General features: G+C 44.3%; 7 protein-coding genes and 1 long non-coding RNA gene across 12 annotated transcripts in view; 1 reads left to right on the plus strand and 7 right to left on the minus strand.

The window, feature by feature from the left end:
* Positions 1-790: 790 nt before the first annotated feature.
* igsf11 (immunoglobulin superfamily member 11) lies at positions 791-95,630 on the minus strand. The gene is made up of 8 exons (XM_068585757.1): positions 95,003-95,630; positions 69,261-69,290; positions 14,702-14,862; positions 8,436-8,640; positions 7,888-8,043; positions 6,164-6,286; positions 5,189-5,336; positions 791-4,374 (listed from the first exon to the last, which is right to left on the minus strand). The coding sequence occupies exons 1-8, from the start codon at positions 95,061-95,063 to the stop codon at positions 3,765-3,767; spliced, it is 1,494 nt and encodes a 497-aa protein (XP_068441858.1). The 5' UTR covers positions 95,064-95,630; the 3' UTR covers positions 791-3,764.
* A 3,449-nt stretch (positions 95,631-99,079) lies between these two features.
* LOC137791131 (uncharacterized G-patch domain protein DDB_G0278987-like) lies at positions 99,080-100,746 on the minus strand. Its single transcript, XM_068585847.1, has 4 exons — positions 100,702-100,746; positions 100,404-100,516; positions 100,096-100,245; positions 99,080-99,411 (listed from the first exon to the last, which is right to left on the minus strand). Exons 1-4 carry the CDS (start codon positions 100,721-100,723, stop codon positions 99,406-99,408), a joined length of 291 nt encoding a protein of 96 aa, XP_068441948.1. The 5' UTR covers positions 100,724-100,746; the 3' UTR covers positions 99,080-99,405.
* Positions 100,747-102,689: 1,943 nt separating this feature from the next.
* LOC137790953 (uncharacterized) lies at positions 102,690-105,194 on the minus strand. The gene is made up of 5 exons (XR_011077970.1): positions 105,137-105,194; positions 104,818-104,846; positions 104,543-104,611; positions 103,587-103,682; positions 102,690-102,839 (listed from the first exon to the last, which is right to left on the minus strand). It is a non-coding gene; the product is annotated as an uncharacterized lncRNA (long non-coding RNA).
* A 1,479-nt stretch (positions 105,195-106,673) lies between these two features.
* On the minus strand, positions 106,674-109,088 carry LOC137790906 (uncharacterized). Its single transcript, XM_068585491.1, has 4 exons — positions 109,007-109,088; positions 108,721-108,812; positions 108,150-108,455; positions 106,674-106,832 (listed from the first exon to the last, which is right to left on the minus strand). The coding sequence occupies exons 1-4, from the start codon at positions 109,026-109,028 to the stop codon at positions 106,827-106,829; spliced, it is 426 nt and encodes a 141-aa protein (XP_068441592.1). The 5' UTR covers positions 109,029-109,088; the 3' UTR covers positions 106,674-106,826.
* Positions 109,089-110,821: 1,733 nt separating this feature from the next.
* Positions 110,822-117,971, minus strand: LOC137791142 (cylicin-2-like). The gene is made up of 24 exons (XM_068585865.1): positions 117,954-117,971; positions 117,664-117,753; positions 116,282-116,372; positions 116,112-116,164; positions 115,924-116,028; positions 115,547-115,633; positions 115,328-115,453; positions 115,011-115,091; positions 114,663-114,711; positions 114,577-114,579; positions 114,177-114,304; positions 113,809-113,886; positions 113,610-113,711; positions 113,422-113,523; positions 113,247-113,336; positions 113,078-113,161; positions 112,929-112,994; positions 112,740-112,805; positions 112,564-112,617; positions 112,239-112,343; positions 112,021-112,113; positions 111,838-111,924; positions 111,712-111,756; positions 110,822-111,583 (listed from the first exon to the last, which is right to left on the minus strand). Exons 1-24 carry the CDS (start codon positions 117,969-117,971, stop codon positions 110,822-110,824), a joined length of 2,565 nt encoding a protein of 854 aa, XP_068441966.1.
* Positions 117,972-118,268: 297 nt separating this feature from the next.
* LOC137791104 (NKAP-like protein) lies at positions 118,269-119,497 on the minus strand. 2 transcript variants are annotated; one of them, XM_068585818.1, is made up of 3 exons: positions 119,409-119,497; positions 118,696-118,859; positions 118,269-118,454 (listed from the first exon to the last, which is right to left on the minus strand). In XM_068585818.1, the coding sequence occupies exons 1-3, from the start codon at positions 119,428-119,430 to the stop codon at positions 118,308-118,310; spliced, it is 333 nt and encodes a 110-aa protein (XP_068441919.1). In that variant the 5' UTR covers positions 119,431-119,497; the 3' UTR covers positions 118,269-118,307. The 2 variants fall into 2 exon arrangements, with proteins under 2 accessions (XP_068441919.1, XP_068441918.1); XM_068585817.1 differs by having other exon boundaries at positions 118,269-118,457.
* Positions 119,498-122,499: 3,002 nt separating this feature from the next.
* Positions 122,500-127,815, plus strand: tp53i13 (tumor protein p53 inducible protein 13). Of its 2 annotated transcripts, XM_068585647.1 has the most exons (10): positions 122,500-122,952; positions 123,061-123,141; positions 123,734-123,769; positions 124,031-124,089; positions 124,318-124,396; positions 125,171-125,299; positions 125,513-125,725; positions 125,843-126,884; positions 127,007-127,139; positions 127,218-127,815. In XM_068585647.1, exons 1-9 carry the CDS (start codon positions 122,860-122,862, stop codon positions 127,111-127,113), a joined length of 1,839 nt encoding a protein of 612 aa, XP_068441748.1. In that variant the 5' UTR covers positions 122,500-122,859; the 3' UTR covers positions 127,114-127,139; positions 127,218-127,815. The 2 variants fall into 2 exon arrangements, with proteins under 2 accessions (XP_068441748.1, XP_068441747.1); XM_068585646.1 differs by having other exon boundaries at positions 127,007-127,814.
* Positions 127,816-129,483: 1,668 nt separating this feature from the next.
* git1 (G protein-coupled receptor kinase interacting ArfGAP 1) overlaps positions 129,484-142,911 on the minus strand; it is a 19,423-nt gene continuing 5,995 nt past the window's right edge. The window contains exons 6-21 of one of the 3 annotated variants that reach the window (XM_068585640.1): positions 142,679-142,809; positions 142,488-142,582; positions 142,319-142,361; positions 141,562-141,588; positions 140,707-140,755; positions 139,983-140,055; positions 139,251-139,348; positions 138,186-138,297; positions 137,678-137,802; positions 136,337-136,489; positions 134,853-135,227; positions 133,480-133,560; positions 132,966-133,042; positions 132,388-132,573; positions 132,004-132,067; positions 129,484-131,891 (exon numbers count right to left, since the gene is read on the minus strand). In XM_068585640.1, the coding sequence (XP_068441741.1) occupies positions 131,676-131,891; positions 132,004-132,067; positions 132,388-132,573; positions 132,966-133,042; positions 133,480-133,560; positions 134,853-135,227; positions 136,337-136,489; positions 137,678-137,802; positions 138,186-138,297; positions 139,251-139,348; positions 139,983-140,055; positions 140,707-140,755; positions 141,562-141,588; positions 142,319-142,361; positions 142,488-142,582; positions 142,679-142,809 (1,905 nt within the window). In that variant the 3' untranslated portion in view covers positions 129,484-131,675. The remainder of the gene's footprint in view (positions 131,892-132,003; positions 132,068-132,387; positions 132,574-132,965; positions 133,043-133,479; positions 133,561-134,852; positions 135,228-136,336; positions 136,490-137,677; positions 137,803-138,185; positions 138,298-139,250; positions 139,349-139,982; positions 140,056-140,706; positions 140,756-141,561; positions 141,589-142,318; positions 142,362-142,487; positions 142,583-142,678; positions 142,810-142,911) is intronic. The other 2 variants (XM_068585641.1, XM_068585642.1) reach the window with 2 other exon arrangements.

Consider the following 142,911-nt stretch of genomic DNA (forward strand, 5'->3'; position numbering starts at 1 on the left):
TCGCTCTGAAAATGAACCGTCTTGAACTCCTGTGATGAGATTTATTGATGAGCACAGTGTTCAGTTCTGCATGCAGTGAGTGCATGAACACTGCCCTCCAGTGGTTAGAAGAAGAACAGCAGTTTCCAAGAAATGTCAGATTACTTATCCAGTCCGAGAAGGTAAAAATGATCATAGCCATGAATGTATTCGACAAATGCACCATGCATGCACTGATAAAGCAACACTAGTATTGTGATAGAAGTGTGCATTCACAGATATAATCTGAAGTTAGATATTTTGCAGCATTTATGCAGCGTCGCACGATTTGTCGTGGGAATAGAAACCACGAGAGCGTGAAGAAACTAGCTCTTTTGCATATTCTACGTTTTATTATTCTGTGCGGCTTCCGTCTTTATGATTGTCTTAACGGCCTGCAGGAACACCAGAGGCCGGATGAATACGTTTCATTGAAAGCTTGCTGAGCAAAGCGTGAAATATGAAAGTTGCTTATATCACACCGGCGGCTTCTCCTCAAGACAATATCTCCAGTTTTATGCAAAACACGTTCACATTATAGATGCACGGAGCGAGAACACGGACATTGTTTCTGTTTCTTAATAATGATCCACTTGAAGATTTATGAAGCAAACGTTCCTTAAAGGTCATTTATAATTATATTATTAATAATTGAGCGATGTAATGTTTCATCTGATAATCACGAAGCAGGCTGGGAAATCATAAAACAACACAAACAAACAAATGAGTGGGAAGCAGATTAGAATGTATTAACAATATTTATTCACTACAAGTTCCAGTGTTATTTTTTTCCTATTTCATTTCAACCCAACAATAAGAACAAAATGTATTTTTATACATATTTACAAGATTGGCTTAACTATTGGCAATATATCACAAGTCATTATTTATCTATGTACACAACCCATACACCACCAAGTGTAAGATGAGAGATTGATATTCAATCTGGGTTAAAGCCTCAGTAGTTTTCTACTGATCGTGCTCTCTGTCCTCCATTGTTCCTGCAAACAGAGGGCGGAGTTATTCAAAATAATCTCAGTTTAGCTTTTCCAGCCGGGATTTGTTTCTATTCTCTGGGAAGAACGGGAGCCAGAGATGTTAGGAGACAAATTCTCCTTTTAATGTTAGTTGGCCAGCGCTGAAGGGACGGAGAGATGCTGAGTGAAATCCAATTTATTATTTAAACCAACACGGTGAGACAAAAAGGCAGGGAGGTATTAATGGACCTTAGATCATATGAACTCTGTGTTTATGAATCGACGTGTGTGTGCGTGTGTGTGTGTGTGTGTGTGTGTGTGTGTGTGAGAGAGAGAGTTGCAGGTGGGATTCACCAAAGTACTGAAGCTCTGCCACACGGTAGACCAAAAAATTAAAAAAAACAATGAAAAAACACGGCGGATAAATGTGTAATAATACTGAGCAGACCGGGGTCAAATGTACACGGATGAAGAAACATCATTTGTGATTGAACTGGACTGATATATGTTGTAACTGATAGTGAATAAATAAAAAAAAATGCAGATAACAAACTACAAGCCATCTATATTTTGACTTCCAGGCGGAAAAAAAAGGAGAATATGAGGATTAGCATTCAGGCGACGTCACCGACGACAAACTGTGATGTAAAGTCAGTGTTGACTGCACGCAGCGGCTCTTTTGTGTGACTCCACAAACGTGTGAATTACAGCAACAACACAAAAGTACCTCAGCTTGTCGAGTGTGCGTCGCTCGCTGTAGCCAAATACGTGTGGGAGTATAAGTATTAAAGAGTGTTTGTTCATTTATGATTCCAGTCTGAAATAATGCGCTAATACCACTTCAAAGTAGCTGCCAAACAAATTAATTAATTAAGAATTTGAGTGTAATATAACACCAACTAAAAACTTAAATAAATGTAATACTGTTTTCTAAAGTCAGTGAAGTAAACTGGACTAAATAATATCAATTAAAAAAATAATGTTTCCACCTTAAATCAAGAGATTATACGTGTTAAAAGCGTGTTTTGTAACGTTAGCACATTAATTTGTCTCGGTATATATTTAAATGCCAAAGCAAAAAAAAAAAGAAGCACATTCAATTAAATGTCATATGTCAAAAGCAAAGAGGGATTGCTTCGAAGAATAAAACACACTCTCCAATATTGCATGTCAAACAGAAGAAGAAACAAATGTGCGGCGTTACATATTGCATCATAGCTACAACAAATCATCAGTGGAGGGCGTTGAAGAAAAGCACAACGAGGGATGAGGAGCTGGGATCACTAACAGTTCTTCAACGGGCCGGTGAGATATTTGGTTAAAGTAGAAATACAGAAACACAGTGAAACGTTCTACCTTAGCACAGCAGAGGTGTCTATTATTATTAATACTCACACATATGGCCGTTCATGTTTAACCATGTTCACCTCAGACCTTGTAATGAAATGGCAGGACTCATTGGAAAATGGAAAAAAAAAGAAAGAAAAACATCCCTTCATTGAAACCAATAACACTGACGAATAAAACAGCTTGTTTTTTTTTTAAATTAAGACACATGAGTTGTAGAATATGTATCAGTCGGACATGTCATGTATTTTCTTTGATTCACAATCTAGCCTACTTTTGTAGTTAAAATATGTACAGTAGAAACCAACAGGTGTAAGCATTTGTCAAGGGGAAGAAAATCACCTTTAAATATATATATATAATATATGTCTATATATATATTTATATATATATTTTTCCCATTATAAAGCATTTATGAAATAAGACATCCTCTCATCCTTCTGAAAGCAGCACTGATGTGACATGAACCAACTTAGGACGACGACAAAGGATGAGCACGGCAAATATTACGACAATATCCATCTGCGGGTTCAGTTGTGGACAAGAGGGGGGGGGGGGCAGTATAGCTTTCTGTTTATGCTATATTTTGTGAGTGCAGAAAGAGATGTGATATATGAAGTATGCGTAAAACAAGTCATTGTGAAGTTATTGTTCATAAGACAGCAGTTTTGATATAAAAATTGCTCTGAAAAGTGCGAAAAAAGTTATTCAAATGTTGGCTTTCAGTCATGTAAGTTGTATTATTGCACCCAATAAAACCCCTCGCCCCAAGCTTGTAAGGCCATTTCACCCGACGTCGTGTCATTTTAACACTTTCATCCCTCAGCTTACTCCCAACAGACGTTTGAACATTCACTATTTCAATGCCTAATCCCTCATCGTCTCTGAAAAAGAAATTAGTAGAAATAATACGGATGTAATTTGTTAATCCTAAAAACAAGAGACACATGCATGTGTGCGGGAATCGCAGCCCGCTCCCTCTCTCCGAGATGATGACCATGGCTTTGTGTTGCTTTGAGTCCAAAGAAAGAAAGAAAGAAAGAAAGAAAAGTCCACAATCATCCCAATAATCCCGCCTGGAAAACACATCTGGGGATCCAAAAAGCCGTGCTGGAGAAACTTCACAACAGCTTTTTTTGCAAATTCATCCGAGTGACTGAAAAAAATAGTTCCCGCCACATCCGCCAGGGAAACGCCCATCCAATGAGCGGATGGGCGTATCCCACGCAGTGCTCGTCTACTCGGAGAAGGAATTGGCATTACGTGAACTCTGCGCGCTTAAATCCCAGTTTGCTTTTCAGATAAAAGAGCTGGAGACAAGACACAGTTGTAAAGGGCGGCGCGGCTGCTTCGGCCCGTGTCCGGTCAGTGTTCGCGTACTCGGCGGGGCTTATTTTAGTCCCGTGTTTCAAAAGAGGCTCCTCACACCAGCGAGCCCGCCCTGCTCTGGGCGGGCACCATCACGGGCACCGCCCCCATGCGCTCCAGCGTGGCCTGGCTCACGGCGTAGGAGTGCGTGTGCGCCGACGTCACCGCCGGCTTGAGGCTCACGGAGCCGTTGCTGCGCACCATGGCGGGAGGGGACGGTGCGGAGTTCGTGGTGACCACCAGAGTCTTGGGCGGCGGCAGCGTGTGGCTGCCGTTGGCGAACGCCGTCGTCATCGGCGGCGGCGCCGTAGTCGGCGCCGTCGCCGTCTGCGACGGCGGCTGCGCGTGACGGGACAGCGGGGCCGAGCCCGGCGCCGTGGGCGCCGCGTGGCCGTGGCCGTGTCCGTGGCCGTGGCCCGCGCTCTGGGCCGCCTGTCCGTGACCGCCGTGACCGGCGTGGGCGGCGTGGGCGGCGGCGGAGAAGGTCTGGCGAGTGTCTCCGTTGTAGCGCGTGTAGGAGTTGGTGTCGTAGTTGGGTTTGGGGTTGTGCCAGTAGCGGCTGTTGTACGTGTTGGTGGACGTCAGCGTGTCGTTCTCGGAGGACGAGGCGTCCGCGTGGAAGGCCTTCGCCGAGGATGACCTCTTGGGAGGAAGGTCGTCTTCTCTGTCGGGAGAGATAGAAGTGTGAAGTTGTGAGGAAAACTTTGAAAACAGTTAAAAGAAGCTCTTCTATGCAGCCAACAGTGAGAAACTTAGTGCTACATCGATGCTCTTGACCCTGTTAGATATGGAGTCCATCACAATAATACAATAGCAAGAAAAATACCATAAAAACAAAACAAGAATGGGCTATTATATGTATTTTTTTTGTAATATATATATATATATATATATATATATATATATATATATATATATATATATATATATATATATTCGTGGGGGTAAAGCAGAGCCGTCAGGGTTGAAATTGAATATGGGATTAAGCCCAAAATCAGGCATATGTTATCAGTTATGAATCAGCCGAAGCCTTAATATATCTGAACTATGATTTATCTTCCAAATGATTCATGGAGATGATTGAGGGGAGAAATCGCGGCCCATTTAATTAACTGACAGAGGTTCACAGCCCGGTTTGAACGGGCGCATTAGCCTGTGATGAGGGAAACATTTGCGATTAAAAAAAATATATTAAGCTGAATTCTCCAAACTTAAAATCCAATTAACTTCTTTTTTTTTCTTCTTTAAACTGATTCTTTGTGATTGGCGTGCTGACACACTAATCTTCAGTTTAGGAAACACAAAGCTGCCGCTGCCTTTTTGAACTCGAGCAGAGACGCCAAACGGTGTCGTCTCCTTCCACACTCTGGGAAACGTGTGCGAGGAAACGATCGCTGTTTGAGACGTCCAGTCACAGAAAGTTGTCTGTTGTCTTTCTGGAGACGAACAGCGTTTTGGTTGCGAATGTAAAGCCCAACCTGATCTCGTTGGGGATCTCCTCCTCGTCGTATTTGTTCTTGTTCTTCCAGTAGAAGAGCGTGACCACCACTAACAGGGAGCAGATGATGACGGCGAGGATTCCCGTAGCGATGGTGCCCGCTATCAGCCCCACGCTCTGAGGCTGGGCTGCAGGACGCAGAGACGGGAGGAGAGAAGGTTAACATGAACGCAGTCAGAAGTCATCCAGCATCTCAAATGAAGAGACGGCTGGATGGACTCCACAAAACGAAACAGAAAACAGGATTTTGGGAGACGAATGAGTGGCAACGAAATCTGTTTTAGTCATTTACTCTCAAAGGAGCAAGATACAACATTCAGAGCATTAATATATAAGCAAACAACAACACTGCAATCTATGTACTCAATACTCAAGTCAAATAGGAAACATGGAAGGAAGAGAATAGTTTTGAGTCACCAAATTCTTTTCCGAGCGTTTACGTCTGCAGCACGTTGGCAGGGACTGAACTGTTGTCTCTGACAGACACACTCAGCACTCTGCTGTCTGTCTGCTTGTATTCCTGACACCGAGCATCAACCTGTCACACGCTGTCAGACGCACAATGAAACACTCTGTAACCATCTTACAGTCCTTCCTGTCAAGCTATCAAAACCGTCTGACCCCGCCTGACCCCAAAAAACTAAAAAACCTCTTCTTTTTGTTGTTCTGATTGGAGCAGGCCGGCTGCTATCTGCAGGATGTTCTGCTCTTGGTCTTGCTGGTTGCTTGTGTCTCTGTGTATCTGTCTGGCAGGAGTCACTCAAGGGGAAGACTTTTAACTTCCCTGTATGTCAGAGTTTGAGTGAGACGAGGCTTTTCTTCCTCACGAGCACAGCCACGTCTCAGCTGGTCTCTCTCTCTCTCTCTCTCTCTCTATATATATATATATATTTACGACAACAGCAGTGTCACATGGGTCCAGCGGAAAAGGAGCGGGGTTCTTGAGGGTACTCACGCGCTACGACCTGCAGGTTGAGCAGACAGGTGCTCTTGCCGATGTCGTTGCTGGAGGTACACTGGTAGAGTCCTGAGGTGCTGGTGCTGATGTTTCTCATTGTTACAGTGCCCTGCTTCTGGTCTGATGGACACACACACACACAGCCACATCAGGGGTTAGTAAAGGGACGGAAATACAAAAAAACATGCCGAGGCACACAAACAAATGACCCTAAAAAAGGTTAAAAAAAAAATAATTGCATTTTGAGTGCAACATATAAGACATATGGAAGCCCATTTCCGTCAGTAAAATAGTGGAAATATGGTAATTTTAAGTTAAAGTCAAAGTTATTAGATAAAATGTTATAATAATGAGATAGAAAGTCTAAATTATGAGATGAAGTCCTGTAAAAAAATATATTTGCATTTTGAGTGCAACATATAACACATATGGAAGCCCATTACCGTCAGTAAAATACAAATTAAAATGGAAATATGGTATTTTTGAGTTAAGAAAGTCAACGTCATGACATAAAATGTCATAATGATGAGACAGAAAGTCGAAATTATGAAATAAAGTCCTACTTATGGGACAGAAAGTGGAAATTATCAGATAAGTCAGTCGAAATTATCGGATAGGAAAGTCAAAATGTATGAGATTTTCTTCCCACCAGATAACAGGAAGGAAATGGGCTTCCATAAATCAATGAACAATTGGAAATTTTGCTTGTTTATAAAGTATGAAAATACTTCCAGCTGAACTACCTATGTCTACCAGCAGAGGGGGCTACACAGTCTAATACCAGGTATGTGCTTGTACACTGTACAGTAAACACATAAAGCTGAGGATTTCTTTCTTTCACAAGTGATGAATGGGTTGAGTCGTGAGTTCATAATCGTATCTGTACGCTACTGGATCCATTCAAAAGGCCTCGGCAGTCGTACTGAGAGCACTGAGAGCATTTATTCCACCAATGTGAAGGTCAAACGTGTTAAATCAAATCAGCTTTCAGACGAATATCAAGAGGAGACGCATCCTGAATGAAGAATAGACAGATTTTAATGTCTGTTTGAAGTCATACTACACTATATTATATAATAAACATCATGCAATAAGTGAGAAACGTATCTATTGGTTAGTTTAAAGTAGGTTTTACCAACATAGCTGCATGTTTGGTGTGATACAGCGAAGCCTCGAAGACAGACATCCCCATTATCATCTCACAAAAGCTGATGATTGACATGTTTCATATATTTCCCAGTGTCTCCATCATCTGTCTATCCTGTGTATGAGCAGTTAGTGTTACATCCTGTATATTAATAAGCCTTTTATTGACCAGTAGTGTACAGACAAAGCAAGTGATTGGATTAGATGACAGCCGGAAAAAGGTGAGTCCACGACACCATGGCTCTCTGATGCTGAAAACCAAACACAACTCAGATAAACACACACACACACACTCCTGGTATTCGCTCAATGTGAAGCAACATGGCAATAGAGATCATCCAATCGTGTCAGAGACTGAATTCAGCATGAGAGAGTGGGCGCAAAAAAAATAGAAACACATTCACAACTGCACAGGGTTTGGAAGACTCCATCCATCATCAGGATCAGTGGAGGGGCAGTAGTGTGGGATTGTCGCTGAGGCTGAGCCAAGCTGTGTTGTTGTTGTTGTTGTTTTTTGGATTTACCAGCAAAGGTGGGGCAAAAGGGAACCCCGATGGCCAGCCTGTTTGTAATACCTTGCATGGCGTTGTGCGGCAGCTTGGGCAGCGCGTCCAGCTTCTCCCAGGAGTAGGACGGCGTGGGGATGCCTTCCTCCGAGCTGCAGAGCAGCATGATGTCACTGCCGACGTCCAGCGTGCCCTGGATGCGACACGCCGGCACCGAGGGGGGCACTGGCAGACGGAGAGAGCGGGCGGCGGCGGCTCGTTAACCACTTTACAATGCACATGTTTTTTTCCTAATTGCAGAGGGAACTTCATATTTTATTCATTAAGCCAACAGGGCTCGCTTCACTGCAGATTTTCTCAATAGGGTTTCAACCTTCTGTAATTTGTCATAATGACTGTTTTGCTGTTGTTTACACATGTTTATAGCTATAAAACACTGGAATCCTGAATATCAGAAGATGGCAGGTTCTTGAAAACTCAACATGAGATTATCTTCTCTACGTTGTCTCAGCGAATGAAGTGAAGCAATCGTATGTACAGCTCTCGTCTTTGCAAATACATATTCTGCGGCGCGTGTGTGTGTGTGTGTGTGTGTGTGTGTGTGTGTGTGTGGTTACCCCAGACGGTGAGCCCAATGACCCCGATGTTGCCCCCTCTGTCTGGGAGGTTGTTGACCAGGCACTGGTAGGTCCCAGTGTCAGACAGCTGGGTGTTGTTGATGAAGATGGAGGCACTTGTACTTGGCATGGGGGCCACGAAGCCCACGCGGCCATCCAGGTGTTTGGCGAGGCTGAACACCTGGCCGCCCTGGTAAATGATCACCTGGATTGGGGATGCCATGCAAGGGGAGGGGGGAGGATCGAAAAGAGAGACACACAGAGAGAGAGAGAGAGAGAGAGAGAGAGAGAGAGAGAGAGAGAGAGAGAGAGAGAGAGAGAGAGAGAGAGAGAGAAAGGTTATGCACGTCGGGTGAGGTTGGTAAATAGAGAAGTAAACGGTAAAGGGTGGAAGGTTGGAAGGGAAATAGGTGGAAAAGAGGCCAGAGAAAAAGAATGTGGGAGAATAACAAGTAAGTTTATAAGTGTAAATGTTTTTTTTTTTAATCGTGGTCATTTAACTCAATGTCTTCCTTCAGTCTGAGGCGATGGATCCTGTGATTCCTGGACATGTTCCCTAGTCGTGACAGAGGTCTCTCACTAGAGGGAGACCTTGTTCCACCAAGAGGCTGAACGACAGCTGGACGCCGAGCAGCCAAAGTTGAGGAGTGAGCAGACTTTCATGTCCCGGGGAACAAACAAACAGAGAGAGAAAAATATATTTTATTTGTGAGTGGTTGTTTCTAGCTCACTGCGTTAAGATTCCAGGGTTTTTCGTTCTAAAAGTGTGCTTTCACGGTACTGCGAGGCTCTTCGGATAAAAGCGTCCCACTAAATGGATATGCATAATTGAGAGCGTTTTAACTTGGAAACATATAAACTGCAATCTGATGAATCAAAACAGGAGCACGGCGGGACAATTTTCTGCACAAGGAATCCCAAATCCGGCAAGAAATGAAAACCGACTTCTTGAGAATAATCACGACGAGAACATGTTTGTAAGAATGAGCCTTTGGATTCAGGTAAACTCGTCTTGTGCGTCCAAATTTAAAGAGCAGCGGACGGATCAATGAGTTTGAAAAGCTTCCCGTCGGCCTCCGAGCTCTCTGGCTGAGGAGCTCGCTTGTGAGGCCGAGCCAGATGCAAAACAGCTCTCGACCCCTCAGCTGGGCTCGCACAAAAGATGAAGAGGACGCACGCAAACGCATGGCATGTGCACGCACGTCGGACATTCACACACACACACACACACACACACACGCACAAGTACGCACAAAAGCATGGTGGCGAATCAGAGGGGCTATTCAGTTTGGTGAAAAGAACCCTCATTGAACTGTTCAAAGACCCAGTCAGGGAAACAACTGGCACCAGTGTGTGTATGTGCACGTGTGTGTGTGTGTGTGTGTGTGCATATGTATGTATGTGTGTGTGAGAGTGATAGTTCTGATGAAAGTGCAGCGGTGTGTATGTGACTGTGTCCTCCATCGCTGCTTAACGGTTGTAAATTGCGCGGCTGCAATTTCCTGAGTGCAGTACGCTCGCTTTGTCCTCTTATGTGCAGATGAATAGGCAGCTCCTCAGCTGTGATGAGAGCCTGCAACTGCATCTTGTGTGTGTGTGTGTGTGTGTGTGTGTGTGTGTGTTTCAGTGTATGGGGGAGTGTGTTGAGTTTTTGTGCAAGTGTGTGTGATGATTATTCTGCCTCAGACTTTTTTTCAGTGTAATAAACGTGTGGTTTTACTTATATTTGGACTGTTAACTTTTTTTTACAGTCAAACGTTCTGTCTGTCTGTCTGTCTGTCTGTCTGTCTGTCTGTCTGTCTGTCTGTCTGTCTGTCTGTCTGTCTCTGCCTGCATCTCCGTTTCCATCTCTGACAGACGGCACCGGTATGACGTGGCTCTACACTCCTGGTGACCCAACAATATAATCTGCATGCTCAGTGAAAGTGATCCAATCTATCGGCCTCACACACACACACACTGAGCGTGTGTGTGTGTGTGTGTTTGTGTGAGTGAGCAGAGGATTAAAGCAGACCGTGTTCAACTGTGTCGTATCTTACACCTGTCCCTGCTTTTTGGTTCAAAGAGTTCCCGTTGGTGTTTTTTACCCCCCAAAAAAGAAAAAAAGAAACAAAAAGGAATCACTCAAGTTAGCAATACTGTCGGTCAAAAAGTGATTTATTCGATAAAAAAAAGGTGTGCTGTGTCCTCTCGCATGGCCTGGTTGGCTTTGTGGCTGTGCGCGAGGAGAAAGGAGGTCATGGCTGCCACTCAGATGGCGGGCGGCCCTAAGAGCTCTTGCTGGACGAGCTGGACGTCCAGCGGAAAAACAAAAAAAAAACTCTTCTCCATCCTTTCCCTCCTAAAAACCCAACACACAAACACACACACGCACTGCAAGCGCTGACTCACATTGTGTGACGGCGCGTCTCTTTATCTGGCTCTGCGATCCACAGGTGGATGCACACAGGGGGCATTATCTGGCAACCATAGCCTGTACATCTGACTGACCCTGAATAACCTACTGAGCCCAGAGAGTAGAGAAATAAAGAGAAAATATGGATGACAATTGGATTTCTAAACATCTCAGGTTCTGACATTATGAAACTGCCAAGCTCACCACAATGAAGAAAATGTCTCCTGAGTGATATTGATTTGTTGTAATGATTTCAAAATCAGTTTTAAGCGTTAGTCTCACAGGTGGTGTGACGGGAGAGTGAACCTGGAGCCTGTATTCGAGAATAAATAACCCAAACAGTTTAGAGAGGATAAACAACAGATCAGGAACATGAAGCCATTGTCTAGTGTGTGTGTTTGCTTGTGTGTGTGTGTGTGTGTGTGTGTGTGTGTGTGTGTGCGTTTATTTGGATTATCTCACACCTTGCAGTCCGGAGAATACAAGGTCAGGACATTTGATCACAAAAACGGCATGATAGACAGATTACGGGACAGGAGACCACGCATGAACACTACGCACCCAAATACACACACACACACACACACACACACACACACACACACTCCTCTGAGCTAGTACATGCCTACATGTTGTAATCCGGAGCTCAGTTTGTCAGATGCTCAGAGTAAACAAACAGGACTGCGACCTCAACAAGGCCGAAGTTTAGACACAGACTCCACACACACACACACACACACACACACACACACACACACACACACACACACACACACACACACACACACACACACACACACACACACACACACACACACACACACACAGATCCCTGATAAGCCACAGAAATACACTCAAAACATGTATCTAGTATCTCTCTCCCCTTCTTTCTCTCTCTCTCTCTCTCACTGATTTCTCTCTCTCGTTGAGCTGGTTATATTACATTTTAATGGAATAAATAATCATTTCTGTCCCTGGGCCACCTGCGTCCATCCCTGGCTGTGATGAGGCCCGTGAAGGTGGGTTGGCCGATGTTCAGACCCCCACAACCCGGTTTGTGGACAGACGTGAAAACACAGAAATACTTAAATGGACCAAAACATTTTAACACGGCGCATTAGCATGTTATCATATAATGTGTAGGTTCAAGTTCAGGCAACGAAATCATGAAACATCTTTATGGAAACTAAGTAAGAGTGTTAACATGTCACCAGCATAACTTTACCTCTTGAACAACGTGTTTCTGTGAGATCAGGCTGATGCCTCTCCTCTCTCCCTCTTCCACTGACCTGGACTGTGGCTACTAGGATGGTGTACCACGCGTATACTACTCATCATATGAACAGCTTCGGTCACATTCATGTAATGTGCTGTAACTCTGTTACGTTGCTCATCCTGGTCACATGACATCTATTGCTTCCGTCCTCCTCTGTTGCTCTCCTGAAGGTTTCTTCCACTTTTTTCCCTGTGAAAGGGTTTTCTCTCTCTTTATTTGGGGAGTTTTTCCTGATCCGATGTGAGGTCCTGGGACGGGGACGTCATGGGTACAGATTGTAAAAGCCCTCCGAGGCAAATCTTGTGTTGGTGATTTCGGGCTGTACAAAATAGACTGAATTGAATTGAAAAAACGTTTTGACCCATGACACTGTGTCAGCTTGGATGGGGTATTATTGCAGGGTTTCTCCTAAAACAGCTAAGCTGAAAAACCACTTACAGGAACGGTACAAATATTTAAAAAAAAAATACAAGCTAAAGCTTGCTATTCTTAGTCTTCAGACTTCCCATGCCGCACACTTTCTCCCGTGTCCTACGCATGATCTAAAGCTCACCCCTGACTCATGAAGTTGTATACAGAAGCCTATAAGGTGGAATCAGCCACGTAATCAATTACGAATGCTGTAAACCACAGAGTGAAGTGTTTAAAAACACGGCCGGGGGAAAGCGTGGAGCAAATATATACGACCCGATTAAACCGAGCTGCAGCAACGTCAAAAAAAAACAAACAGCGCATCTCGCGCCGTTGCCCTCAACCGGCGCTAAAGAAGTCGCGTGTCTGATCGCGGCGCTCAGATCGAAAAGATCCGAGCGGTCCGAGGGCGCTCGCTAAAGTGCTCGCGCGGGTTTGCGAGGGTGTGCAAGTGTACGGACCTCTGTTCAGTAATTCTTAATGCCTTTCAGCATCAACCGTAATCACTTATGACATTCCCTTCCTCTAAAATGACCTTGCACTGTGCCTGTCGCCCCGACGCGGCACTTTAGTCCATCACTCACCTGTGAGGCCGCGTTCCCAAAATTTCACATGCACAACCCGCGCGAAGAACTCCGCAAAGTATCTGTTTGTTCTTGTGTGTGCGTGTTTGTCGCTGTATGCATACATGCATGAAAAACACAACAGTGTTGGTCATGTCCCCGTCATCGACATGCACGGTGTCGCGTGTCGCAATGCAGCGTGAAGGTGCAGCGCGAGAACGCGGCGAATGTTACGCAACCTTCCATGAGGCTCCGCGCCCGCCATCGCTCCCCCGGCGTGTGAAAAGTCGCATGCGTTCATCCACGAGCGAGCGAGCGCCTGTACGTGTTTATGTCACTGCTGTTTTGAGCTACCATGAACCCTTCTCCACAGGTGTGCACATGGGAGCATTGCTCTTGGACGTGGGCGTTCATGGATGTATGGACACATGCGCGGGCCGTTTTCACACTTCTTTTGCGCAGTCGACGCGCATATTATGTACTGCATGTGCGAAGGCAGTAAATATATATAAGCCCTTGCATGCATTTGTACCAGCAGTCTGTCTGCCAGTTTGTGTGCGTGTGTGTGTGTGTGTGTGTGTGTGTGTGTGTGGTGAGAACAGCTGCGATATAGAGCCTGTCGTGGGTGTGAGGTAATTAGTGCAGAAGATGATTGTATTATTTGGACGGCCGACCAGCGCCCGGGTTCAAAGTGAAGGGAGGCAGGTGAGCTTGTACGGCCTGCAGCTGCATGTTAACCGACTCAAATGAAATCATGGAAGTCCAGCAAGGGGAGGGAGGGAAGGAAGAGTGAAAGAGCGAAAGAGCGAGAGAGCGGAGGCAGGAAGGGAAGGTGAGAAATAAAAGAAGTAAAAAAAAAAGAAAGAAAGAAAGCAGCAAGCCAGGAAGCAACAATGGCCAGAAGCCAGTGGGACAAAATACACAACAATACATCAACAAAATCTGGAAATTAGCTTCAGGATGCTCTTTGCCGCACAATTGATGCATTGTTTATAAGGTGGAGACAAAATGCTACGTGACATTGCTGTCCTGCAGGCTACGCTTCTAGGAAGTCACAGTCGTCTAATCTATGGACACACCTACGTCTATACCACTAATGAAGTCATCTGGCGTAACTAATATCCTCCTAAAGGTGTGTTCAGATGCACCGGGAAGAGGAGATTTGTGTCTATTTGTGTGGTATAGCACAAAAGGCCTGTGCACATTTTGCATACACGTGCAAATGCACGATGCACAGAGCATATTGCTGGATGTCCCGCAAGCGCCAGACATTCTCTCTCTATGTGCATCGTGCACAAATGTCTCAGTTCTGTAGTTGTTCCTGGTACTCTTCACGCTGTATCTGAGCACACCTTCGTACAGATCAAGTCGTTGTGTACCTGCTTGGACTGTAAGGTCGACGTTGGGGAGCAGCACGGACATCCACGTGACGCAAACGCAGGGGGAAATAAGTTACATGCATCTCAGTGGTACAGTGTACATCTCAGTGAACCGTCAATCCTTTCCCGTCCCTTTGCCGTCTACAACATATGTTTGCAACAGCACTTCTTCTCTGCTGGGGATTCTCACGAGGAACGCGCTCCGTTCACTTAGTGATTTGCAGCGTTGTGCGCCTGCCTACCTGCTCTGGCTGGTTGGCGTTGGAGCGCGGCGTCACCATCCAGATGATGTTGAGGTTGTTGAGGGCAGCGCTGGTGGTGAAGGAGCAGTGCAGGACGGCCGCTTGGCCGCGGGCCACCAGGATGTCTTTGGATACCGTCACGTCCAGCGCCCGCACACACACTGCAGGGAGGGGAAGAGGCAGGGATCAGCGCTTTGGCACACGATGGATGAGCACTCACAGTACCGAGGGGTACAGGTGAAACAGGCGGAGGCAAGCAGATATCTAAATATAGCCGTTACAATTTAAAACAGATGCAAATTGGACGATTTTCCTGAAAATATATGTGCAATTTTGTCTTGGGAAAGACCGACGCATGAAGGAGGAGACCTCGATAAGTAATAATAAGCAACCCCCTCTGCCATGTACAAAAGAAAGGGATGCTTCGCTTCTGTGCGCGTCCCTTTCTCCGCAGTCGTTTTTGATCTTAACAGCAAAACAAACATGATTTCTGAACCCGGCTCCTCTTTTTGAAACGCTCTCAGCAGCTAAACAAACATCTAAAACCACGCTGTGAAGGATCACATGAAATATGCAATAGTGTAATGGGGGAACACGATAGGCTGTCTCTTGAGTTATTCACCCTTAAAAAAACGTCGTACTTCTCGCCGCCTTCCTGGGAACACGACCTGTATCAATACATCCTAAATGAACACGACAAGCGGGGATGCTGACGGTCCAATCGGATGCTGTGTGCTGCGTCTCGCGGCGCATACAAACAACTATGATAGATTGTTGTCAAGTGCAACAAAACTCCAAACCCGAGGTACCGAGAAGTGGCTTTCCTCGACGGGATTCAGCTGTCGGCCAGAACAGACCCACAGAGACAGATGTGTACATGCGGCGTCCTATTTCTAGACCAGCTAAAGACGTTACAGCCTGAAATTAAGTTAGATCTCCCTCGCAAGCATGTATCCATGTCCAAAAAGCCCGATGGGAAGTACTCTTATCTAAACGTGGTGGGGAGGATGATGGCACTGATGTGATTACGGATAATTGATCATGTCCTGTGAATCATCCTTGTTAGTGAAAATGTGAGATGACGATCTCGCCATAAGCCAATAGCAGAAACTAGCAGCACGTCATGTGTGCGGTCCGTAGGAGTCGAGCCAGATGTCAAGTGGAAGCAATGAACAGAATAGAAATCTCACGACCAACCATGCATCCAGTATTATTTCCAATTCACAAAGTGGATGGCATGTCCACGTGGGGCCCATAAGGTTTAAATGTGGGCTGCAGATAAGGTCCCGAGTGGGTTTGTCCACAGTTTCCACGGTGGCCATAAAATAAATAGTAGGGTGATGGGGTTTTGGTGGCGATTAGAGTCTTGGAAACGTCAAAGATTAGCAACAAAATTGATTTGATCTCATTAGTGCCGTCCCAGAATGCATGGTTTTATACTGCAATGACAGTGAGATAATAAAAAAAAAGTGGTTTTCATGGACATCAACGAGGCATTTTTGGCCCTGAAGGTGTCCAGAGGGAGGATTTGACGCTACATAAAAAATACTAACGCAATCAAATCAATTGAGTTGCTAATCTTTAACTTTTCCAAGATTCTAATCACCACCAAAACCCCATCACCCTACTATCTATTATATGGAGAATAATCCAACTTGAAACCCATATGGTTAAACACAGGTGAGGCCACTGTGGCAACTGTGGACAAACCCACTTGGGACCCTCATCTGCAGCCCAAATGTAAACCTCCTGGACCCCACATGGACACGCTTAAGTGTCATTTCTGCTTGAACTCGGTGGGTTTTGAATACCACATACAGACCGCCTGTTGCTCCCTCTCGCTGTGTCCGAAAAACCTGCAGACTTCCTACGCGTTTCCTTCTGCTGGCGGTCACGACGCGCCCCCGCAGGCTCACTGCTGGCATGGCGGAGATACGCGCCGTGAAGAGACTCGCCATACATTATGCAAGCAATTCCACTTGGGACGTCCATATGTATCATTTACAGCAGTACGACTCCTCACTGTAACTCAGCAGCTGGAATTAGAAGACTGTGAGATGAGCAGCACGACACTGTCCCGCGGTCCGGACTACACAATGCAGCTAACGGCCTCCATTTAGTCCATAACGCATCCACAATCTCAGGCCGCAGTGTGAATATGATGAAGATCGGCCTCGGCCCACCCGCTCTAATCTGATCTCCTTTCATCCTCTGTGTACACAATGTTCACTTCATGCTTCGCAGTCAAACCTATGGTCTTACTGGAGTCTTAGCGGCAAAGAAGGGGACGCTCACGCCAAAGGTTACGACCCCGACGCAAGACGAGATTGCGTAGCGGCAGCACGGGATCAGTGTAAGTGTTTATTCTCTCGGCCACAGAGATATTAAGTGTGCTGGATTTAGGTTGGGGGAGAAAGACAGAGGGAGATTGGAGAAAAGAAAGACAGAAAGAAAGAAAGAAAGAAAGAAAGAAAGAGGAGGTCCTAGAGGAATGAAGATAGAAAGAGCTTCTTATCGTCCCTAAGCCTCCTCCAAGGCAGCGGTCTCTCAAGCCCACAACAGCTGGAGGGCTCATTTCAAAACACTGGATTAGGGAACCTCTGCGCACAGAGCCTGTAAGCCTCCCACGACCAAAGAAGACAGACACACACTCGAAATCCCAAACAAGCCCGCGAACATACTGTACACACAGCGCGCACATATGTGCACACGTGCCCTCCAACACACACACACACACACACACACATACACGCAGAAGGGACATCCCACCCACTGCCATCGCATTCAAACTCATCAGCGGATGCCATCGGTGACATGTACGTACGGCTGACCTTCGGGGACGCGTCAGAGAGACAGAGTTGCTCGGCGTTGCCTCATTATTGCACAAACCTCTAACGCCAAAGCGTTTTCGCGCCAGCTCTCCGGCGCCGCTCCTGGAGCATGTCCGGGTAGACGACACGCTCTCCCAGAACGAACACTTTGAAGGGTTTGATATGGGAGGGATGAATGGTGAGCAGCTTATTGTGGAATATGGCCACCCAGATACAAAAAAAAAGAACAAATGGATTCACTACAGTATGATGTGCTCTGTGCTGTTGTGGGACTGAAGAGGAAATGACTGCGCTGTCGACATTTCTACCCAAGTCAGATGCAAAGTCTACGCATTTTAGGAAACTCTTGCAAAGACTAGTTCTAGTTGCTTTTTCCCCTTATTTCACACTTCTTTGCCACGGGCTGAGTGCAGCGCAGCGTTCCTCAGTCATCTTCGTGTCTCCAGGCCGAGCTCTGGGATGTGAACAAGCTGTCCATCCGAGACATGTTTCTGTCGACGCACATATTGATCCCTATATGCTGCTCTTTTTCCCCTCGGTGCTCAGCAGGATCAGAGCAGCCTGACTGACAGGAGGAACTCCCCAATGCCGACCATGCAGCGCTCACAGGGATGCACACCTGTATGAGACAAGTGCAGCCTTCTCACCTTTACTAGGGACCTAAAGACCGACGGATATCTCCATAACAATAAAACCCTTGCGTGACAAAAACCTTGATATTATCTGATTTAGTCATCTCGACTCAATTTAGTCAACTGACGAGAACGAGATGATTTAAATGTACAAATATATGTCGAGTACAGCAACTTTTTTTTAAAAATAGCTTTTTAAAAGTCACCGCTTCACTGTTGTTTGCAAAGATATTGACGAACATATAAAGAACAGCTTGAATTTCATGATAAGACGAACAAAGTATCTACACCTGAAGTAAAAGGACCATGTCAATCATTATAAAATCCATTATTTTATGAGGGTTTGGATTATAGTTTCTTCTCATCATTATGTTCATCTTTAAAATGTTGGATCCCAAAGTCGTTTCGAGTAAAACGGAGAAACTACTGGAAAGCGAGCGAGGGAGGAGCTACGAAGGACACGCTCGTGACGGGTAGGAGACAAGTGAGGAACAAAGTGGTGAGGAGGAGGCGTGAGAGGTAGAGGACGAGGGAGGAAGAGAAGAGCTCATGGGAAAGATGCAATACGGGCAGGGAGGGAGGGAGGTACAGAGAGGAGGAATATACAAAAAGAGAAAAGAGGACGAGTGAGCTACAGGAGGACACACAAGGAAGGAGGAAGGAGGGAGCATGCTGCTGCTTCCAGAGAGGCCTAATTGATAAAGTCGCCCCAGGCAGCGCTAAAGCAGAGTGAACCAACAGTACCTCTCTCTCTCTCTCTCTCTCTCTCTCTCTCTCTCTCTCTCTCTCTCTCTCCCCTCATTCAGGAGCCAAGTGTCAAAACTGCTGTTGATTAATGCATGAGAAAACAACACACCTTAGAGAGCATGGAAATATGTACGTGTGTGTGTGTGTGTGTGTGTGTGTGTGTGTGTTTGTGTGTTTGTGTGCTCTAAGTCAATCAAGCTAAGGTGCAGTTGTGATGAGATGGAGGACAAATGCAGGGTGAATACAACACTTCCACTCTCTCACTCACTAAGACACCTACTATATCTCTCCCTCACACACACACACACACACACACACACACACACACACACACACACACACACACACACACACACTCACACATAGACAACCTCTGCTTGGAAAGTCATTTGCATACTGTGTTTTTTATTCATGTGGCTCTTTTATTCATAGCCTTTACTTTTATTTCAGTTTCAAACAGATGCCCCCGAAGCTGTGATGTGCTGAGCCGCTGGCAAGGCTTCAGTGTTCACACACACACACACACACACACACACGCACACACACTTGTTTAAGTGAGCTGAGTGATGATGCTGCTAAAAGTTAGTCTAATGAAAAGCCAACCCAACACACATCAGTGTACACGTGTAAAAGTGACATAAAGGCAACAGTGAATGAATAATTCTCCCTGTTTCTATGTGTAAACCTCTTTTTTTGTAACACACCAATAGTGTTCACATTTTGAGCCCAGACAGCAACGTGCACGGTCGCAGTTGGCCGTCTTCCTGCTTGATAGCGACCTCTTGTCGGCTGCCTCTCCTCCGAGCGCCAGAGCTCTTAAGAAGTGAGCGGAGGAATGAAAGCGTGATGAAAAGTAATGAAAGCGTGCGTCTCGTGCTTCCGGCGTGACAGTTGGCCGCTCCGATCACGTTTCCCGTTTAATCTGCATCCTCTTGCCATTTCTCTTCGAGCTCAAAGCGCCATTCGCGACTGCCTTCGTGCTTTAACCTCCACAGTACGAGGGGAAAACAACAACATGAAATTAAACACAAGCATGACCACATCCACACGCGGATTCATGTGCAGCGACACCTGCGGCCCCCCAAACACAGGCTCCGGCGGTGTGGACCCCAGGAGCTTCCTGTTCATGTATGGCCGACCCTGTGATGTCGCCGCCGCCGCCGCCCGCGAGGCACCAGGGCGAAACCGACGAGCGAGCGAACACATACGCCTGAAACTCAGGTGGTGCGTTTCCGTACCCAGCTGCTCTGTGGCAACTCATCAAGCACCACAAAGCACCGCGGAGGTGAAGAAAGACAAATGAATAAAGTCCCAAACTCAACTTGACCCCATTCAATGTTTAACGTGTCTAAATTAATAATTGACAGCATTGTTTTTTTGCTTCATATTTTGTGTCTTTTCCTAATTTAATGGGGACAACTGGGTGAATCAACATGATGATATGTTTTTAATGTCCTGTGCATAATCTTGTACGCATCGGTGTCCTTTGGGGTCAATTTGACCCCAGACTTTTTTTTGTAAAACATAATAAATAAAGAAAGAAATGTAACGAAGAAATATCAACATTTTACACACATTGGTTTTGGTTGTTTTGGATTACATTAAGGTCACTATAACATACACATGTATAACCTTCAGATAGTTTTAAGGCCTTGACATAACTTACTTAATAAAATGCAATGTAAAAAAAAAGACAATTTTACATTTCAGTTGTTGAGTAAATTAAATAAACAAGTCTTTATTTGTGAGTTTCACATGTCTTGGTGTGTTCCCCCCTGTTTCTACGCTTTGTGCTAAGCTAGGCTAACAGGCGGCTAGCTTTGGCTGCAGACGTGTGAGTGGTATCGATCTTCACAGCTAATTCTCGACAAGAAGGAGAGAAAGCGTATTTTTCCAGAATGTCAATCGATTCCTCTGCGCTTGTGACGCGGCCGTCTCCCGGCCGCGTTCTGGATCCTATAATCTCTTGAATAACCACTCAAACTACATTTGATAGTCGTAAATCTATTACCGACATTGGCTTTAGATAAGACTTTAAAAGGATGTTACACGTCAGTAAACAATGTAAGCCTGTAGGACAGGCCTGCTTTCAAACCCTCGTCCACAGGGAGAGCACATTAGAAAAGGTCCTCATTCATATTTCAGAAAAAAAAAACTGTGCGTGCAACAAAACTGCACGTCAGTTCAAAGTTTGCGCGTGTTTTATTCAAACCGCACGGTCATATCTATGAGAAAACGATGGTGTGCATTCGCCGGGCGAGGGATTTCGGTGGGTCACGGGGAACTCAGATGATGTCAGCTTAACGTCTGTCCGAGGTTTTGTTCACACAGACTTTGCCCGTTTTAATCCGTCCTTTCCTTCAATTCCTTTCCTCTCCTCTCCATTCCTCACCTCCATTTTTGTTCCCCCCGCCCCTCCCCTCCTCCGTGCGTCAGGCAAACCCTCGCCCAATGAAAGAGCCTTAAAAACCTCTTGCTCATCCTCTTGCTCATCCCCCGCCCCGCCCCTCCGAGGTGACCTATTAGCCACAACTGCCAACTCCCTAACAGGGCCCACTGACTAGCCTCTGTAGCTTAATGCTCTGCTCTAAACTGCACCGAGTCTCACTAGCCCGGCTTACCGCGCTCCTGAAGCATTACTACTACAAACACGAGGCCGCGTAGCCCGCGCACAAACAACAGCGCGTAGCACTGGGCTCGCAGCGAAAGAGACGTTTTCCAAGGAAACTGCGAGTCAAAGAACATTCGTGGCGTTTGGAGTTGTGACGACAACTCACCAGACGCTTGTGAAAAAAAAAAAATAATAATCCACGTGACGGGCGCGTCTTAGTCTGGCCCCGTGTTGGTCCCAGACAAGCGGACATCACATGAGGAGCAGAACATCCCCGCTCGCCCCCTCGTGAGTCGGGCTTTCAGACGCCGCAGCTGACGACTGTACGTCTGTGTGTGTTTCTCTGGTGTCAGCCGACATGATCTGACTCCGATTTTCAAAAAAAGAAAGAAGAATCTATAGGAAATAATCTGTTTAATGCAGGCAAAAACAGACGCAGACGAAACAATTAAGCCACTGGCATTTAGGAGTGTGACATTCTGTCAACTTAATATATATTTCGATGGAATTTTGTGCACAATCTCAAGGCGAATGCAAATGAAATATGTCAGAGAGTCACTGTGAGCGAGCTAGCGGGTGCTCAACCAAACTAGTGCGCTCGGCTGTGTGCGCCGAGCGAGCAGAAGGTTAAAGTAGGCCACTGCCCTCGTGCGCAGATAAGCCCGGGCATTGGAAGACTACTGCTAAAGCAGCAAGCAGATGGCTCTGCACATGCAGCCCTGGACACAGCCTCGACACACACAGACGCACACACACACACACACATGCACGCACGCACGCACACACACACTGTCCAAAAAACATCAAGTACCAACTTCAGTGGAGTACACTAATCGCAAATATACAGCTCTAATCAAAAACATCGCTCCCGTGCTTTACTCAGACAGCAAAAAGAAAGAAAAAAAAAACATTTTGCAAAGTGCGAGCACGTGTTGCTCAGCATGTTGTGTGTGTGAACAAGACCTGGATCCCCCCCCCCCCCGCCGTCATCCACCAGCCACCTCGCAAGCCTTCGCGCCTTTCTCTCGTTTCCTCTCTCCTCGCGTGGTTTTCCTCGGTGGGAGGGACTCAGACGCCGAGTGAGGGAAACGCGGACGCCAACTAAGAGACTCGGGATGCGACCGCGTCGTGACTCCCTCCCCTGTCAGACTCGCATGTTTCGGCAAACCTGTCACGGTGTCTGCACGTGAATCTAACATCCTGGCACGCACGCTGATCTGAAGGTGACATGATTGGTAAAGGGGTTCCTGTTTTGGCTTTTCTGGCGGCGGCCATCTTTAACGGCCAACATGTCCGAAACGGAGCAGCGACGCGCGTCTCCTGTCTGGTGTGTGGATACAGGCACAGTTTGAAACAATCTTTGTACAATCCGGTGAAAAGAAACCACCACATAGACTGGTTTGGACACTGAAATGACTCGTATGACTTTAACAAAACCTTTTCTTCAGCAGATGTCTCAGTGAAACCACTGGACTCGTCTCCATCTCTGTGCTGCACGTCAGCAGGTGAGGCCGGTCTGCTGGCGCTCTCTCCACGCTGTCTGCACGACACAAGTTAACGCAAATACGGCCTAAGCTTCTCAGCCAGCCAGCCGGAGCCTCAGCAGATAATACTCGAGTACTATTCCTGGAACCAGCGTTTAGCCTGAGGTAACCTTGTCTGCTGGTCCTTAGTTAGTAATTGGCCTGCAGGCAGAGATTGCTCTCTTACTTAATCGTCTTTTCTTTGTTATTTTCTTTCTTCTCCTCTCCTGCTCTCGTCCCTTCGCTGGAGTAGCTTTCTAAAAATGAAGACAGTGATTGTAGGCCCGCCCGGGCGCCGGCCGGGGCCTCTTGGGAACGGCAGCGCAGGTGATTCGGTCAGCGCGGTTCTCCAGCAATAAGGGCCCTTGATGATTTATCGCCCGCTGGAGTCCCCGTGTGGCTCACCTTCAGGGTGAACTCCCGCTCAACTCAGTGCCAACTGTGTGTTTTATCAGAGGAAGGAGAGAGAGAAAGAGAGAGAGAGAGAGAGTGTGTGTGGCTTAAAGGTGCAGCTCAGGCCGTGAAGGTGAAGTTCCCGAGATTTCAGATTCTCTTTTTTTCAGATTTGTTTTACTGCTCAAGATATGATGTATCTTCAATTAATAATACATGTTATGTAAAAAAAAAAAAATGAAGAAAAACCTGATTATTTTGTTTTGATTTGTTGTGTTTGTACCCTTCTGGAGCCTGATGAGTGATTCTCTCTGTTCTCAACACTCTGCTTCACATCACATGGTGCTGTTGTCAGCCTGCACACTGAGACTGAGTGAACAGTACCTGCATTTATATACAATGTACTGTACATTGTGTAGTGTGGGGCAACCAAATAACAAATACAGGTAGAGAGATGAATGAATAAATAAAGATAATAAGGTGATGGGAGCCGGTTTAACCCAAGAGCAGGACGAAGGGGAAGAGAGGAAATACATACAAAGACAAACAAAATGAAGAAAAGATTGGAAAAATGACAGGTAGGGTGCTCCAATATATATATATATATGTTGCCTGAGCCATTGCTAACAAACCCGTTTAGCTGCTTTAAACTATTCATCCTCCTCTATGAGGTGTTTGTAGTCGTTTTTTAAATCATCTTTTCCTCGACAAAGGTTCACTTTTGTTGTTTTTGTGTGTGTCTGACAGCTCCTGAGTCCGTTTGTTTTCTGAGGCCGGGCCGTCAGTCAGGCAGACAGGAACAGAGGACTGCAGGGAGCCGATCGGACCGGACCAACTTCCCCTCAGGAGTTACAGATCCTTCTGGCTTCCACATCTCTCACAGCGATGCGCTTTTTCATTTGTTGTCAAGACGGTGTCCTCCGTGACCTGACTTCTCTCTTCTCTCTTCACGTGGTTCCTCCATTACTCATCGTACGAGAAAAACAAACCAAGATATAAAATATGTTCGACACACACACACACTTTTTGTCAAAATTGAGCTATATTTAAAAGGACTGACAACTCATTGACTGCACTTCACCAGCTGTCTCGCTCCCACACACACACACACACACACACACACACATGCGCACACACACACACGCACACACACACACACGCACTGAACTTTTCCGCCCCAGTGTCTGAAAGGTTAGCGATCTCCTCGCTCTCAGCTGCTCTCAGCTGACTCCGCCATGACATACGACCAGCAAGTGATGCATGTTGTTATTTAGAAAATAAACAACACTTATTGATTCCCAGAAGAAACCCATTTTGGTCTAATTTAAAAAAAAATCGTTCCATTCAGTGACAACATTTACAGATGTTCACGCTCATCTGTCCTCTCTCTCCGTTGACCAGAGGAGGGAGGCGGGGCGTCAATGATGTCTTCCAGTTTTGTGTAAATGAGCGCCTTTGAGTAGTGTGTACAAATACAAATACAGGTATGTCATATGAAAACATCATATCATACCAATATAGACGCATTTGCAACAATAGCAGCCCTCAGACTCCTCCGCCGAGTCAAGTTACTGCATCAGCAAATGAGTTTACTACAGCGGGGAATAAACATCAACTGAGGATACGATGTTATGTCCAGTCATTAATTTAATGATATTACACTTTTCTTTTGATTTATGTCTCAACCTGCTCTGAAGAATCAGATGTAAAAACAAAAGCAGGCTACATTTCAACAGTCATTTGGGGAAAACTCCCCCCAAAAAAAAAAGTGCTTCTGGAGTAAGAAGTTTTGCCCTTTTTCTTCTTTTTTTTAAAATACATATCACAAACCCTTTGATGTGTGCGTGTGCCTGCAGAAGGTGTTGACCAGCACGGTTGATGCTTTCTAACTAACTCTGCTTTTGAATGTTTGATGTAGGTCAAACGCTGACTCAGCAAACACTGGGAACCAGCCCGTATTCTCATTCTGCACGCTGGTCGAATTTACATCCCATTTCATTCAACTTTACTTTACTGTAGCACACACACACGCACACACACAGACACACACACAGACACACACGCACACACCTCCATGGTTCTTCTACTATTCAGCAAAAAAAATCAAAAAAATCAACACAAACACGCTGAGTCGGCGCTCTGTAGGCGACGACTGCAAAGGAAGCAGGAAGTCAAGAGCTCCAAACTCTGATCACTGAGGAGAAGTTTCCTTCCACTCTGATCCGTCAAAAGGCAAGTCGTTGAGGCGCTGACCAGCTGCCGGTACGCTCACACGTTAAAAAAGGACGTTCAGTAATCATTCTACTTCACTTTTGATGCCCGCAGGTATCACAAAAGTCAAGTTTTTTGCCGCACTGAGCTTCGATTATGCAAATATTGTAAATGTTCTGCCATTGGAGTTTACTTCTTTACATGCATGGTTCAATATTATGATATACACATTGTATATGTAGTATTAAAGGCATTTAGCCGGAAATAAAGTACATATAAATTGCTGTATAACATTGAGAAGTCGTTTTTTGTTGTTCCGACAGGCAGCGTGGCTCCACTTTGGGAGTTAGATAATGCTGTTGTCAGTTAGTGACCTCTTCCTTGGTAACAGGCGATGCTTAAGCATCTGTGTGTGTATGTGTGTGTGTGAGTGTGTGTGTGTGTGTGTGTGTGTGTGTGTGTGTGTGTGTGTGTGTGTGTGTGTGTGTCTATGCATGTGCTTGACGGAGCAGAGCGCCAATGCCGAGCACATCTGCTCCGGACGCCCCTGGCGCCGCCATATGGCTGGCAAACACGCCTCCTATTCCTCCTCCACAAAGAGAAAGAGAGAGAAAGAGAGAGAGAGAGAGAGAGAAAGAGTTTGCAAAATGGGTGGAAATTAGGAGCGCTCGCATGACGCAGAAGAAGGCGTGTGAGAGACGGCGCGAGGGGAAGGAAGCCAGAAGAGAGTAACAGCTGATGAGTGAGGAGCCGCACGTGCCGCCCATTAGGCTCGGCAGACAGATCCACTCTGAAACGCCCCGACGTGCCTCCATCTACACCCGGCCCAGGTGAAATATTTATCACAAAGCTGCGTCTCAGACACGCTCAGGCAAAGTCTTCGTCCGACCAGTACATAGGAAGGGGATGTGTCATCGATTGAGATGGTGGTACGTCACCTTTGAACCCTCAACCAACTAAAACAAACGCGTTACGGAATTACATCGTAGACCTGAAGGAGAAGAGACACATTGTGGATCTATTTGTCTCTTCGTAGTGACGCGGTTTAATCGTAAAGCACCTGTGAGAAGTGAGAAGTGTGCACTTAACCTCCTTATAGCCAACAGGGCCTTTCATTATCGGGTTTCATCGCATCAACATGCACGTTCCACGTCCGGGCGTGAACGCATCCACGGACTGTAGGATACATCGAATGTGTACGTCCGTTTATTACACGTCCTGTACACGTTGCGGTCTCGGTTGTTTGTGAGCAGGATGTGTGTGAGTGTGTGTGTGTGTGTGTGTTAGAGCGGAGGCTGTACGTCCTTCTATCTCGCTTCTTGCTGACGCGCTAAAGAGAAGCAGCTTGTGACTCCATGTGGATCCTAAAGAGACACTTGGCTACACTCGCCGTGTCCCAAGGGACCGAGCGTCCTCGGTCAGCAGAGATATAAGTGGATAAAATGGTTGGAAAAAATAAAAATCCATATCTGTCTGTGCTAAATATTCATCTTTAAGGTCCATACTGTAAGCTTAACGGCTGGAAACCGCCATCCCCCCATCTCCTCTGAAGAGCACGTGAATCAAGCATATTACACCATGTTACCTACAACAATTCATATTTAACATTTCAAAGGGGGGGGACACCTTGAAGTTTGTGAAGCCTCACTTCTACCAGACGTGAATCTTTCTGAGCATGTTTACGGGATCAGAGGCACCAGGCGTTGCTTTCAGATGCCTCCGTGCCCTCCTCCTCCTCCTCCTCCTCCTCCTCCTCCCCATCGTCTCTTCATCTCCTGCGGCTCCCTCCTTTCCCTCCGTGCCCTCCTCTTCTCTCGTCTCCTCTGCTGCCCGGGGCTTTTCATGAAGGCTGAGTTAATATGAGGAAATCAATACCTTCAGTGCATCTGCTGTCGAGGGGCAGGTCGGAGACTTTGTGGTGGGCATACGGGGGGTGATAGTGAGCTGGAGGAGGAGAGGGAGGAGGAGGGGAGGGGGGGGGGAGATGTTGCTCGATAAACGCAAGCCAATTGATCTTTTCTGCACGTCTTTGTGTGTGCGAGCGTCCACCGAGACTCCTCGGGGCCTGACTGACAGGCAGCGAGCTGGTTGTAGGGCCTCGGAGGCGGACTCTGTGAGCGTGTGTGTGTGTGTGTGTGTGTGTGTGTGTGTGTGTGCGTGTGTGTATCCACGTTCGTATGCAGCTGTGGTTGTGCGGGTCTTGTATACAAACAATATGAGAGCCTGTATATTACCACTGGTGGGGAAAAGAAACAGAAAGAGTGTAAAATACTCTCATTACAAACACAAGTCCTATCGACGTGTCACATGGGAAGTATTTCAGCAAAATGCACTTTACATTTTTTAAATTTAAAGGAGTAATGTTGCAAGCAGGTTGTGTTTATTGCAACGTTTATTGAAAAAGACCCAAGGTCAACTGTGGGGCAATTACTCATGATGGCCACCAGGGGCAGGCTCCATTCCCCATAGACCCCCATGTTGTAATGCCCAAACTTACAGAAGAAATAAACATGTTTGCTTGTTCACATGTTTACGACAACTCGATGAGGGAGGTGGGGGTAATTCACATGATTTACTTTTATGAGTGAATCTTATGTTTGTGTCATTTGAATCCTAGAATAATAATCACAATCGTTCATTTGCCAAATTCGTTGCACATACAAGTCATTTGACGAGGTGAAAGGTGCATAACGATGAACATAGACATAGAATAAAACAATGATCAATAAGTAACTCCAGCTGTTCAACACAGTACGTGTAGAGGCCTGAAAGCAGTAGAATTGGATCATTGGTATTAAAGTAATAAAGTTAAGTACAGAGTCTGAAATGAACTTACTTGCATACCATGACGGTTTATAAATGCTGCACGATCAAAAAGACTCTGGATAACGGATCCGAGACTGAAACCCCACTACCCAGCATTCTTTGTGCTTTCCAGCTGTCAGGTCGTCCAAATAAAACACAGATATGTTTAACCTCTTTGACACTGACAATACTGTTGATCTATTCAGGGGCAATAGGGAGCCATACATGATCTTTCTCGGCTCCGTCTTGCCTTCCTGACTCCATGCTATACCCCGTCTATGAAGTAAAATCCATACGAGCTGGACGGCAAGACCGCGGTATTATTAATGGAGCGTAACATCCTATCGAAGGGGGTTTGAAATGTCGAAGGCTTCACGCGTCGGCCTTCGTGTTTTACTCAAAGCCGAGAGCATCGGTCAGCTGTCTCGACATCCAGCGCGCGCGTGTGTGTGTGTGTGGTTTGAAATGAAAACAGACGGCAAGGTGAGCCACTCGACGGCCCGCCTTTCGGGCCGACGCCCGCGTCCGTTCGGAGGTTATTTTCAATTTGAATATGCGGGAACTCGCGATGACTCATTCATTGATAAATCAGATTTAGTTACAAGTTCAGCAGAAGGCGGAAAGTTAATAACACGCACGCTGTCCTCTTTCTTAGAGACTCTTTGTTGGAGCCTATCTATTCTCATGCACACACACACACACACACACAAAGAACACACCCCTCAATAATCAGTTGAGCTATTCACTGCTCGGGGTTACACACAGAATGAACGCATTCATCACGTAATTACTGTGGAGGCAGTCACACACTTCATCAGTCTATTCCTGTCTCAAAGAGCCCCGGAGAGAACAGGGAGCGCGTATGATTTTCCAAAAGATATTATGAGATTCTTCTACCTCCATAAGGGGAGTCAAAAGAAGGGGAGCGGGATTTACAAAGCATCAAAGTGACATCTTGACGGATTCACACAGCCTGTATAGTTGAAAGAGGAGGATTCAAGGAAGGCGGATGCTCGCATCATTGAAAAGGCTGATAAATCTTTTAAAAACCCTCCTCTCCCGTGCTCAGAAGTATCTTCAAAAATATATATATATATATAACTGTCTTCCCTCACAAGGGGAAGATATGTGGCAATTCAGAGCGGCTGAGGTCTCTGTAAGGGATGCGGAGATATAAAAAGGGAGAGAGGTATAAAAAGGCCTTCACGGCGGGTGATGTATGAGGCTCGGGGTGAGCGGGTTGATACTGGGAATCAATGCCGGAGTGGAAAGACGTGGAAGGGTGGATGCGGCCGCGTCAGACCTTTCCAACATGAAGGAGGCCGGAGCCGCCAGTGAAACACAGTGATTAGTGGGCGAGGGGTCGGGTGTCCATGTCGGAAAATATAAGTTCTTGAGCTATGCGACATTAATGGGTCTAGCATGGACTGAAACGTTCATGTGGTATTAGTGGCGTGCAATTTATTTATTTTTTTCCCCCTTCAACCTTTCTTTAAAGACACTTCCAGTTTGACATAGTATGTTCAACTAGAAAATTTCGCAAGAAATTTTGAAAGTGTGGCTACTACTGCCGTAAGACCTCGCAATATATAGCTTTTGTTTCTGACGCCCGTCTCTCCTCCAAAGCACTTGAGTTGGTTTGTGTGTTAAACTGATTGGCTGATATGAAGCACCTGTGTGCTGCCGTCGTCATGGTGACCAAGTGAGCGCCAGCAGACTGATTAGAGGCAGACTGGACTGTGGACTTAAGGAAATAAACTACTGAACGTCCTGAACACACACAAACGTATGTGAAATATCATATGACCTTATTAATGATCACAGTGTTGACAACTACACAATATAAAACACATGTAAACGTCTTTGTGTGTGTATGTATGTGTGTCTGTGTATGTGTGTCTGTGTGTGTGAGACAAACAGACAGAGAGACAGAAGTCATCTGTGTTGTGTGTGTGTGTGTATGTGTTTGTTTGTTTGTGTGTGTGTATGTGTTTGTTTGTTTGTGTATGTGTGTATGTGTGTCTGTGTGTCTGTGTGTGTGAGACAAACAGACAGAGAGACAGAAGTCATCTGTGTTGTGTGTGCGTGTGTAAGTGTCTGCGTGTCTGTTAAACTGCCCTAACGAGAACACCTGTGGGTCGCTAGAGCAAAGGTTGCCATGGTGATGACTTCAAAGGGACTTCCTTACGCTGAGCTTAATAGACCTAAATACTGTGGAACTCCTTTCAAACTATTTAAAAAAAATGGTACTTTAAAAGCTCCTATTGTTTCGATATCGCATATTGAGCGTTAGGAAGACCTGATGAACAGATACTGTGACTGGCGAGTCTGTACGATAAAACATGTGTCTGTACGGGCGATTTACAAATCAGGTACGAGCTTCAGGGGAGACGTGGCTTTGGAGGGAGATTTAACATGGCGGCGGATGGCAGAGCGAGGTGGACTTGCTCTCACATTCAGTCCGATTTCAAGACGTCTGAGTCTGTTGGATTCCTATCGACCGCAGTTTATGACAGAAGACAATATTTCCAACGTTTCTATCCAACAATGGTGTATGAAGAGTGAACATTGTGCGAGTAAGGACAAAATACGTTTTATTTTTTTAGCAGTTTCTGTCGCTTCTTCTCACTCTGTTAATTGGTGCGCCACCCTCTACGAACATTTCGTGAAATTTTTTTGACAGTTTTTGACGTTTTTTGCATTTTTCGGGAAAACGGCCGGGCGAATCTCTTAGAAAAGTCATACCTCACGATTCCCGCGCAAACCGCACGTTTCGATGTATTTTTTACGCATGTGCTGGCAACGCTCTGGGAGGAGTAGTGGTTTGACTATAAGAAGAATAATAATAACTAGAAAATTTCGCAAGAAATTTTGAAAGTGTGGCTACTACTGCCGTAAGACGTCGCAATATATAGCTTTTGTTTCTGACGCCCGTCTCTCCTCCAAAGCACTTGAGTTGGTTTGTGTGTTAAACTGATTGGCTGATATGAAGCACCTGTGTGCTGCCGTCGTCATGGTGACCAAGTGAGCGCCAGCAGACTGATTAGAGGCAGACTGGACTGTGGACTTAAGGAAATAAACTACTGAACGTCCTGAACACACACAAACGTATATGAAATATCATATGACCTTATTAATGATCACACTGTTGACAACTACACAATATAAAACACACGTAAACGTCTTTGTGTGTGTGTGTTTGTGTGTGTGTGTTTGTGTGTCTGTTTTGTGTGTGTTTGTGTATGTGTTTGTTTGTTTGTGTGTGTGTGTGTTTGTGTATGTGTGTGTGAGACAAACAGACAGAGAGACAGAAGTCATCTGTGTTGTGTGTGCGTGTGTAAGTGTCTGCGTGTCTGTTAAACTGCCCTAACGAGAACACCTGTGGGTCGTTAGATCAAAGGTTGCCATGGTGATGACAACAAAGGGACTTCCTTACGCTGAGCTTAATAGACCTAAATACTGTGGAACTCCTTTCAAACTATTAAAAAAAAAAGGTACTTTAAAAGCCACTATTGCTTCGATATCGCATATTGAGCGTTAGGAAGACCTGATGAACAGATACTGTGACTGGCGAGTCTGTACGATAAAACATGTGTCTGTACGGGCGATTTACAAATCAGGTACGAGCTTCAGGGGAGACGTGGTTTTGGAGGGAGATTTAACATGGTGGCGGATGGCAGAGCGAGGTGGACTTTCTCTCACATTCAGTCTGATTTCAAGACGTCTGAGTCTGTTGGATTCCTATCGACCGCAGTTTATGACAGAAGACAAGATTTCCAACGTTTCTATCCAACAATGGTGTATGAAGAGTGAACATTGTGGGAGTAAAGACAAAATACGTTTTATTTTTTTAACAGTTTCTGTCGCTTCTTCTCACTCTGTTAATTGGCGCGCCACCCTCTACGAACGTTTCGTGAAATTTTTTTTATGTTTTTTGCATTTTTCGGGAAAACGTACGGGCGAATCTCTTAGAAAAGTCATAGCTCACGATTCCCGCGCAAACCGCACGTTTCGATGTAATTTTTGCGCATGTGCTGGCAACGCTCTGGGAGGAGTAGTGGTTTGACTATAAGAAGAATAATAATAATAACTAGAAATTGCATTTCCTGTGGAAAATGCGTTGGAATGCAAAAAGCTGAAGCATAAAGCTGAAATATTTGAAAGAAATTGCTGAATGTAGCTGAAAATAGTGAAATAAAGTTGAATAAAGCTTAAAAAAAGCTTAAAGCTGAATATATATGAAAACAGCTGAATGTATATGAAAATACTGGAATATTTATCAAAACAGGTGAATATATATGAAAATAGTGGAATATATATGAACATGTAAAGAAAACTACCTGATGAAAAGTGTTGAAGCCCAAAAGCATTAAACTGAACTGTTGAAAATCCTTGTTGTTTAAATGTATAATTGGAAAAGGTGAAAGGAAAACTGCATCATCTAAACACTGAACATAGTGAAATATTGTTGAATAAAGCTTAAAAAAGCTTTAAAAAAGCTGAATATATTTGAAAATAACAAAACAACTGAATAAAACACCTGAATATGTATGAAAATAGTGGAATATATATGAACATGTAAAGAAAACTACCTGATGAAAAGTGTTGAAGCCCAAAAGCATTAAACTGAACTGTTGAAAATCCTTCTTGTTTAAATGTATAATTGGAAAAGTTGAAAGGAAAAGTGCATCATCTAAATACTGAACATAGTGAAATATTGTTGAATAAAGCTGAAAAAAGCTGAATATATTTGAAAATAACAAAACAACTGAATATATATAAAAATAGTGGAATATAAATGAACATGGAAAGAAAACTAACTGATGAAAAGTGTTGAAGCCCAAAAGCATTAAACTGAACTGTTGAAAATCCTTCTTGTTTAAATGTATAATTGGAAAAGTTGAAAGGAAAACTGCATCGTCTAATTACTGAACATAGTGAAATTTTGTTGAATAAAGCTTAAAAAAGCTTTAAAAAAGCTGAATATATTTGAAAATAACAAAACAACTGAATATATATGAAAATAGTGGAATATATATGAACATGTAAAGAAAACTACCTGATGAAAAGTGTTGAAGCCCAAAAGCATTAAACTGAACTGTTGAAAATCCTTGTTGTTTAAATGTATAATTGGAAAAGTTGAAAGGAAAACTGCATCATCTAAATACTGAACATAGTGAAATATTGTTGAATAAAGCTTAAAAAAGCTGAATATACTTGAAAATAACAAAACAGCTGAATAGATATGAAAATAGTGGAATATATATATGAACAGATAGAGAAAGGGAGGGAGGGAGACAGAGAGAGAAGTCCTGTGTGTGTGTGCGTGTGTAAGTGTCTGTGTGTCTGTTGAACTGCCCTCATGTCAGAGGTTGCCATGGTGATGAATTCAAATATCGGCAGTTACAATTACTAACTGCCGATGATTATATGGAGTCAATGCTGGGAAACACCTATCCAAAAATCACCCAAAAAACATACTTAAAAAGCCCCAATTGCTTAGATATCGCATATGAAGCGTTAGGAAGACCTGATGAACAGATACTGTGACTGGCGAGTCTGTACGATAAAACATGTGTCTGTACGGGCGATTTACAAATCAGGTACGAGCTTCAGGGGAGACGTGGCTTTGGAGGGAGATTTAACATTGAAGTGGATGGCAGAGCGAGGTGGACTTGCTCTCACATTCAGTCCGATTACGAGACGTCTGAATGTGTTGGATTCCTATCGACCGCAGTTTATGACAGAAGACAAGATTTCCAACGTTTTGAGCTATAAATTATGCCCAAAGAGTACACGGTACGGAGTTTACGGCAAATTTAAAAAAAAAAAATCTTCAAGATCTGACGTGGGTCTGCCCTCTAACATGACATCACGTGCTCTGAGCTCCGCAACACACACTCATGCAAAAGAGAGAAAAGGCGGCAAAAAAACATAAAACTAAAACGCTGACAATTATGACAGTCTAAAATATATCAATAAGTGGAGATATTCGGTAATAGCTGAAAGTTTTGGCAACATTTTAAACTTGGAATGGTGTCTCTAGCTGAAAGCATGGCAGAGCCTTAGGCTTTTGGAGTTGAAGAAGTTTAAGCGGATTTTAAAACGTTTTTCCATTGGAAACCATTCATTGTTATTTTCATAAAAAGTTTAATAATTTAAATATTTGAAAAAATATGAAAAATGTAAAAGCGTAGAATAATAGCTGAACGTTTTGTCAACATTTGAAATTTGAAATTGTGTCTCTAGCTGAACGTATGAAGAACCTGTAAACGTTTGAAGTTGAAGATGATTTGAAGATTTCCCCATTGGGTCCCATTTTAAAAAAAATCATAAAAAGTTTAATAATTTAAAAATTTGAAAAGTCTGAAATTTGAAAAGGAAGTTGCACACGTGTGCTTAAGAAGCTGAATATTTGAATAATTGAACTTTTTTCTGTAGCTGAAAATATGAAGGAGTTGAAGAAGTCCAAAATACGTACGGAAGAAATAGAAGAATAATAATAATAAGTTTTTTAAAGATTCGAAGAACAATAGTTGGAATGCTCGAAGCATTCCAACTAATAAGCCCGCAGGAGAACATGAAGTGTGCTTCCAGCATGGGGTCTATGACCCCATGCGGCTGAAGCCACACTTAATAAGCCCGCAGGAGAACATGAAGTGTGCTTCCAGCATGGGGTCTATGACCCCATGCGGCTGAAGCCACACTTAATTATTTTTAACCTCCTTATTGCAACTGTTTCTTGTCCTTTGAAACCTGTGCATCTCCATAACTTTAGTCTTTTTTTTTCTTGTTCCCATGAGCTGATTTCATGGCAGAGGCAATGCATTTTATTTCCTATGTTTTTATGAGTTCTATATCACAAGAAATGAGCTAAATTCATCATCAAAATCAGAACCATTTATTGCCATGTATGTTTTCACATACAAGGATTTTGCATAACATTTAACATTTAACAATAAAAAAAAATGAATTGGAGCATAAATATTTACAATTAAATCTACAGTAGAATATAACATTAAAGTTAAAACAAGGTGCACATGCAACAGACAACTGTACTTTAAGGTGGAAAGTAAGTGTAATTATGAAGGTGATGACATGTTTAATTTGTATTTGTAGCGGATGGATATGGGTGCGAGGATACACGGTGACATGACATGAAGACGAGGAACAGGAGAGGAAGAGTCGTAGGAGACAGACGGTGTTGTGTGGTCACCTTTAGACCGACACGGTTCCCCACTTACGCCACATTAATAAAAACAGAGGAACTCCATAATGCAAGGGCCGAAAATGAAGGGGTCTCTTGTGAAAGTTCACCTCGGTGAGGTGCACGCCATGAAAGATGTACGCAGACTTTGACCTGCGCTTACACCCACCTGGAGGCAGTTTCACATGCAACGTTTGACATTTCTTTTGAACCGTTGAAACAATACAAAACGCATTAAAAGTGATTTTTTTGTTGTGCACGCAGACAGGTGCTTCTGCCTTTTGGAATTGGGAACACACTTGTGGGCAAGTATCTCCATCTGCACCATCATTTATTCAGGCACCTGTCCTGTATTAAGCATCCCCGCAGTTCTTCTTTGAATTCTTCTTTCTGTATCCAGACAAGAAGGAATTCCTTTAGTAATAAGTCATTATTTCATAATTACTGCAGTCTTGTTATTCCCTTTTCGCCTTTGTCTTCCTCATCTCATTCCTCATCTCGTTACTCTCTGGTTTTAATTGTACAATGTGTGTTGAATCGTACATTCCCCTGTGGAGTCATTTTAAACTGACACGTTAGCATCACGAGACGCGCGGCGTTGCTTTATCCCCGCCCGCTCCCGAAAGAGCCATAACGACACAAATAGCGCACGTCGGAGTGGAGTAAAAACTGGAAATTAAAAATAAAGACATGTATTGATCAAGTCATCGACTAAATCCACTGACAACGTAATTTCATTATGTCGCGCATGCTGTTAACGGCTCCAGAGAAAGTAATAGCTCCATATTGTGGTCGTGCGTTACTGTTTTTCCTCTCCCTCTCTGCGGACCACTCAGACATCAAGGGGGTAGTGCGGGTGGTATTTTTATTTATTTATTGTTGCGCTGGGTCCAATGGAAGCTTTCCCCTCACAGCATCATTTACATTCAAATTAATTCCATCAAAAGCTAAGCTGAATGCTCAATGAGCGGAGAGCGAGGCTCGCTGTCGTCTCCCTCTGCTCTTGAGAGAGGGGCGAGAGCCAAGAGGAGGAGGAGGGGGATGCGGTGAACACAAAAAAGTAAGGTGATGAAGAGTTGGAGAGCGAGCGCCGCATCTGATATGTGCATCTGAATGAGATCATTGGGAACAAAGAAGCTCACAAATGAACTACGACTGATTTCTTTAGAGAGGTTTGATGCAACAACAAAAAAACAACAATGAGTCATTTCCAACAGCACATCATTTATCCATCATTCATTGAATGCCATTATTAGACCTGCACTAGAACAATCATCAGTATTGATCCTTCTAAATCAATAGTAGACCTAACCAGTACCACCAAACACACACACACACACACACAGACAAACAGCTTTGGGCAGGGAGCAGCCCAACAGCCGGCCTGCAGAAGCATAATTGCATAGCATGTCAAAAACACTAATAAATAAATCAGTGATTACTTCCCTTTGTGAAGTGCTGCAGCCTCGCACTTGAATATTCATGCAGGTAAATACATTCATGCCAGCGTCTCTCGTAGGTTGTTTTTTTTTTTTTTTTAACAGTTTGCTTGTTTCGTAGTTTAAAGCCATCTCCTCTCTCGCTGTGCGTGAAGCAACACAACAGAAACACAACACGCGTATCACACACATGCATATTTCAAAGCCTCTTTGCTGCATTAGCACGTTTGCTTCTGCGCTGTGGTGGATATTTCATTTGCTTTCGCGACCCCCGCTAGCCCCCTCCTCACAAAGTGATCCTTTTTTTTTGTTGCAGAAATTCAAAGCTGATTGCTATTGACGGAAGGTTATCGATTCCTGACCCCCTCCTCCCCCCCCCTCCTCCCCCACGAGGCCGATATCCATGTCGCGTGACCCGCGCAATGTAACTCCTCACTCGCATCTGTAATATCTCATTGGCGCGATGACGAGGTGGTGCCACCTCTTTGACCTGCTCGTCTCCATTATCTCTTCCTACACACACACCCACACACCCACACACACACACACACACACATCTCCCCTTGCAGCTTTGCTCTCGCACTCTCTCGCTGTCTCCTCTAATATCTTGATTGCATGGGAATGTTTGCTCCGTCTCTCACTCGCTCTCTTTCCTCACGTTCTCTGATGTCAGCGTTTGTGCACGAGCAGGCGCAGCCCGAGTCTAATGCATGCATGGGACGCACGCTGGGAATGCACAGGTCTACATGCATGCAACATACACACACACACACACACTGATGTGCACACACACACACACCACTGATGGCAACTTAGCCTGCGTGATTACTGTGAATCTAAGCTGCTTAGGGGTTCTGTCCCATCTGGCTCTGGTGTTTGCGGCATCATTCAACGCCCCCCCCCCCCCCCCTTCCCCCCGGCCCACACACATTGCCCCCCCCCCCCCTCCTTCTCCTCCTGTTTCATCCCTCGTCATCCACTCTCTTCCCGTACAGCGACACACACATACAAGCACAAAACAGTCATACACACAGGGGGTTGGAGGGGGTAGAGAGGGAGGGGGGCGGGGGGGGGGAACCGAGGCGGAGCAAAAGGGATGATAATCCTGCGTAATCTGGGTTTACCAACTATTAGGGCTCTGCAGTGTTTTCTTACGTAATCTAATCATCCATAGAAACGTGCAGTCATCCACCAGAGTGAGAGAGTGTGTGTGTGTGTGTGTGTGTCTCATTGTGTGTATGTGTGTGTTCAAAAGTAGGAGCCGGAAGGGATGCCTCCTTGTGCCACCTGGACCATGTGGGAGGAAGAACACACACACACACACACACACACACAAGCCAGTGTTTCAGAAACACAGATATAGATTACAGTGGCATGACGCACACATGAGTGCGTTACGATGTGCGGAGCTCTCACCAAAACACACACAGAGACACAGAGAGAAAACATTTAGCCAGGAAAGTCAGTAATTTAAAGTTTAGTGCCACATCAGAGGGCGTTCAGACTCCAGCTGCTCGAATGAACCTCCTGCCTTCTGGTGATGGAGGCACACACACACACACACACACACACACACACACACACACACACACACATACACAAACTGAACTTGGTAGCATCATTTGACTTTGTTGAGTTAAAGTAAAGTACGGATGGAAAAGATGTGATTTATGGATCCCGTGATCGCTGAATATTTGTGACATTCTTACATCTTACGTCGATCACATTAAGAGATGAAAGCTGGTCGATGTGTCTGTGTTTGATTATTTACTGAGCCATGGACGGATATGTTCAACACATACGTGTTGCAACCTCAACCTAAATACCTTAACCTTATCCCCCACTGATTCGCCACAATAACACGGAGGGATTCAGTGAACAGTGGACGCGTAATCTCATCTATATGAAGCGACGCTGTGTCGCACTGTCCTCCGCTGTTGACACAGAAGAGCCGGGCTGAAACAGATTCAAATGACGACGTATAAGTTCAGGCCGCAGCTTTATAACATATGGATGAAAGGGATTAAGTTTGTGATGCAACGCCGATTTGGCGCAGTGCACTGTTCTCTGAGAAGATCTGATGCAGAGAGCGAGGGACAAATCCTCGGGATGCTTCTGGTACGTACTTGAACGTCTCATTGCACTTCATACACATGATCCCCAGAGGATTTCTTTTTTTTCCTCCCTCTCCCTACTCACGACTAGAGAATAAAAAAACAAACTACATGGGTCACCATTAGTTGCTCTCAGAGGGAAAGGAAGAGCAATGCTATCAGTCAAATTCAAATATTTACGTGCATTTGCAGCAATAGCTCTCCTCAGTCCGTCACGTAGAAGTCCATCTCCAGCTTTCTGCACTTTTACTCCAAAAACCTCCAGAGGATTTCCCCCCACATGACTATTACAGATTCTATTTCAGTGAGAGATGTCATTTTCGCGCTTTCTGTCTGCCTCACTGGCTTGTCTTCTCCACCAATCTCTCCTCACCACATCTCTCTCACATACACATACACACACACACACACACACACACACAGTACATGCAATTTAACAAGCAAACAAGAATCACTTTACAAACCCTATAGAACAACTTATAGTCTCCCTTTTGAAAAGACCAGCTCGCCTGAAAGAGGTGTTAATGGCTCAGCTGGGGGTCCAATCAGTCCTACTTTTGTTCACACGTGACCTTAAAGGTTTCACAGTCGAGGGTCAAATCATGCTTTTTACCGGCAGATGGAAATTCCAGTCAACCGCGTCAGAAATCTACATTTGTAAACTAAAATAAAACGTAAAAAGTGGAGGAGGAATAAGATTGCGCGAGAGAGAGATGAAGTGAAATAGGGGGTTAAAGGGAGAGGCACCCATCATGCTCACGAAAGGCTCAAATTATGAACGATTCAACGTATTTATCTTTAATGATATTTGAAGAACCGTCCATTCCTCAAATGGATCACTTCACATCCCCCTCCCCACTTCCAGAGAAATGTAAATTTCTTGGGGTTGATTTTTCTGAAGGATAAAAGCAATGTGTATCCGTCTTGTCACCTCCATATTTTAATACATATTTAATTTCAAACTCCATTTCTCTGAAACATATTGCAACAGGGCATTGGCAGCGCTTTAAGCTAATTTGAGCGCTAACCTCGGAATGAATAATGAAGAAAATGTCACATGGGGGCCCTCCATGGAATTATTTGCATATTCAGCTGGATATGATCATATTGGATTATTAGCCCTTGAAAAAGAATCATAGCGAGAGTAGGACTATTAATAGAAGTGATGATACGCTGGAATAAAACAAAGAACAGGATTCATTATTGAAAAAGGCGCTGTTTTTTTTTTTCTGGCTATTTTACGGTACTATGATACATTAAAGTGAGACAGTGGGAATGAAACCAGGCCAGTGTGTGTGTGTTTTAGGGCCGACACTATTACCACTCTCCACTGAAAGACACCTTGGCTGAGAGGCTCACGCTTTGCATGAGTGTGCAACGGGAACATTCAGGACAATATGAAGATAGTTGAAGTGTATACGGTGTTTTCTGCCCGATACAGCAACTTTAAAAGATACTTAAAGAGTATCTCCGCCTCGCCGTTTACTCATTTCTGTTCACATTGGTCTTGTAGCGTTGCCGCCTCATACAAGGGCCAGAGCACTCAAACTCTTGAAAGAAGGACGTTGAAGATTCAGGTCGGCGCGCTGGAGTGTAGTGAAACAAAGAAAAAGTGGCTTTTATACGCAAAAAGTTTATTCAAACGAGAAAATGTAAAAAAAGAAAATCCCCTTTAAGCCCAGTGAATGTCCCCTCCCCACTTGCCCTGGCAGGTAAACGATGAGTTAAAGCGAGCAGGCGTCCAAATTCACGCAGAATAATGAACACACCATTAATACTAGATTTCTAAGTCACTGCTGACGTCTCCATCCATCTATGGGCGTCCATAGTAATGAGCTCAGGACTAGAACTATCTCACCAATCTTCCTCCATCTTCATAGTGCCAGCCGCTCCCTGTGAAGAGGACATAATGAGGCCCGACATCCCAACCAGAACAACCCGTAAAACTAAGACCAAAAACACACGCCTGTGTCATTAATACAGCGTAACAGATAATACAAAAAACAAACTAAAACCTTAGACTGAAAGTTTTGATTTAGAGGACACCAAAGCCAACTTTTTTACAGGACCCAGGAATAGTATGACTTTATAATAACTACACACTATTTAGCATTAGGAAAGCATGAGTAAACACTTAATGCTGGCCTTTCAATGTCATTCATAAATGCGCTGTAAAGCAGATAGTCCTCACTTTAGCTGGGGTCACACAAAATACTTAACTTATACTTAACTAACAACTAGTAACTACCTGAATTAATCATGAATTGCAGTATTAACATGTGCTTAATAAACATGTTTTAACCATTAATACATCATATATAAGTCCTTATTAATTGATTCGCAATATATATATATATATATATATATATATATATATATATATATATATATATATATTACTTAATTGGTTTGCAATATATAAGTATAAATCATGAAACGCATAATAGTCAAGCTTATTAATCAAGAATAAAACATTTCTAACTGTTTACGAATTTCATACTGAGTGTTCCTGTTGGATCAATGTTCTATAAATGATGAATTAAGTGTTTACTCATGCTTTCCTAACGCTAAACAGTGCGTATAAAGTGCTACCAAACCAGTAAAGAAAGCCACCAGTATGGGTACCATGTGTCTGCCTCCACCTGTAAAATACAGACCTGTGACCGGTGACAGTGACGAGTTGCATCAACCAGCTTGGAGCGTGCTGTTGCTCCCGTTGCTGCCACCACGATCAATTTAATGGGCCTCCGCGGCGCTGCCGACTCAATGAAAGATCATTGTGGATTCCTCCCAGCACTTAATGTTGGTGGGGAACCAGGGAGTCTAATAGCATACTAGTATTCCACTGGGACGTCTGAGGAAGAAATGGTGACTATATGCTGTACGTACACTAACTCTAAAGCCCCCCTCCTGCATCTTTCCTGCCCTTTTCAGGGAGGGTCAGGGAGAAAAAAGGGGGAGTGCGCCTACTCTGAGGGGTTTTGACCCATATCTCTACCACAGAACTGTCACAGGCTGGAAAATGAATGGGTGACCTTGGATGAAGCTCGTACCCACATTGTGTCTTGGGAATAGGCCTAGAAAGACTGTGTTAGCTTTGGGCCGGGCCAAAGAGATGGAGGGAGGTATGGGAGTACTGAGGAGGAGGAGGAAGAAGAAGAAGATAAAGAAGAAGAAGAAGAAGAAGAAGAAGAAGAAGAAGAAGAAGAAGAAGAAGAAGAAGAAGAAGAAGAAGAAGGAGAATGCCAAGACACAATGCAATGTTATCCCCTCCCGTCACAGTGTGTTGTGTTTTTATTCGACGGCCATGAGAGCTCCTATGGCTGGCAAGGCGCAATGCCGGTTATTCATGCATGCGCTCAGGTAATCAGCATAGAGGAAGCACCGGTAGCCATTTTAGTGCAAGTGTCAAGCAAGAAAAGTGGCTCAGAGAGACGACCACACCAAACAGATGTGTCTGCTGCTGGATCACCAGTGTTGTTGGCAAAACCTTAATGTATTCCAAATATCATAGGTCATGCACTGTAAAAAAAACACAAAAAAAAAACACGTGAAATCCACAGTAATTTACTGTGTTTGTGAGCAGTAACCTCCTGTAAAAGTCCCAGTAAAATACTGTGTACTCATTCAAGTATTACAGTAGTCAAAGCTTTACTGTAATAATCACAGTAATACTTATTGTACTCTAAAAAAAACAGTGACATAAAAAGTGCTGTGGGAAATCACAGTAACCAAGAATATACTGTAAAAAATAATTGTACCCAAAAAATACTGTAGAAAATGACAGTAACTAATAATCTACTGCAGTTATGCAATTATATACTGTGTGTGTGTTTTTACAGTAAGTTACTTATGTCAAATGTTGCCAGTAAATAACTGTGAGTTTTACAGTGCAGAAAAACAACAGTCACAACAGCCATTGCCCTTTTTCTAATATGTATAAGCTATTTAATGTGGACGGAGGTATAATACAGTTAAACAGCAGTTGTGAATATCATCCCTTAATAACCTGCCTCTGAGAGAATAAAAGAGAGAGAAAAATCTTCTCTCATCTGGAGCTCGTCCTCCAGGAACTCCTCACTCTTCATGGGGCTGCACTCAAATTTTTGCTTGGATCGGCAAGAAAAGACTTTTTGGGGGAGCGGGGGGGGGTTGTCCTGTATCGTTTAATAAAGACGGGATTGCCTCAAGGGGGGACAGGCCAGTTTAGAATATCAATTAGTATCTAACAATTCTCTGAAATTTGCTCGCGGTGATGCTGACTTTTTTTTTTCTTCATACAAGGAAGAAGCTAAAGATAAAAGGCAACAATGGGTGTGTGTGTGTGTGTGTGTGTGTGTGTGTGTGTGTGTGTGTGTGTGTGTGTGTGTGTAGTGGTACATGGAGATACAGCATCTCAAGTGTCTTTCAAACCGCCGCAAACAAGATCCGCTGTTACACAATGAACCAAACCACAGCGGCATCGTGCTGCTCAGATACTGAACACATTGATTTAAACAGTTTAAATTACGTAGCCAGCATAACTATGTTAGTACGAAACAACCTCACGTTAGCACTTAGTTTAAAACTGAATCATAACCAAATATGTTCAAAACTAAGGCCATTTGAAAATGTTAAATTCTTTATATACGTTGTTTCCGGGATTTATCGGCAAATAACTTTTTTCCTGTCATTTTGGTATGAGGATGTGTTGTAGAAAAGGTCCCTGTCCCTTTTGTCAACCTGTGGGACCGGGCAAGCAGTTGACTGTGGAAAACAAAAACAGTAATATGCAGAAGTGCCTTAACGTTACTCGAGGCCCCGGGTTGCCTGCCTACGCAACACCCGTGATTTCCAAATATCAGTCGGCATTAGGCCGATCAAAACCACATTCTCGATCCAGAAACTCCTGCTTTTCCACACACAAAAGAAGGCACACAACTGTGTAGAGGGCGCTCATGCCCCGGCAGCATTGTGTGTCTCGGGGCCGCACACTAAGTCCCTGCTTGTGCTCACCTGGATGAGCCGGCTCAACGTTATGGATTGTGTCATGTTCTGTTGTGGTACGGATCACAGCGTCCGTGGTGCGAACATAATATGATAATAGTCTCGAGACCCCTAAATATGTCAGGCGACATTGGAAATGTGCACGGGAAGCAGCGACTATTGAAGCCTATTTTAAGACTATGGAAGCTTATTGAAGCCTATTAAATATAACTCGCCCATTACAGTACGCCAGAGTGTAAACAACGCTACACAAAGTGATTGATGTCCTCCTTACGATCTGCTCGTCACAGCAAATCACCTGTCAGCGAGCTAGCATCTGTGGAGACTGATTTCAAACTGCGGCCGTCACAAAAAGACTCTCGGAAAGCCGGGAGGAACCGAAAGGCCGCTCCCCCGAACTCAATTAAATAGTGAAGACAGAGAGGCCTTACAAAGTGCCGGAGAGAGTCCTGGGGACAGATGGGGAGATGATCAGCACATGATGCAGCCCCATTTGACAAGGTTCCGCCTTGTAAACTCAGAGACACACACACACACACACACACTCACACACACATTGCTGGGACTCACAGATGGAGAAGCTCGCACGAAAATATAAAGACGAAAACACACGTCTGGGTTTCTTAGACACAGCTGGGTGATAGTTCATGTCTTAGGCAACAACTCACAGCTTCCAGAGGGGAGGGGCGGGTATTTAAATGTTCCAAAAAACACTGTTTTCTGCCCAATATGCCGCAATTTAAAAGATTTGTCTCGGCCTTTGCTTTGAATTAGTTTAACAAATAGCTGTTCTTAAGAAGTCATACCATTTGGGACAAAAAACACAAAAGCTGTTAATACAAACAGTGTCAAGCCCATTCATCTATTTGTCATCGAATGTCTCTGGTGGGACATTACGACTCCAAAACGGCGTAACCAAGTAGGGGAGAGTGAGAGACACTGAGAGATCGTTACCCAACTTGCCATCTAAATATAAAAAACCTGACAGTCAGCTCCACTTTGCAGTTATCTCTTCCCATCACACTCTCGCTTTCACACGTGAATCCCGGAGAGAGGCTGCGATTCAGCCATAAGCTTGTCCAAGGATGGCTTTCGACACAGTGCAGGTTTAATCATACACGGGCTTCAAACACATCCCACGATGGCTCCCAGGGAGAACCACAAACACCTCGCTATCATAGCACAGGGTCAGACTCAAGGCCAAGTATGGAGACATGATGGAGGTCTGCCCAGAGACAAGTGCTTACTGCGTACTGTAAGAGGGAGCGCTTGAGCTATTATACGCTAACGATTGGAGCACGTGGGTGGAGAAAACAGACCGTCGGTTCCTTGTAATTCTCTCAGTATAGTCGAGGGAAGATGGTGGCTGCCCTTGTTCAAAATGTGCTGCAAGACTGCGGCCCTTGAACTTCAATTAATTAACTTCCAATTTCTCAACATTTGATCAGAAAGCAGACCAAAAAAAAGGCTGTTTTTCTTTTTCCTTTCACCTTAATGTAACCACTAAAACACACAAATTGCAAGAAAGACAGCAACGTCCGGATGAAAACATGTTAAGCGCGTAACCCGGAGTGGTTTAGATGAGGAGTCAGGAGCCCGGTTCAGCCTCTGAATATAGAGTCGGTGTAATTTCCCTCCAATCCTTGAGATTTCACACTCGCTCCTGTGAAAAATCACACTTAAAGGGGCTCCAGTAAGCAGGAGGCTTAATTGGTTGTGACGTGACATGCATAATATCGGCTAAATCTTTATTTAAAACACACACACACTATATACACACACACACATGTGGGAAGTTCACATCTGATCTACGCACATTTATATATATGCAGCGAGAACAGCAGTTAAGAGGGGAAAATCATGCAAATACGTTAACTCACACCTATCAGCCTGGAAACATGAGAGAAAAGAGAGCGAGGGAGGGGAGGATGGAGGGATGGAGGGATCTCTCAGGAAAGAGCAGCTCAACTTCTGTCATGAATCGCGTTGAATATGTAAAAACAAAGACAACCTGCTTGGCCCCCACAACAAGGAATAAATTATAGCGGCCATTATGCTCCCCCAGTTGCGTTGGGGGCCTCTGGACGGTTGCGGGCGCGTGGAGCTGTTTACATATTTGCGCGGACGCTTAACCCGCGAGACATTGGCGCGGTGACGCCCTCATCCATCGTCAGTAACCCTGACTGCTCGTTAAACCGTCTGAAGCTTGAATACGGCTGATTTATTGCCGTCCCCCTTTGCTTGATTGCGTTCAAGTGCGCCCCCGTGCCTCTGAACGGGCTTCCCGAATGATTGCAATGGAAATAGAATTCCTGAATTACAGTCTGGTTATACGGACGACGCGTATATTCTGTGTAATCCGGCTGGTAATTACATACTTGTAATGTTCTGTGGATTTAGGACTAGTAGGGGAAAAGCTATTTATGTATTCACGGTTCACTCTAAGCTGATTAACGAGCGTGGTGATCGCTGGTGAAGACTAATTATTTTGGCCCGTTAGCTCCTTCAGCTCGTTAGGCATGCTCACGAGGAACGTGTCCTCCGGTGTTTGGTGTTTTTTTTTGTTTTTTTTTTACATATTATAGGACATTTAATATTATGTTTATTTATGTTTATGTCCATCACTGGAAAGAAACGGGACGGATCTGCGTTGTATTTGATTGTATTTGATCATCTGCAGTTGGCGATAGCTTCTGAATATTGCGTTTCGCTAAAACTGTGCCTTGTGGAATGAGCTTTAAAGATGCAATTAGTAATTCATGCAGACGCACCGGTATGCCAGGGGAGATGCCATTAAAGGGAGGGATGAGATGAGAATGATAAAAGACACGTGGCCCTGTGGCGCGGTACATCTTTACAGATATCAGGTAACGGACGTGACTTATAATATTTGGGGCTAATTACAGTCGGACCCCCCCGGAGCAGCTAGACGTAGCATATATAGCTGCGGTGATCATAACGCAACCCAAAAATGAAATAGAGAGCTCACCTTGACACATAATGGCCGACACAAGTGCAATTTCCTGGTAGGGGATGTGTGTGTGTGTGTGTGTGTGTGTGTGTGTGTGTGTATCACTCAATCTCACACATACACACACACACACTTGCTGTCCGTCCACACCTCAGCTGAGGCTCAGAATGAGACTTCTTGGCACACGAATTTAGCGCTATGCGCTATCCGAATTAGCACACCGTCTCCGAAAGACAGACAGACAGACAGACAGACAGACAGACAGACAGACAGACAGACGGTCGGGCCGGGCCCCGGCTCGGTATTTCAACATGACAAAGATGAAACTGTACACCGCGTCTTGGAATAGCCGCCTCACTTAACGGCACCGGCAACTTGATCCCCTCCTCACTTTCCCTGGGTTCAAAGAAACCTCTTACACCTCTTTTCCTCTCCCTCTCTCTCTCTCTCACACACACACACGCACACACACACACATAGATACGTTGGTTTATACGGCCTGGCCTGGTGCGTAAAACTCTCGAAATAACCGTTGACGGAACTTTTCACCGCCATGCAAATGCCTCAGCTGCTGCTGCAGTGTAAAAATAGCGCGGCCGTCTTGAGGTGTCTCAGAAGAAATCATTAAGTCAGACGTGAGCTGCTGACAGGTGATGAGTCTCAGTGCCACTGGGAAATTGTTACGAGGAATCACATCCAGCTTACATGCAAAGCTGGGACGAAGCTGGTGCGATGTGGAACAAATAAACCTTATTATTTCATTTTGAATAAATGAATCCATGAGACATGATGAACACTTGAGTGTAAGCGGTGCCGTAGCAGTGTGAGTAAAGCAGTTTAATCCAACAAAAGATGAATGTATGAAGTCGAAATCAAAGCTTAATCCTGTTTTTTGTTTCTTGTTTTTTGTGTTAGTGAGTGAAATGTGGCCGTAAAAGCACAGGAAATTAAAAAAACAAACTGTCAAATATCAAAGCTTGGTTTCAATATCTGATCAGAATCAACATCCTGTTTACTTACACTGATTTAAACCAACATATTGTTATTTTATTCTCGCGTGTTTTTCTAAATTCTTGTGTTTTGATAACAATTAAGGACTTTGACTTGTTTCCAATGATTTTCTAATGCATTTGCATAAAGTCATAAATCTCCCAACAGAGCCACAGCGTGCATTACACTGTCCATGTTTCACAGGATGAATAGTACTGTTCATCTACTTTTAATGCAGTAAAATGTAATTCATTTGCAGAGCTTTCTTTTTGAGTTTGAATAGCGTTGAGTGTAGATCCATCAGACCAAATCCTGGTTTTATTTCACACACTCTACAGCCACTAGTGGATGTATATAAAGGGGAATGGGAGCGGCGGGAGGAAGAGAAGATGCTCGACTGTGAAGATGAAGACTCAGCAGGCGAACCAGGAGATGGTCTGCGGGCGAGATGTGGCCGTGCAGGTGTGATGTGAACAGGTCGATTGGTCGGATGACCCACCGCATGGCCCCACATCACGCTGCGAAAGGCAGAAGGCGGAGCAGGAGGCTGCTCAGCCAGGTCTGCACACACACACACACACACACACACACACACACACACACACACACACACACACACACACACACACACGGAGCATCACAGAGCCGGTGAACAGCTGGGTGAGGTCACAACCTGTAAAGTCACACCGTCAGAACATGCAACCGGACAGGACACAACACTGGAGAGTTCAACCGGCCGGGAGGAGGACACGCCTCTTTTCAGATGGACGGACACGGGGATTCATCTGGACTTCTCTTCATAATCTGGCCATAATATTATATAATGTAGGGACGAATCAAAATGTGGGTAAACCCTCACTTTCTCTTGACCAGCCATGAGGAAAACAGACACCAAAATAAAGACAAATATGTGACATTTGCATGCACTTTTATGGACATAATAACACTTTGAAACACATATATTATATTATATTATGAATTTGCATCATACTTCAGTTTACGATGAATGGTGAAGGATTTCAACAGTGTGACATCTAAGTAATTGACATAAAATGTATCGGTTATAAGATGATAAAATACAGCCAGACAGCCCAAAATTTAAATGCATGAAGGTAAAAAAAAAGACAAAATTATTTTTTTTGCAAAGCATTTAGTTCAAACGTTGCATTCAACAGGCAGACGTCAACATCCAGCAACGCGCTGCAGCCTCTTCCTGCTGCCGCTTTTATTGTCAAAGTATAATTAGAAAGAACAACAAAAAAAAAGATCAAATTATTTTTGAAAACAACCTTTTTTCCACATTCAACTTTCTATTACAGACGCGCGTGATTAGTCAACCAGCTACTTAAAACGAGCAGTTCAGAACAACATGAAATGGTGCCGTTAGTTTGAACCTCCTGCTTCTTCCTCCAGGCATCGCTTTAAAAAAAAAAAAGAAAGAAAGAAAACACAGAGCATCCGTAAAAAAGAGGAATAATTCTCTCAACCTATTTTGCTCCATTGTTTATCTAAACTCACCTTTGAAGTTGGCGCTTCATAATAATGTAAACCACACCTCGGCTTTTCTATTCCTGCAATGCGTCGTGTGAACATGCTTTACGCTAAAGTTGAAGGCATGATTCGCACGTTCATATCTCGGTTGTGTAAGAGGAGGGGGGGGGCTTCAAATAGACTCCAGCAATCTGCGAGCTGTGGGACTAAAACTAAACGCACACAAAGTGATGACAAGTGGCGGTTTAAAGTGCACAGTTCTGATTTTACCTCTAGTTATTACAGAGCCTGCAAACTGGGTTCAGGATGTATGGATCCAATATGCACCCAAGAATATTCAATATCACCCCAAGATGCAGACGCTGCAGTTGAGGAAATTATTAAGCTTTATCATCAGGACTCTTATTATGGTCAGGAGGGGAAAAAAACAAAACAAACAGTGTATCCTGGATGCACTGAAACTGCAGTACAGTTGGTGTGGTCAAGAGAGGGATCAGTGTCTTTTCGGGATATTTATCAAACTCAAAAACAATACACACGGATGCACACGGGATGTGGGCACCCTTGTGTGTCCGTGGGTGTGTAGGTGCCACACTTCTGCATCTGAATGACTCAAAAAGAATGTATAAGTGGCCTCGCATCTGAACAATAGACCGATGGCCCCGTCTCACTGGAGGGAGAGCTGAGCGTTGCTATCATAGTGTGAGCCGGAGAGGCTACCCAGAGCCATTTAGCCAACGAGAGGACAAGCAGTGCAAGCCAAGCAGAAGAACCGCCTGCAGCGAGAGAGACGACTGCGTGTGTGTGTGCGTGTGTGTGTGTTTCTGTGTGTGTGTGTGTGTGTGTCCCCGACTAGATCTGTGAGTGAGCCAACGTGCTATGAAAGGCCTGCGATGTGACAGACATTAAACCCAGACAGCACTGTAATGTTATTTATTCACACAAGTGATCCAGTTTATAGTGGGAGGGGCAACGGAGGGACTTGCTCTTAATTTCAACCCCCCCGCCGCCTGTCAAGTGATGTGTGAGAAGAGACTGCTGCATGAGCCGAGGCTGAGCTGGAAGCGACTAAACTCATCCACCGCTCCATCCAGCAATCAATCCACCCGTCCACTTATTTCTCCGTCGTGCCAGTTGTCAGATATTTTCTTCAGACGCTTGCGTCGCAACCTGGACAGCTGTAACGAAAACATTTCCTGACAGACGTGACTGAACCTGAAGGAGAACTTCACACACTGTCTTGCAGCGGTGGCAGCAGGCGGCAGGTTTTCATTGCTTTCAGTGGAAACTTTTGCTTGTCTTTGTCTTCCCAAACAGTGCCTATTAATCTGGCGGGGGCGCAGGCCATCTGTAGCTGACATCAGGAAGTCGCTGCTCGCACGGCGTCTGCGTGTGTGTGTGTGTGTGTCTCTGCATTAGTCTGTGTCGCAGAAATGCTGCAGGGGTGAAGGAAGGAATTAGCAGGAGGCTCTCTTCCTTTGATGAAAATGAAGAAGAAAAAAAACAATCAACGCGGTCTTTTGCGTTCAAACCGGAGAAGCACGAGGCCGGGCTCTCTCTCAGAGGAGGTGGTTTAATTCCCTCCTAGGGGAGACGATCATCCCCCCCCCGAGTTCGTCCATCAAATCCAAGCTTTTAGGAGATCCAAAAAAAAAGAACTATTTTCCCGAATCATCAACAATGCAATGAGATCAATACAAAGTAGCGGTGGGACATGGTGTTTGGTTGTTTTGTGTTTGCCCAAATGAAACTGCCGCGGTGAACGATACTCATCTCGTGGCCTCTTTCTAACATCTAATCGATCCCTGTGACGACCTCCAACCACACATGCCGTCCCCGCTGCGTGTGAGTGAAAGCGGTGGCTGGTGGAGAAACAGCCTGAATCGGCTCTTTTCCCTCCCTCCCGCCGCGCTCCTCTCACAACACCGCACAAGGGCAGCCTCGTTACCATCGAGGGCGGATAAATGGCCGACTTCGCCCTCCTCTGCTTCCCCCCCTTTTATATGAACTAGTAAATACATGCGGTCCATCCTGCTTTATTTTAGTTGCGAGGCGACGAATGCGCTGTTGTAACGCCGGCGTTTCTGCTCTCGGGGTCGGTGAACTCCAACTGGTGATTCATTAAATGAAATAGATTTTCTTGCCTGGATATATGTTTCGGTGCAGCTCAGGTTAAGTGAGCCAACTCCCCTTTAAGCTGCGATCATAACCTCCCGCTCTCCACTTTGACGAGCGCGTTACATTCAAGAGCGGCGCCGCGTTGAGCATCGGCGGGGCCGTTACAGGCCGATAAAGAGCGACTCCTCAGGAGAGAAAACGCTGCTGATGGACATGAGATATCCCTCGAGATGCTAAATGAATTAAAAACCAACAAGTTGTATCCGTCTAGTAGAAACTTAGTATAGCGTGTACAGGCACAAATACACACAAACAGTCCACTCGAGTGAAGACTGCCGACGTCGGTCCTTTTCTCTCTCTGCCAGCCTGCTTTCTGCTCTCCACTGCATTTGAAAGATTAAATACAAATTTAATATAAAGTTGATTTTTTTTTTTGCCAACTCAAAATAAAAAAATCATTGTGAGCTAATATAGTTCATCATGTTCCGTATCTCACAGAAATATGTGTATTCAGTATCTTGCAGATGATTAGATTGTCTGACATTTTATTTATGTTTATTGAGATTTTCGTTCATGTGAGCTAAGACAGACTCACTTTTTAACATGACGTCAGACTGCATACAGATGAAAAAAATACCGAAAAACCTCATTTCGGATTTATTTCTTCCAGGACAGGGACACACGGCGTACAAGCAATACCTCCAGCGGGTGAAGGAAACATTATTTCACATTGTTACACCAGTAACATCTCATCCGTCGCACATTTCTGGGCTGTATGGTTTCTATGTGTTTGAATTTCCAGACTATTTCCGAGGTGTCGTGAACCACCCTGGGTTTCACTCAAGTCTGAGCTGTGTCTCTACACGCCAACCACTAATAGAGTTTACATCAAAGATTTCCCTCCCACTGCGACAGCCGAGTAGATAGATACACTCACACTCTCTCTCTCCTTCTTGCCTTCCCCGTTCTCAACCTATTGCCCTCTCCTACCTCTCTCTCCCTCTCTCTTTACTTCCCACCTCCAGCGGTGTTGGTAGCAGTGTGGAGTGTCACCTTGCTCGGCGCCCAGCGGCCTGTGGCTAGATGATGATTTATAGCTGAGGAAAGCAGGGGTTTGGGAGATGAGGTTGGTGGATGGCTGGGTTTAAAATCACTTGTGGCGGTGTGTGAAAGCCATGATGAATGAACGTAGCCTCTGCACGCCAATCAAAGTTATCTTCTATACGCCCGGCGTACAGTAGCTTTTAGCTCTGGGCCACTTTGTCTTCTTCTAATGATTTTTTTTTGTCTCTCTCTTCAACACTCATGTGTATTACAATGAAGATGCATGGACGAAGGTAAAGCAGATCACTCGCCCTAAGCCTAAAGACAGGAAAAAGCCTTAAAAACTGCACAAAACCAGACAGTGGTAGTGCATATATATATATATATATATATATATATATATATATATATATATATATATATATATATATATATATATATATGGGTTGAAGCCTATTGTGCTGAAATCATTAAAGAAGGACCATCTGTGATAATAAAAAGGAAGTCTGGCGGATGTTGATGGTGAAAGATGGGTTGGTCTGAACAAAATAAAAGGCCCATTCTTTATTGTTCTGCTTAATGCATTTGACAGTAAGGATCGCTGCACAAAGAAACAAGTGTGCATGTTACGTTGAAATTGTCGTGAGTAATGGTGAAGCGGGACTGTAAGGCCTTATTTATTTATTTTTTTTTACCTGAAATGGATTACCTGCAAATAATAATTGCTCATTTAAATTCATGTTGGGTTTTTTGTTCTCCTCTCCCCTCTTTCCTGATATATCAAGAAGAGCCCCCGGAGCATGTATTTGTATCGAATGCTAATATACATTTATTCATTATGAATACAAATCAAACACATCAGCGGCATCGGGGACCCCTGTGATGTGTGGCTCTCGGTGAGGAGCCGCTACCCAGCGGCTCACTGAATAACCAGCATGTAATACAGCATGTGTGTTCTGGACCTTTTTTTTTCTCCAGTAATGACAGTGAAGGGGATCCATCACTCTGAACACACCATATAGTCTCGTATTTAATATACAGATGGGACCACAGATGGAAATTTGCGAGAAGCTAAATCCGGCACAAAGCCTCTTTTCTCTTTTTTTTTAGATCAATGCATTTTTGTACACGTTCCCGAATATAGTGTTTCTTTTGTCATTTTTGATGGAATCTGAATTGGTAATATGAGTTTAAATTGCCTCAGATGGTATATTGTTTGGTTTAGTACGAGCGCAGCATAGCGCCCCGTGTATTTAGGCCACAACAGCCAGCATGCTCGAGCAACTTGTAGTGGCCAAAACCGCCCAGTGACCAGTTGTCCGTACTGTACGCATACTGTATGAGTCACGCAACAGCAAGTCACACAGACAGATTGTGCTTTGCTCTCCATCTGAGTCTCTTCGTATGTCAGCGGAGTAGAAACTGTTGCTCTGCTATCTCTGTCAGTGAGCATATGGTTTGTGGTGATAAAGCTGGAAATCTGTTGATCAAGGATCCAAAAGGACATTCATTTATGTATAGATCCCCAGTCATTGCCAAACATTCAAGCAGTTTCCAATATGGAAGCGGTCGGCTATTGTCCTTAAAGGATTTGTCTTGTGATATTCTACATATTTGTACACTAGACTAATGAAAAAATTTGAAGCATTGCCGGTGTAGCCAAACACTGATGTATTAAATTCCACAGCGGAGCGCTGGGTGACATCTTCCCTCATTACCATGAACTCACATGCAGTTTAATTTGAATAAGTCTCACATACACCAACCTGCTGCCGAGAACACTCCCGAGAGCATTAGGATCTGAACGTGTAACAGTTTGCTGATTATAATCTGAATGTGTATTAATCCGCTGGTGGAAATAGACCCCAACAAAAGCATCTTTAACTCAATAACGTTTGCTAAATAACGACAGTGCCCGGCTGTTTTAAGAAATGATTTCGCTCTTCATAAGAAACATCTAACTTATATATTTGAGAGCCTTTTTTTTCAGGATAAGTGCAAAAACAGACGACAAAATTGATGTTTTTTGAAGGGATGTATTGAAAATAAGATGTAGAATAAAATGTAAAAGACAAAAAACAGCCTTATCGTTTGAAGATAGTTATGTAAAAAGATGCTTCTGCATACAACCCATGCTGTTTTATAGAGGCACAATGTACAGTTTGACAGTAGAGCCCGTATTTGTTTCTCTGTAGGACTCCACTAACCCATAATATGCTGCACAGCATCCAAGAGTCCAACTCCCATGAACCCCATGGGCTTGGTTCTGGTTTGGACTGAACCTCTTCTCGCAATTTGTTGTGACAATTTGCTCCGACAATCGGTTCGCAAATACGGTGAGAAATTGTGGCGAAGGCAATTTGGAGTTAAGGTCGGGCTCCGGGAAAAAAAAATAATAATAATAACCGCACCAGTTTATATCTTTTTTTTTGTTTTTTTTCACACCGTGTTGGCTGTCCTGTCCTCCATCAGGATATTCCAAAGCTCTACAACTGGCCCAGTTGCCTGCATGGGGCGACAATAGCGTCACCACGCTAGTAATGAATCAAATTAAGTGGAATGTCAGCTAGGCTAACAGAGCTCTCCTTCTCCTCGCAGCATGAAAAGGAATAGTTTCATGGCTTCAATTTGTCTCTCCTTGCCCTCACTGGCACATATTTTCGCATTTCATCTAAAAAAAAAATGTACAAAAAAAATAAAAAATGATGCTTCTAGCAACGACATGATGAGTAGAAGTTGAGAGAAACCAATTGAAAATGTTGAATCGTATTCATGTCAGCCATCAGAGGTAGATAGTAGACCGGTGTAGAGGGAGCTTTACCTTTGGGTTTGATGTAAATATATGCGGGAACATAAATTATATCCTGAGGGAGGGCCTCCTTCTCTACCTCTCTCTTTCTTCCCCTCCCTCTCGCTCCCCTGTGAAGATTAAAGTACGTAAAGGTGATATGAAGGGAGAGTGATGCTCTAAAGTGAGAGAAGAAAGAGAACGACGCGCGGCGATATGCCGACGATATGGTGATGAGCAAGACGGCGGATGAAAGTGTGCGAGGAGAAGACGGGAGGGAAAGAAAGAGGGACCAATGTTTTTGAATGAATAAGCATGCAGTGAGGCTTGTGTACATGAGTGCAAGTGGCAGCTGTTATTTGCCTTTGGTATCCGGGGGGTTGGGGGGGAGAAAAAAGTTTGTACGTGTAAAGTCGTCTCCCAAGGCATCTGGGTGCAGGAAGTCAAGAAATCAATGCGTTAGTTTGTCTGTGATTAACCTTTAGACGACTCCTTCATGCAGTTTTAACAAGTTGTGACGCATTGGGATGATCACTACGGACGCAATGGCTTGGCAGTTTCTCACAATGTTGTAATGATGGACAAAAAGTAAACCAAACGATGGAAAAATACATAAAGTTCTCCTTTGTTTGCAAAGTATTTATTGTACTCTGCCACAAGACTGATGTGATGAGCCATATAAAGGTTGTAGAGCTCTTGTTGGAGGAAAAGGCAACAACATTCAGTGTGATATTGTGTTTTCTATATGAAGCATATTGTGGCTCGAGTTGTTTGTAAGGTTTTAACGGAGAAGTCTAAACGACCTCCAACATGTGCTGCACTCAATACACTGAAACAACAGTTTTAGAAGAACACGGTCAAAGGATCGCATTTGTAAAAACACACACTCGTCTTCTGTCCGCTCATAGCTCATGCGAGGTTGTTTGGTACGAGCACTTAGATTACTTATGCTTCTGCGTAGTTTGGCTTTCTTGAAGAATTTGTACCTTCTTGATTCTTGTTGTTCTGGGTCTGTACTCGTGGTTGAATGCATTTATTGGAAGTCGCTTTGGATAAAAGCGTCAGCTAAATGAAATGTAATGCCAAGAAAGTGCCACCTGCACATTAGGATCCAATTTCACACACACACACACACACACACACACACACACACACACACACACACACACACACACACACACACACACCTGTGGCACTGCAGTGGGGAGCAATTTGCGTATCTTGCCCACAACGCATGTCGCCATGCGGACGGGAAGAGCAGGGGAGCAACTCGCAGATCTTCCAAAATAGCGGGGGTCAATCCGCTGAGCCGCAGAAGAGCCTTAAGTCCGAAAATGCTGTGAAATAATATATTTTTTGGTGTCAATCATGATGATGAATTGTTAAAAAACAAACGTATTAAACGTCTCTCCGTCACAGTTGTCGAGGGTTTACTCGACAACTGTTGCGTTAATGCAGTTTTCCTGTCAAGTCTGTTGCGTGTGCATCGCTGGCAAACTGCCAAAATATGTGCAAAGGGAGAAGTGTGCAGAAGTATCACAGGTACAGGAGCCCCACGCCATTACAAACCGCCATGATGCGGTTTACACCACAAACACTTTGTTGTTAAAGCAACACCTCGGATTTTCACAGAATTGGTAAGTACTGCGGGTCAATTTTGTTATGAGGTGTTTTTTGTCCTTTTGGTGCATTTACTTGTAGCTTGTTTTGAGGAAATCTTTTTAAAGTCAGAAATAAATGAAGATGTAAGACATATAAATATCTACTCTGCTTACCATGTTCACAACCTGTATTTGTCTTTTCCAAAACGTATACTGCTTAGGTGTTTTGTCCACTGGAGGTTTCACGTTTCCGCAACACACTTTTGGAAGATGCACAACGGACCACGACTGGCTTCCCACTTGTGATGTCACAAAAATGATGATGGATTATACATTATTCTGCACAGTATTCATGGGAGGTATAAGCAAAATGTGTTTTTGAGTGGAGGAGACTAAAGAAAACACAATTAATGCAGTTTTTGAAATTAGGAAACCTAAAACACTTCATTAAAAATATATAAATTGGTTATAAAATAGCCAAATAGTCGAGCTTCCCCATGATACTTCAATACAAGTGAGTATGATGATACAAGAGCGGTTAAGAAAAAAGAGGTCATCTGCTTTTGGTTTTGTACAAATGATCAAGCTTCTAAGCGGCGGGTAAATCCTGGACAGAAAAATCATATGATTTACAGAGAGAGGGGGGGGGGGGGGGGAGGAAACGGTGAGGTGGTAAAGAGAGAGAGAAAAACAGAGTGAGAATGACAGGAATAAAAAAAAAAAGCAAAACAGTGAGATTATCCGTGGCCTTTCCCTGTGGTTCTAATCCATACTTTACAATATTCTCGCCCAGAGCGAGGAGAGCATAAATCTGCCGCATGACACAGTCTATAGGAACACTTAGCAGACAAATGGACAGGAGGGAGTAGAGGATATTACACTGTGGACCACAGTAATCCATCTCTCTCTGGATAGATAAGTATGTTACTGTGCCTCCATATGGGTGCCAAAGTGTAAAAAAAACATGTCAGAGCAGACGTCCCGCTGATCTTTAAGAGGAGAACTCTGACTTTTCGTCAATTGTGTGTGAAGATGGGACACCCTCCGAGCTAAAATAACGCTAATTCAGGATTATTATGATGTTTTTTAACCCAGCTGAGCTGACAAGATGATGGCATTCTTCTAAACTAAAGAGAAATAACAGGGTTTTTTTTAAACTGGGAAGATCCCGTCCCATTGAAAGACCATCTGCAAATCAAACCTCACTGTGTTTTTTTTTTTTTTTTGTGCTGCTATGATAGAGACAGAGGAGGAGGGGGTCTATATGCATCGCCAGTCGCGAACCAAAAGGTGTATCCAATGTCTCGGAGGGCTGCGGGGGGGAGAAGATGAATAAGAGTGGCGGCGTGAGACGTGGCTCTATATATAGCGGGTAATCTGTCATCGGATTTTTTTTGTCATCCCCCTTCCCCTCGTTTGTGCTTTGAGGAACGAGGGATTGGTGTTGAAGATCAGAGCGAGTAAAGAGGGGATCTTGGAGAGCGTAGAATAAAGGAAGTGCGTGTTAGTGTGTGTGTGTGTGTGTGTGTGTGTGTGTGTGTGTGTGTGGAGGGATCCTGCGCTGAGTGACTGATGACTACTGTTTTCTGGAGTCCCAGTTGCAGCTGGCCGGAGTCCAAGCTGAATACTTCACAATACAACAACAACAAAAAAAGTAAAACTGTACATCTAACACTTTAGTTTCAAAAGATTTCCGCTGATTCCCAACCGGCGCTGCAAAAAAAAAAAAAAAAAATGAAGTAATTTCCTGTCGACCCACAACACCGCTGCTGGCCCCGGGGTCAGATATTTCTAAAGTGGATATTGTTTGAATGTGCTGTCAGATCTGACAGGTTGGATTCTCTGGCAGAAAAGATCAGTTAGAGACACAAGCTGGCTTATACACACACACACACACACACACACACACACACACACACACACCCACGCAAACACTCTGAGAGGGGAAAATGCTGAGGGGGTCTTATGAAGCTCCGTCTGATGAGGTTCGCCCGGTGGTCACTTCAAAGCAGAGATGAAGGAGTGGATAAAGAAGGAGCGAAAGAGACGGAGAGGAGGAAAAAAAAAAAAGGAAGAAAGAAAGCGGAGGATGGAGTGAGGAGCGAGACATGAGGCAGGATGAAAAGATGGGAGCGAATAAGGAAGGAGGGGGAGGCCAGATGAAAGAAACACAGAGAGGGATTACTCTGCAGAAAGAAAATACAAAAGAGGGAAATGCGTGGGAAAAGTAGCAGGACACTTGAGGAAAGAAAGGGAACAAAAACAAGTCGTTCACATCAAGAAGTTCACACACACACACACACATCCCAAACACTCACACCTGGGGAGACGAATCAGGTTTTTTTTCCTGAATTCAAAGTCTTAATCCAGCCATCGGTGCGAGGTCGGGGAGGTCGGATCTCGCCCGCTCTGCGCATGTCCCGAGGAAAGTGGAAACTTTTTTTTGTGGAGAGAGAATTCCCCAAAGCTCTCTAATCCAGAAACTCTCCGATGAGTTGGCGACGGCGAAGCCTGCAGGCACGCACCGTTACAAATGTCAAACCGTTCGTCGACAGTGTAGCTATACATGTAGCTAGCTCCATCTAGAAAACCCTTCCCCTCGTGAATAATTCAGCGGCGTAAATAAAATATATCCAGTGGCCTTCACCTCGAGAAAAAAAAAAAAAAAAAAAATGTGAAAGAAGATCGCTGCCACGCTGAGTAATGAGTTCTGCTCTCGCAAATGAGTTCAGAAATGACATGCAAGTGGATGAGTACTGTAATATGGAGGAGGAGAAGAAGGGCCTTACCTCAAAATTCAGTTATTCACATTGATATTCAAGGAGGGGGAGGACAGAGGGAGGGGGGGCTGTGTCGCTCGATTTAAAACAGAATATTCCATTTATATGGCGCGCCTTTGATATGACAGTAAAACATGCCATCTCTCAAAAACTGCAAGACAATCACAACAGCAGTGATGTCCAAAAGAGTTATTATCGGAAAAAAAACAATAACTGGGAAACATTGTTATCCAGCTGTGGGGTGCTCGGCAGACGCATTACCGTCCTTTGATTGCTCCGGAATAACCGATGATAGCGGCGCGTTTATTGCTTTTCCCCTACACTGAAGAGTGCAATATTTTCTGCATAATGCATGAGCGGCAGGACACGACGGCCCAAATCATCCCCAAAACAAATAGCCTCGTAATGAATGAATGGAGGGGAGGGTGGCGGCGGCGAGCTGAGGAGATATCAGTCCTCCTCAAATACGCGACCGACTGCCACACTGGCAGATGGAAAAGGCTGCGAGGAGAGGAAATCAAAGCGGCACCGAGTCATTTGAAGATGAATTCCTTGAAGTCCCACTGGTGTGGACGGTGCAGCGTGGCGTGCTCCAGGACTACGACCCAGAATGAGTCCAAATAGGCCTCCTCCTCGTCATTGATCCTACGATTATGACAATAACTTCGGGTCATTCAAAAAATAAAAAATGGAGGCGGCTGCGTCCCGTGGTTGGAGTAGCCTTGCGACCTTAAGGTTCACAATCCCTGACTGAGCGCTTCTCAGCTCCTACGGGTGGTTTAAATGCAGAGACCTATATACGTATGGTAAAATATGTAATATGACGAATGTAATAAAGTTCAAGGTGGTTGGAGCACGCGAGTGTTGCCGTGCTGGCTCAAAGGACGCATGCTTCATGGCACACACAAAAAACCTTCTTTTTTCCATTTCCAAAAAGGTCAATCAATAAGAAAACTGGCTCATTTCCCTCTGGCCGCCCTCGTCTTTCTGAAATTATACAATAATCGCTCCTAACTGGGTCTAATGGGATGATGAAATTCCCTCACTGTACAGTCGCGGCCCGTGTAAATCTGCATTTCAGATTTAAAAAGCAAGGAGATAAAAAAGGTTACGGCAAAAGCCAGTTGTTTTGAATTCGGCAAGAACCAAATTGCGTATGAAATCTCTGATGCAAAAGCAATTCTTTCTTCCCCTTGATGTGAAATAAAGCTGCTATTCAAAGACATCAAGTCATCTTTAGTCGGAACGACACAGATGGTCACACAATGGGCCTCATGCAGCCGTTCGCACAAAGAGAATCGTTGTAAAGTGGCTTGTTTGAGGGATTTAGGAGAACATTCAACAATTGTTTTATATTTTGTATTTTCAAACCAGACGCGCCTTAGGACCCATGGGCAATTAATCTGCTGCTATTTAAGCGTTTCATACAATTTCTTTGAAACAATTTGAAGTTTTTAAAACCCCTTTATGAATCACATTTCATAACTATGTTGATATTATAATCCTGTTTGGCGGTGCAAATGCACCCATACAGCCCAACGATGTCACTACTCATCTAAATTGGCTACCGTACAACACTACAGCATCAACATGAACATCTCAACCTGCAAAGTGAAAGTATATTTACCACCTCTGTTTGCAGTCATGCTTCTCCTCGCTGTGGCAAGACGTGTTTCATGTTCGCGATGTTCTTCACCGCAGTGACTGACAGTTGGACCCTCAGGTGACACGACATTAACATAACTCGTTCTTGTTTTTTCTCCTTGACTTGGCGAGTCTGTTAATTCTGCTGCTGACGCTGTTTCACAACGACACTTTACTTCACGGATCTCTGAAAGCACGACTTCACCGCAGGACACGAGGGACGCGTCGCCTCATATGGTTTTATCGCGACGGTAACTGAAGCCAATGTGCCACGCGCTCATTTTACACATTCATCATGTTTACGCTGGCAGCTAAGGTTAGTATCTGATGGAGGAAAAAGTAAGAAATAGTCAAAATAAGAAGATGAGAATACGGACATGTTCACGCATGAGGTCCAACGTGCTCCATCCTGTCCGTACAATTTTATTCCAGGACCCTCTTTTCCTATCTTTGCACTTGTCTTGGTGCCCAAATGCCAAGGTTGAGAAACTTAAAAGATGTTTCCTGGCTGAGCCCTAAGAGACAGACATCTGAGGACAGCTGCTCCTCTCTCTCTCTCTCTCTCGCCTTCCTCCTCCCCTCTTTCCCCCATCTCCTTCACTTCTTGCCTTTCTCTCTCCGTCAATCACAGACAAACTTTTAACTCTCCTCTTCCAGCCCCACCTCTTTGAACTCACCATATTTCCTCCCCATCTGTTGTCTGTCCTTACAGAGAGCCCTCTCACTCCTTCCACACGCTTTTCTTTCATTTACTTACAGTGAATAACTGTTCCATTCAAGCACACGGGTCAAGAGTGTAATGTCGGAAGTTAGTCAGGCAGATAGGGAGACAGCCTTTGTGTGTCTGTGTGTGCGTGCGCGTGCGTGTGTGTGTCTCTTAGCTCCTATTACTCCGACACAACACTTTCTAAATTAGCCACTAACCACACTGCCTGAGCCTCTGGGCCTGACCTCGCCCCGTACCCGCAACGTCTCCCCTCACGCCACACACACACCTTATGTCGGAGCTCAAAAGATCTCTCAATCTGAAAATGGAGCACCCTAAAAACACATCCTCATCACACCAAAGGATGCAAACATCACTGTGACATTGTTTTTTTGGTTTGAAAAATCTGTCGCCGATTTCTTTTTAATACTGCGGAGACAAACTATTAAACATGACCTGATACAAAAATATAGACATATACAGTTTATTATGTATTAGGTAAGTCATGTTTTCAGTTCAGTTCCAATCTGTCTGCCAGTATTGCTCTAATATACATATATAAACCTGTACATATAGATATCTAGATATATTGGAACAATATGGGCGAACATATTGTTCACAGCCACTGACCTTGTTAAAGGCAAACACATGGACGTGGTCACTTTGTCATGGCCTACATAACGGTAAGTCCATTCCAGATCGCCGCTCCCCTTTGAACCCAAATGTGTATCCTGCAGGTCTCCCATACATGGAGGTGCGATGATTAATGTTTGCGTTGTCGACCGTAATGAGCGATGGGATGTTAGCTGTGCCCCCCTTTTCTTTTTTTTCTTCTTCTTCTTCTTCTGTTCCTCTGGCTGGCATCTGCCCACCTTACACATGTAGAGAGAAAGTAGTCCTATCCCTGGCTGGAGGGCAGAGCGGAGAGAGCTAACACAATTTATAGTATTGGCACATCACGAGGGGAAGGAATAAAAGAGAAGAGAAGAGAAAGAAAGAGAACATATTTAGAACGCAGTGTTAGGTCCACACTTCTTGATACCTGTCGCTCGCACGTGTCCGAATTCACGCTTTGCGTCACAGGGAGTCTCGTACGTGGTTTTTTTTTTTTTTTACACCTCAAGTCTATTTTGGTCACATTCAGTGAATCGTAGTCTGCAAAGACAGCTAGCTGTTTGAATCGCGAATATCAATCTGTATACGTTTGAACACGTCAACCGTATCGATTGTGATCTGTGAGCTTGTTTGTGTCACTGCAGGCAGACGGATAAAAACCAATATGTCCACTCATGCGCCTTCAAACTGGCGAGAAAAGTATTTGGATTCACCACATTTCTGCCATCTGTCGAGAGTAAAAAAATGCAAAGTCTTACAGGTGTTACAGTGTTAACCAGCTAAGCTCACAGGACGTCACAGCTCCTGGCTAAGAGTATAGCACATATCTGTGTAAAACCACAACTTGTTTTTGCTCAAACGCTATACAACATGTTAATTAGTGAGCTTCAGAAGTGTTAATTAGTGTTTAGAAGTGCTGATAGAGCCAAGCTCGCCGTTTCCCCTCCCCCCAAGTTCCAGTTTCTGTGCTACGGAAACGAGTTAAATCAATATTGTGATCCAATTCTCGACAAGAAAAACAAACAAGCGTACATAAAGTCTTCCTTTAAGTTCAGCGCCTGTGGTTACATATTCAGATTTCGACATAGATTCATTTTTCCCCTTGCATTTCAGAACACACACCACAGAGAAGATATCTAGTATAGCGGTAAATAATGACATAAATAGCTCTTGTGAAAGTACTACGAGGATGGTGAGTGCAAGGACAGGTTCATTTAAATTGGACATCCGATCACGCGTTCAATAACTGTGGCATGCGGCGTTAATTCCAAAGGGTGTTTGTTTCCACTTTAATGGGATTAAGATATTATGAAATGCATTCTACAGAACGGCCGGATTAACTTCACAGCGAGGTAAGAAGAGCGAGGGTTACTTTTGTACTTTAAGGTATGATTTCATGCCCACTCTCAGCAGAGCAGCGAAAGGTTGCTAGTGTGTGTCCCACTCGTACGTCACAGCCCTGACCTCTGGCTGGCTCATGAGCAGAGGCCTTGGAAACTTTGTGTGTGTGTGTGCGTGCGTGTGTGTGTGTGTGCAAAGGCGAGGTCGGTGGGTCAGAAAGAGTCCGAGAGGGAGCGAAAGTGAGAGAGCGGCAGAGAGATGAGTGACGTCCGGTCGGCAGCGATCAGCGCACGATGACGCACCCCGATGTTTACGGAGTTCTACTGCTTTTTCCCAGGATGCATCACGGCAGAGACGAGGAGCAATTTCACGAAGCAGCCGCTCCGATGTGCTTTACTGCAGGACACTAAGTAGTCAGCATTCAGAAACTGTTCCAAAAATATGGGTCATAACTCAAATAAAGCCTTCATCCAATACCAGTGCACAGTACACAGTACACACGAACTAAATTGCAAAAAAATGATCTTTTGGTGACTCCTCCATCCGTGATTTTTTTAAATAATACAATAAAAAAATGGAAATCTCTTTCAAGTAAACCATATCGCTCCATTAGATAAAAACTAATAACATGTGCAATCAATTTGTTAGAACAATGCAAATAAACTTGTATTTGCAAAAAAAAAAAAAAAATATTGTGGCTGCAAATAACCTGTTTTGAAGTGTCCTTGAGCAAGACACTGATGCCCCGGTGCTTCACAGCAGCCCACTGCTCCTTAATTACTAAGGATGATGAAATGCACAGAATATAATATATAATTTCCCCTGCTGTGGGATTAATACAGGATTTGAGAACCACCGCTCTGGCAGCATCATTTAAATCTTTAAATATTGTATTTCTGCAGCCGGCGTTCAGCGCCTTTGCTTGGATGTTCCTCTTCTTTTCACCCCTGCGTTTAAACAATGGGAGCCGTCTCCGCGGCCGTTTAGTCCTCCATCCCCGCCGCCACCGTCGTCCCCATCCCTCCATTGTGCCCGGATCACATTGTGTGAACTCTCATTACAGGGGTGGTAATAGACTCTTCAGCACTAAGATCCTCTTTAATATCCGCCGACTGTGGACTACATCTCTAAGCTGATTAGCCCGAGCTGTCTTTTCAGCGTTTCAATTAGGAGCGTTTTCAATAGTCAAGCAGATTGCATGCCTCATATGAGCGCGACTCAACGTTAGAATGCAAGTAATCCAAGAAATGCATCGCAGCAGTGAGGATAAAGAGCTCCAGAAGAACAGCGACATGGAGGAATGGCTATCAACAGAAATCCAAGGCTTTTACAGCAGCGGGGAGGCGTGTAGTTTTAGCAAGCTGGCAATCATACTGTCATACACACATTGAGACACGACAAGACAAAGTATTCAAGGAGCATCATCGTTACCATTTATAACACAAGATGATGTCTGTATTAGCTTTCTCTGCTTTTAGAAAGCCTTTCAAATGGGAACAACTGATTGGAAATTGACATTCGGGGTGACGTAAAGAGAGGCTGGCTCTTTAGCAGCCACTTCAACAACAACAACAAAACACTGCAACGTACAAGTGCTCAAAGGCTGTGAACACCTAATCTCACCGTTCAACCGTCTGTGTTTCAGATGACGCTTGTGGAGGAAATGTCCCTCGCAGGGGCCCTTATGTCTGGAAAAGCATGAGGGAAGAGGAAGCGGAAGTGGAGGAAATTGAGGGAGGAGAGCGGGTTGGATGAGGTTGTGACTCCCAGTGCTAATGGATTTGGGTCAGATGACAAGGATATGATCTGCTCAGTGCCGTGTGTGTGTGTGTGTGTGTGTGTGCGCGCTCACATGTACACGTGGGGTCCATGGTTTTGTGACGTCATTAGAAGTCCAGCCAAAATATGATGATCTCGGGGTATTATCGGTATCTGTTTAAGGTATCCGGCTTTATCAAATACCCACTTGACACAGGAGTCACCACTGTGTTTTATCATTCTGTCTCTGTCTGGTTCCCGCGCTTTAGCGCACACGCACACACACACACACACACACACACTCACTCACTCACTCACTCACTAATCCATTCAGTCATTGTTAATCCAGCTGTGCGCCGGTACAGAGATGTGCCGTACACGGCTGACAACCATGTCACTGAGGTGCGGCTGTCATACCTGTCTGTACTTCGGTTGCATATGTTGTCCTTGTTGTCGCTGCGCCCCTTCTCTCTCTCTCTCTCTCTCTGGGGCGCACACATCTGAATCCATCGCAACATTTGCACTCTACCCCTTCCCATTATAGCACAATGCCTCTCCGCGGATGTCATCGACGTCGTAGACGCGTGTGCCTCTTGCTCCGAGTGTCGTCGTCAGTGTCCTCAGTTGTACTAATTTGACAAAGAGCTCAGCCTCACTTAGAGCATCAGTCTGAGAGAGAGGAGGGCAGAGGAACATGAAGTGATACAGTGGCACACACTTTTCTGCAGCAGTCATGTACCATTTGCCAGAGAACGACTCCAGCGGAGCAGCGAAGAGTCGAGTTTCTTTTCCCACGGCACCTCAGTGGTGCTTGTACAGGAAGATGAGAGGATTTTCCAAGCAAGCAGATATATCTCTTTTTTTTTTTTTTTTTGCAGTTGTGATTCCAGTCCCAAGTCCCGTTGCGTAACATCTAAACTACACTGTTGTACTGTCAAGCGCTTGTATTTTCACGGAAGATCACAAAACAACTGTGTAATGCTTGGATAGAGAAGCGTACGACGGAATAAAAAAGACGTGTTAAACGTTTCATCTTTGCGAAATTGTCTGTTAGTCGCCAGGGTCTCTGAACAACAAGTCTCTGTTTAATTGTCTTCCTCACTTACAAACTGCTTATTCTTTTTCAAAAGGTATTGTGAAGCATTATGAATGAGCTGGCAGCCCGTAGCAGCACGGCCAGCAAAAAAAATGTGTTGGTTGTTGTTCTCGGGCTCTGCTAAAGCCGGTCGCACCAGCTGCTGGTTCAGAATGATTCAAGTTACAACATAAGAGTTTAATCAGTGTAGATTTACACATCAATTAGTCAGCGTATCCTGAAACAACCGTTCATATGTTATGTCAGGATAAGTTTGGTTTTTTTTCATTTTGGAGCACATTGAAGCTCGTCTTTTTTAAAATAAACTTCCATCCTCGCAGGAAACGACGGTGGTTGGGCTTAAAGCAACAAGGGAAGAAGCGTCTGTTGAGTGTGGGCGTCACATGGTTAATTAAATCAACGCTGTGGCTTTACACAGGACACGAACACTGGTCTCCTTGATGGTGGTCTTGACGATAGGATTGTTTCATGCGCTATAAACATATCATTTGGCTTCCTAAAACTGGTATTCCAAGACGTTATTCTACAGCTCTGACTTCCTGTTCACATAGCTGATTGCTTTTGATTGGACAGTGCTGCAGATGTTTCTTCGCAACAGATTTACACTTTACTCGCCAAGACATTCCTTAAGTTTGAATGGGGCGACCCAATTTAGTTAATCACCGGTTTGAAACTAGCTAGCGGTTACTAAGAACTTAGGAGGGACTTAACGCAGAAACTTAGTGATGGATTTACGAACAGCTGGTGCAAACCAATCCTGAGGAGCACTTATGCTTCAAAAAGTACACGTATAAAATATTGCTCCATGCAGCCCTAATGGAGTTGACCTAAAGGACTTTCAAATTGGAATAGTCTGGTATAGTCTGCACTCATGGAGCCCAGATTAGGATTTGACAGCCTGTGGAAAGTGGTCAGCGTGGGCGTGTGTGACGGACGGAGAGAAACAGCGTGTAAAGACATCTGGAGATTTAAAAGAAGGAAAGACCAAAAAGCAAATATTAAGAGGATGTAGAGGAAGACGTCACGTAAAAGCGGAAAGGAGGAAGAAAGGAGGAAGAAAATGGACACCCGTGAGAAAGAAGGGGCAGTGAAATTGGGATTGAGTGGAGGAGTAAGAAGAAGGATGGAGAGTCAGAGCCTGAATATGGGAGGAAGAGTGGCATCACGATAAAAAAAGAAGAAAAAATGCAGCTGCGAGGGATCATAAAATATAGAGAAAAACAAGAAGAGGACATGCAATAGAAAAAATAAACTACAGTCACAGATAGAGGGGAGATACTGAGCACTAAAACGTAGTAGAGGAGACAGCAGATGGTGGGGATTATTCTGGACTAAAATACTCTGGGATCTACACAGGGAGGGCCGCAGACATAAACCGTTGCAGACTCCATCTGCCAGAAATAGACCAAAAAAAAAAAAAAAGCTGTAGGCCCACCATCGGCATAATGATCAAATGCTGCCTCGATGGCAAAACCCAAAAGAAACACCCCGAGTGTCATCCTAGACGACACCCTAAATACGTCTTTTTTCAAATCTCAGGATGGAAAGATTGCTGATGTTCTATTTAGTCAAATCAGTTGGGAGAGACGTCCTGTCGAGTCATTAGACAAGACACAGTACATGCAAAAAAAAAAGGAAATCTGCACAGCACGGGACCTTTTAAGACGTTTGCATCAACTAAAAAACTCTGCAAATCCAGCAGTACCATCTCCCAGAAGGCCGTTTGTGTCGAGGCGTCACATAAAACCTGAACTAGTTGCATTCTTTTGTTTTTTTTTTGCAGCAGGTGCATGTGTGCTGGAGTATTTCAGTATGTGTTTGTGTGTGATTATGACACCATAAGACACCCCTAATCCACATTTTATGTTCACCGTGATTAGGATAACTGTTCGTGCGTGTGTGAATGTGCAGCGAAAAACGGCAAACTGGCCCACAAATCCCCCCAGTAATGCCTCTCCAATCCATCCGCACACAACCTGAACACACATAATTGCTGATACGAATGCCTGCCAATCAAATCCTCCTGTCTCCCTCCGCATGCAGAGAGAGAAAGAAAAAGAAGAAGAACAAAAAACAGCAAAATGAACTAGATGTAAATCGAAGACTTTTGTTTTTACCTTTCCCCGTGTGTAGATCAAACCTTGAACCTGCAAAAGAAAAAAAAGAAGATGATTATCTGTGTGTTTTGGGAGCATGTACGCAGGGGCTGAGCAGATCATACAGTGCGCTGCCGTACCGGTGAAGCAATTTAATCAACAACATTAGCTTCTTTCTCTGTGTGCAGACGGAAAACAAACACACGCTTCTTTCTCGGGTTTCTGTCGGCGGCTTCTCTCAATGCTCCTCTGTAATTGCCTATTGAGCCGTGTCACTCAAGACTTGTACTTTACGTTCCTGCGACGGCAAGTAATTGTTAGTACAGTCCAGTCTCGGCATTAGCGTTAGCTTAGCAAACATATTGACTTATTCGATGCATGTTTGAAGGCGGGAGACGCGTGGGCATGTGTGTTTTATTGACTATCTACCCTGAAAAGGGACAGTTAATTAAATCCTTCCCTGGCACTGAGCATGAAGTAATTAAGGTGCAGGGGTGCATATCCACCAAGAGAAGTCAACATCCACATGTGCTAATCGTACATCTCGTGTGCACACACGTACTGAATGCACTTCTCTAACGGGGGCCGACACACAACTAGCATTTCTCTAACACACTTGCACACGCGGATACGCCCGTACCGCGGATTGCAAACGGACACCAAATCGTTGCATCATCACCTTGACTTGTGAGCATTTTTCGCACCAAAGCACTGGATGTCTTTCCGTCACCATCAGCAGCTAGACAATAGCATCATGTGCGCCAAAACCAAACGTCTCTCTCAATAAAATCAGATGTGCCTCCATGGACTTGCATCCGACCAGCCGCCATCATCATCTCACTGCCATCATCAGTACAACAGGCAACAGTCGACCTTTTTGACTTCTGCTACCAGCAAAGCTGCATAGATGCTTCTTACATGTCACTGGTTTTAATGAACAAAAGGTGATGATTGCTGCGAGTGCATATTTGGTACATTGTCACAGTGCAAAAGATGAATAATGATTCCAGCTCCGTGCGAAGAGGTTTGGTAATGCACATTGGCCACAGAGGACATAACAGAAAATACTTTGTAGATATGTTTTCATCTTCATTTTGATACATAATGAATAATGGATTCACTGGGAATTTGAATGAATGTTTTATACGCCTCCCACTGCCAAACTATGCCCACCAACACCGCCAGTCGTGAAATCCCCAAAAAGAAAAAAAATCTCTTCCCAATTTCCTGAAGTACTCCATCCCTCTAATACTGGTTTCTTCTGCAGGGTCTGGACCTGTTGTTGCTGATGGATACTCACTACATCTGCTGCCTGATAATGGTCAAGCACTAGCTGCTGGTTGGTCAGAAAACATGTATGTGAGTCGCGAGTGTTTAAGATGTTTCACCTTCACTTAAACGGCTTTGAGGGCTATCAGCGAAGAAGCTGGGAAAGACGTACATCTACAAGTCTTTGCCTTTCCAAATGACAGTGCTTTTTCAAGACCAGACTTCATTAGCTGTAACTACTGATTTTGTAAAAATCTAGTTCTCAAAGTCAAACAATTTATTATACTTATTCTCTGGAGACATGCAAAACCTCATTGTCGTGCACGGTTGTTACATTTACAGACCTGTGCAAAGAGAAAAAAACTCTAAAATGAATGATATGTCCGGTGCCAAAAAACCCTTTGGCTCTCTCAGGCTGAACAGAGACTGACCACCCGAGCGACAGGAAGCCTGGAAACAACGGGAGCTGCTGCAGCATACCAATAAGCTTTACACCCATGTGCAAGTTCATGTCTGAGGCGCTCATCCGAAATACTAGGGCGCAAAAAGATATTGAATCTCCTTTTACCATAAAACACCCCTGTGTGTATCCACTCATGGTATTTGACATGAGTAATGCTGTTTTGTGTAACCAATGCGAATAACATTTCATAGAGAGACGATATAATAATCTTGAAATATATGCACTTACTCGACGGAGAATGCTATTACACCCCCTTCACGTGTGACGAGATCAAATCCAATAGGAGCAGGCCAGACTCGCCAGAAGAAGAAAAAAAAAACACTTTGTGTTTGTTTCGGTTGAAACCTACATTTACAAATGTCATTCCAAGTCAACTTAAAAGGTTCTCAACGGTGTATTCAGTGGTAAAAAAAAAAAGAAAAAGAAGAAAAAAAGCACGCGGAAATAATTGCCCATATTTTCAGCATGAGCTGGCTGTGAAAGGTTGGAAGTGTGAGGCCGACGCTGCGCCTGGCTGATCCTTTTTCAGTGGCAGATGTTCACCGGCCCATCGGCAGCAGGCGCTAACGCTACATGCGGCTAAAGAGTCGGACACGCGGCGTGGAGCGGCGATCGTTTCATCTTGTTGTTGGGCACCGGCGCCTGACCGCTCGCATTCAGGTAGCTCTTTCAGCTGGAGCGAAGGCTCAAGGGAAACACGGAGGGGGTGTGTGTGTGTGTGTGTGTGTGTCGAAATACCAGCAAAGAAACAAGCGTGTGCACATGCTGTCATGCTAACAATTGAGACATTGGACATAAAGACAATGGCCCTGCCTCAAATAACCTGGTCGGCCTCCGGGAATGTGAGACAATCAGTGACTTTCGAAACAAGAAACGATTCTCAAACAATGACGCCAGTATTATCCGTGTAACTGACTGGCGGCCAAGAACAAAAGAGCTCAAATAAACACGTGAGTAACAGACTATATATTCCCCCTCGCCTGAATGCCATCGCACGTCGTTCCTTCCCCCGCTGAAACGCTGCGATTAGTCACTGTCTCAGTCTACCCCCGAGCAGGTTGAATTTAATCTCAACCTCTGAGGCACTTTTACGGGGAATTTCAAACCATTACCCAAGCTCAACAATTGGCGGTGGGTGCCAAGCACCTTCAAGGGAATGTCAGTTTCCATGGAGACCAAGCCACCCCAGCTGTAGCATCACCCCCACGCCCCCACCCACCACCCGCCACCCACCCCGCCTCACACCACAAGCAAAAGTCGGTAAAAGCCCATTGACGAGCGCATACATCGCAAACCTCTGCGATTGTCTCTTGTGTACCGTCTCGCCCTTTCTTTCCCTTCCCTGACATCAATGTTTGTGTTAATCTTTGCGTTCTTTGTTCTCGGTGTCAAACCTCCGCCTCGGTTGTTTGCGCCGGTCTCAGTAATTGCTCGTTTGGCAGTTTTTCCTCGGACTCTGGAGGCGTCCGTGGGAATAAACAGAAAAGAGGCATTACATTTGAAGAAAGTTAAGGAACGATGAACTGATTCAGGAGGATTAACGGTGAGAGTTGAGAGCAGGTGGAACCTCGTGGATATGAGAAGAAGTCTTTTTGACACTGGTTGGCCATTTAAAGCTGCTTTAATCAATATTTAACCATTCAGAATGACCGTGGGAGACACATATGTGGTTGTCAGAGGTTGATGGAGACCAAGACAGAGCTAAACAAGACTCAATGGTCTTCCATTTTCCAGTTAACCAACTCCAGATGAATGACAATGTTGCTCTATGTCTGCTGCTGGTTGTGAAAACAAGCAACTTACATGGCGGCATATGTGAAACAGCGAATGCAGTATGTCCGCGTCCACAGCTGGAGTCTGTTGTCTGGAGGATGATCCAGCCTGATGGAGCTCAACTGCATCTTCTTCAGTATGACAGCGTTGCCAACGCGTTTCAGACACTGACCAGATAGATGTGGAAGGAAGGCTCCTCGTCTTTGGCTTTATTTAATAGCTGAGGCCGTCGACGGGTACTTATGTCTTCAACTTGAGAGGCTGTGCGATTGTTGTCACTCGCAGTGTGCTGGGGAATAGGTCTTTATATTTAGTGTTTTATTATTGTCTTCGAGGGGAATTTGTGTCACGGTATCATCAAAAGAAATAATTATAACATAAAAATGATTTTTTTCTTGCTGGCCATTTAGAAGTTCATTCAGAAGTTTGAGATTTGAATCAAATCAAATGTAGTGTACACAAAAAATAAATACAATTTAGAAAATGTGCTTATCAAAAACAAATCAAAAAACAAACCTTTAATTCAATACAGTTTATTTTGCATAGCCCAAAATCACAAATTACGAATTTGCCTCGCCAAATTTCCCGGGATCTCACATCGAATCAGGAAAAACTCCCCCCCCAAAAAATGCAGAAAAAACCCTTTCACAGGGGAAAAAAGAAAGATTGTTACCTGTTGTAACAATGCTAAATAATATAGAATAAATGTCCACATGGATGACACGTATGCAGATGGTGGAGAAACTGCAGATCAGTGGCAGCAGCCAGAGAGATAATTAGATAGTCGGGTGAGAGGATTCCTTACATTGATGTTTACAACAATCTGCCATGTTCATAAATCACATAATCATCCTCTAAACATTCTATTTCAAACGTTCCTGCTTATTTGTTTTACCTCCTATTGCTTCACCCCCTCTGTAACATAATTATATGCATTTACCTTTATTCTAAGAGCGCTGGTCGAGGCGAGTACAGGCCACCGGGGAACGACCCAAACGCAGTACTGAGAGGCAGGCGAGGGTCAAAAGCAAGAACGTGGTCCAAACACATGTACAGAAAGCAGGTCTGGACCAGTCCGGACAGTGACAGTAGTGCTTGCTGGGGTAACGAGATGCAGGTGAGCGTGTAGGGGGCGGAGACTGAAAGAACTAATGAGGGACGTGGGAACAGGTGTGTTGATGTGAGGGGCAGTCCGGTGGTGGGGAAAGTCCGAGGGACCGTGGATGGATGGGAGAGGGCGATGAAAGGGGCCTGGGGAATAGGGAATGTGGCGAGAGAGAGAGAGAGAGAGAGAGAAAGAGAGAGAGAGAGCGAGAGAGAGAGAGAGAGAGAGAGAGAGAGAGAGAGAGGGGTTTGCAAAGACATCGCTCTTTAGCTGTGCCTGCGTTCCTGAGGTCACTGTTTGAAGTGAAATACCTTGAAATAGCCACGGTGAATCAACGTGTATGACCTGTGACCAGGGAAAAGATTCACTGCTGGTAATCTGAAGGGATTAAATCAGAACCTTTTAAGTAGAGTAAGAAATGTGCCTTTTGTTGGGTCTGCCTCGAAAGGAACGAGTTAAAAAGCAGAGCAGTGCTGCTCAATGAACGCAGCTTCAAGGAAGAAAAAAAAACAACACAATGTTGCTCTCCCGGAGGCGAAGCCTACGCTCGGCTCTCCTGCGAGTGCGTTCAGCCAGAAGATGCTCACCAGGTAGCGAGCGGCGGCGGATGGAGATAACATGCCCAAAACAAACTCCCTCAGGAGGGCGCCGCGTTTCTTAAAACCCACACACAAGCCGCGTCTTTTAAAAACAACGTCCTTGGCATGCATTCACGCATGATTTCATGACCCACGGTGTTCGCACCTGATTCTCTTCCCCCTCCTGAGTCTTAATCAAGTTTGTTTGCTTTCAGAAAGGCGTTATTAGTTTTTTTTTGCTTTGATTGTGCGGAGCTGCGAATGCCTCTGAGTGAGCGTGTGTGCTCACTCATGTGTGTGCACACTGTTCCTGAGAGTATTGTGATAAATATATATATATATAAATATCATCACATTGATAATTTTTCACCATCAGTTGTCTTTGGGAATACAGGTCATTTCAATGCAACAGAGAGGCTGTTAAAATATGTTTCCTCTGATGGAGAATGATTTGTTTGTTTTGCGTTCCAGCTAGCTAGCCTCCTGGGAGCTAACCTACATTACGGCACAAAGACGATTAATCATTGATGATCAGACCTTTTAATATTGCTCATATAAAATGTATCTGCTCGTGATAAAAATAAAAAAATCACACACACGAGGAGCTCCGTTCCAAAAGCGCCGCAACGCAACTTTGTTGTTCAAAATGATCACCTGGCGAGAATGTGCCCCGTATGTGTCTGCCGTTGTTCAAATTGCGGTCAGATTATCTGGCAGCAAACTAATTATTTAAATACCCAACATCTTGAAATGGAAATACATCAAAAAGAAACGTTCACAATCCAAGAAACGGTGCGTTCAAATGGCTCGTTTTAAAAAGTAATGAGCCACCTCAGAACTCGACAGCCTTTACAGATCTCATATCTACGGCAAATGCAGAGTAATCGTATAGCATCCAGACCTTCTTCGTCACGTCTCCGGAGGTCAATTAGCCCCGTATGTGAACTGAGAACTCTTGGCGCCGATTTAATGAAGACACACTCGCAGAGGCACACGTGCCCGTATGCAAATGCGTGGCGTTTAATCTCACACGGGCCAAGCTATTATAGACAATGTCACGAGAGACACTCGCCAGCGTGGCCTCGCTCGCACAAAAAGGCCTATTTACATCTCTGTTAAACTCACATGCACTCACACGTACAGTGTATATATATATATATATATAATATATACACACCGAGCAGACTGCCGGCCTTTAATCACAAGACTTGTTTTAATTGGCAAAAGTGTGAAGGAAATAAGAACAGTTATGGCTCAGTCTGGCACTGGTACGTTAGAGCGTGAGACTGCTGGAGCCAATTTAGTGGATCCACGTATGCTTTTATCAAAAGGCCATTTTACAGTCAATTTGTCAGCAGAGGTAGCCAGATTATTTTTACATTCTCTCTCAATCAAAGCCTCCATCACTTGTCACAAACCAAAATGACATGGGAAGCTTTTTTTTTTTTTCCCCCCGCAAAAGCATTTTCTTTAGGCTGGTGGACTGAAATGAATTAGGCCCAAACAGTAGACGGTAAACTGCGTAATTTCCCTTCTTTCGTCCCCAAATCAGTCCGGAAATGTTTTTTGATGGCATGTAATCAATGGAGGACGGGGATTAAACCGCCAACAACCTGGTGGTTCGAGTACAACCCGCTCTGTCCACGGAGCCACAGCCGCCCGCGGCGATCCTAATGAACATGTTGTATGTGAAAAAAAAAAAGAAAAGCGTAACCACTTAGGGTTGTGGTTTTACAGGCAGTTACAGTACGTACCTGACTATTGCATGGCCTGTCACAGCCACTGTCAGGAGTCCTGTCATCACCGTGAGGTTGCCAGACAATCGCCAGTATGTGCTAAACTAAGTCCTGTTTGGTCAGATTTACATTATGCTTATCAGAAGTGTTTTTCAGCTTTACAAAAGAAAAGTCTTGAAGGATGAGGACTCAGCGGTTGGTTTGGCAAATGCATATCTGATTATGTTCCCAACCTCTAATAAAGAGTAGCGGACAACCGCTTCTCTGAGCTTTCTGTATGAGGACCATAGAGAAAGGCAATGAGTGTATTTCTAACATCATCAAACAATTTAAATAAAAAATACATGATTTGGAAGCGGTTTGATTATCCGTTGTTCATTTTTTAAATGTGTTGTCTGTTGGTCTTTATTGGCCAGGTCTCTTGCCGGGATTCTGGTTCTTGATTTACTTTCAGATAAGTTAAATAACTTTCGAGAAAATTCATAAAAAGATCCGACTCCCAACTAATTCCGTGTTTTGTTCCCTCATTGTTTTTGCACTGGCGATTCCTAGAGGGCTTTGTCCTTTAAAAGCCCACCACAGACACTCGCTTCACCCCTACCTGAGTCCAGACCACAGACAGTGACAGCTCGTCTTCATAATACATGAGGCTTTAGCCCACAGTGGAGCCATTTTATGCGTAACTGCAACTCTCTTGGATCTGCTCATTCACACAGGCTTCATGGGTGTTTTCCATTCACCCATTTATACAGAATAAGTGCGTGTGAGCTGCATGCAATCTCTCAAGCATGCAAGTCAAAGCAGCTCAATGTTGCTTGCACAAGCAGTTTAAAGCAGAGTACACACACATGCATGAGCATGTCCATATAAGACCTCCTCCCACACACACACACACACACACACACATATATATATATATACCTGGCCTAACACACACGGAAACCTTGCAAATATAGCTTAACAACACCTCAGGTTTGCATTAGCAGACGGAGTCATGCTGTTCGGCCCCCTCGGCTATTTAGGTCTTTAAATTGGTCCCAGTGAGATATGAGAGCTCAAACCACAGAGCTGACCTCGAGCTTTACGCCTACATCTCAAAGAACTAGTCTCTGTCAGCTGGATCAATATCCCCAACTAACTGCAGCTAGAGACACAGCGTCCATGTAGGGAGACTGTATTACTGGGCCGATTATGATGATGGCAAAGGCCATCTGCTCGGCGGTTCTCCTCCGAGCTCCCGCAGGTTTGATTTGCGGGAAACTGCTCTGCCTGTTATTAAAATTGTCTTCGGATTTGATTAAAGAAAGCCAAATCAGGTCATCTGTTATTTTTAATTAGTGGCATGGTCAACAGTTGATACAAGATGGATTTTTTGTGGACAATTAAGTAAAAAATATCAGTCAAATACAGCTTCATTGAAAATTAATTAGGCCGTAAATAGTCAATCAACTGCCGAGGTGCTGGAAAGGAGCCTCCAACGAGTCTGTTGAACCTGTGATCCAGGAGCAGCAATGCAGGGTTACTATAGGGGTCACTAGAGCGGGCTCATCCAGTCTACACACACATGGGTTAGGTGTAAATGTTGGTTACTGGAGTCCAGAGTGTATGTAGACGACATGAGAGTCAGCACCTCCAAGTATGAGCCAATGGTTCTTTGCTGAAAAACACCAAGTATGGCTCCCCACTGGGTAAGTAGTGAGGTGCTTCAAGTATCTCCGGGTTGTTGAGGGTGAAATAGAGCTGACAGTATTTTATTGTACTTGTTTTAAGCTCAACCATGATGTTCTGTTTTAACGCAACATGTCGTTTTGTTGCCTAAACCAAAGCAAGTGTTTTTTATTTGAATTCACAATATTACCGTCATTAATAACGCGACCAAAGTGGAGCATCATAGTTTGACAAGTGTGTTAGAAAAGGCTTTTGAGCCAGCGTCAGTATGTGAGTCTGGCTTCACGTTGGGAAAAATTGATGAAAAAACTGTGAAGGAATGTTGTGCTTTTGACCCTCCTACTGTAAGCCACTTCTGTCATGTTTCACACAATTGAAATGACTTCAAATTAGATTGCCATTTGTGCACAATAATCTTCTTGCTGGTAAAACTCTCGATGATCTCATAAGCATTTAAAATCCAATCAAGCCCAATCATTCAACGTTTCTGAATGGCGTCTTCCCATCTCACTCACTCGAGGTGCCAGTACAGATGGAGTGAATCGGGCAGCGGCGGCGGCGGCAGCAGCAGTGTCTGCGGAGCTAAACTCCTGGTAAATTGTGCCAGCGCGAGAACCCGCGCCACGGTTGGGGCCCGGCCGCTGCGTCGCTTGAGTCCTGGCGGGGAGAACAGGGCCCCTCTTGTTTGGCAGAGGCATGTTGACAGGAAACATAATGCATTCACATGATAATGAGCCAGTGAATACATGTCCCTTCGCACTGCCCTGCTTTTCTCCGCCTCACAGACAGGACGCTTCTTTTCAAACAGATAGGAAGCAAAACACACACACATATATATATATAAATATATATACTGTACGCTGACACACACACACACACACACACACACACGAACATGCGCGCTCAATCACAAACCCCTCAGTGTCTGCTGCAGAGCGGCCTGATCGCCCGGTCTCATCACCAAGGAGACCGGCACTAAGCGGGCGCCTGGCAGAGACAGACTGGCATTTAGCATTTAGGACCCCACAAAGCTTTCAGACGGAGTATACAGGCCTTTTTTTTTTGTAATAAAGAGAGCGAGGCAAAGAGGGAGATTAGTCACGTGGGCATGCAGAGGAATAGAGAGAAGAGGGGGAATGAAATACTGCTTGACAGTCACATTAGAGAGCAGAATGATGAAGAGAAAGATTGGGGAGAAGAGACCGCGATAGAAGAGGCCTGGAAATGAATGCTGCGACGAAGAGGCAGGCAGGTGGAGAGAAATAGAAAATGTATTTTCTGTTTCATACTGACAAGCGCTTTCCAGCGCTGACTAAATAACTGCTGAGAGTGATGTTTGTAATTAACATAAAACACCTCTGAGCGTTAAGAGGCGCATGTGTGATTTGGGCTGACGTCACGAACGAAGGAGGCTATTAATACTCGTTCCCACCTGAGTCTCCACCAGGCTAGGCGAGAGAAAATGCAGTGCAAATGAGCGGTAAAAATAAAAGTTTTTTTTTTTTCCCCTCGCATTCATTCACGAGTCCCCAACGCTGGGAATAAGGAAAGGAAACGGAAAGAGAGGGGAAATCGAGCTTTTGGGTTGTCGAGAGCCTCCTGCCCTTTGGACTAAAAGTGGAAGATCAAGGGACGGCGAGAAAAAGTGTGAAATGAAGAGGAGAGGAGGAGAGGGGAGATGACTTAATACTTCACAACTGGATCCAAGCTGCCACATTAAAACAGTGGCAGAGAGCAAATTCATTTAGCGGCAGATAACTGAAGGTGTGTGACGGTGTCAAAACCTTTCTGCTGAACGCCAGGAGTATTTCACATTCTTTGCAAAATGTTCACTGACAAGATATCTAATTTGTTTTCTTACAGTCTGCTCTTGCAATACAAGCACTTAGGTTTTGGAGTGGAGAGGGCGGGGGGGTCAAAAGTGTCCTGAAGCACAAGACACAACGTGTTTATTGTAGTAATATTTAACCCAAACCACAATCTTTCCCTAAGCTTTGAGCGTAAACGCTTCATTCCTTTCATTCCTCTTTAAAATACCACATTTCTAGAACCGGTCCGCTTAGGGGTGGGAATCACCAGAGGTGCCACGATACAATATTATCACGATACTTAAGTCCCGATACGATATTATCGCGATACATTGAGTATTGCGATATTATGCGATTTACAAAGGAAAACTTTGTCAACAAAAAATTAATTGATTTCATTAACCTAGGACCAAAATGTTTAGAATTTATGACATAAAAGATCGATACTCGGCTTCCGTGTATCGATACAATATCGCCACGCAAAATATCGCGATACTATGCTGTATCGATTTTTTTCCCCCACCCCTAGGTCCACTCACCCTGAGTCCTGCATCTTCTCACCCACTATCAGGTTCTCGGGTCTCCCATCCGCAGCCCAATTGTTAAACCAGGTGTGAAATTTGCCTGTGTGTCTAAATTGTTCTCTCAGCTTCACACGCTCACCTCTCCACCAGTCCACTGGTCTCCAGTTATTCTCCCACTCACGTTCCTTCAAGAGTTTAGCTCTCATTCTCAGTGTCTCTGATGCTTTGATAAACAGCTTTGGAACACTGTATCATCTCTGCCTCATCTAATCTTCAGGCAATATTCATTTTTCATTGTAATTCAAACGAAGGATTAATTAAAATTGGTGGTATATAATCCATTACGGAGTGGCTGCTTCAGCTCCTGCAGTTCAACCTGTATTCATGATCTTTTATCTCAGCATGTGTCATTATAACAATGGTGAGTGAGTCTCGTATAAGGGGAGGGGGAAAAAAATCAATACAGTATAATATCGTGATATTTTACATGGTGATATTGTTTCGATACACGGAAGCCAAGTATCGATCTTTTATTTAATCAATTCTAAACGTTTTGGTCCTAGAATAATGAAATCAATTTATTTTTTGTTGACAAAGTTGTCCTTTGGGGACAATTTGCGGTTGAACAAAATATTATAAATGGCATTATATCGCAATACTCAATATATCGTGAAAACATTGTATCGGGACTTAAGTATCATGACGATATTGTATTGAGGCACCTCTGCTGATTTCCACCCCTATCTCGCATGGCATCCGATGGCAGGCTCTACCAGCACTCCTATTCCTCATTTTAACAATGAGTATTTTGCTCCATTGTGCTCTAATAAACACCACATCTCTGCGTCTCTCTCGTCGCCCAGTGGTACAGTAATAAAGACAAGCGCTCTCTTAAAGCATTACACTGCCCTATTCTGCTTAATGACAATGCACAATAGAGGAAGAGCCACACATTTAAATCTGTCCATTGATGACCCATATTCCGATGGAGAAATCATCCCCGACATTGTCCAATGTTGATAAAGCACCCTCGAGCCGGGTACAATAGAGTCACTGATCATCTCACGTCGTCGTTAAAACCCATGCGTTTCATCTCACGGCTTTCATTACGGGAAAATGTCAACCGTTTACAGACCAGAGAAGATGGATCACTTGATATTCTGCCACTGATTATGAGGAATGTTTATGAATCCTGGGAATGCGACTCCCCGTGAGGAGGCTCTGTCCTGCTCTCTCCGACTGAGCTCACCCTGCGATTTTCTCTGTCTATCAATATTGCAAAGCGCAGTTCTATCATCGCAGCGCCCCTTCTGCCATCTTTACTGACATCACATCACTTTGGAGCAATTACGGTGAACTGTAATTGCGCATCATTGTTGCTTTGCCATAATTACAGTTGGGATAGTGCACAGGGAGAAAGAGACTTAATAGTCTCTGGCTAATTACCCCAATTGACTCGATGGTAGCAAATTGGATTGTTTGACATTGTGTAGATGTGTACATCTCGCATGGGTGCTTGTGTGTACGCGTGTGCATGTGCGTGCGTATATGTTTGTATATGGGAGCCGAGGACAATAAACAAATAACCACAGGAGAGTGTATTTGTAGGAGCAGTAGGACAAAAGCACACTATCACCGCTTTCAACCACCTTGATTGATGGCGCAGCACACTCACACTCCATTTTACTTTAGGAATCTATTTAGAATCACTCCTAATGATTTTCAATTTGTTCTTCATGTATTAATTATTAACGCGCTATGTCCTCTCTTTCATTCTGAATTCTTGGACAGACAAGTCCTCTCAATCATCTGACTATTTCAGGAGTAGACTATTCTAACATTTCACGTTCAAACCACCACTAAAGTCACGTATGAAAGCAATCTTACAAAAGCGCTGTATGATTTAAAGCTTTTTTAAGATTCAAAACCTGATTGGAAAAAAAATGGCAGGTGTGCCGCAAGGTTCTTTCTGAGGCCCATTGCTATTTTCTATCTACGTGTTGCAAAATGATATCCATGATCATGACTTCATTTGTGACAGCTTTGCAAATGATACCTTCAAACCTGCATTCCTAGTCGCCTGAAAGAACAACTTCTGTTATGACTCTACTACATTAATTTAGCACAAAATTGCATTCTGTGCACGTTTCATCAACTTTCACAAACTCCCATGCCATGTTTTTTTCCAGACTTCCAATCAACAGTGGCAGAAACATTTAAATCGTACAAAAAAAGCAGCTTCAAAAATATGAAATCACATCAGAATTTTGGTCACACTGCAAACATCCTGACCTTCCTTCACTGGCTCCCAGTTTGCGCTCGATCTGATTTCAAATACTGCAGCTTCTGCTCGCCTATAAATAGCAAACAAACTCACACAATCATATTTATCTGATCTCACCATCCCGTATGTACCCTGTCACGCCTTTCCGATCACAGGGTGCCGGCTGGCAGACTGTCACCGACAATCAAGGGGAAATTAGCAGGCAGTGGAGCATTTCCTACCAGGCCACATATCTTTAGCGAACCGGCATCCCCTCGGAAAGATAAACTTGTGTAAATCTACAAATCTAAATCCCTGTTTATCCTGGGAAAGAAACACTATCTTCTTTTGCTTTAATTTAAAGAGTAGTACACAGAGTCAGATCAGCTTTTCCAGAACCAAATCCAGAGCTGCTTTTCTGTTTTTGCATCATTACACTCACGTCCTGTCTGCTGTGAGTTACACATGTCGGCTTCAAGTGTGCGTTTGTCTCTGTGCTTGTCCAGACGGCATCGTGTATGGTGTTTTTTTACAGAACCTGGCAGTGGATGCAAAGTATTTTTAGACATTATTAAGGTGATGGCCATTGCACATCCTCTTCAAGTAGATTTTGATGTTGGAAATGTTCTGACGGAAATGGTGAACGACAGCAATGTGTAAAATCTAAAAAATAATATGAACTACATTGACAGATACAGTAGGTTGAATGGCGTTAATTACAATAAAGTGTGGCTTATGTGTATACTATACATGTGCTTGCACGCAAGGTCACGCTTGTGTCACCGAACTGATCAAATAAAGCCAAAGCTATCTATAAGCCAGGGTCACAGACCAAATGACAGACATAATCTGTAGCAAAGCCAGTCTTAGCAGATGATTTGGGCCTTGGCTCAATAGTTTACACATTGTTCCATATTCACAAATCACCTCTTAGTGGACAAGCTGGCGACGGATCAGCAGCCGCGGCTCATCAGAGGAGGCAAGTGAGCAAGTCGCAGCCTCCCACGGTCATGTGAAAAGCACCAGGGTTTCAATTTGGCAATAATAGCAATTACAGCAGAGGAAAACATATCAAAAAGCAGAAGAGGAGGCTGCATGCGCATGCAATAAATTAAAAAGGTATCAGTTATGAACCTCACACCACATCCTGATCGCATCACTTTCTCTTTCAAGTGGAGTCACAAGGACGCTCGCGTAGCCTATTTCTCTACACTTGCTGAGAGATAAGAGAAGTCAATAATTCGGTGAATCATCTAAATGAGCATGTTGCATCATTCACAGTCCATGCTGATTTCGCTGTGCCGCTGTTGTGTTAGTGATTGAAGTAAGAAGCAAGTTACGGGTTGTTAGGGCTGCTTAAGTCTTGGGTTTATCTCAAAGTGAGTATCTTTAATTACAGAGACACTTTCTCATAATGAAGAGTGTATTTCTCCAAAGTTGGTTTCCTGAATAAAGCTTCTGTGTCTCCACCCTCAGCCCTCCCTTCACCCCCATGTCATGTGGGACAAACGTGCATGGATGGACGTTCCATTATTGTGTTATACTTATTTAAAGCTCCTGCAATAGCCGGGATCTACTTAAAAGGCTTTTTTGTAGGATAGTGGACAAATAGGACACAAACAAACACACACACACACTATGTCTGTGTGTGTTTCAGTGGGGTCTGTGACAACACTAGTATCTGGCATTATCAGTTAAGTCTGTGCAATATCCTCGTGATATGAATGCGTGTGGGATGGTGGGGGTGAAGGTTCAGTGTGTGTGTGTGTCGGTGGGTAGGTACATCCTTAACATGTGTGTGTTTGTTTTTGTGTGTGGAATTTTGGCCTTTCACATTTTGGCAGAACTATCTAGGGCCCAGTGGATTTGCAAATTGAGCACATTACGAATACAAAGCGGTGTGCGGCTCGCTGGACAGTGTTTCCCGGCCCCCACCACCGGGCCCCCAGGCTGTCAGGGAGGGCAACCAGATAAGGCAGCCGAGGCATGGATTAAGAGTTGAAGGGGCACAGCAGCATATGGTGCCCCCTGATATCATTGCCCCCTCATATTCCTGTGAGACTAACACCGCCTACGTGGTCGCCACCAGAAGCAGGTCTCACAGGGTGTGTGCGAAAAGAGTGCTCGTCTTCTCATTTTTGTCAGCCATTAACTTTAAGAGTGCCCTCAACAAGGCTTAGTGGTCGAAGTTAAACCAACATGTGAAATATAAGTATAGAAAAAATAGGGGTGGGAATCACCAGAGGTTCCACGATACAATATCGTCACGAGATGATGTTATCGCGATACATTGAGTATCACGATATAATGCGATTTATTTTAAAAAATTCACCAGCAAATTGTCCCCGAAGGAAAACTTTGTTGACAAAAAATAAACTGATTTCATTATTCTAGGACAAAAAATGTAAATAAAAGATCGATACTCAGCCTCCGTGTAGCAGTACAATATCGCCATGCAAAATATCGCGATACTGTGCTGTATCGATTTTTCCCCCCACCCATAATAAATAATAGCTTCAAAGGGAAACGTCCTATGCAAACTGGGAGTAAGTCTGTAAATTAAAAGGTGTTTTTGCCTCAGGTGCCTCGGCATGCCTCACACTCGTGCACCAAAATGGGCAAATAAGATCTGTCAGTGTTTGTGTGTTCATGTGCTTGCATTGCAAATGCACTGTACGTCTATGGAGTTAGTTTGCAAGGGCATCTGAATGTCTGTGTATGTGTGCACGCAACTGGGCAAATGTGCGTTCCCCTGTTTGTCAAAGTCCCACCTGTGCCCCCTCCTGTTCTGTTGGATATGAAAGCAGCAATGTTAAGGTGATGTCTGCTGTAACAATGCACAGATGGGATCTCTCGTGCTTAGCCTCTCTCTTTCTCGTTCTCTCGCTGTCTCTTCCTCTCTCACTGTACGCCTTCACTCGCCATTCTTCCTGGCTGTTCACATGCATCAGCTTTGACATGCTCATTCCTTTGTCTGCGAGGACAGAACAAGCGGGGACCACTTTTCAGTCTCACCCTCATCCCTGGAAAGTCATTTGTGTGTCGGCAGGAGAGTGTAGGAGGACGGTGAAAAAAGAGGCAGGGAGAGAAATTTAGAGTGTGTGAAAGCGAGGCACAGAGGGAAATAGAGGGTGAAAAAGAGAGGCAAAGAAAAAGGGAAATAGGGAAACAGCGTGATGTAAAAGGAAAGCGAAACACAAATGCAAAGGAGGGAGGTCGGAAGGAAATGTGGAATGATACAAGAGAGAAAGAGAGGGAAGTTTGACCTGTATTCTGAAGGATTAACACCTGAGACAGAGTGTGTGTGTGTGTGTGTCTGTGTCTGAGAGAGTGAGAATGGGTGATGGACAGGTGAAATGTACAGCGTTTGGATAAAAGAGCTACATGAATGCAGCTTTGTAAAGATATATGTTTGAAGTTTGTGGTTCATCGTATTGTTGTTTTTTTCTCATTTAAAAAGGGTACTGGCATGACAGGGATTACAAATCAATTAAAATTGTATTTAAAATAAATGCAATTCATGTATTAGGAAAAAAAGTCTGAAGGTTTTGAGAAAAAAAAGTCATGAAAAAGGTCAGAAAAAAAGGTCAGAATGTTGAGGAAAAAATGACAGAATGTTTTGAGATAAAAGTTGGAATATTTGTTTTAAAGTCGAAATGTTGAGAAAAACTCAGAATGGTTTGATTAAAAAAAAGACAGAATGTTTTAAGAAAGTCTGAATATTTACGGAGAGAAAGTAGAAAAAATGAAGGGAAAAAAGTCGGATTGTTTTGAGTGTTTTGAAAAAAAAAATATGTTGAGGGGGGAATAGTGGGAATGTTTTGAGAAAAAGAGTACGGCTGTGTGGCACGGTGCCAAAGAGGGACTAATAATAAAACTACAGAGCAATGATGCGCAACCTTTCCTAAAGGGAGTGACTCAGGCAGTTAACACACATTTACTGAGAGCCAAAGTGTGTCACACCAGGAGCCTCCACTCCTGCGGGGACATCTCATGTCTCAGTCCTAGCCGACAGTAGCACTGCGAGTGGAGTGTGATGCCGACCCGACAGTATAAGCGCAATGGGCTTTGTGGGATTAGCTGTACGCACACTATAGTCGGCTTCATTAGATTTTGTGTTTTCGTTATTGATCATTTTCCATTTATTGCAATGTATTTTCTTAGTGTTTACCGTTTCTATTGGTGGTGATAACATTGTATTCTTCGTGACATTACTTCTATTATCAGCCACAGTGAGCTCCTGGATTAAAGGCTGAGAAAACCCTGAGATGTGTGACAGCCCGAGCACAACCTTTTCCTGTTTTGTAACAAGTAACAAACCTGTGAGTTTATTTTCTTTTGTTTCTCACTAAAACTCAGCTTCAGCTCTGTCTGTTCGTTCTTGTGAATAGAAGTTGAGAGGAGAGACATTGAACTAGATTAAAAGAGCAAATGCACAAATAGAACAGCACTGCCTTACGCCCAACAGCCAGTTTATGAATTACCTATGGCTGTGAAAAGCCCTGGGCATATTTAATGCAGGAGAATCTGTCCCCCTTTTCACTTTGTTCCCCCTCTGTTCTCTTCACTTTGCAGCATTCTGCATTTTCACTCCATTAGCAGACGTGAGTGTCGGGGATGACAGGCGGAAGGTTTCAAATCCAACTCATCGGCTCACTCTGATCACAAAGATACACCGAACGTGACATGTTGCTGTCAGAGGGAAAAGAACAGGATTCAGGGTATTTACACAAACACAACGAAAAGTGTTGTGTATGCTGAGTAGTCCTCCATCTTTTTTTGTAAACCGCGTCACGTCGGTGACCTCCGACCCTTCAGAGAGATGTCATTTCTGTAGGCGCTCTCAACCGGGCAGCTAACGGTTAAACGTAGCCATTACAGAAGAGCACGGACAACCCCTTCCGTGCAACAGTGAGCAATTTACAAAATCACCTTCCCCATATGAAATTACCCACAGTGTATTTTTAGAGTCTGCACAATTATCTGATCAAGACGAGCCAATGGACCGCCACGCCGGTCACAGGTTCTGCATTATCTCTCCGCGTGACACGATGTGTCCAGTTCAGCTGCCGGGTTCATCAAGTGCTGTAAGGTCATTTAGTCGATCAATTAACAATCAATTTCAAATTAGTGATACAAGGCCACAGTACTCCAGGGAGTACAGTTGAGCGTACTTATATGTATAGCCCTTTGCTTCAGGACTCGCTCGTGTCCCGTCCTTCCTCTCGGCCTGCTGTGAATGCAGCTCCCACTACGATATGTCCTCTAGCTGTCTGTCCAAACGTACTACTTACTATTCTACATTACAAGCACCACTGACCTACAGACTGCACTTAGTGGAAAATAAAATAGTGTTTAAATCTTGTGTGGTCTTCCGCTTTATCTAGCTCACTGAGCCCGGGCTGTAACAGTGCCATGGATTGATTTATTTGCTTCATCAAGTTACTTAATTTTCTTCATTGGCAATTTACTAAATCCGAGGGGTGGGAATCACCAGAGGTCCTACGATACAGTATCGTCACGATATACGATATTATCGCGATACATTATCGAGTATTGCGATATAATGTGATTTATTACATTTTTTCAACCGCACATTGTCCCAAAAGGAAAACTTTGTCAACAAAAAATATAGTGATGTCATTATTCTAGGACAAAAAAACGTTTAGAATTGATTAAATAAAAGATCAACACTCAGCTTCCGTGTATCGATACAATATCGCCGCTCAAAATATCGCGATACTGTGCTGTATCGATTTTTTCCCCCACCCCTACTAAATCCATTGTACAACTGATGTCATTTAGCCTACCACAGTTGCATTTATATGTTAATAATAACACCGATAACTCCTCTGCTATGAAAATCTATTTTTGAGTTCCTGAAAGATGTTTCCATTTATTTCCAAAAGGTTTGACTGCCCAAGTCCAAATGCTCTTCCCTTCTGTATGCATAAACAAGAACAGCTGCACAGCCTGAAGTTTCCTTTCATGTTAACATTGAGCTCACTGGAGAGCGTGAATCTGTCTAATGAACCTAAAAGACAAACTGGCAGTCGAGAACCTGATTGGTCGATCAAACTGATGAGGTCATCGCAGTCCGGGGGAAACCTTGATCCTTTGGGATCCACAGTAATTCATTTGTCTGGGGAATATGAGGTCCCAGACACACACGCACACACACACACACAAATAAACACACACACACACACACACACACACACACAGACACTGCCTGTTAGTACACACTTGTGGGAATAATGTGTGCACAGGGGCATTTCCTTCGCTATAGATCTGAGCTCATAAAAGCTTACAATGATGAACACAACGACTATTCTTGTAGCACCAGAGATCAACCTAACGACCCGCTGGCAGACACTAATATAGAGCGGCAATATATCACACGTGCACTGAAGTTAATGGTGGACCTTTTTTTTCGTAAAATGAGTCAATAAACGTAATAACCCTTTCATTGTTGCCAACGTGAAAGTGAGCAGATGCCAGCAGCAATATGTCTATCACCTTTACGAGGATGAATGAAGTGTAAATAGGACCTTTAGGCAAGTGCAAAAAGTAGATTTTAGATGCTGGCACATATTTTGGGTTGTTAACGTCGAGAAAAAAAAACTGTTATATGGATTTAAAGTCAAATTACTGTTTTGTATTTTTCCGATAAGGATGTTATATCACAAAGGATCTTGAGCGAGTGAAAAAATAATTATTCTGTCAGAGTGTAGTCTATGGAAATCCCCAATTTGTGACTGTTTTTTATGGCATTGGATAGACAGAGTAAACTTTAATGTCCCAAATTAGTATTGGGTGCAAATTTACCCCCAGGAAAGTCTGACTCGCACTCATGACTTTGCTGGGCTTCACGGGATGAAAGAGACTCTCTTTGCACTCTCTTTGTTCATTCTGAGCCTTTGAGACGATCCTGAACACTGAGCAACTGTTGTTCACGAATGTGTTACGCACGTAAGCAGCCAACGGAAAAGGCATTGGTAGCCACAGAGAGTTCAACTCCATCGCCATACGACACTCATCCAAACTCTATTCCGCCCATAATGTTACATCTGCATGTACCGGATGTCTCCTGAGTTACTGATGTCATGAAGGACTCCTGTCAGCAAAGGTCCCGTCAAGCCTCGGGAGCCAGCCAAGCGACACTGCTCATTTCCAAGGAGAAGTATCTTCAGGGTGCCGCGACAGGAGGAAGACATCCACTTTAAATATGTATAAGCCCGGGGCTCCTCTCTCCCACACACACTCACACACTGGAAAGGTAAATCGATTTAAAGATTGTCTCACCCGGATGGTAATATCTGTCACATTGCGGTATGGATCAAAATGCAGATTTCTACCCCTTAAGCATGTAGATTGAGTTATGCTTTGTGGGCTTTCTAAAAGAAACCGACGAGGTCCCTGTGACATCCGCCATTGGTTTGTGGACGACCGTTTTGAAGCCTTGAGTCGCCACTGTATTGTTTTTTGGGCCAGAAATGACGATATATGGAGGAGAGCTTGGCAAGTTGCTGTGGTAGCGGCTTGTCAACGACAAGGCAGCCGCAGTTTACCCCGTTAAAACCTATGGAACCAATGTTGGCTCCAGACTTCATTTTCCCCTGTGTTTGAGTCATTGCAGGAACCCCAAATTAATTCCAATACTTGTGTTTATTGAATGTGTTTGTTCAGCAAAAATCTTGGGAAAAAAATGTATATCTGAAAAAAATAACTTTTAAAAGATATTTTGATCATAACTATGAACATCCAGCATGATATTAGCCAAATTCCCCAAAAATGCCTTCTGGAGCGGTCAATAAGACACCTTTTAGGAAAGATTTGGACCTAAAGAATCGGAATCTGCAACAAAAAAACATAATAAAACAAAACCTTAGTCTCTTAGGAAGGAGTTTCAGTCCAAAAAACTGTGTCGTTGGGTTTAAAAATGGAAAAATTATGTATTTTATGCCAAAAGATTGTCTGAATGGGGCATGCTGGTACCTCAAATTGGCGCGGGAGGATTTTCACATGTTGTTTTTTCCTTTTTTTTAAAAAAGGACCATAATTTACAAAATGACTTAGATACAATCAGATGTATCTTTGCAACCAAAGGAGTCGTCCCTCTGATGTAAGTTCGAGTCACTTCAGCGTCAGTTTTCACTTCTTCCAGAAGGTCTACAGTCTCACAATGGACTTCCCATCTCCTCCAGACATACAAAAGCATCGTTGCAGTGATTCATTTTCCATGCTTGAGTTATAAAGTGGAGGTGTTTCGCCTTTTGCAGGTTCTTAAATAACATCATGTTTCATAATAGCGCTATTATCACACTTACTCCATCGAGAACTAATCTCACTGCTCAGGGCAATTATCTCTTTGTGGCCCGAGCATACTGAGATAAATGTGCGCACTGCAGTACTGCAACACACATTTCTTTACTCCAACTGTCTTGACTCTACGGAAGAAATGTCTTGCGTGTCATCAAATCAAAAAAAGGCGCTCATTTAAAATGAATGAATTTTCCCCTGGAAGGCAAAGTGTTTGCCACTTTAAGTGTTACAGACGACAAACCTGGATCTCGCAGTTTGATAAGCGCGCCACCTGTCCGTGGGTCGGATTCTGTTTTTTTTGTGACGAGCAACACCCGAGCTTCCTTTTTTGAAATAACCCAAATGCAGCTAGAAACATAACTGAACACATTTCTGCATCGCCCCGCTGCCTCCAGACTCGCGCTTCCCTCGTTCGCCACTCTGATTAAAAGGTACAACTAAACCCTCCCCCCTCCCCAAAAAAAAGCTCAAAGCCCCCCCAAACCTCTGTGAACTGACCACATCAGATGTTTGCCTCAGATGCTTGGCCAACTGCCGCGCGGCAGCCTGTGGACTCTTCGTGGGCCTAGTTTAATGTGCGCTTAAGAGACCGTGGGACCGGGCGAACGCGGCGCTCTCCCCCTCCAAATATCTGCCCATCATTTATTCATCCACACACTCCCAGTATGGCCGCCGCCGCCGCCATCATCTGAGGACCCCCCCCATCCGCCCCCTCCAGTCGTCTGAAGTTGTCTGTCGCTCAAACACACACACGCACATGCACTTTGCAAGCGGTCCCAAGGGGTCTTTTAATTTTTTGAGAAGCTATTTTTAGTGAGGGAAATAATCGAGGTGGAAAGTTCCATCTGTCCAACACTCTTGTTCCAGCTGCTCCTTTTTAGCAGCAGGCGGAAAGAGGAGGGGAGAGAAAGAAAAAAAAAAAAAAAACGCTACTTATCAGATAAAACTGACACAGACGGGATTTTCCATCGTATGTATTCTGCATTTGCAGGGATTTTTTTTTTTCCAGACTGAGAGACATGCTCTCAGTTGGATGCTAAGGTACCACACATACAAAACAACAACAAATAAACCGCCTGAGATGGCAAGCTGGCAAAAAATGTGCAAAAAATGAAGTGGAAAAAGAGCAGCTTTAAAGTGGCAATAGAAACACAGTAAATATCATTTTGGTGACTAGCAGATGTATTATTGGACCGGTGATACATTGTGGTATAGTTATTGACATTCATATAGTTCTTTACCTCGACTGCTGGATGCATTTCAGCCTTCATTTCATCAAAAAACATCCTCGCTCATACTGTGAACCCATCACATGTGAACAAATTGATTGAAATGCAATCAGCCAACTGAGCAAAGGCGACCATGTAAACAACAATCCCACCGTGGCCTGCTGTACAATTTCATAGCGGGACGTTTAGCCGAGCCTCAAAGGTTAAGAAGCTCGCACAGAAAGTGGAGATGAGAGCCGGTCTGAGTTCAGCTTTGATGCCGACGTGAATGCCCTGAATGTCAATGAGCTTTAAAATTTTTTTAAAAAAAACACTCCTCCATGTTGTCTTTTCATATTCATGCTTGAGTGCTCCTTGGACTCTTCCTTTCCAACACACACGGAACAGTGGGGTTGAAGTCTGGAGGCTCATCCAAAGCATTTCACTGCATAATTGTAAATGTTCTATATCTATTATGCAGACACAACCGAAACAAACGGTCGTTGTTGGAAGTTCAGAGCCACCACCTCTGCTCGAAATTTAATTTACTAGAATTGATTGGACCTCCGGATCAGTCCCCGCAAACACCCCGGAGGGTTGTTCCGGGTGAATCGTTAAATCGGGGCATCGTGGACAGAGCCGCTCTGTGTTTGGTATCGCCGCGGGGCTCCGTTGTGACAACAGCGGAACCGATCGCTTCATGAGCGTGTATAGAGCCGTTGCTGTTTACTCTTTTTCAACTTTTTACAAACTTTCCCCAAATGTGTTCAGCGCTGCACATCTTGGACGGCCTCGAGTTGTCTCCACTGCGTGCAGCTGTGAGATTTTCTACACGATACAATATTCATGTGTGACCGGGGGAGGCCGGGCGGCAGGAGAAGGACACGGCATGTCCTCCGACGACTGCTGAGTGGACAAACTTGTCCGAGTCATTTATGGCTTTGACTTCCTCCTGTCGTGGTTGCTCACGGTTTTCTAAAACTTTCCACCTTTCCAACGCCGTTTAACTGTCGAGTGTGTGAACGCGCAGGGCCCTGGCTCAGTGGCTCGCACTTTACCCGCAAGGTCAGAGGTCAGATTTCACGTGTATGAACACACACGTGTATAAGGTTTGAGCCCCAAAACACACTTTTTTGTACACGCGAGATAAAAGTGAGACACCTCGTTGTGTCCTAAACGAAACAACCCGGTGTCGGTTAACACAACAAACAGATAACATCAATCGAGTGGCAGTGTCTGACATGCAAAAAGTGGAGGTCAGAACACGCAGCCAAAACAAGCGACCACAATCAATGCTGACTTTGCTGCATCACAATGTATTTATAGAAACACTGGCAGCGCTACACCAAGACGTCAAAAGTAGAGAAGAAGAAGAACCGTCCAGCGTGCTCCTCGGCGCTGAGACGCTGATCAGTTTTTTCTTTCTACGAAGTCGTTCGTAGACTTGAACCTTCGGTCATCGCGGTGGCTGCGGCAGTTTAGGGGAATTGGATGGACGTGTGAATCACAAAAAAAGAGTGGTCGCAATCCACAATTGTTTATTTCAAACCACTTTATCAGGTGAGACATGGTCAAATCAAATATGTGTGTGTGTGTGTGTGTGTGTGTGTGTGTGTGTGTGTAACCCTGAGTGAAGCTGACAAGACACAATACAACCGCTCAGTCCAGAGGTATACAGCTAAATAAGTGAGCAGCGGAGTGAAACACCTGGCAATCAGGACCGAATGCAATCTCACACAATTGTTCTGTCTAAATTGACATGTCAGGCAGACGTGTGTGTGTGTGTGTGTGTGTGTGTGTGTGTGTGTGTGTGTGTGTGTGTGTGTCCATGGCTCAGTAGACATGCTTTGTGTGTCCTGACACGGAGCTCCAAGGGGACTTGGTTGTCATTGTAGCATTTTTCCACTTTGTTCTTTTTCTAAATATCAAAGATTTGTACATAGTGTGAAAGAAAGTTTAATGAACTCATTCCTTTTTTCTTTTCTTTTTTTAATTAAAGCGATGTCTTATCCCCATAATTCATTTTAGACAACTTCACTTAACAGCCTATACTTCATATATGCATGAATATATGTTTTTATGACGCTAATGTATTGCACCATTAACCTTTTTCTTTTAGTGGTCATTATTTTCTTGCAACTTATTTAATTGAATTTCCAAAATGCTTTCCCCGGACTACAGGAAATCTGACATTTGACAAATGTCAGAGACGAGTCTTAAGTGTCCATCAATGAAGGGTCAACAACATCAACATATGACAAACTTTCACCTCCTATAGCACAGAATCCAATACTTGTATTGTTGTATTGCAAACAACACAACTAGACTATAGGAAGTTAAGGTCAACAAACTAAAAAGCACCACAGTCAACACACAGACACACACTATTCCCCACAGGATGTGTCGTTATATTCCTTTGGGGTTTCCCCCTCCTGAGCTTCTCGGGTGGTTCTCATCCACCGTTTCTTTCTTTTTTAAACCCTCTCATACTGTGCCACTTTTGAATGTGTTAATGGATGCGTGGGTTTAAAAAAAAAAAAAGGGAGCAAAAAGTCAGTAATGTTCCCTCCTTATGTTGTGTAAGACGCGCAAAGCGATATCAGCCACGACCCGGGCACATTATGGATAAGATGTGCGCAATCAAAAGTGCTTTTGGGAGAGATGACACGACTTACCGGGCAAAAGTCATTCTAAATCGGTGCTTTAGTTTTTTGTGGAAATGCCGGGGGGATTTGTCTGCCTGATCCAAACATACAGTATTAAGGAGGAAGGGGGATCAAATGGATGTGGCACGCGCTCTCGGAATGGAGAGGTTGAGCTCATGGCACAATTTAATTCCAAATACATCTGTTTGTTTTTTTTGTGCAGTGCTGATGGAGACGCGTTATAGCGATGACTCGGACACGTGACAGAGACTATAAATCCGTTGGAATACTGTCTCTCTCTATATGTATAAGTCATACTTTCTGATTACCGTTATGGAAGTGCTTGTAAATTGAAGACAGCAGAGCACAAAGTTTTTGGAAAGTGTCACACAACTCACCCTCCATGCAGAAGATGACCATCCAGGCTATCCATAGGTCCGAGTTGTGAAACTTCACCATGGTTCGTAACTGTCCAGCGACTGGTTCCCAGTTTGAACCCAGTGCCTCCTTCTGGATGAAATCTCAGCTCCGCTCACAGTTCCCTTGAAGATAAGTAACTGTTCCCCCCGATGGCGTGAGACATGAAAGCAGTCCGGGGTTGTTGTTTTTTTACGCAGCGCGCACCAGCGGCATGTCCCGAAGACAACGTGAAATGTTCAGGATGAGTAAAAATAAAAAATAAACTACCCACAGAGCATTTCTACCCGGCGGGTACTCCTCGGTCCTTCAGGCGCTTTTTTCTTTTTTTTTTTACTCCTCCTTTCCTCCCGTTCTTTGGTATCTGCTGGTCACTCCAAGACTATTTTTTTTTCTTTCATACACCGCTCCAGTCAATTTGCGCACGCTTTTAGAAGAAACTCAACGTCCACCTGCTGGCGAACTAAAATATTCCGACTGTCCCTGAAAGTGACTTAGAAACAGATGAGGAAGTGTCGCTCGTCCCGTCCGCTTGGTGAGGCTCTCCAACGCGTCTTGTTGCGCTCCATGGTTTCTCGTCTGTTCCGCTGCGGCTGAGCAGACCTGGGAGCGAATTGCACGGCATTGGAGATACAGTGCGACTTCCTGTTGATTTTTTTTTTTTTCAAAATAAAAAAACAAAAAAAAACGAGTATGTTTGTCATGAGGTGGTAAGAGGACAAATCGGATCATTGGCAGCAACGGCGTGACTGTGAACTCGCGCGCCTCCACCACGGCTTTTTTTTTTTTTTTTGTTGTTGCTGTTACTGCGCCGAGCACAGTGCGCATGCGCCGTGCGCCTGAACTTATAGCGTCAGCCAGGTTGAACCACTTCGCTTCCCCCCCCAAAAAAAGTAATTTTTCAACAATAAAAAAGAACAATTTAAACAAACGTGTTGAGGGGGAAAAAAAGAGAATGTTCAATTTGTGAAATTATTCATTAAAGTTGTCAAAAAAATAATTTAAAAAAAGGAACTCAGCAAATGTGTCTCCTCGAGTTGAATGTGAAAACAATCCAATTAACTCCACTGAAAACCAGAGGGATCTATTATAGTCAGCCAGGATTAGCCTCAGTAAATAGGGCTATACAGTAAGCGAGAAGGCGAGAAACACCTGAACGAACTGTGCTTTTATTTTGTAGTCTAAATCTACCTGGGTTCCGGTTCCAGGCGCCGTGCCTGCGCTCAACGGCGGATGATTAAGATGAGCTCGAGCTGTTGCTGGGCGACCGCTGACGCCATGGCCGAGAGGAAGGAGAGCGAGAGGCGGGAAGGGGAGGGGGGGGGGGGGGAGGGGAGGGGGCTCGTGCCCTCCTGCGGCGCGAGGCCAGAACGGCCGATGGAAGACAATTATTTAAAGTGACTTTGTTCACACAGATACGTGGAACTTTTACCCTTATATGGTAAATTATAGAGAATCAATAATGTATAAATAGTTATAGACACAAGGCTGCATAGTTCTGCTGTGTGGGGAATAAAAACACACTTGATTGTCGCCCTACACATGCTGAGTCCTTTTCATAATCTGTCATGTAAATATCAATGCTGTGCGCAGGTGAGTCCAAGTGCGTCACACAACACACACTGAAGATGAACTGCAGAAGTGGCATCTCTTTGTTTTGTTTTATCTAACAAATCAAATTATTTCATGGGATTTCGTGTCAAAAGTCTGACTGTTGTCGGCGAGAGAAGCGACCGAGTGTTTCAGAGGAGCGGCAGAGGAGGGAACGCATCAAATAGCCACGCGTTCAGTCCTCTCATCGCTCTGATCACACGCACTTTGTGCCCGACATCAATCCCTCCATTCTTTCTTCCCGACCCCGAAGCCGTTGGCAGGAATTCACAGACGTGTATCCGTCCCTGCAGACAATTAAGGTACAAGTTGGATGATCTTAAGGACGCCCCGAGGCCTTCGCATCCCTGTCGCTCTTCATTTTTCCCGCACTTTCTCTGTGAGTCTGAGCCTTGAAGCTCCTGAGAAAAAGGTCATACAACTTTGGCGATATTGCATTCGGGCAAGTTGGAAGGAAAACAGCGTCCAAGGCACCGGGGGTCGGTTCTTAAAAGCTTCAGAGTTATGTGTGTCAATATTTATCAGAAGAGCTTCTGAAAGCAGATTGGCTGCAGGCAGCACAAGAGTGAAATCTTTCGTCATTTCTAAATCAAAGACAGATTTCATTCTGTTTATTGAAGGAAAATAATAACATCAACTACCTGTATGAGGTTTAGGTTATTGCCACGAAAAGAAATGCACTGATGCACAGAATGTGTTGCCATTGTTTTTCATTTTTGGTGACACAATATCTTGACTTTTTAAAAGCGCTTTGTTTAATCTAGCCTTTTAATAATGTATTTTACAGACATGCAACATACAGCATCGCTGCAGCAGCCTCCAGTCCGTCTCCGCCAGATCGCCACTCCAGCATATCCCCACCACCTTATAATGAACTTATTTACATTTATTTACATGTGTCTACCATTTTATTCATATATCTCACCGCTTTTGTGGACCTAAGACCTTTTGAGAAACCAATTTCTAGCACCAGAACAGTCCGACCACATGAGTAAAGGTATTTTCACAAGAGATGGGAAGAATTTCCAAAATCAAGTGTCAATTTTTCAGCTTTAGGGCCTCATTATCACTTTACACTTGTGCCTTAGGACTATGGTGCCTCATGACATAGAGAGCTGAGACTGTTCTGTATTTTTAGATGAAAACCACATGGTTATGTATCATACGCAAGGGACTTTAAAACGGGAATTAAAATCGAGAAAATGATCTCAAACCTCAGAGGGTTTAAGAGGTTATATTGAATGTTCATGTTGCTTTTTAGGTATTGATTAAGTGTCCCGATTAATCAATTAGTTTATAAAAGGTCAGAAAACAGCACAAAAAAAAGAAAATCCCATCAAACAAATGATGTAATGTCATGTTATGTCTGACTAATAATCCTAAAACCCAAATATAGCCGACTCACATTACTAATACACTCGGGGTTGAAGCAAATACCAGTTGCAAACACTGCCACTTGAAACATTATATAGTTAAAAAATCAAATATACAAACAGGTTAGATTAATTATCCGTCAATCAGCCGTCATGTCGGCCGTGCCAGAGTTCGGCCTTCGTGTTTCTAGCTTGAGTACCGACAACTCCTGTGTCTGTGAGTTTAGTGTCTTCAGTGTTTTAAGTTAGTTCATTTGTAGCTTTTAGTTTGAAGTGTTTACTTGAGACTTTGTGATGAATTCATTGTTTAGGCGCATACCTTAGTTTCCTTTATTTGTCCTCCTGCATCAGCATGATAAGATACTTTAGTTGGTCTATCTTTATTTCTCTTTAGTTGGGTTGACATCAACCTCCAAAACCACGGACACACACTTTTAGTGCAACAGAAACCTCATGCATGTGAGTAAATGTTGAGGTTAATCATCCACTCATGTCTCCCTTCAGTATTCCTGAAGGGAGATGAAGGTTTAAACACGATGAATGGGCTAAACTGAGTTTCCTCAGCAGCCTCAGAATGATGCACGCTTGATTTATTATTGATTCCTTTGTGAAATCGTTGCTGAGAGGCATACTTTTCTTCAGAAATATGTTCTGAACCGGCACGGTGCGTCCACTGATGGAATATAACTTTTTTTATATATATAAACTAAAGCACTTGAGTACAATTTTGAAGTATTGTTCTTTACATATATTTTCCTATTACACTTCAGAGGGACATATTGTCATTGTTCTTCTTTTTATAGAATAAAAATGCATCAACACTTACAACCTTTAAAATCAGCAATAGCAATAAAGTATATTAGCACATACTTTAATAACACATTCTTTAGGAGCCTAATTTTACTTTTTGCTCTTTTTTGTCAGCAAAAATGTAAATGTTGACCTATAACATTGCTGTGGTGTTGCTTCTTTAAAGGCTTCACTCTGCAGCCAAAGCTTCAGTCCAAAAGAGCTATTTCAAACAATGACTTCATCAAACGCAGTTCACTGATTTATTTTTCTGGACAAAAGGTATTTCTATTCAAAATGTCTTCAAATCAATTCAAATAATTATAACAAAACTTTGCCTTTATGTTTTTTTTTTTTAATCTTAAAAATAAAACTCCTTTGACTTTGAAACTACGATTAGCCTCAAAAAGAGAGACAACAGCGCCATCTAGTGGTGAAGATGACACACTTCACTTGACGGAAGAACTTGAAAAAACAAACAAAAAGAAGAGCATTTTGGTGTCAGCACGTTGACATTTCTGTCACACAAATAAAAAAAGACACAAAGAAAAGTTGGACCCACACTCGACACAGAAGATCATGAGAGACCAGCACCGCTGTCCCAGGATGCATCAGTTCTGAAATGACAAAAAGGACAATGCTGTTACTGCAGTAAAGATACATCATAAATCTCTTGTTGTGGCTCCGGCATGAGCGAGAACGTTACAGAGTCCAGTCAGACCACGACAGCTTTACCAGTTCACTTCCATGGAGGCCATGAGTCAACAACGGCTCTTTTATGACTCCCTAATCTGACCCGCCTCCCTTGTCTCCCACCCTGGGCTTGGTTCTTTACTCTTTCGTCACACGCGTGTCATTCCCAAACGTCACCAGCGTGTTGTTCTGTCTCCTCTGAATAAAGCTGCAACAGTGTGAATGGCATTTTGGCGTAAAGGTGAAGATAACAGACTAAAAATACATCTGCAGATCTAGAAGATGTTCACTTGACAACAGTGTGAGCCACACACACACACACACACTCAGGAGGGTGCGGTGTGTCACGTCGGATTAGAACCGGCGCTGCCAGGAAAACATGTCGTGGATGAGCCGATCATTGAGTTGCCAATCTTTGACGTGAGGCGTGACAGGTATGTTACCTGTTGAGCTGCATTTCAGCGTCCGCTGCAATTAAAAGTTCCTCAGACAAAGAAAAGTGGAACGTGGGAACACTTTCACAAGATGTACAAAATTCCAACACAATGAAGGCCCACAGTTCACAGGGGAAAGCTTCAAGTCACATCAAACTGCAGCACTGGGCCGACCTCATCACTGCTGGAGGATGACGACGAGGACGAGGATGAAGACGAGGACGAGGAGGAGTTGCCTGATTTTCCTCCCTCTTTTTCTCCCTGATTCTTGTCAGGCTTGTGTTTCGTATCCGACTTGCCGTCTTTGCCAGACTTGCCGTGTTTCTGATAAATGGAGAATGAGTGTGAATAAATCACCGATTGTGTCGGTTTAGCCGAAGCTTTTAACGTTGAAGCAACTCGTTGGCTTTGTTCTTTGTTTTATTCACACAAAACTAATGAACTGTATTGGCATTGTTGATAGAATGTGAAGATTCTCCTACCTTTTTTTTACCTTTCTCCTCAACCTTCTTCTTATCCTTATCGTCATCTTTTTCCCAGGGCCATTGAAACTCATCTTTCTGAGCTTCCTTCTTCTTCACGTCTTCTTTATCATCTAAAAGAAACAGATGGTAAACAGTCGTAGTGTTACTTCTATACTGAAGTATCAGTATAGAATGAATGTGATGTAAGAATCTGAGCTACTGTCACTGAGAATGTGACACTCGCGACCTCCTCACACAGCTACAACTACAACACCTCCTGCCCCCCGAAATACAGTCAAAGTAGATTTGAGCCTACCTGAAGACCAAGGCCAAGACATTGTGACTATTGTTCTGCACGTTCCGAGACAAGTAACCACAGATACACACACACACACACACACACACGGGTTACCTGGATTAACGCAACTAAACCATGTGACTTATAGCCACGCCCCTCAACCACCTCGCCCTCCTCATTTACCTCTGGAGCTTCTTTAATGTGCAGTGACTGAGGCTAACGCTGAGATATTTTGTATGGATGACGTCCCGTTTCATTACTTCAAATGTTTTGTTAAAGTTACTGTGAGGAACTCCATGTAATACTGAGGCCCTCTACACAAGTAAACGAGAGTATCAACGAGAAGTTCGGCTATTTCCACGTCGTTATTCTTCATGGGTGACACGGGGCCGGATCCCACGCAGAATCAGACGAAATCGTGGCGGTTCAGCGACCAGCGACCGCCAGGAAAGACCGAGATCCGGCGTCCCTGCCACCTCTGACTGCGACAGGCATTTTGTTGGGCCTGCTGGAGCAGAAGGTCGTCCGCCATGACACCTCCAAGAAAAGCCAAACAGCTCGTGTGTGAGTCCGTTAGGAAGTCAAGCCTCTTTTGTTTTCAAGACCACTCTCACTGAGCGCTGATAGTGCCTTTTATAAGGTAACTAGTTACTTGTTAATAAGTTACTTTTGTAATGAGTTACTTATGTAATTAGTAACTTTCGTAAGTAGTTACTTTTGTAACTAGTTACTTTTGCAATGAATTACTTTTGTTAATAGTTACTTTTGTAACTAGTTATTTTTGCAATTAGTTACTTTTGTTAATAGTTACTTTTGCAACTAGTTACTTTTTGTAACTAGTTACTTTTGTAATCAGTAACTTGCACAAGTAGTTACCTTTGCAATTAGTTACTTTTGTAAATAGTTACTTTTGTAACTAGTTACTTTTGCAATTAATTACTTTTGTAAATAGTTACTTTTGTAATTACTTAATTGTTTAGATATTTACTTTTGTAATTAGTTACTTTTGTAAATAGTTACTTTTTTAAACTTCCAAAACAGCAATGCAATCCACATTTTTGTGTGTTTACTGTTCATAAAATGTAACGAATAACGACTCATATTGTAGAAATGTAGTGGAGTAAAACTACAGATAACAGCTGCAAAATGTAACGGAGTAAAAGTAAAAAGTATGCACTACTATTTTTACTTAAGTGAAGTACAGTTACTTGAAAATTGACCGAAGTACAGCAACGTTTCAGCCTGCGAGGGTGAAAACTGAAGCCACCAAAAGGTTGTTGTGGCTCGACTGACTGACCGATGCAATGATTGAGCTGCAGGCCGCAGAAATCTACTGATTCTCTCTTTTTTGGACTTTATTGAAAGGAAATTACAAGAAGATAATGTAACATTGCAGTTTTGCCAAATTATAATAATATACCTACTGTACTTCTACACTAAGAGTACACTATTAATGTGCTTGTTCTTTACTTTCTTTACAGCTTCATACTTCCATTGCACTACATTTCAGATGGAAATATTATACATTTTACTCCACTACAGTTATATAACACACATATTTACACATTAACACATTAGCTCATTAAATATATTATTTTTTTTAGGATAACCTACGCAGCATGTCCACTACTTTAGCTCCACCGGCTACATTAAAAGGCTGCTGATACATTAACGCTTCAGTAAAAGTATTTTAAAGCATGATATCATATTACTCTACACATAATATAACAACACAATTCAACATCACACTGTAAAGGGTCATTCTCCATTCACTAATGCTTGTACTTTTAAAGTGTGGTATTGCTACTTTAAAGGATTTAAATATGATGTCACTGATGTTTTGTTTCAATCCAAAACAACTATTTAACTATTTAGGAGAAGTGACTAAATAAGATAAATGTATTCATAAAAATGTATTCTGATGACAAGCAACACTCTTCAAAAATGTGAATCTCGATTGATCTTAACAATAAACAACACGGCTCTCTTGTGGTGAAGGAACGGCTCTTTATTTGCACAGAACGTTCACTTCCATGAATCAGCAGGTTTGTTTACAGAAGACCAGCATGTTTCTTTGCCGGCAACAAAAGGACCGGAAGGAAAGTCCATGGAGGAGTTCATGAGAGATGAGCGGCAGGCCGGCCTCAGTGTCCTTTCTGAAATGACAAAGAGAACAACGGCGTCACTCAAAAAGGAGACGCGACTTATCAAAAAAAACCTTTTGGAAACCGTGCGCGAAAAATAAAACCGAACGACACAGTTTTTGGACTGAAAGTCCTTCCTCACGGGCGAATGCTGTGTTTTATTGTGACGTTTGTCAGACATGCCGGTTCTTTAGGTCCTAATCTTCCCCAAAAATGTGTCTTACAAGTGTGTGGGTTGTCGTTACGGCCCTGAACCAGACACTTTGAACAAGTCCAGGAGGCATTTTTAGGGAATCTGACTCACATCACGCTGGATGTTTATAATTATAATCAAAATATCTTTTGAAAGTGATTTTTTTTGCAGATATACATTTTTTCCCCAAGACTTTGCCGAACAAATACATACAATAAACACAAGTATTGGAATTCATTTGGGGTTCCTACGACGGCTCAAACACAGAGAAAAAGAGATCTAGAGACAAATTGGTTCCGCAGTATCATGAGTGTGTGAGTCGTTGTGGCGGCAGCATGACCCGTAACACACTCCAAAAAGAAAACAACACACACACTGCAGGGCGTGGCGTGTCACACCCAGTTAAAACTGGCACTGGGCGTCCGACCCGATGTTATCCGGGGCCCAACCTCTGAAATGAGCTTTGACAGACGTCTGACCTGCTGAGCTGCATCCCTCTGCATCTTGAGATCATTGTACAGTAACTTGAGTGAACCTCAATGATTCTTTTTGTGGTTTTCTTTTACCTTTTTGTCGCACTTGTCCTTCTTTTTGTGGCCCTTTTTGTGCTTCTTGTTCTCGCCCTTCTTCTTGTCTCCAGACTTCTTCCCCTTGCATCCTCCCTAGAAATGGTAATAAAACTGATCAGTGAATCATTGATGATGCTGGTTTAGGCTTTGAGATTGTGTTTGAGTCCAGTAATCCTAATTGAGCAGATTAAGGAGATTTAATAGAGAAGCTTCTTTTTGACTTTTTCTGACAATAAAGTCACAGAATCATCAGATTAATTCCACACGTATGAACCACACACGCCGAGCTCTCACCTCAGCCTCATCTCCTCATTCTCCTTCACCTCGACCGCTCATTGTGTTTCCTGTTTGTGCACTTTCACAAACCACAGAGACTCAACCTTAAGTACCTGGATTAACATCACCTCCAGCACGCGTTGAACTAAACCATTATGGTTTATACTTTCACTGAGGGATTATATCTATATAATCCTAATCCCAGGGTTACTTCAAGTACTTTTTTCTGATGATTTGGAATTGTCTTCTGTAAGTATTTTTAAACTGTGGTGTTGCTACTTTAAAGGAAATACTGTAAATATGATGACATGTCACTGAGGTTGTACTTGCTTTCAATTCAAAACTACTATTTCACTATTTAGGAGAAGTGATGAAATAAATCAGATGCATGTATTTATACTTTGTTTTCATTTCTGTTTTGTCTTTTTAACAAAAAAATATATTACGATGACAAACTTATGTCATCGTAAGTTTGACTTACTGAACAGTAAGTCAAACTTAAGTTATGTCTTCTATTCTGTAAGACATAACTTACTTACTGAAGTTAGTAAGTAAGTTAGTTAACTAACTTGAATAAGTAAGAATAGAAAGACACTTAAGTTAATTAAGGCCATATTATATTTAAACAATGTAAATGGCAGCAGATCTGTAGTAATGAACAGTGGCATCGGTCCTACCTCGTCATCGCTGGAGTCTGAGTCGGAGCCTGAGCTTGAGTCTTCTGAGTCTTCCTCCTTGCATCCTCCCTAGAAATAACAAAAAGTTGACAGTTGAATAAATCCTTGTTGATCTTGATTTAGTCTTTGGGATTGTGTTTGAGTCCAGTTATCACAATGATGCCGATTATAAGAAGATATAATAGAGAAGCAACTTTTTGATGGCACTTTTTTCTGACAATAAAGTCACAGAATCACCAGATTCATACACAATTATGAACGGCACATGCTCTCACCTCCTCCTCATCCTCCCTCTTCTTATCCTCTGTTCAGGTAAGAATGAAAAGGTGTAGCAGGTTAGAATAAAAGTGATAATAAAACTGAATTATTCTGTGACAAAAGAAAGCTGTTTAAACATCAAAAATGCCGGATATGAATACATTACAACTTGCTGAAATTTGGCTATCTTAAAAAAAAGAAAGTTGTCAGAAACCGTGCTTTAAAATGCTTGTGGCTCTTCTAGTATTACAACAATACAACAATGGCATTTAAGTCAACAAAGACAAGCATTTAAAGTGTTCCTTCGCAATAAAGTCAATATAAAAATGATCTTACCGACGATCATTGTGTCTCCTGTTTGTGCACTTTCACAAACTACTGCGCACACCGAGACTCAACCTTAAGTACCTGGATTAAACTCACCTGAAGCGTGCGTTCAACGTGACCACGCCCCCAAAACACGCCCCCCCTCTGGGTTCAGGGCAGGTTGAAGACACAAATACACGCACGTCACAAACCTGAAAAGTCTGATCAGGATAGATTGTTGTACGCGATGTGAACAAGTGGAGGTAAAAATGTACGTTTTATATCATTTGTTTGATTTTTATCAATATTTGTATTTGTATTCATTATTGTCTGGTAGCCTGTTCCTTATGTTTACCGTATTTGTAACTTGTTCTTCCTTGAAAGAAAAAAATCTAATCAAATAAACACATTTTGAAAAAAAAATAAAAAAATTGTACGGGTTGCCGCTGCGATATATGGAATAGTACATATTAGAAATATGTAATTGAAGTATCCAAAGTAAAGTAGTCGTTATGAAGAACGATCATTATTACGTAAACGCATATGCACCTCTGCATAAGATGTGAAAAGTGAGAAGATTTCATTTAAAATATTCTAATACACTTGCAAAATGTATTTTTTGGGAAGTTACGATGTTAACAGTTCTAAATCACTACAGTACTTGTGTTATTATTATTATTATTATTATTATTATACAGTGTTATTGTTGTTGCTGTGGATAACAGGCTCCGCCTAAGGCTGTGAATAAACATAGCTGAAGCTATAATTATGGTTTGATTCCATAAAAAACGGGTACAGGATGTACTCTCTCCTTTCAACAATGAAAACTAGAACCGGTCATATAATGAGCAGTTGTTGCTGCTGCAGGTTCACTGAGAAACAGGTTGTGCATCTATACGAGAAAAACTGCTGCATTTAACTCACCGAACCTCAAACAGAAGTATTAGATACTAGTTACACGTCAGGAGAACTCAAAAAGCAATAGATTCACCGACAAGGTGAACACTTTACAACGCCACAGGTTTACTTGAATTTGTCAAACTCACTTTTTTTTAAAATAAATGTCTTCCACTACTGCAACGAAACACAGTGAACAAATAGATCCTCAGTCATCAACTGGCTGAGCAGCTTTAGGAATATAACTGTATTCTCTCAACATTTACTACCTTAATGTTTCCTCACAGGAAGGAGTGAAATTGCACATCAGAAGATGTTTAAAGGTCAGATGACAACACTACATGATGCTGTTGTTAGCATGCATTTCATCTTTACACTTTCACATCTATATTTACATTTATTACATTTTATATATAGGTTACATATTTTGCACATTTTGCACACTGTTTACATTTAATTTAATTTCCTTAATTTACTGCACTCATTGTATTTACTGCAGTTATTTGTATTCATTGTGTATATACATACAATTGTATTATTTTATTTTGTGTTTAGTTCATTTCATTTGGTGTCTGTAAAGTGTGTGGGGCTGCTACTTTGACAACAAATTTCCCCTTGGGGATTATTAAAGTACTTATGCTGAAATAAACACAATTGACTTGATGGGGGGGGGAAGAAAAAAAAGTGCCGCAACATTTATTTCAAGAAATCGGCAGATTAATTTACACATCACTGCAAAGACAGGAAGGAGAGTTGGTGCTGCTGCACACAGTCATGTGGTTTAAGAGAGCAAGGGAGCAGTCCTCTCTCTCCCCAGGAAGCATCAATCCTGAAACGACAACAACAACAACAACAAAGGACAATGATGTTACTACAGAACGGGCGAACATGAGGGCGTGACGATGTGGGAACCGGATACAAATACTTTCAATACTTTTAAAGTATACAGTTAGGCGTGATCGTGACCATCCTTGAGCGCTCCGGGGTCACAAAGGGTCCAGCGGCAGCGGCAGCTATGAGGGGAAGTGCTTGCGTCTTGCGTGTGGTTCGGGCACGAGGTGTGGCTTTCCGCAACGACTGCAGTATTTGCATCCTCTACTTTCTCATGCCGCTGTGACGAAACAGAACGCGACGTCGTCTTCGAAACCTGACATTCCGGAAACCAAACCCCAACATTCCGGAACGGCACTCTTGACGTTCTAAAAAAAAAAAAAAAAGGGAACCAGGACACTCCGGAACTCGTCCACACCGGCCCCGGCGTTCCATAAACTTGTGTTGGAGTCCTGCAGGCACACAGCGGTCCTCCCACGCTACAAGAAGGCCGACTTTACAACATGCATTCTACCCCCACATAGAGGTGAAAGGGCCGATTGGTTCCTGGCAATTTGTATGAATTTAACCTTCGTTTGTTCAAAGTAAAAGTTTAATCACCAGATTGTTACGGCCCTTTTCCCCAACGTTACATCTTATTCCATGGGAGCCCATCTATCATTATGTGTACTGTTAGACCAAATAATTACACCACCAGCTGTATTCTAGTGTCACCGCGGAGAGGAATCAGGATTTATTAAAAAGCATTGTGAAAGGAGGCAATGAGTCAACTACAGCTCTTTTATGACCCCTATCCGACCCCTATCGCTTCTCTCCCACACTGGGCTCGGCTCTTTACTCTTTTGCTTTATTCATCGGGCGTCGGTAAACCTATTGTTCATATGACCTCTGAATGAAGCTGCAACGACAGATAGAAGTTTTTTTATGAGGCTTGAGATGCTAAAAATACATCTGGAATGTTTTCACTTAACGGTATGAATGACACACACACACACACACTGGAGGGTGAGGTGTGTCACAGCCGATTAAAACTAGTACTGAGGGTAAGACCTGTTCCACCAGCCTTGTTCTAGACCTTGTTGTACGCACGCCGACCTTTGACGTGAGGCGTGACAGGGAGGTTTCCTGCTGAGCAGCATTTTATTGCTTTTTAAAGATTGAAAGGTCTCGAGGTCAAAAACAACCTACGCAAAAGTTCATGGTGGCAAGACTTCTTCAAACCGAACACTGGGAGGTAATACAGTCCGTCCTAAAGTCTGCATTACAAATGTAATTAGCTAGAAATCTTAAAAAATTACTGCAGAGTTTGGCCTACCTCATCACTGCTGGAGGATGAGCCTGAGGAAGAGGAGGAGGAGGAGGAGCCTGATTTATGTCCTTCAGTTCCAGCGCCCGGTTCCCTTTTCTTCTTGTTCTTCTTGTTCTTCTTCTTGTGCTCTCCGTGTTCGTGGTCCTTTGACTTGTGCTTTTTTTCGGACTTGCCATCTTTGTGCTTTTTGTCATGTTTGCCATCTTTGTCCTTTTTGTCGGACTTGTCATGTTTGCCATCTTTGTCCTTTTTGTCGGACTTGTCATGTTTGCCATCTTTGTCCTTTTTGTCGGACCCGCCCTTGCAGCCGTCCTAAAAATGGCAAAAGATGACTTTGAAAACACAGTTGATGTACACATGCTGCGTTAGAGTAATCCTAATTAATCTATCAAGAGTAAGCATTTCATGTGTGTTGTGCGGTACAGCCGGCAGCGAAAGGGGGACAAACAACATGCTGTAAACAACAACAAAGTAGTTGCAAAATATGTGTTCTCAGTGCCTGGAGAAGCTCTCGTGCTCATCACATAGCCTGCGTAAGCATCTGTGTTAGTAAGTACACACAAAACACAAAACAAACCTTATCCTTGTTCTTTCCCCACGGCCAATTAATCTCATCCTTCTGAGCTTCTGCTTTCTTCACCTCACCTTCCGCCCCACCATCACCTAACGCTGCACACACGCAACACAGACACACGGTGAACAGAGTCAGAGTGACAACAGCAAAGTGTGTCGGCTGAAGCAACACACCGAATACACTTAGCCGGGCTTGTCTGTGGGCTTTAAAACGGAAGTCAACAGAGACAAACATTCGACTAACATTGGAAGTATTCCTCCTAAAACAGTCAACATGAATTGGAGTCTACCTGTCGACAGGTCGAAATCCATCGAGACACCTCTTCCTGCTGCGCGCTTATACAAACAAATGAGACTCTCTCTCTCTCTCTCGCTCTCTCTCGCTCTCGCTCTCTCTCTCTCTCTCTCTCTCTCTCTCTCCGCGACACACACACACACACACACACACACACACACACACACACACACACACACTGGGATAGACCGCACCTGAAACACGTGACCCAGACTTTCACCTGCTGCGTGTCACGTGACGTTCACCGGAGAAGTGAGGTTTTTTTTTTCGTTGAATCGTGTGCACTATATAGGACAGTACTGTTGCGACATGTGGATGAGACACACACACACACACACACACACACACACACACACACACACACGCACACACACACACACACACACAAACCTATAGCAGCATTTCATGAAACACAAACGACACCAGAGATCAGTTGTGTTTGTTTAAAGTAAGGAAGTAATACAACAATCATGCTTTAATAGCGTTATGCAGAGGTTTTTATTATTAAAATAAGCCTTTTTAAAGAAATGACCTCGCGTACAATTCACAGTTTTGCAGTGTTTGCACTCGCATGCAAATACTATAAAAATACACACAAATATAAATGAATTGACGTCAAAAAATACGATATTTCTTTCTGTAATGTGGTAGAGTAGAACACAAGGAAATCACTCCAAAAGATAAGAATGCCTCAAAATTGCAGTCACTCAAGCGCAGTGCAGAAGTAACTATATGTATGTTCACCACTAGTTCTTGTATTATGTACTTAAAAAAAAAAAAAAAAAAGTCCAAACAAGTTCTGTTATTAATTGCTGGGATAATTGTGATCACTTTAATTCATCTCCTGGTGCATTACGTTTAAGTATGTTCAAGTACTTTTATACACATTTTCATTCCATCTGTATATTTAATTTTCTTCTCACTGTTAATTTTTTTTTTTTTTTTTTTTTTTACCGTTCTACTGTTTAATTCTATTACTTGATTCTTATCTTTATTTACTTGTGAGCAATGCTGCTGTTATCCTGTGATTCACCTAATGAGGGACTAATAGAGGATTATCTTATCTTAATGGCTACGTCTTCGGAGAAGGGTCCAATGTAGTATCCCTCTAAAATGTTCTACATGCAGCTGGTGTTATTGCAAAGTGATTGTACTCGACCACCAAGACAAACGGGTGAAAATATGGGAGAAATTTCCTCTATTATCATGTGTAGGCTGTAGAATAAAGCAACCCTTGTTTACACCGAAAGTGTTTCCTAATTTGCACTCAATATTTACACTGTCATTCCAGACTAATCCAAAGTGTTACCAACTGTTTTATTACAACACGTTTCAAAGCTTTATTCTCCCTTATTCGTTCAGAAGCCCCAAAAAGGCAGAACATAAATGTCTAAATCTGGACAGCTCTCGTTCTGTACCTAAAGAACCTGAGATGCAGGAGTACCTGAAGGCAACATCGGCCTGAAGACAAGAAACAAAACCAAAATAATCACATTGTTTTATTCTGCAAAGTGAGGATTTATATTTTCATTATTTCATGTGCTTGTGAATTCCACAAATGTGCTTTCGAATAATAAAAAGCTGCAATCATCATTTTTTTCATGGTATCATTTGATTCCTCAACGTGAACATTGCCGTCATGCCACAACAATGCGTCTTTACACAGTAACCTCTGTTTTTCTTCGCCATATACTCGGCCGTGAAGTCAGGGCATCGTGGCTTATCTCATCGTCACAATCAACATCCTCCACTGTCATATAAGCTGTGCTTTTTTTATTGTCTAACATCTATTTTGATCTCTGGCGTCTCGTTATTGGTAAGGCTTGGGGCCTTTCAATAGGTCACTCGAGGTGAGATGGGAGGTGGAGCGGGTCCCTGCTTCTCCATACCTTCTTGGGTTCCCCATCAGGGACTCCATCGGGCTGGGCGGTCTGCGACTGGCGGGCCTATCTCCGATACTTTGTGTGGAGCCAGGGGCGGAGTAACCAGGGGCGGAGTAACTTGAAGAGGAGTAACTTGGGGCAGTGTGACCAGGGGTGGAGTAACTTGGGGCAGTGTAACCAGGGGCAGAGTAACTTGGGGCAGTGTGACCAGGGGCAGAGTAACTAGGGGCAGTGTAACCAGGGGCAGAGTAACTTGGGGCAGTGTGACCAGGGGCAGAGTAACTTGGGGCAGTGTGACCAGAGGCAGTGTGACCGGGGGCAGTGTAACTAGGGGCAGATTTATTAAGGGCAGATTGACCGGGGGCAGAGTGAGTAGGGGCGGTGTTACCAGGGGTAGCTTGACTAGGGGCATATTTACTGAGGGCAGAATGACCAGGGGCAGAGTGAACAGGGCCGGAGTAAGCAGGGATGGAGTAAGCAGGTGCTGCAGGCTTGGAGACAGCCGAAGTACTCAGAGGGTCCAGCTTCACAACGGGTTTGGAGGGGAGTGACGCGTAGGAGACGACAGTACCAGGAGCAGGAGCCCCGCCGGCCTTCGAGCAGCTGCCGCCGGGAGCTGAAACGCCGCCGTCGCACGGGCCTGAAACTTCTGTTTTGGGCTCGCCGCTCTGCCGCCGCTCAGGGCTGTCCTGCGAATGACATCGACAGCCACAACGTGAAGAGAAGTGGACGCGGAAAATGGAGTTGCAGGAGATGAATCGGCTTGACGTAGGGGGCGAAATATTTTTCACCTCATTCATGTTAAGAGACAACTTACACTCTTTTTCTTCTTGTCAGTTTCACTTCCCGATGAGCCAGAACTCTGAAGGACAAAACAGGGGAAAATTAAGTAGTTTCACATTCCCATCATCCAATGGTTAATCCCATTTCACAAGTATGTCACCTTTTCCTTGTCCTTCTTGTCCTTCTTGTCCTTTTTATTCTCCTTGTCACTGCCACTACAACTATCAGAAGAACTGGAGCTCGAGTCCTGCTCAAACATGAAGCGTGGAACGATCCATCAACTACGTTTTGTCAAACCAAAAATATGCACGCATGAGTTTCCTCTTTCTCGACAATAGTTTACCTTCTTTTTGTCCTTCTTCTTTTTCTTCTTCTTGTCTTTCTTCTTCTTCTTCTTCTTCTTCTTGTCATCGTCACTGCTGGAAGAATCTGAGTCCTTGACGGTTGTAAATAGTGTAATTGTGTTACTGTATTATTAAAAACGTCTTAATATACATAGGAAACTTCAAAGTATATTTAGCAGGAGGCTGCGTTGGACAAACACAAGTCCCATTGTTTCACCTTCTTCTTGTCTTTCTTTTTCTTCTTCTTCTTATCCTTCTTCTTCTTCTTTTTCTTCTTATCGTCATCACTCGAAGAATCGCTGGACGATTCAGAACAAGAATCCTGGACAGAGAGAGAGATGCTAATAATACGCATAATATTTCATTCACACAGTATTCATTCAATGGTGGTGATGTATCTTTCTGTTGTGAGTTGGAACAAGCTGAAACAACTTGATTGGGTCATTACATGACACGACCAAGGTCAAAGTCAATTCTTCCACATGCACATACAGAAGATTTATAAATACATCAAAGGGTAAAAAAAAAAATCAGCTTCTCACCTTCTTTTTCTTCTTGTCCTTCTTCTTCTTCTTGTCTTTCTTTTTCTTCTTCTTCTAAAGTAAAAGAAATAGACACGTACTCATGATGGGTTGCCGTTTGTTAACCTTGTAAACACGTGAATAATTGTTTGTGTGTGAGTGAGTGTGTGTGTGTGTGTGCGTGTGTGTCATCGTACCTTGTCATCATCACTATCAGAGGAAGAGGAGGAAGAAGAGGAGCCATCGTCAGAAGAGCTGGACTTCTAAAATAAACGATATCAGTCAGTCACAGAAGTGCATCCTGGTTCACTGAGATTCATTCGTTAGACTCTTCATGAGCATCAGGATTGTGATATTAATCCATTAAGTTTTCCCACGTGTTTTACCTCCTTCTTCTTCTTCTTTTTCTTCTTCTTCTCATCTTCACTTTCAGAAGAGGAAGAGCTGGAATCCTGTAAAGAGAGCAGATTAACGCTTATTAACCTAAAATAACACGCCTAAAAAAAAGCAATGCACACGTAGCGAAGACACAAACCTTATCCTTCTTCTTCTTTGTCTTTTTCTTCTTCTTCTTCTTCTTGTCCTCTTCACTATCAGATGACGAAGATGAGGAGGAGTCCTGTTAAGAGAAAGCCGAGGAAGATATAATAACAGCACGTGTACAAACAAGTAATATCAGAGAAGTGTTTTAATTCAACACAAACCTTATCCTTCTTCTTCTTTGTCTTCTTCTTCTTTTTCTTCTTCTTCTTGTCCTCTTCACTTTCAGATGACGAAGATGAGGAAGAGGAGTCCTGTTAAGAGAGAGCCGATGATGATATAATTCCAACATAAGTACAACGTAAATTATATCGAGACATGTTTTAATTCAACACAAACCTTATCCTTCTTCTTCTTTGTTTTCTTCTTCTTTTTCTTCTTCTTCTTCTTCTTCTTGTCCTCTTCACTATCAGATGACGAAGATGAGGAGGAGGAGGAGTCCTGTTTAGAGAGAGCCGATGATGATATAACAACTCTATAATAACAGCACAAACAAGAGAAAATTGAGAGACGTTTTAAACACAAACCTTATCCTTCTTCTTCTTTGTCTTCTTCTTCTTTTTCTTCTTCTTCTTCTTGTCCTCTTCACTATCAGAGGAGGAAGAAGAGGAGGAAGAGGAGCCAGAATCCTGTAATGACAGAAAGAGGAGAGGATAATGTATTAACAATATTAAACAATACAATGTGATATACAGAAGTGATTATCATACGATCCTTATTCTTCACCTTCTTCTTCTTCTTCTTCTTTTTCTTTTTGTCATCTCCACTATCTGAAGAGCTATCCGATGAAGAAGAGGAAGAGTCCTACGGAGCAGATCAAATACAAATATTCACATTGATATCCACAAACAGACCATCTCTATTTATGTGTGTGATCTTATTTGAAGAAGAAAAAAAAACAGCATTCCAGCTCGACCTTTTCTTTCTTCTTCTTCTTCTTTTTCTTCTTGTCTTTGTCATCATCATCCTCACTGTCTGAGGATGCGCCAGAATCCTGTAACAAAACATTATCCTTTCTCATGAGTACATTTGGCTGTAAATGTACACGATGGTGATACTTATATCAACATGTCTCATATTGTTTGTACAATCACCTTTTCCTCCTCCTTCTTCTTCTTCTTCAACTTCTTCTTCTTCTTCTCGTTCTCCTCCTCCCCTCCCTCGCCCTCATCATCGCTCAGGCGGCCGTCCTCGATATCATCGGGGCATGGTTTGGCTCCCCCTGCTGGACCAGACGCACCGTTACCACAAAGTTAAACCTCCCTCTGCGTGGCGTTCAAGAGCCTCTTCGCAGCACACATACCAGCCGCTGCAGAGGACAGTTTGCCTTCCTTCGCTTTGAGGTCTCTCTTGACCTGCCGGGACAAAAGAAAGCAATGTTTTTATGTGTGTGTGTGTGTGCGTGTGTCATTCATATTTGGCACGCGTGCAGGATGTGCGAGGATTTCACCTTGTCAGCAAATTCTTCTTTCTTTTTATCTCCATCAGTCTCACCATCTGCAGAAAGGTCCAGCAACACAGGGTCAACCTCATGAACGCAATGATCGGGAGCGTCCATTCGTCCGTTTGTGGACACTCACCAGCGGCTGGGAGAGCCGGATCACTGCAGAGCTCGTTCTGCTCTTCATCCTGAGGAAATCACAAACACAATCGAGCTCAGGTTCACTGCGTAAGCTGCAGCCTGTACTTCCTCTAAATGGCGCACTGTGTGCACAGATGTGCTCAGTGCATGCATCCACATTAATGTTTCTCAGAGGGTGTGTGCACTTTTAAGAAAACCAACACACACAAAAAAAGACAAATGGGACCTGACTCAGCGTTCCTACAGTAAGTCAAACGTTAAAACCAGAAGAGCAGCTTCACACCTGACATGAAAACATACCGAACCATTAGAGGCTTCAGGCTTTTAACAAGAACACAATGTGCACCTTTTTCTTGTCCTTCTTCTTCTTCTTCTTGTCCTTCTTCTTCTCATCTTCATCGCTGTCAGAAGAGGAGGAACCAGAATCCTGTGGCAACGAGAAAAATATCCATAGATAAAGAATCCAGTCGGCAATCATTCAACAATGTGTGAAGTCATGTAATAAACTATTATGTAATTGCCAAAACACACATTATACATTATGTATTGTAATTATAGATGTATATTACTGTATACTTTCTGCAGAATCCTTCATATCTAAATCAATATCTGCACTTTATACATTATGAAGCGAGAGGCTTGTAAACTTTAGCACTGCTCAACCTTTTTCTTGTCTTTCTTTTTCTTCTTCTTCTTGTCCTTTTTCTTCTTTTTCTTCTTGTCGTCCTCGCTGTCAGAGGAGGAGGAGGAGGAGGAGGAAGAGCTCTCTGAGGAAGAGGAGCTGGAGTCCTTTGGAAAGAAGAATGAAACAAAAAAGTGAAAGAGTCCGTTTTGGTCATTTGGTGGAAGTGACAGATGAAACCCAACAGAAACAAAGTATACCTTCTTCTTTTTCTTCTTCTTCTTTTTCTTCTTCTTTTCATCCTCACTGTCAGAGGATGAACTGTCAGACGAGGAAGAGGACGAATCCTGGAACAGAGGAAGTACAATATATTCAATAACATGAAGAAAAATGTAATTAATATGTTAATGTTGCATTGATTTCTCATCACCTGCAGACTCTACTAACTCTTCAAGTTTGACCTGCTCTGGATTATCTAACTCACATCAATAAAAACCCCACTTCTCTTCACTTTTGAAATACATATTTCTTTCTTTTGTGTGTGCTTAGATTTGCTTATTGTCTCTGTCAGCTGTCAATGCAGTAATAAACAGTTATTATTGTATACGATGATGTATTATTATAAATGTGTCCGCACCTTCTTCTTCTTCTTCTTTTTCTTCTTCTTCTTCTTCTTGTCCTTCTTCTTCTTCTTCTTCTTCTCCTTCTTCTTGTCATCCTCGCCATCTGACGAGTTGGAATCCTGAAGGACCAGACAGGGACAAACATGACATGATGACAACTACAAACGGCAAAATGCAAGAAGGCGTAATCAATCTCTCTCACCTCGTTTATCCTCACACCTTCTGCACACTGCGCTTCCGTCTGGCCTTCAGGACCTGAGGACATCCGAGAAGTTTAATACATGAACAGAAACAGTAACTCGCGTCGTCAGCTGAGAGACATTTCTTTAAACAAATTGCCACAAATTGCTACAAACGTCGCGTTGCACTTACTCAATATGACGACATTGTCCCAGACGTACTCTTTCTCTCCTTCGTCGTTCTTCTCCTTCTTCTTCTTCTTTTTCTTCTTCTTCTTGTCATCCTGCAAGGAGATGTGAGTTCTTTCAAAACAGTTTAGGTTTGGACATAATAACACTTTTATTGCACGTCCTCTCGTGCATGAAGCTTGTTTGCAAAGTGAGTGTTGCACTTGCAAATATATATATAAATAAAGATAAAGTCATCCGGATCAGGGTTGGGTTTCCCCAACTAGTTACACATTAAGAATGATCTGCCTTCAATACAGTTAGATAACAAACATCCACACCCACTGTGCACTAACTATATGAGTGAGTGTTGATATGCACAAGTGACTACACACTAGACTACACACACATACTGCATGCATCAGGATACAATATGTGTGCAATTGTAATGACACATTCTGGCTGCATGAGAACTTTGTCAATGGGTGTGTCCCTCTGCTGTCAGTTACCTGTAATCAGACCCCGGAGCCTCCGCCTTCAGCCCAGAACTGAGCTGCATTCCTCAGTTATGCCTCCACCTACTTTTTGGGCTTTTTTTTTACTATGTACACATGTTTTTTTTGTGTGTGTTGCTTTTCAAGGGGTGAGTCCGATCAGAGGTACACAGATGGGTGGTGGTGGACCCGTTTGGTGGGAAACGCAAACGCCGTTTGCCGTCTCCCGTGTTCAAAAGCTCGCAAGAGCCCGAGTTGCTGGCTTTTCCTGAATCGCCTGATTTTCCAGCCGCGCCCTCAGTGAACCGGCGAGGCAACACGACATCGTGCGACTGCAGTCACTTGAAGCTGAACGCTCCGAGGTGAATACTAAAGCGGATGACTTTCGGGATTAGAGCTGAAACTGTTGACACATCACGCCTGGTGAAGGTCGATTTGCCCCAAAAAAACGTATAATAAAGCTCTTTTTTTGGGCTTTCTGAATACAGTCAATCCAAAAAAAACAGCCCACCCAAAATATTCTCCTAACAGACTGTATCCTTAGCTTTGACAACATCCTCACCTGAGGCAGTGACATATAGAAAGGCCTATAAATCGCTTGTGAGCTGATGGGAAACTGTTTGCGCTCGTGGCCGAGGCCTTGATTCAGCAAGGCTGCAGGAAAGATTTGCGAAAGGATTTGCATAAACAAAACTTCATATCGACAGTCCCCTGAACTCCTTTCATAGGAAACATGTCGGTTACACTTGTACCTTGTCCTAAATGGGAGTGAGTGAGTGTGGGGCGGGGCTGTGTGGTTCGGAGATGGTATGACAGCTATGTGTGCGTGACATGTTAGAGCAAGACAACAGCTGCATGAGCAAAATCACTTTATACACCATGTGATCCTTGAGCGGCACGAACCACAACGTACCTCGCTGTCGCTGTCTGATGAGCTGCTGGAGGAGGAGGAGGAAGAGGAGGAGGAAGAGGAGGAGGAAGAGGATGATGATGAGCTGGAATCCTGTGAAGAAAAGAAGCAGGGAGGTTGTAGCTCAAGTCAATTGAACAGGTTTACCCGTACCTTCCTTTGTCGGTGGAAGTGATGAATGGGAAAGTGAACATGTGAGTCACTACGGAGCGAGGCAGCAGAGGGGAGAGGCTCTCTTCGCACTCGGCGACGCACAAAAGGAATCTGCGCGAGCGACCGCGTTATCGCCGAACCGGAGCGCACACGCCCATTCCCGCAAGGCCGCGGCGAAAAAAAAAAAAAAAAAAAAAGGGTTGACAGTTGATCTGCATTATAAACACATTCAATCAGTTCCTAGTTCGACTGGCTGTCGCTGGCTGCAGACCACACGCGGCACTGCCGCCGTCAGTCAGATGTCAGAGGTGTGATTTCTGACTCGCGGGTGGAGCAGAGAATCAAGGCGACACCCTCAGGAAGCCATAAGGTCAACTGATCTTAAGACACACGAGGTCATCCTGTTGGGCACGAGGAGGCCGGTGGAGGGTTTTGTCTGCAGCACCGTCCCGACGTCAACGAAGAGTTGTCAAGAAAATACTCGATAACGGCGGTCAGAATGAGCTTTTTGAGACACATACTTTCTTCTTCTTCTTCTTCTTTGTTTTCTTCTTCAGCTTCTTCTTCTTCTTCTTGTCTTTCTTGCCGATGCCCTCGTCCTCGCTGTCCGAGGAGGACAGAGAGCTGTCGCATGAGTACAGCTGCTGGTGACAGACCAAAAGACAAAGCAGATATTATATACTATGCCCTTTGTATCGTTACTTTAATGCAATTCATCATTTGTCAAGCGCAAGTCCATATGCACTTTGTATGGTCTCATTAAATGATGACAATAACTACAAATAATGAAGATATCAGGTGGAAAAAGTCATGCACCTGTTCTTCAAATGATTGTTATGTGCTTTCAAAGCGGCCCTCGTGACCCCCTGACCTCCTGCTCACCTTCCCATCCTTGGCTCCGGCAGGGAGTCCAGGTTTGCACTTCTTCCCCTCCAGCTTGTCCGGGTCCTCGGGCTCTGGTTCCTCATCGAGGCGCTTCAAGCCGCCAGGCGGGGCCGCCGCCGCCGCCGGCTGCTGGACTCCTGCAGCGCCCGCTCCAACCGGAGCTGCAGTACAGAGAGGGAACAGGTTACAGATAGACAACAAGGACTCTGAATCCTGAAAGCTCAGCCGATGAGCCACCAGTATCTGCAAACAGTACAGAGGATCAGCTGTTGTAGCAACCTGCACTTCCTTACTGTGGAACTTCCTGAAACGGAAAGCCAGATTACAACATGGAGGAGAAGAAAAAGCATTCATAAAGGTGCTAAATGAATGAAATAGTGCTTGTAGGTCGGTTGCTTTGTAGCTCTTTTTTTCCTGTCATAAAACCAATCGACTAACTGTTACAGCAATCCAGAAAAGCACCACACCCTGAACAGTAACAAGGAAAGACGACATGGTCTCTGTTTTGTGTAAATAAGCTACAGCTGTCATAGAAACACACACATGGAAAGGTTTATTTTACAATTGAATCATTAGCTTTCTTGATGAAATTGTAATCTGTTGATTAAAGAAAGAGACGAGCCACAAATAAATGAAATCCACACTTTGCAAAGTACAAATTCGGTAGATTGTTAAGAAAAAAACAATCATATAAAAAAAAGAAAGCACACCTTTGAGCGGAGAGAAATCCATTTAGACCCGTGTCCTCTGTCCAGGGACCCGCTTCTCGTCTCACACACCCACCTGTGCACTTACGTATGGCAAGTGTGTACTTGACACTTGAGTGTTTTATGGGTGTGGACACTCGCAAAGTGTACAAAATCCAAGAGACCGCCCATCACAAGTTTCAAAATAAAACCCACTTTGAAATACAACGTTTGACTTTAACAAATATGAGCGCCGTACAGGCCGTGTCTTATGTGTCGCCTCAGACGCCATTGCTGTGTTTAATGTGACATAACAGCTGACAGAGTGGACGGTCTTATTCCACAGGCTGTTTCTGTGCAGCCGGTTTTATTTTGAAGGCAACCAAGTGTTACGCCCAGGTCCTGCTTCTGTGTTCTCAACATCGTTCTGCACGTCTGATGCTACTTCTGTGGTTGCTCTCCAAAGGTGCACAAAAGGCACTGAGTGATTTATTAATCCTCATAAGTAACAATAAGTTGTTTCCTCGACAAGGCTATTGACAAAAAAATACTTTTCCTGTGATCCGTACACTCAGTGATGCTGTGGCCGACTTAATGGCCTTGTGGTCGGTTTACCTAAAGTTTATAAAGTGAGTCAATGAAAGTTCACGATGCTCCATAGTCACGCTATTCACGTAGTACTTTGAATGCGTAGTAGACAGTAGTAGAAATCAATGTTTTAGGCTGCAGTTCCCATGTTTAAAGGAACAGTGCGTGATATGTCGTGTTTGTGGTGAAGCTGCAGGTTACAAGCCACAACACGACGCTCAGTTTACGAGCGTGTCGGAGCACTACGGAGGCCTCGTGGCAGGATCGGCACCTTTTGGGATGTTTTCCAACATGGAGCTTCTCTCATCAATTCCTCGGTTAATTTTCATGTCTAAATAATTGCTTTTAAAAACATATAGAGAGAGAGAATATGAAAAGCAAATAAATTCAGAGCAGAATTATAAGTTATTTATACTTTTGATATAACTAAATATTGTTTCTAGAGCAGGAGTGTTTGCAACAGCAAGGCCACGATATAAAGTCAAGTATATCTCACTAGAAACTGATCTAAAATGTCAGTAGAATACATAACTTTCCTAAAGAATGAAGAACGCCGACATCAGATTGCTTTCCTCCTGTCCTCTGTTTGTAAAATAAAAAGCTTTCTTGCTGTGCTCATCTCAACATAGTGATGACGGATGAGAGATAGAGCCAACTGCATTAGGTTTCACTTTTGTTTCCATGTTCGTGCTTCTTGAACAGGTTCACTGACAAAGTAAAGGCTTTTCATAACAGAGATTAACGAGTCAGATTAATGAGCAAAGTTGTCATCAACTTCAATATTCTCCACTCCTCTTTGCCTCGACTCTGCATGCTGACTCAGTTCAGTGTTTCAGATGACATGCTTACTGCAGCATGCTAATAAATTACACCAAAACATAAAAAAGTATACTAATAAACAGCACCTGTAATGTTGGGGCTTATCAATACTTCAGCCTTTTAGCAATACTGAAATATGTTGTGTTTAATCTACTTGATTTTAAAGTTATTTTTGTCAGATAAAAACTTGTAATTTATAAAACACAAGAAGTCATAAGCAAACAGCAGAGGACGAGAGGCACAAACTACTGGCGGGGCACTTTTACCAAAACCTCACAGGAAACAAAGATGTCCTTTACAAAAAAAGGAAAGGAGGAGACACCATACATCGCCCATAAAAGAGGGTTTTGTCAGTGAGGTTACTGCTTCTACGTCAATGAATGGGCTTGAAAACTCACGAGAAAATGAGGGTTATAAAGCATGTTCTCATGAGACAATCATTTATTTCATCAGTTGGGACATTGACTCCCACTATTTTAATGGTACAATGGTCGTTGAAAAAAAAGTACTTTGAGAAAATGGGATTACTCACGACACACATGAACGAGCCTTGCACGCAGACTGCAAACTAAAGAAGAAAGAGAGTGCAACATTTTGAAAATGCAAAAAAACATATTAGGATGGAAAAGAGTGAGATACATGTGATTAAAACCTACTCACCGCTGAAGCCTCACTGGAAGAACGATCCCCAGAAAAACACCAAAAAAATATGAACACGTCATAAGATCCACAGAATCACAAGCAGCGCGATCCTGGGAAAATAACTAAATACACAAAAACAATGTAAATTAATAAAAGAAAACAACTGAAACAGTGCAAATAATCCAAAAGAAACTTTGAACATTTTAAAAAGCTACACCTTGATCGTGTGTTGCGCAACATCTCACAGGATTGCGCTGACAGACTGTACATTTTGAGTTTGTACAAGTCTTTGTACGCAATTATACATGTTCTCTCAGGATGCACTCATGTATAATCAAAAGGGAAAGACATATTATAACTTGACTTCTCGTTTTATTTAATGTATTGTATATTGAGATCATCGAGGCCTTAGAACTAAGTTATAACTGAGGGCCTCTCAGCCAGATGGGGTCTCTAAAGCAAGTGTTGCCTTAAGGTTTTATCACTGCAAAGAGTATTAACACACTTGCAATGAATTGAATGATCACAAACCTGGAGTCTTTGGGGCCCCAGGGGGTTTGGGGGGCCCAGGGCAATTGTCTGCTATTGTTTGAAGTGGGTCTCAGACAGGAATGTCGTTGCTTTGGCCTGGAGTGACCGTGTGTCGCCCACTCGGACACAGAGGACGGTCTCCCCTCAGAGGACATTCAGAGTGTAACAACTCAGGGTCAGTCATCATAGACTGTACCTGAGAAAAGTTGCAAACAGTTTTGATTTTCCATTCCCTTTCCGCTTCCGTAGTTTAACAATTGAGTAAAATTAAACCGAATCAGCGCAATTCCGGAAACTGGATTTGGGTTTCAAAATAAAAGTAAGGCTATCACAATTAAATTAAAACATGATTAAAGAACAATCTCTTGCTCGTACCTGGATATTACATGTCATAAACGCACTCACATATTACATTTATAATTAGATAATATACAAACATAGGCTAATGAAGTCGATACAAGACAACAGAGCGATTTTATTTTGAAACGTTTAAGGAAACGTTATCGTTCAACGACGTGACCGACTTGACGTCCGCGTATCACACAAACACACTGGCAAAGTAGTCATGGAAGTACACAGCACTTTGTATTACCACCTTCGCGTGAACTAAGCGAGCTGCTCTCATTGTTTAGACTTTTTAATGCGCCAACTTTAGCTTAAAAAAAAGAAAAAAAAAGAAGACAACTTGACGCGCGACGCCGTGGGACGGTTAGCTGCCTTCTCTAACCGACACACCGCTCCTCCTCCGCTGCGGGGGACTTTGCCCAAAAGGAAAGAAACTTGTTTTGGGAATAATGAACGGTCAGCTCTTTGTCAGCCGCTCGGTTGCTAGAGGACCAACGGGACGCCATGACAGCTTTTTAAACGGGCGTCTGGCCACACTTGCTCAGTGACCATGCCGAGACAGACGACGTCCCCGCTGACGGTGTCGGTGCTGTGGGTCACTTTGGTCCGGTGCGGCGTCGCCTTGGGATGCGACAATGGAAAGGTAGCAACTCACAATGTGATACCTGTCGAGGTCGCCCAGTTAAGTCCAGCCATTAAAATGTAATAACGTGTGTATATGTGTGTGTGTGTGTGTGTGTGTGTGTGATAGCTTTCTTTAGACAGGGACCTGCCTGCGGATGCTGTTTCTTGGGAGTGTCCTGGTGGGCCAAGATGGCCAGAGTCTTCTCAGGTGACTATGGACACGACCTCATCCTCATCCTCCTCCTCATCCCCCCCATCCCTGGCTGAGATGGGATGGGTGGGGTGGGTGCTTTTGTATAGACTGGGTGGCAGGAAATTTAAACAATCATGGGAAAGTAATTGATGTGATACACCTTGCTCTCTTGCACTCAGTCGGTGGTGTAAAGTCAGCATCTAACTCCGGGTTTTTACACTTTACATTACATTTTCATTTAGCTGACGCTTTTATCCAAAGCGACTCACAATAAGTGCATTTAACCGTGAGTACAATCAGGAAAGTGCAATTTCTTCAATAAAGACAAACTACAAAGTGCTATGAGTAAGAGGCATTTAAGTGCTACTAAAGTGCTACTAATGCGCTACCTTCTTTATTCAAGGTGTAGTCAAAAAAAGATGTGATTTTAGTTTGTGACTGAAGATGTAGGTTTGCTCCATCAGCGGATTAACCAGTCTCTCTCTCTCTCTCTCTCTCTCTCTCTCTCTCTCTCTCTCTCTCTCTCACTCTCTCTCTCTCTCTCTCTCTCTCTCTCTCTCTCTCTCTCTCTCTCTCTCTCTCTCGCTCTCTCTCTCATCCACAACAGGCACGCCTCAGTGTTGACACAGTGTATGATCCTGTGGTGAGTAAACACTTTATTTAACACTTGGCCCCTCAAACACACACACATACACACAAAAAGTCATTATATTGAAGTGTTTTAAGTTTTTTTGCAATAACGTAAACGTCCTCCTCGTCATGTTGTAAACAACAAAAAGTGTGCCACAAACTGCACGGCCGCTAACTGAGTGTTAGTCTGAGGTGATTGTGAGTGTTTATTGTTAACCCGACGGGGGCGATTGGGCAATAAAATCTAATCTGACCTGATTTCTTTTCACTGCAGCCAGCCAGGCAGATCTGCATGGATAAATCTATTTCCTACAACCAAAGCATTCCCAACAGGTAAGGCTTGAAAAAGACATATAATACAAATGATGTGGCCACTTGCACACACACATATATTAATATGGACACCTTTTATTCCCCAAAATCTCACTACAGTGTTTTTAATGTTCTTTACTTCTCTCGGTTATTGTGCTTTGTATTGCTTGAATAAAGTTCTCATTGCCATGACTCTGAGGGCTTTTGAGGATATTGTGATGTTTGTCTTTATTTGTGTGTGTTTTTTAGTGGTGCGTACAGACCAGTGAGGGCAGAGAGTGGAGAATACTTGTACTGTCCTCCACAACGGTGGCTCAATAACTTGCACGTAAGTCTCAACCTCCGACTCAACTTGGTGTTTCTGTCCTTGAATCGATTCGTCTGCTCAGCGCAGCGAATTAACAGATTTTAGTCACTGCACGACACTGAAGAAACTGTTAGTTAGTCCATTTTGAAGTGATGAAGAGCAAACATGTGATGGTAGTGTGGTGCATTTTGTTTAGTTCTCCTTAAGATGCCAGATGGGGTTGATAGACGGTGGTGTTAGACGGTGTCACTAGTTTTCCCACAGTCCCTTCAGTATAATTTCCCAATCTAGAAATCAGTTTCAATCAGAAATGCTTCCCACTGTGGAGTTAAGACACAATCCATGAATTGTTTCCTTGCAAATTCACTTAGAAGTGACACGGGGAGGCTGCCACTGAAAGTAGATTATTTTTAATGTCAGAGATTTAACAAATGTCAGGGATTATTATTATTAATGAGCCATTGTAGATAAACTGGCCATCGCAGCAGGTTGAACACGTTTATAATAGTTTATAATTGTCAGCTTTTCCATAGAGGAAGCCAGACATTTCCCCTTCACAAACATTTTGTCAGCTAAAAAAAAAAAAATACTTAATAGACAAGGAGGGAATATAATAGTAGTGTGTAGCACTTAGTCTAAGTTGCTGTGTGGTAATTGTGACATTAAAAAAAGGGAGGAAACCTTCATGAGAGCAACAGAGGAGGATCCCTCTCCCCGGATGGACAGAAGCAGTAGATGTCATGATGTCATGATGATCATCACACGTGTGTGTGTGTGTGTGTGTATATTTACCAGCACGGAGCCACTGTGTTGCTCTACCACCCCTGCGCTCCTCTCCGCGAGCGTCTGCTCCTGGCGCTCCTGGCCCGCTCCTGTCTGCCAGACCACATCGTGACCTCACACCCACAGCTCAGCGAACACACGGTGAGACACACACCGCCTTTTTTTTAAAAGGCCGCATGCTCTCTTTTCTGTTCACTTGTTGACTTGTATCACCTCGGCACAACTGAGGATATCGCTCTGTGTCGTTCTTTCACATATTTGGTATCGACTAAGCGACGCCGGGCCATGTTTAAAGGTATTAGGCGACTGAGTGAAAGAGAGTGAGCGGATCCTCACTGTTTGCTTCGTGTTCAGCCGGTAGCCTTCGTGTCGTGGGGTCGCACCTTGGAGCTGTCCACCGCGGCATCGCCAGACGTCCACGGCTGGCTGGAGACCACGGCATCCGCCAGAAGAAAGGAGGTTGCTGGTGTGAACCAGAGCAGGAAGTACAACCTGCTGTTGACGCGGTCGGCTGAACAGCAACGGCAGCAACACGCACATCCAGAGGAACACGCCGCAAAAATGAAGGTTTGTGGACGTTGACTATGCTTATTTACACCGTGTGACTTATTGCTAATGTTAAATGCGCTCCAATGAAAGTGGTCTTGTAGATGTCCATAAGGAGCTGTCGCTGTACATCCCCAGGAGTCTCTCAGGCAATGCTTTGAGCGGACCGTCTCGTCTCAGCTGAAGGGAGCGATGGAGCCGGAGTCCAACGTGAAGATAGAACGCTCGAAACCAATGAGAGAGAAAGGCAAACGCCGACGGTTAAGAGCCGTCATTAAAGAAAGACAGGAAGTATTAACACACCAGACCAACAGAACCTCCGCCATTAGCGGGACAGGGGACGTCCAGAGCAACAACTTCACGCTTGGATCGACCACAGATACCCCCCCAGGGAGCAGGACTCTCTTGGATCCTCCAGGTTCCAGGGAAGCTTCCTCTCAGTCTGAGTTACAAAACACAAATCAGGGCCTTAAATCTAGATCCACGACTCCTTCGGGGACAAATATGTCAAGTACTACACTTCCAAGTGTCTCCCAGAGAAGCCGGCTGACACTGCAACCAGCTGCACGGCAGCCCAGGCCCAAACATACTGACATCATGAATAACCCTCTTGCAGGTGGTGCGAACGGGGTACACAACAAGACCGCCGGGCCTGGAGATGAAGGTACAGACTCAGTCAAGCAGAGAGACAAAGACTCGGTTGAACACGGCCTGAAAGATCATGTCTCTAAAGCGAACACAGCGGGCGGCCCCAGGACGGAGAACCAAGTAGTGGAAGTTAAAGAGAGGGAGCTGGAACGCAAGCAAACACACGGCGACGCAGGCTCTCATCGCACAAGTGAAGAAAACGCCGTTGGTTCCGTTTCCAAAACCCAATCGGCGTCGCGGCCACGGCAGCGACAACACAACCCGCCGCCGGCCACTTTCCCGCCCGACGGCCGCGACTGCGACGGCTGCAAAGCGGGCGACGGCTGTGACTGCGGCGAGGACTCGGACGCTGTAAATAAGGCGCTGCTCAGGACCCCGAGGACCGACGAGGCGGTGTGGGCGGCGGCGGCGCTGGGCTTCCTGCTGATTCTCCTGACGCTGTCGGTGCTTCACACACGCCTGTACCGGCACTGGAGGACCACGCCCAGCCTTTACTGGCGCGACCCGCAGCAGGACTACGACAGCGTGGCAGGTAGGCGGATTAAAAAAAACAGAAAGCTGTTTGCATCCCGTTAGTTAATCTCGTTGGCTTACCCTCAGTCAGTGCCAAATGTAAGAGATCCTGCTAATTGCGTGTTTGTGTGTGTCCTCTAGATGTGATCCGCAGGAGGCTACGGATCACAAACAAGAGGCGGAAACGGGGCAGACGGCGGGAGTGCGTTCTTCTGCCCAGCTCCTCCAGCTCCGATGAACATCCATAAAGAAATGAAGGACACATGTCGAGAAGGTGAAGAGACTCCGTCAACGAGAAAGACTGAAACTCATGATTAGGGCGGCATTCCTGATAATCAATCTATCGATACAGTGTGTAGAATACAGGAATATGGGGCGATGCTGGAAAGCCTCAGAGCGTCATCTAGTGGGCTGCGAAGGAACTGGGAAATTATGACAGCAAATTGAAGAGGAAGAAGAAAAAAGGTACTTTATTATTAAAAAAAACTCTATAAATAAAAGCATCAAAGAATATATATTTTTAAAAAAGAGGCTGGTGTATATTGAAGTAAGCTCCCACATCCCTCATGTGGTTCTGGATCAGTCCCTTCACCCCTCAGGACATCCATATCCACATCAAAGAGTCCACAGAGAAGCCCTTTGGTTTTATGAAGTGATTTATGTTTTTTGTACAACTTCTTCTATTGCATTTGTCCCACTGTGGAAACTCTTTATTGTGCTCACTCCAGATCAGAGGATCATTTTTATTTGTGCTACATTTTGGTTTTATTAATCGTAAAAAAAAACAGAACATGTTGCTTTTTACCTGTGAATGTTTATTATGTGAACATGTAAGTTGCTGTTGTAAGCAACGTTGTGCGCAGTGTGTGTAAGTGTGTCATTAAATGGTACGAAGATGTGAACGTGAAGACTTCAGAGAGGAATTTTTTAAAAGACAATAAATTCCCCGTTGCCACGTTGGATGTCAGGAAGTTTCATATCTTTTTAAATGTCTTGATCCCAAATGTGTCATTTTAAGGAGTCGTGATGAAGATAATGCACTGATCAGGAGCGCTTACACAACAAAAACATCAAAATGGTTTCTCATCATGCAAATGCTACATGCTGTGGTGGCTAGTCGTGGTCATATTAAGACTTCATACTTCTCTTGTGTGCCAGACATTTTTTTCTAGAGCTTGTGAGTGGAAATGAAAGCTGTGGCCCCGACAGTGGCTTGATTTAGATCTCAGCGTAGAACCAGCTCAATAAAACACAATTAATGACCTTTAAATGGTTGAAATGCCATCTGCGAATGACCTTTGACTGAGAGACTGAAAAGGAACAAATAACAAAAGAAATATGGCGTAACGCCGTCACAGAATAGAAAAAAAGGCTTTTATGAAAAAGTGTCGGGAAGTAAATTGACGAAATCAAAGTTGTCCAGTTTATCAAATCGTCAGACATCACAAAGATGTAGCTACACACTCGTCCTTATTAGCGCGAGCGTCCACACGGTCTGAAGAAACGTGCACACAGATGCAGTAGAATTGACTTGTTTTACTATTTTATTACAAATGTACAGCTTATGAGTTTCCATTACGTTTGATCTCTTTATCGAGTCATTGTTTCGTCTACTTTATACAGTTTTTAACGTCTTCTGTTAAAAGATAACCCCTCCCGTCACCCATCTCCCAAAGTGTAGCGCTGTGAACAGCCACAGTGCACTGCCGTTGGCTGCGTATCACAAGTGTGCGTGTGTGTGTGTGTGAGTGTGTGTGTGCGTGTAATTCACTGGCTGCAGAGTTAATGTTTGTACTTTGTCGAAGGCTTGGTCCAACTGATTAGTTGAGTGTGTGTTTCTGACGTTGGAGAGCGTACGTGCCGAATCCTGAACACGGTGAAGGTGTGAGCAACGCGTGTCGGACATGAACCGGTGGAGGAGTTGAACATTCTGACGAGAGGAACCCTTCGTAGTGTCTAGTAACTCGGGAAAGGAGAAGGCCATGTGCATTTTTGACCCTCCTCCTTCTCCCCCGGACATTTTGAGATGACTGTAGTGCTCAGCCGAAGTGCGCTTCAGACCTTTTCTATTGCCCCATCCCCAATCAAACCCCGCATCCTGCACGCAATGTACTTGAGCCAAGACCTTTTGTGCATCACGTAGATCCTACTTCACCCAGCTGGTGTTTGAAGAACAGAGCACCGCTGAGAAAACTGGTGTTCTGGCTCTTCGGTCTCTTCCTGCGGGTTCGTGGTAGGATCGCTCATATGTACGCTATACCGACATAAAAAGGGGGCTAAATACCACAGCAGAACCATATTCACAAGACTCAAAACAAGTACATTGGTGTCCAGGCTGAAGCGCTGAATGAAGATGTGGACATCTCCCGTAGCCTGAAGCCCACTTGGGCCGACAAATAGACATAAATATCTCACAGGTATTCCCAACATATAGCTTGATATAAAAGAAAAAAAATGGGCAATCGTGATTGAAGGGACCGGCGTTTCTGTGTGTACTTCTGTTGTTGTCAGGAGATGATGATGATGATGATGATGTCCGAAGGGCTTTGAATATCAAACGATGATACATTTCACGAGGCTTTCTGGACACGATCGGTTTTGACAGGGTACAGAAAAACAAAAAAAACATCACTCCATCCTTCCCTACTGTGCGAGAGACTGATGAACACGGACACCCAGAGACCCCGGGTGACGATGAGAGGAGGAGGAGGAGAAGCAAACTAAACGTGAATAAAGTGGACAGGGACGCGCTGACGGTGGTTTGGCGTCCGCCCCTCAACGTGTCCGGGGCTAATGAAGGTCTAATTGCTTGTTGCTGAAAGGCAGCAGTGAGACTGAGATGCAACAGCTGTTTCGAGGATGAGGTCAGTGTTTCAGGAAAGTCAGTTTTATGTGCAGAGACTGTCTGAGCACCGCGCCGGATTATAGAGTATTACAACGCCAACTAGTCTATAAAAACCCATGAACACTTTGAGGTGAGTCGAAAACCAGAGGAGGACGGTCCTCCTGCCAGCAAGGGATGCATTTTAGATCCCTTGTCTCAGATATGACCGGCTTTCCACTCTCTTTCTGTAAACAAAACAACTAAAGCATCTTTTTTCCCCGTCGCCGCCTCCCGTTTGGCTTGAAGTGACAACTTCTGTGGCCCGGAGCAGCGGGCGGAGAATCGATGGAGCTCGATGCAGCTCGCCGGGCAGTCGAAAAGGCGTGAACACAAACTACATCGGGCGCGCTCGAGGCGGTTCAATCCGTTTCAGACGAGCGTGTTTTCCCCCAGGTGAAGGGATAAAGCGTCTGTACTTTTTTCCGATTGCTGTTTCTGGTGCTTTTTTTTTTTTTTTTAGACTACTTCAGGCGGAGCTGCAACATACCGGGGATGTGCGTGGACCTAAACATTTGTCAGCATGCATGCAAACAATGGCTGCTGTGTAATATAAGCACCCGTGTGCACACCCACCGTGTGCAAAGCATGCTGTCTGAGATGATTCCACTGGTTAAATGAGGCAAATTATACCATTTTTCTTTTTTTTGATCCGGGTGATGTCGTAACGCACCGAGGGGCTTTCGGTCCGACGGAAAGTCAGACTCCCTCTCTCCCCTTTGGCAACCCCTTGGCGACATGACACCTCGAGACGAGTCTGAGGCCCGTTTCACAGGTTATTGTGTGTGTGTGCGTGCGCGTCTGTGTGTGTGTGTGTGTGTGTGTTTAGTCTTTCTTGAATCCCAGTTGAGCCCGTACTCCCATCACAAAATGAGAATCTGTTTCGAGACAATAAAATTAAACATACATGAACACTTAAAAATCAAGATGACGGTAAAAATATCAATTAAAAAAACAAACAAAATAACAATAGGCATGATAAACAACAATAATAAACTCCAAAAAATGATTCCAGTGTAAGTGTTTTGTTTGATGCGAGTCAGTAATCTTTGTCCTCGGAGGTGCAGACCAAACCCATCTGCGTATTAAAATACAACAAAGTAAAAGAAGAAGAAGAAGAAGAAGAAGAGAGAGGAAAGAAATGAAAACATGCCGGATCATGCTGTGTACCACCGACAATAAGGGGGGGGGGATACTGGAGCCCCCTGGCATGAAAGGCTAACCCAGGAGGAAGCATCTTGAGAGAGCCTGGGTGAAGGAGAGAGGGAGCAAGATGGGGATCTCTTCTCTGCATCACAAGAGAGCGAGAGAGGGAAGAGGAGGGGGGGTGTCCTGACTCCACCGGTCGGAGGGATGGAGATGATGTGGCGCGTGTCATGGCAGGTTGATCTGCTTCCCTCTCTCGCAAGCGTACCCTCCCTCCGTCCCTCTGTCCCTCCCTCCCTCGCCAGCTCAGGTAATCGGGGCGGGAGAGAGGGCCGACGAGGGACGGGTCAGAATAAATAAAAAAGCGCCGACGTCTCCCGATTCCAGTTCGCTGGACGTCGCCGTCGTTGCGCCTCACGTATGCTCGTCACAGTCTTTCGCGGTTCATTATGCACATCTGATTCCATGTGAGGACCCTTCTGCTTCCTACTTTCTCTTCCGCACTTGTGGGAATGTCTCCCTTCTTCCGGTCCTCTGTAGTGTTTCTACTAAAACAATCAATTATCTTTTTGCTTTCATCCGAATTCCTTTTCCCACGCATTTTCCAAACGTCTTCTTTCCTCACTGCAGCCATCACTCTCCCTCTCCGTTTACGACACTTTCAGTGTGATCTAGTTCCTCCCCCCCCTCCCCCCCATCCCTCTTGTTTGGCCCCTCCCATGCATCGATCCTCTTCCTCTCCCCTCTCCATCTGTCCGTCCGTCCGTTCATGCATTTGCCGGGTCACTGTTTCTTCTCCCGGGTCGTGATGGTGACCAGTTGCTTGGCGGCCTTGGCGATGTCGTAGGCGCACTGGATGACCTGCTGCGTGAGGAGCTGGTAGTCCACCGCGGGGCCCCCGGGCTCCGAGGGCGCCGCCTTGCGGCACTCCACCTGCAACCGCGAGGCGCTGGACGCCAACAAGCGGAGGGAGCAGTGGACCGCGTCCAACGCCGGGCGCTACGGGGGAAAAAAAAGGAAGCGGATCAACGCTCGCACTCGCGTCGTGTCGGCATGTATAAAAAGACAGGAAGGGAGCAACAAGGAGACACACAAAAGATCAGAAACTCACTCTGGGGAAGAGGGAGGCCATCTCAGTGACAGCAGAGTGGATCTTCTCAGAGCACGGAACGAAGCTACAGAGGAGAGACGTGTGATATTTAGTTTAGTAGCTGATGAGCACAACGATTTAGTACTAAATGACGCTTTTGAACGAGTACTACTAGTGTATATATGCATCCAAAATGTGTGCACAACTGCCTGAAGAGCTGCTATAGCAAACACCAACAACTGCATTACCCTGCTGCAGCGGTTAATGAGTCCTGTGCCCTCTCAATGTGCTATCCAAACTTGTCAGCGAGGATATAATGAGGATCGTTTATTCTAAAGACAGACACAATGTGTCCTCCTCCTCCTCCTCCTCCTCCCTTCACCTCTGGGTCCGTCTCACACCTACCTGTCGTGTTTGAACTCCTGAGCGGCCCTGAGCAGCTCCTGGATGTTCTTGGTCACCTGCTCCGTCTTCAGTATGACGTCCTCTGTGCAGGGCAAGGTGGGGTCCGGCTCCCAGGCCTCGCCGCCGCCGCCTCCTCCTCCCTCCTCAGAGTCCCCGCGACCTTCCTCCTCGCTGCTGCGGCCCATACTGAGGAGAGAGAAACCCGTGAATACGCCATAATTAACACCTTGGAAATAAATCAGTCACAGGGGACAGTTATCACCCCGTAAGAGTCCGACATCTTCAGACACACCCTGTTGTTTTCTCATTAACAAGCGTTAATAAAGAGCATTAACTCTCTCAGGGGGGCGGCCCGAATTCACAGAACTAATACTTATAAGAACACATAAGCACGTTTGTATAATTATAGATAAGCCAAGCCAAGGACAAAGCTTGAATCTGTCGCGTGTGATGCTGCAGGTGGTGCGATGAGCAGGGGGGCGACTTTGACCGATATTTAGCAATTAATCATACACTTTTTTCTAAAAATAAACGACAAGCTCATCCTCGCGCGCACAATGACTTGCGGTGTGTCTGACCTTAGCGAGAAGTCGTACGTCTGCGTGTTGTCGTAGTCGCTGTCGGTGCCACTGCCGTGCTTCTCCGATCTCGTCACCTTGGGGAGGGGGGAAAGAAACGCGCTGCGTCACGGCAATTATCCTCTCATCAGACCTCCTGCGGTGTTCAAACAAACACCTCCTCCCACAAAAGGTTCGAGCATTTGTTCCCAGTGACCGTGAGGAGTTCAACAACAAGTCCAATAGGTTGTGTCAAATCATCAGTTAGAATATTTGAAATAACCACTTAAAGGAAGCAATTTGATGCCCAATTTGGACGATAAAGTTTCCTTTTCATAAAAAGTCAAATATTCTTGAAATATCGGAATCAGCTTATCGGCCATGTGTGTGAACACGTACATGGAATTTGACTTGTTGAACATATGTACATATTATATACAATAAACAAGATACAATATACATTACAGACAATATCTTTAGGAGACTTTAACTCATAAATCTACATCCATGATCTCAACCTCCCGCTGACACTCACCATGTATCGGCCCATCTCGGTCGACCCGGAGAGATGATGGCTCCCGTACGACGCCGGGCCCCCCGTGCCGCCCTTCCGTCCCTGTGGAAAAGAGGTGGGAGAGGACACGGAGGGAAGGGTGGTGGGGGAGAGGAAGAGAGTGGTGGAGGGATAAAGATAAGAGGAGGAAGAGAGAGAGAGAGATGCGCGGACAAAGAGATGGCGAAGGGGAATGAAAGATTAGCAGACAGAGATAGATGGATGAAGACACAGGAAGAAGAGAGAAGAAAAAAAGAGTGATGGGGGAGACAGAGAGAAGAGAAAAACAAGATGAATGAGCCAGTGAGAGCGGCGGTAGATCAACTCGGCAGCTCGCCCATCATCCCTTCAGGACCGCATGCCTCTATAGTTCTATCTCACACTGAAGTACAAAGAACACCGTCGACTAAAGTCGCCGGTGATGAAGCACTGCACACATGTCAAATGGACTACACACACATACACATACACACACATATACTAGCATCGATCTCCGTTATGATAATGCATAACAAGCAGCGGTGGTGCGTAGTTGCATGTGGGAGAATCACAGTGTGCTATTTTGATGAAATGGCAAATGACGCAAGGACAGATAGAATGCTTACATCCAGAGGATGCACGGCTGCACGGCAGTGAGCGAGGGACAGACAGGTGAAGAGACAGACAGACAGACAGGTAAATCTGGGTGTGCGGAGGCGGGGACTTGGACTCCGCGGCGGTCTCCCTGGATTGATTGACAGGTGCGGGTGGTTTGTGTGTGTGTGTGTGCATACCGTGGGTTAAAAATGCTGCTGAATGCCATCGCTGCTTAAAAAAATGTCCTTCCCTTTTGTGTGTGAGTGTGTGTGTGTGTGTGTGTGTGCATTCACAAGTGGGTGATCATAGCAAAGTTGCAAAGGTGAAATAAATTAAGCAGCTGTCCAGAAGCAAGAGCGCTAACTGGGAGGTTAAAAGGGGTTTCGAGAAGGTAAAGATCAAAGGGTAACGAGGAGGCGAGAGGGCGGGGCAATCGGAGGCAATGCCAGGCAACCAATCAGAGAGCATAATCCCCTTTTTTTCCATCTCTCTATTTAACGCCACAGTTATGCCTTTCCCCTCTATGGGTCGAGGCCTTTTTGCTCTTAGACACACTTTGCATTTGAGTTGGGGTTCATGCACAACTTTTTGTAAAGAGAAGGATCGGCAACTGAGATGCAACTGCGGGGGTGAAGTCGAAAGGGAAATAGAGAGAGAGAGAGAGAGATTTCAGGATTGGACCCGTCAATCGGGGCAAAGAGAGCCAATCATGGCCACCGAAAGGAAGGTGGGAAGTAGAAGAGGGCCGTGGACGGAGGGGGGAGGGGGTTCTAACTTACGCTGGGTGTGTTGAGGGGCTGCAGGCGGGCTGCCAGGGAGTCCAGGACTGGGGGACCATGAGCCGTGGGGCCGGGGGCCGCCCCCGGCTCGTACATTGAGAAGGCCTGGCGGTCCCTTCGGTGGGGGTGGGGGTGGGAGTTGGGGGCCACCGAGGAGGGCACCGACAGCCCCGGGGGGTCGGCTCCCGTTCCAAACCCGCCCGGGCCCCCTCCGCCCGTTCCTCCTCTCATCCCGCCCCCTTGCCAGTGACTTCCTCCTCCACCCCCCACTCCTCCTCCTCCTCCTCCGCCAGGTCCCCCTACCCCATGGCCAGCTGGCCCCCCAGCCTGCTGGCCCCCCCGCAGCGCACTGTTCTCTGTCTGCATCCGCGTGATCTACAGGAGAGGGAGGTGGGGGGGGGGGTAAAAGGAGCAGGGAGGGATGAGAGGATGAAGGGAGGGACATGGGGAGGTTGAAGGGAAGGGGGGGGGGGGGTCAACTGAATGGTCAAAGACAAGCATCCAAATTCACAGGTACAGTAAAAGGCTCACACAAGCTCATACATGTTAACTCACATTAGTACTGGGGAGGGAGGGAACACGTGGTAAAGACAATTAGACAGGTTGCATGTCCAAGTAGGGGTTAGATTTTGGGGAATGGGATGGAGGAAAAACATACATACGTGTATATGTGTGAGTGTGTATATGTTTATTGTTTTCAAGGGTAGATGAGGGCTCACCTGCACTGACGGACTTGCTATCTGCGGTGTTTGCGTGCGCATAAGTGCGTACTCACAAGTTCGTCACTAACTGCTCAGTCGAATGCCGAAAAATACAAGGGTCACAGAAGCTGACGCCGGCCGCCACTGATGACTACGGCGAGCTAATGATGATGACGACGACGTTGACGGAAACCAAATGAAGATGGACGCCATTAAGTGAAAAACTGTCCCGGCGGCTGAGAACGACGAGGTATCCAGCCGCAGCCTGCCTCCCATGTCGGACCCCGACGTCTTGTTTTAGTTACTAAATCACACCGAAAGTCTGCGAGCGCATTCATCTTCCAGACACAACGTTGTGGGAAAACGACACGACTGTCAGGAATCATACATCAGCTTGAAGAAAAAAAAAGCACTCGTCTCTCCATCATCCTGCCCTCATTCTGTCCGTATCAATTGTTCCTTCTCGTTTTGTCAACCTGTCTCGTTACCTGGTGTGTTCTTCCAGACCCCCTCCCTCTACTTCTGATTGTGTAATATAACTTTTATATTTCAGGTTTTGACGTCGATCGAAGAAACGATTCACGCCGACCTCCTTCGCTTCATCCCGTCTCTCTTTCCTGCGCCCGTTTGTTCTCTACTTTCATCAAACGGCGTAAGAAGTGAGCTAAACGGCCGCTTTCTGCCTTCTCGTTTGCTCCGTACTTCTAAACACTCTGCATACGATGACCCTAAGGCCTTATGTGCCTCTTCTTGTTCCCCCGCCCGCCCGTCCAGACTCCCTACCTCCTTCTGGAGCCGCCGCAGCTCCTCGCTCAGGTTGTTGTTGACCTTCATCAGCTGCTGCACCTTGGCTTCTGAGGAGGCCAGGGCCTTCTTCACCTCCAGGTACTCCTGCAGGGTGATGGGGCCGTCCGACAGGTCCGACGAGTCCATGCTCTGGATTGATGGGACAGACAGATGGACAGAAAGGCACAGACGAAGTAAGGACACTGACAGTGTGAGACTTAGGGAGGTGACTTCAGGGTAACAAACCCAATGTGGAACACCTCATTCCTTCCAATAAAGATGCTGACAACTCACTGCGCTATCTTATATACAGGATGCAACGTATGCAGCCCTTTCTGCAGAGGTACTATGGGGAAGGATTGGGGTTAGGGAGTACGACTTAGTGCCTTTTAAACTGGATAAAACACAGCTTACACTGCGTGGCTGTGAGAGGAGGAGGGCTGGCATGCAGCCTGGAGGACAGCACTACAGCTGATCTCATACACACACACACACACACACACACACACACACACACACACACACAGTTAGACAGTGGTGCCTCAGTTCTTGTTCCCAAGAGACCATCTGGCCCCACTTCCTGTGACCCTGGAGCATGCTCCAACACATGTCTATACCACTCCCTAAAAGGCTGCATAAAACATCTTTCATTGACTGTTGTTAGAAGCGTGTTGTTTACAAATTCATCCTCCTCCTCCTCCTCCTCCTCCTCCTCCTTCCCGATCCATTTCTATCTTACTCTCATGCCTCCACTTAGTACTATAGATAACACAATACATAACTGGATACACTGACATTTGATACGGGCGCAACAAAAGCAGTGCACGTATTTCTCGAGCGCAGACGGGAGCGGAACCTCACACTTGTGGTTTGTCAAGAGCTCTGCCCGATGAGCTAAACCAGTCCACAGGAAAAGGAGATAGTTACTGGTTTAGCTGCTGTGTACTTTGTCATTTCTACCACGCCCACTCTGCACCAGTTCACCCCTCTTTTTTTTTTTCTTCCCCTGGCTCAATCTCTTCTTCTCTTCCCTCTCTCTCTCTCTGTATGAACAATGCCCCTCTGACAAGCGCTCAAGAGTAGCTGATGATGTCACTCAGGAGCTATGTGGCAGCCCCGACTGTGGCCACTCCCCGCAAAGCATGCTGGGACAAGCAGTCATGAAGAGGGAGAAGCCACGGAATATATCCCTGCGAGCTAATGCAACTACTTTTCTGTATAAATCCCGATTGGTTTGAAAAAACTGGAGAGCGCGTCGGACTGTGATCAAAAACTAAACAAGTGAGCGTGCATGCGACGAGGTGTGTGTTGGTCTCGCCGTGTGTTGTAGTACGATACCTTTGCACGGTTGCTGCGCTGCGTGTTGTTGTTGTTCTGCGTGGTCAGCTCGCTGTCCGTGTCTTCGTCCGACGCTACGCTGTCGTAGTCGTGCTGGTCATCGTCGATGCCCAGATCTAACGTGTCTGCCGAGACAAAAACGTTGATCTATTACTCTAACATCTAAGTGTGTTTGTCCTCCTCCTGTCTTTTCATCTGTGCTTCAAAAGGAATGGTCCTTTCAACGGGGGTTTCCATGTTGGTTTCACGTGAGAACCAGTTGTTGGAGGCAAAGGAGGTCATTTAAAGTTCCTAATCAGATTAAATATGAATAGTAATGGAACTCTTTAACAACCGATCCTAAAGAAATCCCCAAGTTGCTGGACTGGAGCCCGTTCTACGTGTTGCTGCTTGGGACAATCATGACGTTCGAGGCTTCAAAGCTCCACGTTGTTGTCCAGAGTTGTGAAAAGTCAAGTGAACTGATACATCTACAACCTTTTGTTGTTGCCATTCTTTAGTGTCTCACCAGTGGGGCTGCTGAGTCCCTTCCCCTGCTGTCTCCTTTTGGCGTCGCTGAGGATGTCGATGATGAGCGTGGCGAACTCCCGAGCGTTGAAGCGAGCCAGCTTCTGACGGCCCTGAGAGCAGAGCGAGGCGGGAGTTAGAACTGGGGGGGGGGGATTACTGGCATGAAAAAAAAAAAATTGCAGAAAGTTGTCTCATCAGTTGTGTGGAATACAGATACAATCCAGCCCCACAACTCAGTGGTTCGCTGCCTGTGGTCAACGACCATGTGCTGTGGAAAAATACAGTCATGCTTAACACTCATCACACACACACACACACACACACAGGAGGAAAGAAACCGTGCAATTACGCGAGGAAGAGAATCTAAAAGGTCACTTTCAAATGAAGTGCTGGAGTGGAAATGCTGCACGAAGCGACGCGCTATTCATAACACACTCCGGAAGACAAAGGCAGGTCAAAAAAAAAAGTTCGACTTCTGTAAATGTGCGCGACTGTGTTAGAAATAGACAGCGGGTACCGCCCACAGTGAGCCGCCCGCTCAGGGCCGAGCAGACGTGAGCGACGCAGGTGTGTGTTTTTTAACGGCGTGTGTTAGAAGTCAATGTTTACACTAATGAGCCACGCGGATGAGGAGAAACTATGTGGGAGGACATATGAGATTACTCTCTCTCTCACACACACAGGGAGAGAGAGTGAGGAAAAGAGGGGAGAGGAGGAGGGGGGGACACAGATGGATTACATCTTTTCCCCATTTTTCACGGCCAGGGGGAACATCGCTCATCAATTTCACACTCGTTCTCGGCTTCTCCCCAAAACACATACGCGGGCGGTCCGACGCTCCAAGATATTCCTTTGCTCTTTTGGGATTTTTCGACTTGCGAGTTCTTTTCCCATAAGTTTGTTCTTCTTTTTAGTCTTAGGATCGTGCACAGATGAGAAATATCTTCAACGCAAACTTATACGAGTATGTGCATGCCACCTGTGGTTGTCTGCAGGGTTTGTGTGTGTAGGAAAGGAGTGTGAGTGTGTGTGTGTGTGTGTGTGTGTGTGTGTCAGTGTTTACCTGGTTGCGCGTGGCAGAGTATTCAGGATTGACTGGCAGGAAGGGCACCGCACTGCGCTCTGTGACCAGAGTGCTGTGGTTCTGAGTCGTAAGCCACACTGGAGACACAAACATGAGCAAAAGTTAAGTCTGTGTGTCTGTGTGTGTGTGTGTCTGTGTGTGTTTACCAAGGAAGGAACACCCAGTCCATCCACCCACACATGCACACATAAACATAAACAAGAGCACAGTAAAAACCCTACAGAAGATCCTACAACTGGAATACGGCCCCTATAATCCACCGCTGTGCTTTGAGACCTGTTCTTGTGTGTGCGCGTGTGTGTGCATGTGTGTGTCTTTGTATCCTTGCCACTTACCTACTGTGCTTCTGTCAGAAAGCACAATTTGACTGCTACTGCTACTGAAGGAAAAGAGAGAGAAGAAAGAGAAAGGAAAAAAAGAAGGAGAAAAGAGCCAAGGAGGAGGAGAGAGACTCAAGAATTTCTGAGGCAGTTCCTCGCTTCGTGTCTCTCCTCCTCCCTCCTTTCCTTCCTCCCTCCCTCCCTCAACAGTCATTTTCCTTTTCTCCTCACTCTGTCCTTTGACTTCACTCTATTTTTTCTTCCTCTTTTCTTCTTAAAGTTCATGTCAGGGATGTCTTGTGTCGAGCTTCCATGCAAGGAAAAAGGATCCGTCTACTTCATGGAGGGGCAACAGGAGGACGTGACGGGGGGGGGAGGAGATTAGACTCACCTGCATCGTTCTCTCTGCGGTCCACCTCGTCATAGACGTCCATCGCTAGCTCCTCAAACAGTCGGTTGTTGAGCTGTTGCACACACAGGCCAATATCGTCAATATCATTGACAATAAAACTCATAAAATCATGTTTAAAATTAATATTTTTTTATTTTAGTCTCAATACTGGTGTTACTTCTTAAGGGCTTTATATTTTTACTCTTGTGTTTTAATCCTTGTGGTTGTCACAGTTTTTACTGTATTTATTTACCTTTCTCTTATTGCTATTCTATGTTGCACTGGTGTCAGTGTTACTTATTTTAACACTTAAAAATTGTTATTCTATTCCTCATACATGTTTGTATTTCTATTATATTATATTTGTGTCTGGCACAGGAATTTCCTTTGGGATTAATAAAGTTGTATCTTATTTATGTTAAAACTTTTGCGTCTTGTTTTGTGAGTACTTTAAGTTCTTTAAATGTTGAAAACCGACCATCAGCGTTCAGTTTCTTTTGGACGACTGACACGCGGGGCTGAACAGATGGCCCTGGAACGGACAAACATCATTTTGGAACGGAAAATCCGGCTGATTCGCCAAACAACTTGTTAACTTTTTTATTTTTAATAACTTTCCTTTTACATGAATTTCAAAGACGCACGAAAACCAAATCAAATCTACCGACCGAAAACTGTAACTTGACAATTCTTAGCACCGTCTGTAGAAATGTAAATGTCTCACCGCTTGGAGCTTCTTCTTGGCCGCCTTCGCCAATTCCGAGAGGTCCAGACTAAAAAAAAAAAGTAAAAAAAAACAGAGAAAAACAGTCAGATCGTCACCACAAAGACGCAGTGGAGTAAAGAGACGGAGGGAGAGAGGCTCGGGAGGAAGACATGGATATGGAGAGAGTAGCGGGAGGTGAAGGGATGGGAAGAGGGGGTTTGGGTTTTAAAGAAGGGAGAGGAGAACCTTTAGGGTGGGATGCCTTGGGTGTCAGATCGAAAGGGCGACGACTGACCTTCAGAGAGTGCTGAACTTGACAGCAACTGGGAGTTTAGCTCTAAAAAACTAGCGGAAAATAGCTGCACATATTTGTACTTGTGTTATATGTCGCTATACACTCAAATGCGACATGACTACAATGGATTTTACTTCACAGACAAGAGCTAGAAGTCAAACACTTCCCTGTATTATGAAACATTTTATTCCAGGTTGAATCTTATTGTCCATGTGTCCACTCATGTGAACATATAGATGTGACTGGTGTGATTCTCCTGAGCACAACTAACACCTCACTTACTGCAGGAAGCCCTCCGCCACTCTATTTCCTTTCAGCTTTACGTCCTCTAGATTTTTCATTCCTCACAGCCGCAGCTGTATTTTTTTCCCCCGTTATAGCAGATGAAGGCTTAACAATTTCCCCCTACTGTGAAACCGCTAAGGGAAGAGAGAGAGGCGTATTAACGTCCACAAGCAAAATCTATAAAAGATGGGGTAGCAGACAGAGGGGACTGAAATGAAGGAAGAGATTCTGGGTGGGTGGGTGGTGGGGATGAGGGGAGGGAGGGGAAATAGGAACAAGGAAAGTAAAGATACCTCTGTGTTGGGCACTTAGGACGAGCTCTGGCTCCACCAAGCGCAGCGAAATGGAGAGAACAGAAGACGAGTGAGAAAAAAAAAGGAAGAAAACAGACAGAAAGGAGGGGTAGAGAGGCCACATCAAAAACGCTTCAATTGTCATCATCAAGAGGATCCATTTAGCAGAACAGAACAGACGGCGGCTCAGAGGTCAGACGCACTCCAGCAACCAATACTTACTTGCATGTGCGAGTCTATTCCTGAGCTACTTCTCGGACTCAGCTGAGAAAACCCAGCGCCCCATCAAATATTTGAAAGAAGCGGCACCAAGCAGCACTGAACTTGATTTATCGTAACCTGACCGTGCACTTCTGGACCCTCTCGATACCAAAACCTGCAGTTTAAGATTCATAAACCAAGCCCGCTTCGAGTATCTAAATCATGGCGGGCACCTGTAATAGCTGCTTAGATCGGCATTTACGATAAACAGCCGGATTTCATGGCGATGCCAAAGCCATTCTGTAATTACCTCCATTTTTGGGCGGTGGGGGGGTTATATATACACTGTAGTGCCACCATCTGGCCAGAGCATTAAAGTGCATCAGTATCAGAGTGTCCACGCCAGGGAGACGCGGAGAAAAGAGTGACAGAAGTATGGCAAGTCAGGTAGGTGCAAAGGTCAAGTACGCTAACAGAGACACTGCATGCAGTCAAAGCACAGAACGCATGCGAACGCAAGGAACGGGTGAAAAAAGTGTCATGTCACGGTGCATACCTGTCTGCCATTTGAGGAATGATGTAATGGCCGTTCTTGTGATCTGAGGAGAGGGAGAGAGGAGAGGAGACTGAACAACGGGATAAAAGCTACCGCATATGTCACTGAGGTGAACTGCAAAAGTGCCAGGGCACGTGAGGCGCGCCGCGAACTGGTGCAGCGGGGTTACCTGGACGCCGTCCACAAAGGTAGAAAGCGAGTCTGTCCGTCAGTTCGTACTGACACTCGACCAGCCGCTCCGCTAGCTCTATGTGGCCGGCCTGCCTGGAACACAGACGCAAGCGATTTCTACCTTCCTGTTGTGTCGTTGCGGATTTGATTTAAAAACGCAAAACCTGCGAGCGGTACCGTTTGCGTTACCTCGCGTAGTCCATCGGTGTGCGTCCGTTGATGTCGGGCGCCCCGGGGTCGGCGCCGTACACCACCAGCAGCTCGGCCTGCAGGATCTGCCCCGCCTTGGCTGCCACGTGCAGCGGGGTCGTGCCTTTCTCCTGGGAGTCAAGACACGCAGACAGAGTCAGGACAAAGCGACTCGTTTTCTCAATAAAGTGAATCCGCGAGTAGATTATTATTATTTTTTTTTTTCTTTTCTC

This window comes from Clinocottus analis, unplaced genomic scaffold (genome assembly GCF_023055335.1).
Source record: "Clinocottus analis isolate CAN_PGR_092001 unplaced genomic scaffold, fCliAna1.0.p SCAF_2, whole genome shotgun sequence".
Classification (NCBI taxonomy): Eukaryota; Metazoa; Chordata; class Actinopteri; order Perciformes; family Cottidae; genus Clinocottus; species Clinocottus analis.

Bases quoted from the DNA above. Each gene is read 5' to 3' on its own strand.
- LOC137791142 (XM_068585865.1), bottom strand. The intron at 113,712-113,808 runs GTGAAGAATAAG...CTGTCATTACAG, and splicing joins AGAAGAAGAAGAAGAAGAAG to GATTCTGGCTCCTCTTCCTC. The intron at 112,618-112,739 runs GTACGATGACAC...CTTTTACTTTAG, and splicing joins CTGATAGTGATGATGACAAG to AAGAAGAAGAAAAAGAAAGA.
- LOC137790906 (XM_068585491.1), bottom strand. From the start codon at position 109,028: ATGGATTTCGACCTGTCGACAG. The intron at 108,813-109,006 runs GTAGACTCCAAT...GCGTGTGTGCAG, and splicing joins GGATTTCGACCTGTCGACAG to CGTTAGGTGATGGTGGGGCG. The intron at 108,456-108,720 runs GTTTGTTTTGTG...TGCCATTTTTAG, and splicing joins GGGGAAAGAACAAGGATAAG to GACGGCTGCAAGGGCGGGTC.
- LOC137791104 (XM_068585817.1), bottom strand. From the start codon at position 119,430: ATGGATTTCTCTCCGCTCAAAG. The intron at 118,860-119,408 runs GTGTGCTTTCTT...TCTGTACTGCAG, and splicing joins GGATTTCTCTCCGCTCAAAG to CTCCGGTTGGAGCGGGCGCT. The intron at 118,458-118,695 runs GTGAGCAGGAGG...GTCTGTCACCAG, and splicing joins CCGGAGCCAAGGATGGGAAG to CAGCTGTACTCATGCGACAG.
- igsf11 (XM_068585757.1), bottom strand. From the start codon at position 95,063: ATGGTGAAGTTTCACAACTCGGACCTATGGATAGCCTGGATGGTCATC. The intron at 6,287-7,887 runs GTATTACAAACA...TGTGTCCATCAG, and splicing joins GCCGCACAACGCCATGCAAG to ACCAGAAGCAGGGCACTGTA. The intron at 5,337-6,163 runs GTGAGTACCCTC...TGCGTCCTGCAG, and splicing joins CAACCTGCAGGTCGTAGCGC to CCCAGCCTCAGAGCGTGGGG.
- LOC137791131 (XM_068585847.1), bottom strand. From the start codon at position 100,723: ATGTCTTGGCCTTGGTCTTCAG. The intron at 100,517-100,701 runs GTAGGCTCAAAT...TGTTTCTTTTAG, and splicing joins GTCTTGGCCTTGGTCTTCAG to ATGATAAAGAAGACGTGAAG. The intron at 100,246-100,403 runs GTAGGAGAATCT...TCCATTTATCAG, and splicing joins AGGAGAAAGGTAAAAAAAAG to AAACACGGCAAGTCTGGCAA.
- tp53i13 (XM_068585647.1), top strand. From the start codon at position 122,860: ATGCCGAGACAGACGACGTCCCCGCTGACGGTGTCGGTGCTGTGGGTC. The intron at 123,142-123,733 runs GTGACTATGGAC...CATCCACAACAG, and splicing joins GATGGCCAGAGTCTTCTCAG to GCACGCCTCAGTGTTGACAC. The intron at 124,090-124,317 runs GTAAGGCTTGAA...TGTGTTTTTTAG, and splicing joins AACCAAAGCATTCCCAACAG to TGGTGCGTACAGACCAGTGA.